The sequence below is a fragment of the Lactuca virosa genome, chromosome 7 (assembly GCF_052849685.1).
Source record: "Lactuca virosa cultivar CGN04683 chromosome 7, Lactuca_virosa_CGN04683_v6, whole genome shotgun sequence".
NCBI lineage: Eukaryota > Viridiplantae > Streptophyta > Magnoliopsida > Asterales > Asteraceae > Lactuca > Lactuca virosa.
In genome coordinates this window covers 264,341,539-264,485,717 of record NC_136432.1, presented here as the reverse complement: position 1 = coordinate 264,485,717, position 144,179 = coordinate 264,341,539, and positions in this window count along the sequence as shown.

Genomic DNA, 144,179 nt, shown 5'->3' with positions numbered 1-144,179 from the left:
GAGTTGTTGCACGTGACACTTAGCGAAATCCTATTATCAAATAAATACATATATGTATCTAAATTAGTGATTTCGTTAGATAAAGTGTTAGAGGAACACTTGTATTCGGTTGAGGAATGTTACTGGGACTTGATCGAATCGATGAAAGTGGGTTTTCAGACAAAAGCATCACTTAAAAGGTGTTTACGGCCGTGAACAAGGGTTTACGGTCGACTGATAGTTTACGGTTTCTGAAGGCTTGATGAGTTTACGGCCGTAAACTCAAGAACAGAGTTTACGGTCTTTGAAGGCTTGGACCGTAAACTCAAGAACAAGTTTTACTGTCTTTGAAGATGGACCGTAAACTCAAGAACGATGGTGTTGATTTCGAAGAGATAAGCGTTTCCAGACGTTCCGAAGTGACTCCAAACGGTGTTTCTCGATGTTTCCCGAAATTTGAAGGTGTTTTTAGGTGTTTACGGTCAAGGTTCTTAGAGAGAGAAGGAGAGAGTTTTTGGCCAGAAATGTTCAAATGAAGGAGGAGGTCTCGTATTTATAGGGGTTTTGTGGTCGGTGGTGGGGTCCACTCTTTACTGGCCGTAAACGGGTTTACGGGTGTACGGCCGTAAACTAGTTTACGGTCGTAACCTCACTTAGACCGGAAATGTTTGGTTTTTCGAGATATTCGGGTTCCCGCGCGATTTTTGGTTCTGACTCGCAAATAATTTAATTATATATAACTATATTATTTTCTAAACCAAGAAGTTTGATGGAAAAGTTAATGAATTCGAATTTTTATTAACGGAAATCGCGTAACGGAAACGGACGAAGTTTCGGGTTGTCACATCATCCCCCTGTTAGAGGGAATTTCGTCCCGAAATTCGAACATAGAATACAAATCATGGATTAGGAAAGAGATGCGGATATTTCTGTTTCATCTGATCTTCGCGCTCCCAAGTGAATTCAGGTCCCCGCTTGGCATTCCAGTGAACCTTCACTATCGGGATGCGACTTTGTTTCGTTCGTTTGATCTCTCTGTCCATGATTTCGACCGGTTCTTCCACGAAGTTGAGGTTCTCGTTGATTTCAATCTCATCGAGAGGAATCACAAGTGTCTCATCGGACAAACACTTCTTTAGGTTCGATACATGGAAAATAGGGTGGATGTTGCTCAGCTCTCGCGGTAATTGGAGTTTGTATGCTACGGGACCGATCCTAGCAAGGATCTCAAACGGTCCAATGTACCTTGGGTTTAGCTTTCCACGCTTCCCAAAGCGTATCATGCCTTTCCAGGGTGAGACCTTCAGAAGGACGCGGTCACCAACCTGGAACTCCAAGGGTTTTCGTCTCTTATCGGCGTAGCTCTTTTGGTCGGTGAAGATAGTACGCTTGGTTCCATAGAGATAGTGTCTCCAGATCTTTAACGCAAAGACCACTGCTCCCAATTCTAAATCGTGAGTTGTGTAATTGACTTCGTGTGTTTTCACCAATCAACAATAACCCTGATTACCCATTCCCGTTATCCTCACTTTATGTCCCTAAACACCTATCACAAGGGACCTAGCCTAAGGAATATCATCGGGATGGACACTACTGCTAAGGGGAGTCCTCAGCCATACATGTCCTAAAGGCAACCATGAGGGGGATGGAGTACGCCAATGAACATTTAGTTCACCAACACCTACAAGTTGCGAACCTGCTAGTGTTCCACTGGACTGTCTAGAAAGGTCTGTGGTCGTCATCTATACTCCGCTAGACGACTACAACAACAACAACAACATTGAGGCCTCTCACCATTTTAACACACATCGACTATTTCGTCTACCCATGTTCTACCCAACATATTTGTAGATAAAATAAATATACAGTTTAAAACTTGTATAAAACATCTATTCAACAGTCACCTCAAATAAACACTTAATATAATTACACATAGCGTGTATTTTATGGAAAATACTTCATATCTAGGTGTAAGATGAAAGTGACTACACACTCACCTGATTTAATGATAATCGGGCAGCACTTCGTTTCCTAAAACGATCGTTTCTAATAAAACCGGGAGTTTTATTGAGAAACCGGGCTCTGCGAGGGTCGGGCTTCAAAACCGAAAAGATAAATTTCTCGGGCTTCTCGGGCACTTCGGGACGTGTTTCGGGTGTTTGGTATGATACCGGGGCTTTGGGGGAAGTTGGAATGAAAGAAGTATTGAAAGAGGGGTTAAAAGTGGCAATTTTTCAAAGTATCACCGGGAGGTCTCGTACCCTTCTATTTATAGGGGCGAGGCTTCTGATCGGACGGCTGAGAGGCTACCAGGTGGCAGCAGATCCGGAGAGGAGTCACATGGGTCGCACGTGCTAGGGGTGAGCTGCTGACCTCTGATTGGACCGAAGTCTAGGTCCGAGGTTCGGATCTGAAGCAAGAGGGAAGGGAGACAGGTGGTGCGAAGGTCGGACACGCGGCAGGTGGTGCGAGGCTCGGACGAGGCTGCACACGCGTCACTCCTCGTATGTGCTACGGCTTCGGATGACTCAGCAATTTCAGACACGTGGCACGTTATGAGCGAAGGTGACGTGGCCGAAGCATGACTATGCGAATTTTCTCGATTTTTGTGCAAAAACTTCTAAAATCCATAACTTTCGCATACGAGCTCCGTTTTTGATGTTTTTTATATGCATGCGTAGGTAAAATTACGCTCTACAATTTCGTTTAGACTTCGTCGGCTAACTTTGACTTTAATTTTTATATTATTATTTTTAACAGACCGGGACAGGAAATCCGTTAAAAATTCATAACTTCTTCATCCGACGTCCGTTTTCGTCTGTCTTTTTACCGTTGTAATACTATTGACGAGACCTTCGATTCTCATTTAGGTTGTGTCGGCTAAAAATCACTCGATCTAAAATTCGAGTTTTTATCTGTCTACTGCTAAGCTGAAACTTAGAAAAATCATAACTTCCTCATACGAAGTCAGATTTGGGCGTTCTTTTTATATATACTCTCGGTTTGACGAACACTACGACTTTCGTTTAGATCACTAAGGCTAAAAAGTAGTTTATCAAAAACTCACTTTTTACGTCATTCGGCACCATGCCGGTTTTGTCGCGAAACTTCGACAAGTCATAACTTCTTCGTTATAACTCGGATTTCGGTATTCTTTATATATCCGTAATCCTTGTCATGACCACTACAACTTTCTTAATAGATATCGGCTTTATCTAATGTTTATATTCGACGCTCATTTTTATTCTTAATTAATTAAATCCTAGTAATTAAGCATAAAACACATAATTCACATAATATTCACATAATTCCTTTTCATTTCTTCAAAATGAGTTACAAAGGTTAACCTAGACTATCACATCAATACTAATACCTAGCCTAGAAACACGGGCGTTACAATTCTCTCCGCCTTAGGATGATTCCGTCCCCGGAATCACACATCAGCAAACAAATGCGGGTAGCGACTCATCATGTCACTCTCCGTTTCCCAGGTGAGATTTGGCCCATTCGTATGTTTCCAACGCACAAGCACTAAATCGACCATCTTGCGTCGCAACTTCTTAGTCTTATGGTCAACGATTGCCTCAGGTTCTTCAATTAACCTCTTGTTTTCATCCAACCTTAATTTAGAAATGGAAATTATGTCAGGCACATCTCCCGTGAACTTTCTCAAATAACACACATGAAAGGTATTATGGATACCCTCCAGTTCTTCCGGCAATTCTAGGTTGTAAGCTTGATTCCCGATCCTCTGAAGAACTTTAAATGGTCCAATAAACCTTGGACTCAATTTTCCCCTTGTACCAAATCTTATAAGTCCCTTCCACGACGAGACTTTAAGTAAAACTGAATCTCCAACTTCGAATGATATCAGTTGTCTTTTCTTGTCAGCATAACTCTTTTGTCGATCTTGAGCTGCTGACATCCTTTGCCTAATCACTTTTAACTTTTCAGCAGTCTGATGGACTATTTCAGGTCCCATAAATTGCTTTTCCCCAGCTTCCAGCCAACATGACGGCGTTCGACACTTTTCCCCATACAAAGCGTGATAACGTGCCATCTTGATGCTCGAGTGAAAACTGTTATTATAGGAAAATTCTACTAGAGGTAAGTGTTCATCCCAGTTACCTTGGAATTCCAGGGTACATGCTCTCAGCATATCCTCCAACGTTTGAATTGTTCGTTCGCTTTGACCATCAGTTTGCGGATGGTAAGCTGTACTCAAACACAACTTGGTACCCAAATTCCTCTTGTAGACTCCTCCAAAACCTTGAGGTAAAACGGCTGTCACGATCGGATACAATCTTTAACGGAACACCGTGAAGCCTCACAATTTCCTTCACGTAAGAATTCGCAAGTTTATCCATAGACCATTTCTCATTGGCTGCTATGAAATGCGCACTTTATCTAACAAAATCGCTAATTTAGATACATATATGTATTTAATTGTTATTAGGATTCCATTAAGTGACACCCACTACAACTCGAGGGTCTTCATTTCAGTCCGTTGATTCGACGCTTGTACACAACTAACTATGAGTTCATACCCCTACGCTTTTCTGATTTTTAACGTTTTTAGGGGGAATACAAGCCAAACACAAGTGATTTTGTGAACTAAAACAAAAGGATTTCAACAAGTTTAAAACTTATGCAATTGGAACAGTCCAACGATTTCTATATAATATATAAATATTTTATCCCTTTTGTACTATGCGGAGCATAAGGGACACTTTCAACTCGAAAACATGATTGTGTGATTTCAGAACGATTTACAAACCAAGTACATAACATTTCAAGCAAACTATAATGGGTATAGTTTGGGGAATTCAATACACAGCTTTTACCGATTCAAATTTCATACATGGGTAAACATATAAACTATGACAAATTTAGTTTATGATATACATTACTGCAAGAGTACAACATTTAATAATTATTTAAGTATAATTATTACCTTATACAGTATACAACGGATTCAAATACAAGAGAACAATACAGAACAACACGTAAACTAGTTAATACAGGATTGTGAGACAACACTTCAATTGTACCGTTCGGAGTACAGGCTAAATCCTATCATAGTATAACCAGAGTCTCCTGGAGGGAGAGCGTGAGATTTGTGAATAGATCTATTCGGGACTGACAATCCCACACCTGAACTGCTAGCTACAGTTAGGCAGGCATGCCTGGGCTGACAAATGTCATTTAACCGACACTTGAAGAACGTCGTAAAGGTCACTAGTCATATGAAGTATGGTTATACGAACTCATAATAGTATAAACTAATATTTGTTTACGGGATTTCATTCTTCATTAGTTTTATTTTAATTAATAGAATTACCATACATTACACTGGAGGATTCCAGGGATACATTACTTGGTTTTATTTTAATTAATAAAACATACTATACATACTGGTGGTAGCCAGGGTTTTCAAACAAGACATACTATATATACTAGTGGTATCCAGGGTTTTCAAACAGAACATACTATACACACTGGTGGTAGCTAGGGTTTTTAAACAGGATATACTATACATACAAGTGGTAGTCAACGTTTTTGAAACAAATTCACAATAACGAACATACATGTTAGAAAATATTGGATTTTCTTGGGAAACATGCATACATTTTACAGAATTCAATGACTGGTTTTCACTAAAAAAACATTGCTTATGAACTCACCAGCTTTATGCTGATACTCTTTCAAAACTGCTTGTATTCTCAGGAAATTAGTAGACAGGTACCTCCTGGAGTTTTGAAAAGACAGAGCGTATAGAGTCATGTGTTTTTTTTTATACTTTTGATGTATAAAAACAAGAATCAAACAGATGTAAATACCTTTTTCATATATGTATTCAATGTAATGGTTGTGTTTACTATGATTACTATGATGCAATTTTTGTGATACTACATATGACGTCATCCACCCCCGAACGTTTCCGCCGTTCCGGTTTGGGGTGTGACAGATTGGTATCACAGCTCTTGTTTATAGTGAACTAAGTATACCGAACCTTACATGGTATATAACTATAAACATTATGGGGCCGAAGTGCTCTGAACTAAAAGTATACTTTTAAAATATAAGTATTTTATAAGAAGTATACAAGTATACATAAGTACCAGAAACAATATCATGAGTAGAAAAAAACAAAAGTATTTGGATGTTAGACATTGCGGTTAAACCTGGATAGTTATGTAATCATGTCTGGGATCAATATAGCATGATCAACTATATTTATTTGAGACATGACCAACATGTGTCTGGGAGTGATCATGGTGTTGCAACAAGCCTAAAACTTACCAAGCCATATACATCAAGATATCGATAGAACATAGCATACAACTTAAAATACTATAGGAGTATTTTAGCTAGAGCCGAATACAATATAGAGATTCATTCCAAGTGTTGCTACTTATTTCTTCCTAGCGATAGTTTACTTGCGTTGGTAACCATTATCTGTTTATCGCTTAGTAGAACACTTTATCTATCAGGCTAAGATATATCTTGTTTCATATCTCTCGATTTAAGATCTAGGGGACTTACCATCCTCTTCTTCCTGATTATTTATAGAAAAAGATGCCTCCCAGAAAGAGATCCAACAGGAAGAACAACGACCCTCCGCCGCCACCACCTCCTCAGTTCGATCCTGCCATGTTCCAGGCAGCAGTTACAACTGCCGTGACTGCATCAATGGCACAAATAAACCCCGATGGGGCTAGTGGATCCGGAGGTGGTACTCACCCCCAGAATCTCGGCAATCAGGGACATCAAAAGGAGTGTTCCTATAAGGATTTCATGAATGCAAAACCCAAATCCTTGGACGGCAATGGAGGAGTCAATGCCTTAACCTGTCACACCCCGAAACCGATGGCAGAAATGTTCCGGGGCGGAGGACGTCATGTGTAGCATCACAACCAATGAATAATAGCAATTCATAGCAACACAACCAGTACAGTGAATACTAAAATAAAAATGTTTACATCAGTTTGAAACGTTGTTTGGATTACATTCAATAGCTTTGTATAGTATAAACTTAAAACTCTTATTGCTCCAGTTCCTCGAAAATCCAGCAAGTACCTGTCTACTGATTTCCTGAGAATACAAGCAGTTTGAAAGAGTATCAGCATAAAGCTGGTGAGTTCATAAGCGGTGATTTGAAGTGAAAATCGTTGATAAGTCCGTAAAATATTTGTATAATTCCAAGAAAATCCGATATTTTCTTTAGTGAGAAAGTAGTGATTTCAATTCTGTATAAAACCATGAATGTTTGTCACTGAAAACTGTAGTGATATGCGAAATTATTACTTCATGTGACTAGCTAATGCTAATCATGATGTAATAGCATTTCGTGCGTGAAACATTGTATGCTCATTTCTGTTTGAAAAGCCTGAAAGTCCTCCAGTTGTAGTGTGTATTAGTTCTATGTAATGTAAATAAAACTATTGAAGAGTGACAAGTTGTAAACTAAAGGTGATTTATACATATTGTGAGTCGTATAACCATGCTTGATATGACTAGAGACCTTTCCAACGTTCTTCAGGCGTTGAGTTAAATGACATTTGTACATCTCAGGCGTGCCCGCCTAACTATAGCTAGCAGTCCAGATGTGGGATTGTCAGTCCCGAATAGATCTATTCACAAATCTCACGCTCTCCCTCCAGGAGACTCTGGTTATACAGTAGTAGGATTTATCCTTGTACACCTAAGGGTACAATAGTGAAGTAGCGCCTCACCGTATTCGTACAATCTAGTTTACATGTAGTGTAGTAGCGTTCTACCATAGTGAAAATCCGTATGTATACTGTTGGTAGTGATAATTACAGTTATGAATACCATGAATAAGTAGCGATGTAATTTGTAAACTGTTTCAGTCTTAGTGCACATATTCAGTAGTGAAAGTTTCTATACTTGATATGTTTTAGAAAAATCTCAAACTATACCGATTATAGTTTGCATGTATAATGAATAGCGTGTCCGGAAAACTATGCAATTTTAGTGAAAACGTCCCTTATGCTCAGCATAGTACAAAAGGGATTTAAAGTATGAGATTTGCATAAGTTTTATGTATATTCTTGAAATCATTTATGTTTAACTTGTATTCCCCCTTGAAAACATTAAAAATACAGAAAATGTAGGGGTATGAACTCACCGTTGTTGTGTGAAAGCGTTGACTGAAATGAAGATCCTTGAGTTGTTGCACGTGACACTTAGAGAAATCCTATTATCAAATAAATACATATATGTATCTAAATTAGTGATTTCGTTAGATAAAGTGTTAGAGGAACACTTGTATTCGGTTGAGGAATGTTACTGGGACTTGATCGAATCGATGAAAGTGGGTTTTCAGACAAAAGCATCACTTAAAAGGTGTTTACGGCCGTGAACAAGGGTTTACGGTCGACTGATAGTTTACGGTTTCTGAAGGCTTGATGAGTTTACGGCCGTAAACTCAAGAACAGAGTTTACGGTCTTTGAAGGCTTGGACCGTAAACTCAAGAACAAGTTTTACTGTCTTTGAAGATGGACCGTAAACTCAAGAACGATGGTGTTGATTTCGAAGAGATAAGCGTTTCCAGACGTTCCGAAGTGACTCCAAACGGTGTTTCTCGATGTTTTCCGAAATTTGAAGGTGTTTTTAGGTGTTTACGGTCAAGGTTCTTAGAGAGAGAAGGAGAGAGTTTTTGGCCAAAAATGTTCAAATGAAGGAGGAGGTCTCGTATTTATAGGGGTTTTGTGGTCGGTGGTGGGGTCCACTCTTTACTGGCCGTAAACGGGTTTACGGCCGTAAACGGGTTTACGGCCGTAAACTAGTTTACGGTCGTAACCTCACTTAGACCGGAAATGTTTGGTTTTTCGAGATATTCGGGTTCCCGCGCGATTTTTGGTTCTGACTCGCAAATAATTTAATTATATATAACTATATTATTTTCTAAACCAAGAAGTTTGATGGAAAAGTTAATGAATTCGAATTTTTATTAACGGAAATCGCGTAACGGAAACGGACGAAGTTTCGGGTTGTCACATCATCCCCCTGTTAGAGGGAATTTCGTCCCGAAATTCGAACATAGAATACAAATCATGGATTAGGAAAGAGATGCGGATATTTCTATTTCATCTGATCTTCGCGCTCCCAAGTGAATTCAGGTCCCCGCTTGGCATTCCAGCGAACCTTCACTATCGGGATGCGACTTTGTCTCGTTCGTTTGATCTCTCTGTCCATGATTTCGACCGGTTCTTCCACGAAGTTGAGGTTCTCGTTGATTTCAATCTCATCGAGAGGAATCACAAGTGTCTCATCGGACAAACACTTCTTTAGGTTCGATACATGGACAATAGGGTGGATGTTGCTCAGCTCTCGCGGTAATTGGAGTTTGTATGCTACGGGACCGATCCTAGAAAGGATCTCAAACGGTCCAATGTACCTTGGGTTTAGCTTTCCACGCTTCCCAAAGCGTATCATGCCTTTCCAGGGTGATACCTTCAGAAGGACACGGTCACCAACCTGAAACTCCAAGGGTTTTCGTCTCTTATCGGCGTAGCTCTTTTGGTCGGTGAAGATAGTGCGCTTGGTTCCATAGAGATAGTGTCTCCAGATCTTTAACGCAAAGACCACTGCTCCCAATTCTAAATCGTGAGTTGTGTAATTGACTTCGTGTGTTTTCAACTGCCTCGAGGCATAGACGATGACCTTTCCTCTCTGCATGAGCACACACCCTAGGCCCTGATTGGATGCATCACAATAAACTACGAAGTCTTCCGTCCCTTCGGGCAGGGACAATATAGGTGCGCTGCACAGGGCCCGCTTCAATGTTTGAAATGCAGTGTCTTGCTTGGCTTCCCAACTGAAGGTTATACCCTTCTGTGTCAGGGTAGTTAAAGGCTTAGCGATTCTAGAGAAGTTCTGGATGAACCTGCGATAATAGCCTGCGAGACCCAAGAATTGTCGGATTTCCATGGGTGTCTTTGGTGCACACCAATTCTCAATCGCTTTGATCTTGGAAGGGTCCACGTGTATTCCTTCCTTGCTAATCATGTTTCCAAGGAAATTTACCTTCCTGATCCAGAATTCGCACTTCGAGAATTTCGCGTATAGTTTTTCTGCCCTTAATGTTTCCAACACCTGTCTTAAGTGCTGTTTATGATCATTCTCACTCCGCGAATAGACAAGTATATCGTCGATGAACACAGTCACAAACTTGTCTAAGAAAGGGTGGCACACCCGATTCATCAGGTCCATGAATACTGCCGGTGCGTTGGTTAGACCAAAGGGCATTACTACAAACTCGTAGTGTCCATAGCGAGTTCGGAATGCTGTTTTGGGTACATCATTCTCATGAACTCGCAACTGATGGTACCCTGATCTTAGATCTATCTTTGAGAAATAAATGGCTCCCTGAAGTTGGTCGAAGAGATCGTTGATTCTGGGTAAGGGATATCGGTTCTTGATGGTAAGCTTATTCAGCTCTCGGTAGTCAATGCACATCTGAAAGGATCCATCTTTCTTTTTCACGAATAAGATCGGAGCTCCCCATGGTGAGGAACCCGGCCTTATGAATCCTTTACTGATCAACTCATTGAGCTGACTGGATAATTCTTGCATTTCCGCTGGCGCTAAACGGTAAGGTGATTTAGCTACAGGAGTAGCTCCGGGGATCAAGTCGATACGAAACTCTACTTGGCGCTCGGGAGGGGTTCCTGGGAGATCTTCGGGGAAAACGTCAGGAAAGTTACAGACTTCGGGGATGCTCTCGAGGTCTCTAACTTTTTGTGTTTTGCCGACAACATGAGCTAGGAATGCATGGCACTCCTTCCGCAGATACTTCTGAGCTTTGATGCACGAAATGATACGGAGGTTCGAGGTAGGCTTATCTCCGTAAATCATGAGGGTTTCGCCAGAGGGAAGATTGAGACGGATAGCCTTCTCGAAGCAAAGAATATCATCATGATTGGAGCTTAACCAGTCCATGGCGATAATGACATCGAAACTCTTGATGGACACAGGCATAAGGTCGATGGGAAACGAATAATTGTCTAGAGTAAGAGTACAGCCTATGAATATGTCGTTAGTGCTCTCCTTCTTTCCGTTAGCCATCTCGACGGTAAATGTTTCGGTTAGAGGTTGGGATTTACATTTGATTAGTTGTTTGAATGTATGACTAACAAAACTCATCTCCGCACCAGAATCAAAGAGAATGCATGCATAAGAGTTGTCAAGGAGGAACATAGCCGTAACAACGGTAGGATCAGCAACTGCTTCCTCCTAGCCCATCACCAGAACTCTCCCTGTATTGCTACCAGTTGTTGCCTTGGGGCAGTTTCTCCTGAAGTGCCCAGCCTCTCCACATCCATAACAAGATTAACCAGCGCCCGCTCCCGGAGCCTGGTTGGTTGGTTGGGTTGGCACCTTGCAGTATCGAGTTGTGTGTCCTTTCTTTCCACAGCTGTTGCAACTCAACTCACGGCAGGGTCCGTGATGATGGAAGTTACACTTGTTGCACAGGGGTAGTTTTCCAGCATAACCACCGGTAGAAGATTGGGTGGTTGGAACAGCAGTGGGAGCAGCAGCAGGAGCAGTAACTGATGGGTTTTCAGCATTCTAACGCTCCTATGGTGTACATGCAACCCTAGAAACCTTGGATCTATGTTTGACTAAGATACATGCAAATAATTATTTTTCCAAGGTTCTTATCCTAACTAGCATGGCATGGGGTACTTGAATCAAATAAAACTAGTAGAATTACTTACCTTGTAGTAGTAGTTGATTGCTTGGAGTTTGAGAGCCTAGCACCAATAATCTGGATGCCTCAAATGGAAGTCACAAATCACCACAAACTTGGAAACTTGAGAGAATAGTCACAAACTTCTTGAAATCGGCCCTCTTAGTTTACACACATCAACTAGTGCAATTTCAAGAACCAAAGTCTCCTTTATATAGTGTGGTGGATTAGGGTTACATCCATGTAAACCCTAATACCCATGTCTTTTCATTTCCATGAGATCCATGGGTTAAAGCTCCATGGAGTATCCATGGACTTTCCATGCAAGCCTAGCCCATTCCAAATAAGCATTAGCCCACACTATATAAATACAAGAGCCCATATTTAATTAGTCATACTTTTGATCTCTAAATTAATTCTAAATTAATTATAGATCAATACTAATTAAATAATATGATTTTATATTAATATATTAGGACTTATAATATATTAATAAATCATAACTTATACTATTCTCAAACGATTATCCATAAATTGTTCGGGTGAAGTGCAACCCAAATGGACCATGCCGGGTCGGGTCAAGTACATACCAAATATAGTTATGGACTTAGACACTATATTCAACAGTCTCCCACTTGGATAAGTCTAATAACTATAGTTGCAAGTATGACTTCAGGAACCGATCAGCAATCGTAGCTCTTTAAACTCTGTTGAACTATGAAGCACCATTTTAGATAAGTGATCATATAATCCTCTGTTCTAGATATCAGCCGGACAAATACATGGAACATGGTCTTGCTTATTGTCCATCATTTGTTTCCCGATTTTTGATTTGTTTGACATAGAACTTAACTGAACACATCAATTTAGTTCTGACCGGGCCCGGTACATAGGTCAAAACAAAATCATCGAGGGGCCCAGATATCGCTTCTAATCCTAGAAGGAACAGATAAACTTCGACTCATATGTTTGCTCTACTACTTGTTGAATTACACACAAAAGCACGGTTTATAACATCGAGTTACCAATGCGTTTTCGTGCAATCAATGCATAACCAACTCATAGGCAACAAATCATATCTCTAGGTTTGAAGACTTATATGATATTACCGTCTCACGATCACTCAAGATAAAGTCCATGAAGTGATACAAGTGAGCATGGGTTGAATCCAATACTCAGAACTTATGAGCACTCATGAGTGTTGTAGCCCTGCTTTATCTAACATCTTAAACCTCTATAAGCTAACCCATGACAGTCTTGATTCATATCTACTTCCAACATATGACCGACTGTGGAGAGTTTGAATAATATGATATAAACCATAACATAATTATTCTGGAAGTCAAAACATGCAAAAAGAAATAATAGTAAACGATTGACAAGAGATAACAACACTTTACTCATAAATAACAGCTTTTATTTATCATCAAATGTCAATTCCATTTTACAAATTTCAAGATTATCTAACTACTAAAACTAATATCATCCTTCAGCCCTATGCTCCGAGCATGCTGGAGATGCTTAGCCCGAGTCAGTCCCTTCGTGAGGGGATCTGCTGGGTTCTCATCCGATGATACCCTCTTTGCCACGAGGATTCCTTCTTCTATTCGATGTCTGATGAAGTGATATTTTCTGTCAATGTGTCTGGATCTCCCATGATCTCTTGGTTCCTTGGCTAAGGAAACCGCACTATTGCTGTCACAGAAAATCTCCATTGGCTCCTTTATAGCTGGTACAACTCCAAAGTCTCCGATGAAGTTCTTTAGCCAGATAGCCTCCTTTGTTGCCTCGCTTGCTGCTATATACTCTGATTCACAAGTGGAATCAGCCAACGTCTCCTGCTTGGAACTTTTCCAAGTAATTGCCCCTCCGTTTAGAGTAAAGACCCAGCCCGACTGAGAGCGGAAATTATCCCTGTCAGTCTGAAAGCTAGCATCACTGTACCCTACAACTCTCAAGTCCTCACTGCCACCGAGGGTAAGGACCCAGTCCTTAGTCCTCCGTAGGTACTTGAGGATATTCTTTACCGCAGTCCAGTGTGCCTTGCCAGGGTTCCCCTGATACCTGCTAACCATGCTCAAAGCAAAGGCTACATCAGGTCGAGTACACGTCATAGCATACATGATCGATCCTACAGCTGAAGCATAAGGTATTCGACCCATTTCTGCTATCTCAGCCTCAGTACTAGGGCTTTGTGTCTTACTCAATCTGGCGTTACTCTGGATGGGTAACTCTCCTTTCTTGGAGTTATGCATGTTGAACCTTTTCAACACTTTCTCCACATAGGTGCTTTGACTAAGTCCAATTAGTCTTTTACTCCTGTTTCTCAAAATCCTTATCCCTAGGATATAGGCAGCTTCTCCAAGGTCCTTCATAGCGAAACACTTCCCAAGCCAGAACTTTACTTCCTGTAGGGTTGGAATTTCATTTCCTATGAGTAGTATGTCATCCACATACAGTACCAAGAAGCTGACTATACTCCCACTAGCCTTGATATAGACACAAGATTCATCTTCACTCCTTGAAAAGCCAAATTCTTTGACTTTATCATCAAAGCAAAGATTCCATCTGCGAGGTGCCTGTTTTAATCCATAAATGGATTTCTCGAGCTTACACACTCTACTGGGGTACTCTGTACTGACAAAACCCTCTGGCTGAACCATGTAAACATCTTCAGCCAACTTTCCATTAATGAAAGCGGTTTTGACATCCATTTGCCATATTTCATAATCATGAAATGCAGCAATGGCTAACAGAAACCTAATAGACTTAATCTTGGCCACTGGTGAAAAGGTCTCATCATAATCAACTCCCGGAGTTTGAGAATAACCCTTTGCAACCAGTCGTGCCTTATAAGTGTGTACATTACCATCCATGTCGGTCTTCTTCTTGAAGATCCATTTGCACCCAAGTATCTTACGATCAGGTACATTGTCAACCAAGTTCCAAACTTGATTGTCATACATGGACTGCATCTCGCTATCCATAGCCTCTTTCCATTTAGCAGCCTCAGGGCCTACCATGGCTTCCGTGTAGCTGTTAGGCTCATCCAGATTTACCAGTGTGTTATCACTGATGAGTGTCTCACCTTCTGCAGTAATATGAAAACCATAATAATGCTCAGGTGCATTCCTAACTCTGGTGGAACGCCTCAGAGGTATAGATTCTTCAGTCGGCTCAACAGAAGTTTCCTCCTCAGGTTGAGGGCTAGGGTTTTGTCACACCCCCAAACCAAGGATGGCGGAAACGTCCGGGGGTGGAGGACTTCATGTATAGTATCATAACAACAATTGTAATAGTAATTCAAGCAAACACAACCAACATATATATAATTGAAAAAGTTACATCATTGTATGAATTTCATGTTTACGAATCAATTACAATATGTTGATAAAATATGAAATAGTAGACGCCTTAGCGTCCCATCCTCAAAAACACTTGATTACCTGTTTAATGATTTCCTGAGAATACAAGTTGTTTGAAAAAGTGTCAACACAAAGGTTAGTGAGTTCATAAGCTTTTGTTTGGTATTATTAAAAGCCTTTCGTTTGTAAAAGTAGTATTTGTGTTAGAAAATCCAATATTTTCCTTAATGTGTAAATGTAGTCTTAAAACCCAAAGACCGAAATGTACAAGTAATTTGTCATATTTATAGTAAAACAATGCAAGTTTAAATCGACATAAACTCGTTAAATTTTAATGAAGTTCCCGTAAATTCCAATGTTTATTAATACTTTATGTGAGTTTATTATAACCAGACTATGACCAAGGTTGCCTAAAACGACGTTCTTCAGGCGTCGGAAATGTTATGACATTTGTCACCCTAGACCTATCGGTCTAACTGTTGCATGCAGTTTAGGTGTGGGTTTGTCAAACCCAATATAGATCTATACACAAGTATCACGCTCTCCCTCAAGGAGACTCTGGTTACAATACAGGACTTAATAGTAATTTGAAGTAAATGTCTCACAAAGTCATTAACGGAATTACGTGTTATGAAAACTTGGTACCGTATGGCCGTACCTTGCTTAATGAAAATATCCTTTGTATAAATGTACCCTTTTTAAATGTATGTGTTATGTAATGTATCATAAACTATACATATTATAGTTTATCAACCAAGGGTAGTACGTGGTAATGTATGCAAACTATATTCAAAATAGTTTATTAAATGTTTGAATGTATCGATTGTACTTTGATTATAATCACTTTTTATTCTTTATATTTTATATGACCAAATCCATTTGTAAACTGATGTGTGTCTAAATATTAAGATAAAATGTCATATATTGCAATAACATATAATTACATAAAGATATACACCTTGCTCAACATGTTACAAGGTGAAATGAAATTAACAGCAACTTTTCTTTGAAAACAGTTTCTGTTACTGTTCTTAGAAAATTTATAGAAAAATCATCAAAGCTCTAAATCCAAATCCGCAAATTTTGAGAGTTTGGAATATGAGTCTAGTTTTTTCGTAAATTTTATCATGATTTTTAGTGATCTCTAACAGATGTGAAAATGTTCATAATCACAGACTGGTCCGGGTTTGCCTCTGAAATGACAGACAGTTTTGTAAAAATCACCATAAATTGTAGAAAAATCATATGGAGATGTGCCAGTAGCCATTTTAAAGCTAAGAGTTTGAACTACTTGCACCTGGAACAGTTTTGAAAACTAAAATATTTAAGTTGACCAAAACAGTCCGTGATTAACGTCCATCTTTTCTGATGTAATCTGTTAGAAAAAGTTTAATTGTGTTCTTGATGATTTTACTTGTATTCCCCCCTTAAAACTTAAGAAAAACATGTAAATGTAGGGGTATGAACTCACCTTATGTGGTTTCAGTAGATGAAAGTGAGAGAGAGGAAGTGTTCAACCCAAGAACACTAAGAAGATGTCTTGATGATTCGAGAATCTAACACCGAATAAGATGGAACTTGTGTAAGATATCAATGATTTGAGTAGAATGGAGTTTAATAATTATGTGAATGATGAAGATACTTACTAATTGAAGAAAGAAATCCCTGGAGAAAGCCTTGAAGTTCTTGAAGTTGAGAGAAAAGATGAGAGAATTTTGGAGAGTGTTCTTGGTTCCTAAGTGTAGAATGAAAGAGTTTTATGGAGAATGAGGAGAGAGGATCAATCCTCCAGCTCTTAGAACGTGGGAAGAGCTGGAGATTGGGTGTAAAGGTCCACTAAGGAGACAAGGGGTAGTGGGAAAGAGTGGCTAATCATAGAGTGAGGTGGTGGTGGTTTGCTTTTGCCATAAATTAAGGAAAAGCAAATATTCCCTCAATAATTAGTTCAACCACTAATTCTTTTAATATATTTTATAAAAACCCTGGAGATTTATATATTTTGGGGCCTTAGTTTATAAAATAAAGTTTTGGGTGAAAATCCCACGTTAAAATAATGAAAAACGGAGTTAAAACGAAGTCGTAGTCGAAAACCGGGAAAAAAGGCTGAATCTGCGAAGTTGCTCGGTCCTGGGCCGAGGTTCGGACCTGAGGCTTCGGACCTGAGGCTTCGGTGCGAGGCTTCGGTCCTGAGCACTTCGGATGCGAGGCTTCGGTCCGAGGCTTCGGATGCGAGGCTTCGGTCCTGAAGCTTCGGTTTTGGATCCTTAAGGCTATTTTACCCGTTTTTACCCCGTTTCAAGTGGTTTTTGACCCGGTTAAGGGTCGTGATGACCCGAATGATTACAAAAAGTTAAAGGAACTTTTGAGAGAGATTTGGGAGAGATTTCTAATAGAGAGAGATTGAGTGAAAGAGATTGAGAGAGAGTTCTTTTGAGACCTTTTTGAGTGTTTGGCTTTGAAACGCAAGGTCCGTAAACCCCGTTAAGCCATGATTTAGTGTCCTACACAATCCTGATGATTGTGCAATAGTGTTTTATCGCTTTGGTTCGTTGTTTAGCACTGTTAAGGCTAAGGAAAATCAAACACATGAACTTTCCAAATGATGATTTCTCATTAAAATAACGAATTGTATAGTGATTACATAACGTAAACCCTAACATACAAGGGTTATTGGAGTTGACCGGTTTGACTTGTTGACTTTGTTTGACTTTGAATTGACCGAAATTTGACGGTTGTCACATCATCCCCCCGTTAGAAGGAATTTCGTCCCGAAATTTTCATTTTGACTGGGATTTCAAGAGTTTGGGAAGAGATGTGGATACTTTTGTTTCATCTGATCCTCGCGTTCCCAGGTGAATTCGGGTCCTCGTTTAGCGTTCCAACGGACCTTCACGATGGGAATACGACTTTGTTTCGTTCGTTTGATTTCCCGATCCATGATTTCGACTGGTTCCTCCACGAAGTGGAGATTTTCGTTAACTTCGATTTCGTCGAGTGGTATTACGAGTGTCTCATCAGACAAACACTTCTTTAGGTTCGACACGTGAAATGTGGGATGTACTTTGTCGAGTTCCTGAGGTAATCGAAGTTTGTATGCTACTGGCCCGATCCTATCAAGGATTTCGAATGGCCCGATGTACCTTGGATTTAGTTTCCCGCGTTTGCCGAATCGTATCATTCCTTTCCAAGGGGAAACTTTTAGTAGTACTCTATCACCCACCTGGAATTCCAAGGGTTTGCGTCGTTTGTCTGCGTAACTCTTTTGCCGATCGCGAGACGCTTTCAGTCTTTCTCGAATTTGAACGATCTTTTCTGTGGTTTCCCTTATGATTTCAGGGCCAGTGAGGGTGCTATTAGAGACTTGCCCTCTAGCTAGCTGTGCATCCCCCACCTCAGCCCAACACAGGGGTGATCTGCATTTGCGACCGTAAAGAGCTTCGAATGGAGCGACTTTGATGCTAGTATGATAGCTGTTATTGTAGGAGAATTCGATAAGCGGTAGATGGGTATCCCATGCTTTACCGAAGTCTATCACACAAGCTCTTAACATGTCTTCCAACGTTTGAATGGTTCGTTCGCTCTGTCCGTCGGTTTGTGGGTGGTAGGCCGTACTCATGTCAAGCCTAGTTCCCAATGATTTTTGTAGAGACTGCCAAAACCGTGAGGTAAATCTACTATCTCTATCGGAGATAATGGATATCGGCACACCATGGAGTCGTACAATCTCTCTGATGTACGTTCTAGTCAGCTTCTCCATCTTGTCGGTTTCTTTTATTGGTAGGAAGTGTGCTGATTTGGTCAATCTGTCTACGATTACCCATATTGTGTCAAGCCCGCCCGATGTCTTAGGCAGCTTGGTTATGAAGTCCATGGTTATTCGTTCCCACTTCCACTCAGGTATATCCGGCTGTTGTAATAGCCCGGATGGTTTCTGGTATTCGATTTTGACCTTAGCGCAAGTCAGGCACTTGCTCACATAGGTAGCAATCTCAGCTTTCATGTTCGGCCACCAGTATAATTTCTTGAGGTCCAGATACATCTTATCCGACCCGGGATGGATGGAGTATCGAGTCTTGTGTGCTTCATTCATGACAACATCTCGGAGTCCACCGAACTTCGGTGTCCAAATCCGGTTCATGATATAACGTGCTCCATCATCCTTGACTTCTAAGTTTTTATCCATTCCCCTTAATGTCTCTCCTGCCACCTTTTCTGGTTTCAAAGCTTCCAGTTGAGCTTCCTTGATTTGTATGGTCAGGTGGGAATGGATTGTCATTGTTAAGGATTTTACTCGGCGGCCCGAGTACTCCTTCCTGCTTAGAGCATCGGCCACTACATTGGCCTTGCCCGGATGATAACGAATTTCGCACTCGTAGTCATTCAGCAACTCTACCCATCTCCTCTGTCGCATGTTGAGCTCTTTCTGATTGAGGATATGCTGAAGACTTTTGTGATCAGTGAAGATAGTGCATTTCGTGCCGTAGAGGTAGTGTCTCCAGATCTTCAAAGCGAATACCACTGCTCCTAATTCCAGGTCGTGCGTAGTATAATTAACCTCGTGCGTCTTAAGCTGTCTTGATGCATACGCGATAACCTTCCCTCTCTGCATGAGCACACATCCGAGGCCTTGATTCGAAGCATCACAGTACACTACGAAGTCCTCGGTTCCCTCTGGGAGAGACAAGATCGGTGCGTTGCATAGGGCTTGTTTTAACGTTTGGAAAGCAGTTTCTTGTTTATTTTCCCACTTGAATATCACACCTTTCTGCGTCAAGGTGGTGAGTGGTTTCGCAATCTTGGAGAAGTTTTGTATAAATCTTCGGTAGTAGCCAGCAAGCCCAAGGAATTGTCGAATTTCGGTTGGCGTCTTGGGTGCTGACCAATTCTCGATTGCTTTGATCTTGGAGGGATCCACATGTATGCCTTTCTCACTTACCACATGTCCAAGGAAATCCACTTCTCTAATCCAGAATTCACACTTAGAGAACTTAGCATAAAGCTTCTCCGCTCTTAGTGTCTCTAGCACTTGGCGTAGATGTAGGCGATGCTCTTCTTCGCTTCGCGAGTAGATCAAGATATCGTCGATGAATACGATTACAAACTTGTCTAGATAGGGTCGACATACTCTATTCATTAGGTCCATGAATACCGCAGGTGCGTTTGTTAAACCGAAGGACATCACCACAAACTCGTAGTGCCCATAGCGAGTTCTGAATGCAGTTTTGGGAATATCTTCTTCTTGAACTCGTAGCTGATGGTAACCTGACCTTAGGTCGATCTTTGAGAAGAAATTTGCTCCTTGGAGTTGGTCGAAAAGGTCGTCGATTCGGGGTAAAGGATATCGGTTCTTGATGGTGAGTTTGTTTAGTTCCCGATAGTCGATGCACATGCGAAAGGATCCGTCCTTCTTCTTTACAAAAAGGACTGGTGCTCCCCAAGGTGAGAAGCTTGGTCTGATGAACCCTTTGCTCAAAAGCTCGTTCAACTGACTGGACAACTCTTGCATTTCTGATGGTGCGAGGCGGTATGGAGCTCTGGCTACGGGGGTAGCTCCGGGTATTAAGTCAATTCTGAAATCGACTTGTCGTGCGAGTGGTACACCAGGAAGATCTTTTGGGAACACATCCGGGAAGTTACACACTTCGGGGATGTCTTTGATGTCTTTCACGTCTTGTTTCTTGTCTACTACATGGGCTAAGAAGGCATGGTACTCCTTCCGGAGATACTTTTGGGCTTTGATGCATGAGATGATTTGTAAATTCGCACTAGGTTTGTCACCATAGATGAGAAGGGTTTCGTCATTTGGTAGATTGAGGCGAACGGCCCTTTCGTAACATAGAATGTCGGCACGGTGAGGAACTAACCAATCCATCCCGATGATTACGTCGAAGCTTTTTATGGTGACCGGCATCAGGTCAATTTTAAATGTATGGTTGTCTAGAGTGAGAGTACACTCTGAGTATATATCGCTAGTGCGTTCTACTTTCCCATTTGCCATTTCTACTACATAAGTATCCTTTAGTGATTGGGGATTTTGTTCAAGTAATTGTTTATATTGGTGGCTCACAAAACTCCTCTCCGCTCCACTATCGAATAGTACGCATGCATAAGAGTTATTGAGGAGAAACGTACCGGTAACCACCGTGGGATCCTCGACTGCTTCCCCATGTCCTATTGCCAGGACTCTTCCTACTCCACCAGCATTAGGGGCTTGTGCTTTGGGGCAGTTTCTTTTGAAGTGACCTGCGTCTCCACAGTTGTAGCAGGTTCGGGTTGCCCCCGTACTGGCGACTTGGTTGATTGGTCGAGCCGGCGCTTTACAGAAACGAGCAGTGTGCCCCTTCCTGTCGCAGTTGTTACAGTGCATCTCCCTACAAGCACCATTGTGGTGAAAGTTGCACTTGTTGCACTTAGGTAAGGTTCCCGCATATGGCTTCGGTGGTGCTGGAGTGGTAGCAGTAGTGGCAGCATTAGTGGCAGCATGGACAGCAACAATTTGTTGCTTATTAGCGGGGTCCTGTGCTGGTTGGCTCTTCTTTTCGTTCCAGAACTTCCTTTTGTTGTTTCCCCCTTTTGATTTATCAGTGGTGGTGGTTGTAGTATTATGACCGGCTCGGTGGTCAACAAGTTGTTGTGCCAGCTCCCTGGCACTGTCAAAAGTAGTTGGCCTTGAAGCCAGGACACTACTTTGCACTTGGAGAGACAGTCCCCAAAGGTATCGCTCCACCTTTTTCTCCTCCGGAGTAACCATTGTTGGGCAGAGGAGAGCCAATTCATTGAATCGGGTGGTGTAGGTTTCAAGGTCGGAGCCCGTCATCCTGAGGTTCCAAAGTTCTTGTTCCAGCTTTTGAATCTCACCTCTCGGGCAGTACTCCTTCATCATCAACGTTTTTAGTTCTGCCCAGGTTATGGAGCTAGCCACATCGAGAGTAAGTGAATTAATCTGGCAGTTCCACCAAGTAAGGGCCCGGCCGGTGAAAGTGAAGGCTGCGAACTTAACTTTGCTCGCTTCGGGGCAAGAGCACACCTGAAAGACTAGTTCGGTCTTTTCAAACCATTGCATCAAAGTGATGACTCCCCCGCTCCCATTGAAGTTGTCGGGTTTGCCATTGGTGAAGTCTTTGTATGAACACTCTCTTGCACGCCACGTACTGTCTCCGTGGTTAGAGTTTGTAGCCCCCGATCCAGAACCACCAGCTCCGTTTGTCCCTATCTGCGACATTGCGGCCGCTACGGCTGCTGTTACTGCAGCCTGGAACATCGCAGGATCAAACTGTGGAGGCAGCGGCGGAGGAGGTGTTGCTGTGTTGCTGGAAGGTCTTGGTCTTCTCCTTGGCGGCATGGTTCTGTCATAAGTCGTAAACCAATGTACTTTTAGTAAAAGTGTATTTATAGGAAGAGAAATCTTTTATACATAAAGTATATTATTACGTTGTTTTCCGGTATGTTTACGATACATACGATTTTATACTTTTAATTGACCCAATACATTGGGTTATGAGGTAAAATGAAAGTATAAAATATTTTATTTGAGTTTCCTTGTTTCCAAGTATATGACTGTTTGTAGAAGTTTCACATATACTAATTTAGTCGGGACATAATTAATATATTATATTTTAAAATGATCTTTATCGGTTACTTAATTAGTTGCAAAGTGCATACCAGTCATATGTGATTAAGATATAATAGTCCTTCGAATAGATGACCCTAACTCCAAGACCACAACCAAACAAGGACAGGAAGTGAAACAAAGATACATAAATTCTAAGTCTATAGCATCTTAGTTACATATGACCTTAGCGCATCCACTTAGCAGCTATTGATCTATAAATAAAGACCTATTTAATTCTCAGATAATTTATTATAGTAACACAAAGTACTCCTATAGTATTTGTAAATGTTTAGTTTTGAGTTCTTAAAGTATCCTTTGTAGTCTGTTATTAGGTTTGTTAGATTTGTTGTCCATCCTGACCATCCCCTGGTATATGCAAGTCAATTCCCGGACAGATATAGTTGATCAGGCTATATCCTTCCCAGATTTAATCCACATATACTAAGGCATACTCAAAATGTTCAACTCTTCTTCTTTTGCTTTATGTTTTCGCTAGTTATGATACCATGCGAGCATGTAATGTATGTATGTATACTTTAATCAAGAAAATCATTTATTTTCTAAGAGTATATTTATTTGAAAAATGCACAAATCAAAGACTATTAGTCCCAATTGTGTTTATAGTTTGTATATCTTATGTGGTTTGATAAACTTAATTCACTATAAACTGTGCTCTGATACCAATCTGTCACACCCCCAAACCAAGGATGGCGGAAACGTCCGGGGGTGGAGGACTTCATGTATAGTATCATAACAACAATTGTAATAGTAATTCAAGCAAACACAACCAACATATATATAATTGAAAAAGTTACATCATTGTATGAATTTCATGTTTACGAATCAATTACAATATGTTGATAAAATATGAAATAGTAGACGCCTTAGCGTCCCATCCTCAAAAGCACTTGATTACCTGTTTAATGATTTCCTGAGAATACAAGTTGTTTGAAAAAGTGTCAACACAAAGGTTGGTGAGTTCATAAGCTTTTGTTTGGTATTATTAAAAGCCTTTCGTTTGTAAAAGTAGTATTTGTGTTAGAAAATACAATATTTTCCTTAATGTGTAAATGTAGTCTTAAAACCCAAAGACCGAAATGTACAAGTAATTTGTCATATTTATAGTAAAACAATGCAAGTTTAAATCGACATAAACTCGTTAAATTTTAATGAAGTTCCCGTAAATTCCAATGTTTATTAATACTTTATGTGAGTTTATTATAACCATACTATGACCAAGGTTGCCTAAAACGACGTTCTTCAGGCGTCGGAAATGTTATGACATTTGTCACCCCAGACCTATCGGTCTAACTGTTGCATGCAGTTTAGGTGTGGGCTTGTCAAACCCAATATAGATCTATACACAAGTATCACGCTCTCCCTCAAGGAGACTCTGGTTACAATACAGGACTTAATAGTAATTTGAAGTAAATGTCTCACAAAGTCATTAACGGAATTACGTGTTATGAAAACTTTGTACCGTATGGCCGTACCTTGCTTAATGAAAATATCCTTTGTATAAATGTACCCTTTTTAAATGTATGTGTTATGTAATGTATCATAAACTATACATATTATAGTTTACCAACCAAGGGTAGTACGTGGTAATGTATGCAAACTATATTCAAAATAGTTTATTAAATGTTTGAATGTATCGATTGTACTTTGATTATAATCACTTTTTATTCTTTATATTTTATATGACCAAATCCATTTGTAAACTGATGTGTGTCTAAATATTAAGATAAAATGTCATATATTGCAATAACATATAATTACATAAAGATATACACCTTGCTCAACATGTTACAAGGTGAAATGAAATTAACAGCAACTTTTCTTTGAAAACAGTTTCTGTTACTGTTCTTAGAAAATTTATAGAAAAATCATCAAAGCTCTAAATCCAAATCCGCAAATTTTGAGAGTTTGGAATATGAGTCTATTTTGTTCGTAAATTTTATCATGATTTTTAGTGATCTCTAACAGAGGTGAAAATGTTCATAATCACAGACTGGTCCGGGTTTGCCTCTGAAATGACAGACAGTTTTGTAAAAATCACCATAAACTGTAGAAAAATCATATGGAGATGTGCCAGTAGCCATTTTAAAGCTAAGAGTTTGAACTACTTGCACCTGGAACAGTTTTGAAAACTAAAATATTTAAGTTGACCAAAACAGTCTGTGATTAACGTCCATCTTTTCTGATGTAATCTGTTAGAAAAAGTTTAATTGTGTTCTTGATGATTTTACTTGTATTCCCCCCTTAAAACTTAAGAAAAACATGTAAATGTAGGGGTATGAACTCACCTTATGTGGTTTCAGTAGATGAAAGTGAGAGAGAGGAAGTGTTCAACCCAAGAACACTAAGAAGATGTCTTGATGATTCGAGAATCTAACACCGAATAAGATGGAACTTGTGTAAGATATCAATGATTTGAGTAGAATGGAGTTTAATAATTATGGAATAATGAAGATACTTACTAATTGAAGAAAGAAATCCCTGGAGAAAGCCTTGAAGTTCTTGAAGTTGAGAGAAAAGATGAGAGAATTTTGGAGAGTGTTCTTGGTTGCTAAGTGTAGAATGAAAGATTTTTATGGAGAATGAGGAGAGAGGATCAATCCTCCAGCTCTTAGAACGTGGGAAGAGCTGGAGATTGGGTGTAAAGGTCCACTAAGGAGACAAGGGGTAGTGGGAAAGAGTGGCTAATCATAGAGTGAGCTGGTGGTGGTTTGCTTTTGCCATAAATTAAGGAAAAGCAAATATTCCCTCAATAATTAGTTCAACCACTAATTCTTTTAATATATTTTATAAAAACCCTGGAGATTTATATATTTTGGGGCCTTAGTTTATAAAATAAAGTTTTGGGTGAAAATCCCACGTTAAAATAATGAAAAACGGAGTTAAAACGAAGTCGTAGTCGAAAACCGGGAAAAAAGGCTGAATCTGCGAAGTTGCTCGGTCTTGGGCCGAGGTTCGGACCTGAGGCTTAGGACCTGAGGCTTTGGTGCGAGGCTTCGGTCCTGAGCACTTCGGATGCGAGGCTTCGGTCCGAGGCTTCGGATGCGAGGCTTCGGTCCTGAAGCTTCGGTTTTGGGTCCTTAAGGCTATTTTACCCGTTTTTACCCCGTTTCAAGTGGTTTTTGACCCGGTTAAGGGTCGTGATGACCCGAATGATTACAAAAAGTTAAAGGAACTTTTGAGAGAGATTTGGGAGAGATTTCTAATAAAGAGAGATTGAGTGAAAGAGATTGAGAGAGAGTTCTTTTGAGACCTTTTTGAGTGTTTGGCTTTGAAACGCAAGGTCCGTAAACCCCGTTAAGCCATGATTTAGTGTCCTACACAATCCCGATGATTGTGCAATAGTGTTTTATCGCTTTGGTTCGTTGTTTAGCACTGTTAAGGCTAAGGAAAATCAAACACATGAACTTTCCAAATGATGATTTCTCATTAAAATAACGAATTGTATAGTGATTACATAACGTAAACCCTAACATACAAGGGTTATTGGAGTTGACCGGTTTGACTTGTTGACTTTGTTTGACTTTGAATTGACCGAAATTTGACGGTTGTCACAGGTTTGAGGTTCCTTCACCACTTGACTCTTGAATTTCCTCAAGGTCAATTTGCCTCCCACTGTCTCCTTGGCTCATGAATTCTCTCTATCGAAAGAATCCTCTTCTTGCTACAAAGACCACATTATCACTGGGTCTGTAGAAGATGTAACCAAAGGATTTATATGGGTAGCCGATGATAATACACCTTTTGCTTCGGGGTTCGAGCTTATTGTGAGTCTCGCGTCTCACGAAAGCCTCGCAACCCCAAATCTTGATGTGGTCTAGATCGGGAACTTTTCCAGTCCACACCTCGTGAGGTGTTTTGGCAACCTTCTTTGTAGGGACTAGATTAAGGATATGGGTGGCAGTCTCTAAGGCATACCCCCAAAATGAGATTGGTAGCGAAGCTCGACTCATCATGGAACGAATCATGTCCAACAAGGTCCGATTGCGCCTCTCAGCTACACCATTCAACTGTGGTGTCCTAGGAGGTGTCAATTGTGAGACAATCCCACATTCCTTAAGATAGTCAAGGAACTCAGTACTAAGATACTCACCACTACGATCGGATCGAAGCATCTTAATGTTCCTGCCCAACTGATTCTCCACTTCTTGCTTAAACTCTTTGAATTTCTCAAAGGTTTCTGACTTATGCTTGATTAGGTAGACATATCCATATCTACTAAAATCATCAGTAAAAGTCACATAGAACCGATTAGAATCTCTTGTGGCGGTTCTGAAGGGTCCACACACATCCGTGTGTATGAGGTCCAACAAACCTTCACCCCTAGCACAAGTGCCAGTAAAAGGCGACTTTGTCATTTTACCAAGAAAACAAGATTCACAACTATCATCTGACTTTAGGTCAAATGACTCCAAGACTCCATCCTTTTGGAGTTGGCCTATGCGTTTCTTGCTTACATGTCCAAGACGACAATGCCATAAGGATGCTTTATCTAAGCTAGTGGAAGAGTTAATACACAATACATTATTTCCTAGATTATCTACAACAGATACAGTTTCATACACGCCATCACAAGGTAATTCTTTAAAATAAAGAACATTATTAAAGAAAGCATCAAAACTACCATTATTATTATCAAAATAAAAGGTAAAACCTTGTTTATACAATGCATGAAAGGAAATAACATTTCTTGCCATTTCTGGCGAATAATAACATTTATTCAAATCTAATGTAAACCCACTATTTAGCACTAAGGAATAAACTCCTATCTTGGTGACAGGTGAAGCTTTCCTGTTTCCCATGATCAAGTTTATCTTTCCCTGCTCCACATTCTCACTTCTTTTTAGTCCCTGCAAATCACAACATATGTGAATACCACAACCTGTATCAAGGACCCAAGACTTAGAATGAGGTGAGTTATTAGACAATATAGTGTATATACCTGCATGGTTAGGTTTTACTTTCCCATCCTTCAAATCTTGCTGGTACTTTGGGCAGTTTCGCTTCCAGTGCGACTTTTCATGGCAATAGAAGCATTCAGCCTCATTAGGGTTAGCAGAAGGAGTGACAAAACCTTTCTTGGCTTTGCTTGAAGAGGAGCCTTCAAGGGTCTTACCCTTGGTACCCTTAGAAGGGTTCTTTCTCTTCTTCCCTTTGCCATGCCCGATTGCCAAGACATTGGCCGCAGTTGGAGTAGGAGTAGGAGTAGTAACAACCGACTTACCCTTTAGACCACTTTCGGCGGTCTTCAAGAGTCCTTGAAGTTTGCTGAGGGTGACTTCTTCCTTGTTCATGTGATACGTCATGCGGAATTGATCATAACACGATAGCAAGGAGTGCAAAATGATGTCTATTGCTAACTCCTCAGGGAAGTTCACATTCAGCTTCAGTAAACGGTCCACATACCTTTGCATTTTCTGCATGTGGCCCGTGATGGGTTCACCATCCTTCATTTGGGTTGTTATCATGGAGGATATTATTTCATATCGCTCTTGACGAGCACTTTGATGGTAGCGGTCCATCAAGTCCTGGTGCATCTCAAAAGGATAATAGTCCTCATAGGACTTTTGGAGCTCGGCTGTCATGGTGGCCATCATGATGAATGCCACTTTTGTAGCATCTCTTTCATGTACCTCATATTCAGCAAGCTCTTCAGGAGTAGCAGTTGGCTCAGGTACCTTCAGCTCCTTGTCGAGAACATATTCTTTGTTCTCATACCGACTGACCATCCTGATGTTTCTGATCCAATCTGTAAAGTTGGACCCATCAAAGATGACTCTCCCACAAAGATTCATGAGAGAGAAGGAGCTAGTAGGGTTTGAGCCAGAAGTATTGTTATTGGAAGACATCTGAAAAGAAGAGGGAATAGATTAGATTAGATATAGAGATAGTCCTTAACAAAACACCCAAATGTAATATTAAGGCTAGGACCCAACACAATATTTTATAACTTAGAAGAGGGATGCCGTAATCTAAGCTATAAGATATTTGAAGGTAGGTGAATGACGATTCACCAATTTCCACCATGAAAAACGAAATATTTAATTAGGTTTTAATTGGTTTAGAAACTCCTAGATTCTTTGAGATTCATTGAACTTTCTTCAATGACATGTTTCAATCTCGAGTGTGCCCTTCAAGTTTTGTGACTGGGATGCCGAGGATCACAAAACAAGGTGTGAAGTAACCATGCAAATTACTTGGTACCCTTAATGTATTACCCCTCAATCGATGTGCCGGTTAACCACACACGCTCCATCGATACTATGATAAACATTAAGTCACCCTTTACCTACCTTGTTAAGTTCAAGTTAGTGTGCCGGTTAACCACACACGCTCCACTAACGACTTAAGCAAAGTGTAAAGTGTAATTTCATGGATTAGCACCTTATTCACATTTTCCTAAAATAACTAAGATTGGGAATTCAATAAAGTTTAGTTACTTTAGTATTATCATTATACTTTTAATGAGAATTTATAAGTCCTTGTCCTACCCGTTCGGCTAACGACCCTCCACCGATCAAGGAAGCGGTGGGTGAGAGTGGACACCTATTAAGTTGCCATTTTATAGGCAACAACCTTATACCCCCCTTATAGACCGGCTTCGTGAATGAGGCGTACTAGCGGTAAGACGACTTGATCTTATACATATATAAATATTATTAAACTTATAATATTATAAAGTATAAGGGTTGAATTTTAACTTTCAAAATTCTAGGGGTTGGAACTAAAGTTTTTAATATGACTTTACATGTTCCAAAACTTGAGGGCAAGTTTTGTAAACTTTCAAGACTTTTCATTTCTCATAACTTATGAGTTAATGGTTATTAAAAATGAAGATTCTTCATTTTTTGTAACCTATGTGTTCTTTTGATGGTTATTTATAAATGTGACTTTTGGTTATCCATAACTTAAGAACTAGTTATGGACTCCATTAAAACACATAAAGATCAAGAATTAATCTAATCAATTATTAGCACATAATTTCTATGATCTTCTAAACTCATATGTTTATGAATGTTCATATCAAAAATTTCAAGAATCGTAAGTACATATACAAAACTTGAAATTTTGATACGAGCTTTTGAACAAAACTTCGATTTTCAAGTTTTTTTTTTTTTTTTTTTTTTTTTTTTTTTGCATCAAGTATCAAATAAACAAACCTGGCTCTGATACCACTGATGGGTTTTGAGCATTCTAACACTCCTATGGTGTACATGCAACCCTAGAAACCTTGGATCTATGTTTGACTAAGATACATGCAAATAATTATTTTTCCAAGGTTCTTATCCTAACTAGCATGGCATGAGGTAATTGAATCAAATAAAACTAGTAGAATTACTTACCTTGTAGTAGTAGTTGATTGCTTGGAGTTTGAGAGCCTAGCACCAATAATGTGGATGCCTCAAATGGAAGTCACAAATCACCACAAACTTGGAAACTTGAGAGAATAGTCATAAACTTCTTGAAATCGGCCCTCTTAGTTTACACACATCAACTAGTGCAATTTCAAGAACCAAAGCCTCCTTTATATAGTGTGGTGGATTATGGTTACATCCATGTAAACCCTAATACCCATGTCTTTTCATTTCCATGAGATCCATGGGTTAAAGCTCCATGGAGTATCCATGGACTTTCCATGCAAGCCTAGCCCATTCCAAATAAGCATTAGCCCACACTATATAAATACAAGAGCCCATATTTAATTAGTCATACTTTTGATCTCTAAATTAATTCTAAATTAATTATAGATCAATACTAATTAAATAATATGATTTTATATTAATATATTAGGACTTATAATATATTAATAAATCATAACTTATACTATTCTCAAACGATTATCCATAAATTGTTCGGGTGAAGTGCAACCCAAATGGACCATGCCGGGTCGAGTCAAGTACATACCAAATATAGTTATGGACTTAGACACTATATCCAACAGTAACAGCATGAACTGCCACTGTTTGTTGTTTCTTGGAGGGCTCCTGCGAAGACTGGCCCTTTCGTTTGTTACCAAACTTCTTCTTCTTCCCACCGCTTTCCTTTTGTGGCTCGGAGATAGCTGTCACCTCATCCATATCGATTCCATGATCGATCAGATTCTGTGCCAGATCCTTGGCGCTTTCAAAAGCAATCGGTCTAGCAGCCAAGACATTCCCTTTTATTGGTTGTGTCAGTCCCTAGATGTACCTTTCGATTTTCTTGCTTTTCGGGGTGACCATTCCCGGACAGAGGAGAGCCAGATCACAGAATCTAGCGGTGTAGGCAGCGATGTCGGAACCCTTCATCTTCAAGTTCCAGAGGTCGTGCTCCAACTTTTGCACTTCGCCCCTCGGGCAGTACTCCGCGAGCATGAGCTCCTTCAGTCTTTCCCAACCCATGGCATTAGCCACTGGCAGAGTTAGGGTTTTGACTCGACCATTCCACCAGGTCAAGGCTTTGTCAGTGAAGGTGCAGGCGGTGAACTTCACCTTGTTTGCTTCAGAACATACGCAAATTTCGAAGATGGATTCGATCTTCTCGAACCATCGAGTTAGGGCGATGACACCTCCATTCCCATCGAAGGACATGGGTTTTGTAGTCATGAAGTCCTTGTAGGAACATTCTTTTTGATGTCCCTGACTTCCACCTGGTCTCTGTGGGTCGGTTCCACCTCTAGTCCCACCAGCATTCACTTGTGCCATTGCTGCAGTCACGGCGGCGGTAACTGCTGCCTGAAACATGACAGGGTCGAACTGAGGAGGTGGTGGTGGTGGCGGAGTGTCGTCGTTCCTTCTGATGGGTCTTGGTCGAGGAGGCATCTCGTTCTAGAAAACAGTCAGGAAGAAGAGGACGGTAAGTCCTCGAGATATATATAAAACAAAATATATCTCATCCTGATAATAAAAGTATACTACCGAGTGATAAGCACAGAAAGGTTACTAACGCAAGTAAGTTATCGCTTAAGGGAGAAGAGGTAGCAACACTTAGAGTGAATCTATATACTGAGTTTGGCTCTAGCGAAGATACTCCTATAGTACTTTATGCGGGATGATTTTTGGTAAGTTTTAGGCCTGCTGTAACACCACAGTCACTCCCAAGCACATGTTGGTCATGTCTCGACTGAATATAGTTGATCAGGCTATATTCACCCTAGACAAGATTACATAACTGCCCAGGTTTAACCGCAGCGTTCCAACATCCAAATACTTTTTGTTTTCTTCTACTAGAGACACGAACTTTGTTATGTATGCATGCTCGTATACTTTTATAAAAATACTTATATTTTTTGAAGTATACTTTTAGCGTAGAGCACTTAGGCCCTTTAGTGTTTATAGTTGTATACCACGTAAGGTTCGGTATACTAGTTCGCTATAAACAAGGGCTCTGATACCAATCTGTCACACCCCGAAACCGATGGCGGAAACGTTCTGGGGCGGAGGACGTCATGTGTAGCATCAAAACCAATGAATAATAGCAATTCATAGCAACACAACCAGTACAGTGAATACTAAAATAAAAATGTTTACATCAGTTTGAAACGTTGTTTGAATTACATTTAATAGCTTTGTATAGTATAAACTTAAAACTCTTATTGCTCCAGTTCCTCGAAAATCCAGCAAGTACATGTCTACTGATTTCCTGAGAATACAAGCAGTTTGAAAGAGTATCAGCATAAAGCTGGTGAGTTCATAAGCGGTGATTTGAAGTGAAAATCGTTGATGAGTTCGTAAAATATTTGTATAATTCCAAGAAAATCCGATATTTTCTTTAGTGAGAAAGTAGTGATTTCAATTCTGTATAAAACCATGAATGTTTGTCACTGAAAACTGTAGTGATATGCGAAATTATTACTTCATGTGACTAGCTAATGCTAATCATGATGTAATAGCATTTCGTGCGTGAAACATTGTATGCTCATTTCTGTTTGAAAAGCCTGAAAGTTCTCCAGTTGTAGTGTGTATTAGTTCTATTTAATGTAAATAAAACTGTTGAAGAGTGTGAAGTTGTAAACTAAAGGTGATTTATACATATTGTGAGTCGTATAACCATGCTTGATATGACTAGAGACCTTTCCAACGTTCTTCAGGTGTCGAGTTAAATGACATTTGTACATCTCAGGCGTGCCCGCCTAACTATAGCTAGCAGTCCAGATGTGGGATTGTCAGTCCCGAATAGATCTATTCACAAATCTCACGCTCTCCCTCCAGGAGACTCTGGTTATACAGTGGTAAGATTTATCCATGTACACCTAAGGGTACAGTAGTGAAGTAGCACCTCACAGTATTCGTACAATCTAGTTTACATGTAGTGTAGTAGCGTTCTACCATAGTGAAAATCCGTATGTATACCGTTGGTAGTGATAATTACAGTTATGAATACCATGAATAAGTAGCGATGTAATTTGTAAACTGTTTCAGTCTTAGTGCACATATTTAGTAGTGAAAGTTTCTATACTTGATATGTTTTAGAAAAATCTCAAACTATACCGATTATAAACGCATGTATAGTGAATACCGTGTCCGGAAAACTATGCAATTTTAGTGAAAACGTCCCTTATGCTCAACATAGTACAAAAGGGATTTAAAGTATGAGATTTGCATAAGTTTTATGTATATTCTTGAAATCATTTATGTTTAGCTTGTATTACCCCCCTGAAAACATTAAAAATACAGAAAATGTAGGGGTATGAACTCACCGTTGTTGTGTGAAAGCGTTGACTGAAATGAAGATCCACGAGTTGTTGCACGTGACACTTAACGAAATCCTATTATCAAATAAATACATATATGTATCTAAATTAGTGATTTCGTTAGATAAATTGTTAGAAGAACACTTTTATTCGGTTGAGGAATGTTACCGGGACTTGATCGAATCGATGAAAGTGGGTTTTCAGACAAAAGCATCACTTAAAAGGTGTTTACGGCCGTGAACAAGGGTTTACGGTTGACTGGTAGTTTACGGTTTCTGAAGGCTTGATGAGTTTACGGCCGTAAACTCAAGAACATAGTTTACGGTCTTTGAAGGCTTGGACCGTAAACTCAAGAACAGGGTTTACGGTCTTTGAAGATGGACCGTAAACTCAAGAACGATGGTTCTGATTTCGAAGAGATAAGCCTTTCCAGACGTTCCGAAGTGACTCCAAACGGTGTTTCTCGATGTTTCCTGAAATTTGAAGGTGTTTTTAGGTGTTTACGGTCAAGGTTCTTAGAGAGAGATGGAGAGAGTTTTTCGCCAGAAATGTTCAAATGAAGGTGGAGGTCTCGTATTTATAGGGGTTTTGTGGTCGGTGGTGGGGTCCACTCTTTACTGGTCGTAAACTGGTTTACGGTCGTAAACGGGTTTACGGTCGTAACCTCACTTAGTCCGGAAATGTTTGGTTTTTCAAGATATTCGGGTTCCCGCGCGATTTTTGGTTCCGACTCGCAAATAATTTAATTATATATAACTAGATTACTTTCTAAACCAAGAAGTTTGACGGAAAAGTTGATGAATTCGAATTTTTATTAACGGAAATCGCGTAACGGAAACGGACGAAGTTTCGGGTTGTCACATAACCCGATGGTTCGAGAAGATCGAATCCATTTTCGAAATTTGCGCTTGTTCTGAGGCAAACAAGGTGAAGTTCGCCGCCTGCACCTTCACCGACAGAGCACTGACCTGGTTGAATGGTCGATTCAAATCCCTAACCCTGCCGATAGCGAATGCCATGGGTTGGGAAAGCTTAAAAGAACTCATGCTTGCTGAGTACTGCCCAAGGGGCGAGATGCAGAAGTTAGAGCACGAGCTCTGGAACCTGAAGATGAAGGGTTCCGACATTGCCGCTTACACAGCTAGATTCTGCGATCTGGCTCTTCTATGTCCGGGAATGGTCACCCCGGAAAGCAAGAAGATAGAAAGGTACATTTGGGGATTGATGCCCCAACACATGGAAATGTTTTAGCTGCTAAGCGTACCACATTTGACAGCGCCAAGTGCCTGGCGTGGACCCAAATAGATCACGGGGTTGATCTTGATGAAGCAACAGCCGCTCCCGAACCACCAAAGGCAATTGGTGGGAAGAAGAAGTTCTGGAACAAACGAAAGGGTCAGTCTTTGCAGGAGCCCTCCAAGAAACAACAAACAGTGGCAGTCCACGATGCTAGTAGGTATGCTGGTACTCTTCCAAGGTGCGACAAATGCAACTTTCATCATCATGGGCAGTGCCGGGAGATGTTGTGCAACAGCTGTGGTAAGAAGGAACACGCAGCTCGACTCTGCAAGGCACTAGTCCAATCAGGCTCCTGGAGGGGGCGCTGGTCAAGCCTGTTATGGCTTTGGGGAGGTTGGGCACTTAAGAGAAATTGCCCCAAGGCAACAACAGCTCGCAACACAGGGAGAGTGCTAGCTATGGGCCAGGAGGAAGCAGTTGCTGATCCCACCGTTGTTACGGGTACGTTTCTCCTCGACAACTCATATGCATGCATTCTTTTCGATTCTAGTGCGGAGAGAAGTTTTGTTAGTCATGCATTTAAACATCTACTCAAGTGTAAATCCCAACCTTTAACCGAAACATTTACCATTGAGATGGCTAATGGAATGAAAGAGAGCACTAATGATATATTCATAGGTTGTACCCTTACCCTAAACGACCATTCCTTCCCCATCGATCTTATGCCAGTTTCCATAAAAAGCTTCGACGTCATCGTCGGCATGGATTGGTTGAGCCCCAATCGTGCTGATATCCTTTGTTATGAAAAAGCCATCCGTCTCAATCTGCCCTCGGGCGAAGCTCTCATAGTTTACGACGATAAACTCAACTCAAACCTTCGTATCATTTCATGCATCCAAGCCCAGAAATATCTGCGAAAGGAGTGCCATGCATTCCTAGCTCATGCCGTTAACGAAAAGCAGGAAGTTAAGGACCTCGAGAGCATCCCCGAAGTCTGCAACTTTCCTGATGTGTTCCCCGAAGATGTTCCAGGAATCCCTTCCGTGCGCCAAGTCGAGTTGCGTATCGACTTAATCCTCGGAGCTGCTCCTGTAGCTAAATCCCCATATCGTCTAGCGCCGACAAAAATGCAAGAGTTATCCAGCCAGCTCAATGAGCTGCTCAGCAAAGGATTCATAAGACCAAGTTCCTCACCCTAGGGAGCTCCGATTTTGTTCGTGAAAAAGAAGGATGGATCCTTTCGGATGTGCATTGATTATCGAGAACTGAACAAGCTTACCATCAAGAACCGTTATCCCTTACCCAGAATCGACGAACTCTTCGATCAAATTCAGGGAGCCAGTTACTTCTCGAAAATAGACCTAAGATCAGGGTACCATCAATTGCAAATCCATGAGAGTGATGTTCCCAAGACAACATTCCGAACTCGCTATGGTCACTACGAGTTTGTAGTTATGCCCTTTGGTCTAACCAACGCACCGGCGGTATTCATGGATCTGATGAATCGGGCGTACTGCCCTTTTCCAGACAAGTTTGTAATCGTGTTCATTGATGATATACTTGTCTACTCTCGAAGTGAGGAAGACCATAGACAACACTTGAGACTAGTATTAGAAACACTAAGGGCGGAGAAACTCTATGCAAAGTTTTCAAAGTGCGAATTCTGGATCAGAAAAGTAACCTTCCTTGGTCATGTGGTTAGCAAAGAAGGCATACACGTGGGCCCTTCCAAGATCAAAGCGATTGAGAATTGGTCAGCACCGAAGACGCCCACAGAAATCCATCAATTCTTGGGTCTCGCAGGCTACTATCGCAGATTTATCTAGAATTTCTCCAGAATTGCTAAGCCTTTAACCACCCTGACACAGAAAGGTGTAACCTTTAGTTGGGGAGAAAAGCAAGACTCTGCGTTTTAAACATTGAAGCAGGACCTATGCAGCGCACCTATCTTGTCTCTGCCCGAAGGGACGAAGGATTTCGTTGTCTACTATGATGCATCCAATCAGGGTCTAGGCTGTGTGCTTATGCAGCGAGGAAAGGTTATTGCCTATGCCTCGAGACAGCTGAAAACACACGAAGTCAATTACACAACTCACAATCTAGAGTTGGGAGTGTTGGATATAGTGTCTAAGTCCATAACTTTATTTGGTATGTACTTGACCCGACCCGGCATGGTCCATTTGGGTTGCATGGCATTGCAATACTTGGATAGACTAAATGAGAGAATAAGGCACTTATGATTATTAATATATTATAAGTTCTAATATATTTAATAATAGTATTATTTAATTAGTATTGATCAAGTATTAATCTAGGATTAATTTGGTGATCAAAGTGAGACTAATTAAATATATAGGGTTGATTATGACAATCATCAATTCTTTTATGGTGGATTAATGATCCATGGTTTATGGGTTATGGATGTAACCAAATGGAGCTCCATGGATAGTCCATGGGAGTTACAAATCCATGGGTCATGGGAAATCAAGAGCCATGACAAATAAGGGCATTCATGTGTAAACCCTAATTGTGACAACACTATAAAAGGAACCCTATGGCTAGCAAAATGGTGGGCTAGTGGACCTAGTGTTACTAGAGAGGGCATAACCAATTTTGAGTGCTAGAAGTATTCTCTCAAGTTATTCCAAGTCTTGTGGTGTTGTGTGAAGCATTTGAGGCACAACATTTGGGGTGCTAGGCTCACAAAGTCTTGAAGGAATCCAAGCAACAACAAGGTATGTATTTCTACTAGTTTTATGTTTTATGTAATCCCCATGCCATGCTAGTTAGGAAATAACCTTGAAAAAGAAATTTGCATGTATATAGAGAAAACATAGATTCAAGGTTATTAGGGTTGCATGTACACTTAGGAAGTGTTAGAATGCTCAAAACCCATCAGTGGTATCAGAGCCTAGGATTGTTTTCTGTATACTTGATGCAAAACTGCTTAAAAATCGAAAATTTTGCATTCTGACGACTGGACTCGCCGAGTCCATGGGGAGGACTCGCCGAGTCCATGAACAAATTCATCCTACTCGACGAGTAAAATAATGCACTCGACGAGTAGGAGCGTGTTGGGCAGTTTTTTCGAGTTTTGTTGCTGGAAATGGATTAAGATCATTATCCCAATCTGTTTTGGACTTGTAAAATCTGTTTTTCAAAATGATAATGATTATGTTAACCCATTTTACATGACTTTTATCAATTTTCAAGTATTGTATATGTTTATTTGATTTCTTGAAATTGCTTGACATGAATTTGTGTTCTTATGAGTTTTTCGAAGATCATATGAATTATGTGTAACCACCATGTGTGTTTAATTCATGATCTTAATGGCTATGATGGTGTCCATAACTTGTCCTCAAGTTATGGATAACCAAGAGTCACTTCTTTTAATTATGATTAAAGAACTAAAGAGGTTTCATAAAATGAAGAGTCTTCATTTTTATGAACCATTAAAACTCATAAGTTACAAATTGAAGAGACTTGGAATAGTTTCAAATCTTGCCCTCAAGTTTTGGAATTTGAAAAGTCTTACACTTTAATACTTTTATTCCAAATTAAACCTTAGCTTTTTAAAAAGTTTAAAAATCAACACTTATACTATTATTATAATTTTATTATATAGATATGTATAAGAATATGTCATTCTTACCGTTAGTAGGCCTCATTCACGAAGCCGGTCTATAAGGGGGGTATAAGGTTGTTGCCTATAAAATGGTGACTTAATGGGTGTCCACTCTCACCCACCGCTTCCTTGATCGGTGGAGGGTCGTTAGCCGAACGGGTAGGATACGACTTTAAATACTCGTTAAAAGTATAATGAATTATAAAGTAACTATACATTATAAATTCCCAATCTTAGTTACTTTAGGAAAATGTGAAATTGGTGCTAGCCCATAAAATTACACTTTGTACCTTACCAAGTCGTTAGTGGAGCGTGTGTGGTTAACCGGCACACTAACATGGACTAGTAAGAGTGGCAAAGGGTAACTTGACCTTATTATAGATCGGTGGAGCGTGTGTGGTTAACCGGCACATCGATTAGGTAATATTGTTGAGGGTACCAAGTCAATTTGTATGGTTATTCACACCTTGTTTGTGATCCTCGGCATCCCAGTCACAAACTTGAGAGGGCACAATCGAGATTCAAACATGCCATTGAAAAGTTCAATGTATCTCAAAAGATCTAGGAGTTTCAAAACCAATAAAACCTAATAATAAAATATTTCGTTCTTATGGTGGAAATTGGTAAATCGTCATTTACCTACCTTCAAATATTTTATAGTATGGATTACGGCATCCCTCATCCAACTATAAATAGTTTGTTGGATCCTAGCCTTAATATTTCATTTGGGTGAATTATTAAGGATTCCTAATCTAATGAAACTTGTCTTTCTTTCCTTTCAGATGTCTTCCAACAATGCTTCTGGCTCAAACCCAACAGGCTCCTTTTCCCTTATGAACTTGTGTGGTAAGGTCATCTTTGATGGATCCAATTTCAATGAGTGGATCAGAAACATCAGAATGATTACCCGCTATGAGGACAAAGAATATGTCCTCGATAGGGAGCTTAAGGTTGTGAGTGAAGCCACTGCTGCTCCTGAAGAGTTTGCGGAGTTTGTTGCACATGAAAAGGATGCTACTAAAGTAGCATGCATCATGATGGCCACCATGACTCCTGAACTTCAAAAATCTTATGAAGATTTCTACCCCTATGAGATGCACCTGGATCTGATGGAAAGGTACCATCAGAGCGCGCGTCAGGAGAGGTATGAAATCATCTCCTCCATGATAACCGCAAGGATGAAGGATGGTGAACCCATCACCGGTCACTTCCAGAAGATGCAAAGGTTCGTTGACCGGTTGCTGAAGCTAAATGTTGACTTTCCTGAGGAAATGGCGATTGACATCATTCTCCATTCCTTACCTCCAAGTTATGATCAGTTTCGTATGACTTATCATATGAATAAGGAGGAAGTCACACTTAGCAAACTTCAAGGACTCTTAAGGACAGCTGAAAATGGCCTTAAGGGTAAAGCGGTTGCTACTTCTACTCCTTCAACAGCCCCTGTTCTGGCTATTGGGCAGGGAAAGGGTAAGAAGAGGAAAAACCCTTCGAAGGGTACCAAGGGTAAGACTCTTGATGGTTCCTCTTCAAGTGGGACAAAGAAAGGTCCCATTACTCCTTCTTCAAACCCAAAGGAAGCACAGTGCTTCTATTGCCAGGATAAGGGACACTTCAAGCGAAGCTGCCCTAAATATCTGCAAGATGTAAAGGATGGGAAGGTTAAACCCACCCATGCAGGTATTTACACAATATTGTCTAACAACTCATCTAATGCTAATTCTTGGATGCTTGATACAGGTTGTGGTATTCACATATGTACTGATTTGCAGGCACTAAGAAGAAGTGAGCAAGTGGAGCACGGGAAGATAAACTTAGTCATAGGCAACAGGAAAGCATCACCTGTTACCAAGATAGGAGTTTATTCTTTATTGCTTAATAATGCGTTAATGTTAGATTTGAATAAGTGTTGTTACTCGCCCGAAATGGCGAGAAATATTATTTCCTTTCATGGCTTGTACAAACAAGGTTTTACATTTTCATTTGATAATAAAAATGGTCCTATTAATGTTTATTACAATGATGTATTTTACTTTAAAGCATTACCTTGTGATGGTGTATATGAAGCCGTGAATGTTGTAGACAATCTAGGAAATAATGTGTTGTATATTGATTCTTCAGATAGCTTGGATAAAGCATCGTTGTGGCATTGTCGTCTTGGACATGTTAACAAGAAGCGCATAGGCCAACTCCAAAAGGCTGGAGTCTTGGAATCATTTGACCTCAAGTCAGATGATAGTTGCGAGTCTTGTTTACTTGGAAAAATGACAAAGTCACCCTTCACAGGTACTTGTGATAGGGGTGAAGGTTTGTTGGACCTTGTACACACGGATGTGTGTGGGCCCTTCAGAGTTGCTACAAGGGATGCTAATCGCTATTATGTGACTTTTACTGATGATTACAGTAGATATGGATATATTTACTTAATCAAGCATAAGTCAGAAACCTTTGAAAAGTTCAAAGAGTTTAAGCAGGAAGTTGAGAATCAATTGGGCAGGAACATCAAGATGCTCCGATCCGATCGGGGAGGAGAGTATCTTAGCATTGAGTTCCTTGACTATCTTAAGGAATGTGGGATTGTCTCACAATTGACACCTCCCAGAACACCACAGTTGAATGGTGTAGCTGAGAGGCGCAATCGAACCTTACTGGATATGGTTCGTTCCATGATGAGTCGAGCTTCGTTACCAATCTCTTTCTGGGGGTATGCCTTAGAGACTACCGCCCATATCCTTAATCTAGTCCCTACTAAAAAGGTTGCCAAAACACCTCACGAGATGTGGACTGGGAAAGTTCCCAATTTGGACCACATCAAGATTTGGGGTTGTGAAGCTTTCGTGAGGCGTGAGACTCATGATAAGCTTGAACCTCGAAGTGAGAGGTGTATTTTCATCGGCTACCCACAGAGATCCTTTGGTTACCTCTTCTACAGACCCAGTGATAATGTGGTTTTTGTAGCAAGAAGAGGAGTCTTTCGTGAGAGAGAATTCATAAGCCAAGGGGACAGTGGGAGGCAAATTGACCTTGAAGAGCTTCAAGAGTCAAGTGGTGAAGGAACCTCAAATGCTATCGACCAACCTGAGGAGGAAACTCCTGTTGATCCGATAGATGAGTCTGTACCTCCAAGACGTTCCACTAGGGTGAGGAACATACCTGATTTTTATTATGGTTATCACATCACCACTGAAGGTGATACATTTATTAGTGATAGTACACTAATAGATTTGGATGAACCAAATAATTACAGGGAAGCCATGGCAGGCCCTGAGTCTGCGAAATGGAAGGAGGCTATGGACAGCGAGATTCAGTCCATGTATGACAATCAAGTTTGGAACTTGGTTAACAATGTACCAGGTCGTAAGACAGTTGGGTGCAAATGGATCTTCAAGAAGAAGACCGACATGGATGGGAAGGTACACACTTATAAAGCGCGACTGGTTGCGAAGGGTTTTACTCAAACTCCGGGAGTTGACTATGATGAGACCTTCTCACCAGTAGCTAAGATTAAGTCTATTAGAGTATTATTAGCCATAGCTGCATTTCATGATTATGAAATATGGTAAATGGATGTCAAAACCGCTTTCCTTAATGGAAAGTTGGCTGAGGATGTTTACATGGCTCAACCAGAGGGTTTTGTCGATACAAGATACCCTAATAGAGTGTGTAAGCTTGATAAATCCATTTATGGATTGAAACAAGCATCTCGCAGATGGAATCTTTACTTTGATGAGAAAGTCAAAGAGTTTGGCTTTTCTAGGAGTGAGGATGAGTCTTGTGTGTATGTCAGGGCTAGTGGGAGCATAGTTAGCTTCTTGGTGTTGTATGTGGATGACATACTTCTCATAGGAAACGACGTCCCAACCTTGCAGGAGGTTAAGTCCTGGCTTGGGAAGTGTTTCGCTATGAAGGACCTTGGAGAAGTTGCCTATATCCTAGGGATAAGGATATTGAGAGATAGGAGTAAGAGACTAATTGGACTTAGTCAAAGTACTTATGTGGATAAGGTACTGAAGAGGTTCAGTATGCAAGATTCCAAGAAAGGAGAATTACCAATCCAGAGTAATGCCAAGCTAAGTAAGACTCAGAGTCCGAGTACAGAGGCTGAGATAGCTGAGATGAGTCATATACCATATGCTTCCGCTGTGGGCTCGATCATGTATGCTATGGCTTGTACTCGCCCTGATGTGGCCTTTGCTTTGAGCATGGTCAGTAGATATCAAGGGAACCCTGGCAAGGCACACTGGACAGCGGTAAAGAACATTCTCAAGTATCTGCGGAGGACTAAGGATTGGGTCCTTACCCTCGGAGGCAGTGATGACTTGAGAGTGGAAGGGTATAGCGATGCTATCTTCCAGACTGATAGGGATAATTTCCGCTCTCAGTCAGGCTGGGTCTTTATCCTAAATGGAGGGGCAATTACTTGGAAAAGTTCCAAGCAGGAGACAGTAGCTGATTCTACTTGTGAATCAGAGTACATAGCAGCAAGTGAAGCAGCTAAGGAGGCGATATGGCTAAAGAACTTCATCGGAGACCTTGGAGTTGTACCAGCTATAAAAGAGCCAATGGAAATTTTCTGTGACAGCGAAAGTGCGGTTGCTTTGGCTAAGGAACCGAGAGATCACGGGAGATCTAGACACATTGACAGAAAATACCATTTCATCAGACATCGAATAGAAGAAGGACTCCTCGTGGCTAAGAGGGTATCATTAGATGAGAACCCGGCAGATCCCCTCACGAAGGGACTGAGCAGGGTTAAGCATTTACAGCATGCAAGGCGCATTGGGCTGAAGGATGATATTAGTTTCAATAATTAGATTCCTAAAACTTGTAAAATGTAATTGACATTTGATGATAAATAAAAGTTGTTATTTATTTATGAGTAAGGTGTTACTATCTTGTGTTGATTGTTTACTATGTTTCAATTTTGCATGTTTTTACTTCCAGAATAATTATGTTATTATTCAAACCATCCACAGTCAGTCAAACTTTGGAAGTAAGTATTGATTTAAGACTGTCATGAATTTGGCTTGTATGATTTGTCTAAAAGTGCTTTGGACAATGCAATGGTTGCTACAACATTCATGAGTACTCATAAGGGCTGAGTATTGGATCCAACCCACGCTCACTTGCATCACTTCATGGAATTTATCTCGAGTGATCGTGAGACGGTAATATCATATAAATCTTCAAACCTAGAGATATGAGTTGTTGACTATGAGTTGGTTATTCATTGATTGCACGAAAACGCATTGGTAACTCGATGTCATAAAACGTGCCTTTATGAATAATTCAACAAGTAGTTAGTACAAGCATATCAGTCGAAGTTTATCTGTTCCTTCTAGAAATAGAAGCGATATCTGGGCCCCTCGATGATTTGGTTTTGACTTATGTACCGGGCCCGGTCAGAACCTAATTGATGTGTTCAATTTAGTTCTATGTCGAAACAAATCAGAGATCGAGAAACAAATGCTGGACAATAAGTAAGACCATGTTCCATGTGTTTGTCCGGCTAATATCATGAGAACAGAGGATTATATGATCACTTATCTTAAATGGCGTATCATCATCATCTCAGTTTCGAGAGACTTTGAAAGAGCTACGATTGCTAGTCGGATTTTGAAGTCATATTTGCAAATATAGTTATTAGACTTATCCAAGTGGGAGACTGTTGGATATAGTGTCTAAGTCCATAACTTTATTTGGTATGTACTTGACCCGACCCGACATGGTCCATTTGGGTTGCATGGCATTGCAATACTTGGATAGACTAAATGAGAGAATAAGGCACTTATGATTATTAATATATTATAAGTTCTAATATATTTAATAATAGTATTATTTAATTAGTATTGATCAAGTATTAATCTAGGATTAATTTGGTGATCAAAGTGAGACTAATTAAATATATAGGGTTGATTATGACAATCATCAATTCTTTTATGGTGGATTAATGATCCATGGTTTATGGGTTATGGATGTAACCAAATGGAGCTCCATGGATAGTCCATGGGAGTTACAAATCCATGGGTCATGGGAAATAAAGAGTCATGACAATTAAGGGCATTCATGTGTAAACCCTAATTGTGACAACACAATAAAAGGAACCCTATGGCTAGCAAAATGGTGGGCTAGTAGACCTAGTGTTACTAGAGAGGGCATAACCAATTTTGAGTGCTAAAAGTATTCTCTCAAGTTATTCCAAGTCTTGTGGTGTTGTGTGAAGCATTTGAGGCACAACATTTGGGGTGCTAGGCGCACAAAGTCTTGAAGGAATCCAAGCAACAACAAGGTATGTATTTCTACTAGTTTTATGTTTTATGTAATCCCCATGCCATGCTAGTTAGGAAATAACCTTGAAAAAGAAATTTGCATGTATATAGAGAAAACATAGATTCAAGGTTATTAGGGTTGCATGTACACTTAGGAAGTGTTAGAATGCTCAAAACCCATCAGGGAGCAGTGGTCTTTGCGTTAAAGATTTGGAGACATTATCTCTACGGAACCAAGTGCATTGTCTTCACCGACCATATGAGCTTACAGCATATCTTCGATCAGAAAGAGTTGAACATGAGACAACGGCGATGGGTAGAGCTACTCAACGATTACGAGTGCGAAATACGCTATCATCCCGGCAAGGCCAATGTGGTAGCGGATGCCCTCAGCCGAAAAGAGTATTCAGGTCATAGAGTGAAGGCACTGACAATGACCATCCATTCCCATCTATCCACTCAAATAAAAGAGGCTCAATTGGAAGCCTTAAAACCAGCAAACATGTCGGATGAAGCCTTGAGAGGAATGGAAAAGAGTTTATAGGTCAAGGGAGATGGAGTTTACTATTTCATGAACCGGATCTGGACCCCGAAGTACGGCGGTTACAGGAGGTTGTCATGAAAGAAGCTCACAAGACTAGATACTCCGTTCACCCAGTTTCAGATAAGATGTATCTGGATCTCAAACAACTCTATTGGTGGCCGAACAGGAAAGCAGAGGTTGCTACCTTCGTGGGCAAGTGCCTGACTTGCACCAAGGTGAAGGTGGAATATCAAAAGCCCTCATGTCTACTTCAGTAGCCAGAAATACTTGAGTGGAAGTGGGAAATAATTACAATGGATTTCATCACTAAGTTGCCCAAGTCTCCGAGTGGGCACAACGCCATCTGGGTAATTGTCGATCGACTAACTAAATCCGCCCACTTCCTGCCAATCAAGGAAAACTTTAAAATGGAGAGACTGACACGAATCTACATTCGAGATATAGTCTGCCTGCATGGTGTACCTGTATCCATTATATCCAATCGAGATAGCAGGTTTACCTCGAGATTTTGGCAGTCACTGCAGAAGGCTCTTGGAACTAAGTTGGATATGAGGACATCTTACCATCCACAGACAGATGGACAGAGTGAGAGAACCATTCAAACATTGGAAGATATGTTGAGAGCCTGCGTCATCGACTTTGGCATGTCGTGGGACACTCATTTGCCCTTGGTTGAATTTTCCTACAACAACAGCTACCATACCAGCATCAAGGTTGCGCCGTTTGAAGCCCTCTATGGCCGTAAGTGCAGATCCCCTCTGTGCTGGGTCGAGGTGGGCGACACACAACTAGTCAAGGGTCAAGTCCCCGATAGCACTCTCACAGGCCCAGAAATCATCCGAGAGACTACAGAAAAGATCATACAAATCCGGGAACGACTAAAGGCTTCAAGAGATAGACAAAAGAGCTATGCCGATAAGAGACAAAAACCCTTGGAGTTCCAGGTTGGTGACCGTGTTCTTTTGAAGGTCTCACCCTGGAAAGGCATGATACGCTTCGGAAAGCGTGGAAAGCTAAATCCAAGATACATAGGACCATTCGAGATCCTCGCTAGGATCGGTCCTGTAGCATACAAACTTCGCCTACCATGAGAACTTAGCAACGTACATCCCATCTTTCACGTGTCGAACCTAAAGAAGTGTCTGTCCGATGACACACTTGTGATACCCCTCGATGATATCGAACTAGACGGGAGCTTACATTTCGTGGAAGAACCTGTAGAAATCATGGATCGGGAAGTTAAAAGAACGAAACAAAGTCGTATCCCGATAGTGAAGGTTCGCTGGAATGCCAAACGGGGACCTGAATTCACTTGGGAGTGCGAAGATTCAATGAAACAGAAGTACCCTCATCTATTTCCGAGTCCATGATTTGTATTCAGTGTTTGAATTTCGGGACGAAATTCCCTCTAACGGGGGGATGATGTGACAACCCGAACCTTTTTCTGTTTCCATTAACCGATTTCCGTTAATAAAATTTGAATTTTATTATGTTTCCCGTCAAACTTCTTGGTTTAGAAAATAATCTAGTTTATATAAATTAAATTTTATATACGAGTCGGAACCAAAAATCGCGCGAAAAACCCGAATCTTCTCGAAAAATCAAATGGTTTTCGGCATAAGTGAGTTTACGGCCGTAAACCCGTGTACGGTCGTACACTCGTTTACGGCCAATGTTGGGTGGACCCCTCCACCGACCACGAGAACCCCTATAAATACGAGACCCTACCCCTCATTTACACTTTTCTGGCCGGACACTCTCTCCTTCTCTCTCTAAACCCTTGGTCGTACACCCCAAAAACACCCATATTCTTCCAAAAATCATCGAGAATCGTCATTAGGAGTTGATTTGGAGCATCTAGAACGCGTTTTTCATTGAATCAAGCAACCTTGTTCTTGATTGTACGGCCGTACACCCTTCAAATATGCAAATCTTCATTGACCGCACACCAGTTCATGGTCGTACACACTTCAAACCTTCAAAGGCCGTAGACCCTTCGAGAGGAGTTCACGGCCGTAAACAGTTCACGGCCGTACACCAGTTCACGATCGTAAACTCCCTTCACGGCCGTAAACCCCATTCACGGTCGTACACATTTCCTAAGTGGTGCATTAGACTGAAAACCCACTTTCCTCGATTCAATCAAGTCCCGGTAACATTCCTTAACCGAAAGCAAGTGTTTTTCTAACACTTTATCTAACGAAATCGCTAATTTAGATACATATATGTATTTAATTGTTATTAGGATTCTGTTACGCGCCACCCACTACAACTCGAGGGTCTTCATTTCAGTCCGTTGATTCGACGCTTGTACACAACTAACTGTGAGTTCATACCCCTACGCTTTTATGATTTTTAACGTTTTCAGGGGGGAATACAAGCCAAACACAAATGATTTTGTGAACTAAAACAAAAGGATTTCAACAAGTTTACAACTTATGCAATTCGAACAGTCCAACGATTTCTATATAATATTTAGATATTTTATCCCTTTTGTATTATGCGGAGCATAAGGGACACTTTCAACTCGAAAACATGATTGTGTGATTTTCAAAACGATTTACAAACCAAGTACATAACATTTCAAGCAAACTATAATGTGTATAGTTTGGGGAATTCAATACACAACTTTTACCGATTCAGATTTCATACATGGGTAAACATATAAAATATGACAGATTTAGTTTATGATATACATTACTGCAAGAGTACAACATTTAATAATTATTTAAGTATAATTATTACCTTATACAGTATACAACGGATTCAAATACAAGAGAACAATACAGAACAACACGTAAACTAGTTAATACAGGATTGTGAGACAATACTTCAATTGTACCCTTCGGAGTACAGGCTAAATCCTATCATAGTATAACCAGAGTCTTCTGGAGGGAGAGCATGAGATTTGTGAATAGATCTATTCGGGACTGACAATCCCACACCTGAACTGCTAGCTACAGTTAGGCAGGCATGCCTGTGCTGACAAATGTCATTTAACCGACACTTGAAGAACGTCGTAAAGGTCACTAGTCATATGAAGTATGGTTATACGAACTCACAATAATATAAACTAATATTTTTTTACGGGATTTCATTCTTCATTAGTTTTATTTTAATTAATAGAATTACCATACATTACACTGGAAGATTCCAGGGATACATTACTTGGTTTTATTTTAATTAATAAAACATACTATACATACTGGTGGTAGCCAGGGTTTTCAAAGAAGACATACTATATATACTGGTGGTATCCAGGGTTTTCAAACAGAACATACTATACACACTGGTGGTAGCCAGGGTTTTCAAATAGGATATACTATACATACAAGTGGTAGTCAAGGTTTTTGAAACAAATTTACAATAACGAACATACATGTTAGAAAAATATTGGATTTTCTTAGGAAACATGCATACATTTTACAAAATTCAATGACTGGTTTTCACTACAAAAACATCGCTTATGAACTCACCAGCTTTATGATGATACTCTTTCAAAACTGATTGTATTCTCAGGAAATCTGTAGACAGGTACCTCCTGGAGTTTTGAGAAGACGGAGCGTATAGAGTCACGCCTTTTTCTTTTGATTATACTTTTGATGTATAAAAACAAGAATCAAACAGATGTAAATACCTTTTTCATATATGTATTCAATGTAATGGTTGTGTTTACTATGATTACTATGATGCAATTGTTGTGATACTACATATGATGTCATCCACCCCCGAACGTTTCCGTCGTTCCGGTTTGGGGGTGTGACATCTTCTGATCCCACATCTAATGCACTAGTCAGAAAAAAATATCTTATGATGGTTTGTAGTTTCCACCTCATGGCATGCACGAATAGATACAAACTTTTTTCTTGGGCTAGACGCCTAACAATTGATCTCTCAACTGTCACAACACTAGATTGATGCCCTACCCAGATGACCACTTCTGAAACCACTACTGCTATAATATTTTAGCAAAAACATGTTCCCTGCAGGAGAAACAACAATTATCCACATTAAGGGAAACTTATTCCTTAACAATAATTTGAAGAATCCAAGGTCGTACAAGACAATCTGGCGAATATCAACCTTGCTGACCAAAAACTCACAAATTCAATTCACCCAAAATCTCCCCAGCCTTGTACCATCTTATTGATAAACGAGATATGGAATCCACGGCCGACCGCCGCCAAAAAACTCACATACAAACTCACTAGCGAAATCCTGAACGGAAACTGATCGAACATATACTAAACACTACTATGTATCCACCCGGCTCTAACAACCATGATTTACTAACCACTATCAACTCTCAGGCTTACCCTCGATCCGTCAACCACTAACGACTCTCGATACTTACCGTTTTTTCCAACCACTAACGACTCTTGGGCTTACCCCATATCCGCCAACTACTAACGACTCTCGGGCTTACCCCCGATCCACACAACCACTAACGGCTCGTGGGCTTACCTCCGATCCATCAACCACTACCGACTCATGGGATTACCCCCGATCTGTCTACCACTACCAAAGTCACTAAACCTGGCATAGGCACATACTGATCCTGCGAAACCTAACTATCCATATCAAGCCTTTGGGTCGTGACTCGGACCCCCTCGTCCCAATCAAACAAAAACGAACAAGGAGATCCTTATTGTAACCCTTGAACAGAGCTCCTAACATCCTAGGACCCTTAAGCTGACTTCTTCCTATAGAATACTAAAACAAACTGCAATTTAGACAACTCGAAGGAATTTTTTCAACTGAAAGCGACCCCAACACAGAATTTTGAAGATTAAGCAGTGGCTCAAAAGTTTGTAACTTGAGCAATCTAGTTGAATACCGCACCTGGGTACAAAATTCTCCTGCTATGAAATCTCCACTCTCCCCCATTTGGAATATATAATCATCCGAACGAAATCAACACGTAAGTATAGCTCCAAATTGACATAAGTTGAATACTACCAATCCCGCCTCAAGAAATGAACGTCAATTTGAAAGTTCTGAGTCTATGTCACCCCAACAATGCACTCTACCAAGAACCTAGTATCACTTCCAATGCAAATGCATATGCAAGAAAGCAATCACCCCGAAGTAAATTCCAATAAGAATAAACCCAATACTTAAATGAAATATTAAATATATTGGAAACATACCCGCAGTCGACATAGTCACCACTCTTGGATCCTCTACAACAAGCTGGTAGGCTCTCCCTCAACTCTCGGCATCTTGGTCCTCCCGTAACGTCCATCAAGTATCTTACATGCCAAAGGTGTAGGCTCCTAAACTGAACCAACAATGAGAAAGGGAGAACGGGCCCTGATGTATCCCACCGGATTGCAATGAAAACAAAATTGTGCACTCTGCCTGCAATCCCTTCCGAAATGCCCCTCCTTGCGATATTTGTGATATGCAAAATATCGACACACTTAATCATGAAACTTACCACACTTACTATATACGAAAATCCTCTGCTCTATCACTCATTATCTCGAGTCAACAGACTTGCACAACTTGGTCGTCGGCTGCAACAGAGCTGGAACTTGCCTCTCCTCTCCCCTCTGAATCTCTAACTCAACTTCTCACTTCCTGGAATTCGACTGCAACTCAGCGAAGGTCTAGTAATGAGTGTTCACCATGAAATCCTTAATCTCGGACTTGAGCATACTTAAGAAATAGTTCATCTATACTTTCTCTGAGGAAGCATACTCAGGGAAAAATAGGGCCCTCTCATGGAATATCCTGGTGATCTTAGACACCGACTTAGTCGTTTTCTTAAGTGATAGATACTCTTATGCCAGTCGCTCTCTCTCTCCACAAGTAGGACATACTCCACCCGAAACATCTCCAAAAATGATTTCCACGTCACTATGGCTTGCTCAGCATGAGAGAAGGTCTAAGTGGAAAACTTCCATCAATTATTCATTCCCCAACGAAAAATATTTAGCGAAACCTTCACATTCTAGTCATTCGAGCATGAACACTTGTAGAAAAATCTCTCCATATATGATATCCACATCAAAGAAATAATCAGGTCCTTTCCCCCGCTGAACTCTGGAGGCTTCGTATAGTTGAACTACAGGTACTGCATCGTCCCACCTCTCTGAAGTCATACAACGGTGACGGCTGCAGTGGCTGCGACAGTAGCAGCCTGCGTGACGGCGACATAGCGCCCATCAACGTTGGGTCAAATGTAAGTAGTGAGAAGTCGAATGTAGTTTGAGTCTGTATAGTGTCGAAAGTAGTTTGGTTTCCACACTCTATCTATTTACAAGGCATCTTAATTTCGACACTTAAATGTCTAGTCCTTGTAACTTTTTGTGAGTCTGTTGTACCCTATAAATAGGGTAAGTACATAGAGCAGAGATTAACGATCAGAACGTCAATATCATTAGTACTCGAATTTCTATCTTTTACTCTTCAGACTTTATCTGAGACAAATAGATCTTATTTAGATCTCGTGTCCATTTACAACTTTTATTTGATTCAATTGTGTTCTTAATCAATCTCTAACTCGTTATAAAAGGTAGATGATGACTTCCTTTTCAACTTTCTGCTCTATGATTATACCTCAAGAACCCTAAATGTTCATCATACCAAACTTCTTCAAATTCTATATATAAAGTCACACTTTATTATCTGATGAATCAAACACACGACACACTGATAGATCAGCATTGACATCTACACATCTATAGCGCCAACATATCAAGCTTATCAGCGTCAACTTATAGTTTAGTTATCCAATTGTAATCTTTTATATATTAGGAAGATATATTTGTATAGTAGGTAATGATATAGATAAGTATTGAATATATCACAGATCTGATATCTTTGTGATAAGATCAGTTCTTAGTATAGATTAGACGCAATCCCTTCAATCGAGGGATTGCGCCAACATATCAAGCTTATCAGCGTTAGCTTACATTTTAGTTATCCAATTGTAATCTTTTGTATATTAGGAAGATATCTTTGTATACTAGGTAATGATATAGATAAGTATTGAAGATATCACATATCTGATATCTTTGTGATAAGATCGGTTCTTAGTATAGATTAGATGTAATCCGTTCAATCAAGGAATATACATGTATAGATTAGTATACATACAACATTAGGGAGAACCCTAATGTTGTGATTGTGGCTTTGTGTCAATCGTATTTGTGACAAACCTGTCTTCTTGGTGAAGACAAAACTCTTTCCTTATGAAAGAACAATTTGGAGAAATTTTGTGTCTTTTAATTTTTGTTTATTTTTTTTTGCTTAGATTAGTTTTACGTTTTTTATGTTGGATAAGGTGTCTAAGTCCATAACTATAATTGGTATGTACTTGACCCGAAAATAGCATGGTCCATTTGGGTTGCATTTCACCGGAACAATTTGACAGGATGGACTTTTGAGAAGAGGTTATTTATGATTAATTAATATCTTATAAATTCTAATATATTAATGTGAAATCATATTATTTAATTAATAATGATCAAGAATTAATATGGAATTAATTTAATGATCAAAAGAGACTAATTAAATGTACAAGGATTGATTTGGTAAATCAATGATTCTTATAGTGTGGGCCTATGGTTATTTAGGATGGGATAAACCAATATCGTAGTCCATGGATAGTCCATGGATGTTTAACCCATGGAGCCTAAGTAATATGAAAGGTCATGTCCATTAGGGTTTACATGGATGAAACACTAGACTTTGCCACACTATAAAAGAACTCTCTTAGCTCCTACAATCGACCACTAGTTGTTCTAAGAGATCATAAGAGCCGATTTTTGTGCAAGTCACTCTCTCTCAAGTCCTCCATTTTTGGTGGTGTTTTGTGAAGCATGTGAGGCATCACATTTGGGGTGCTAGGCTGTAAGTTATCTAACTAGTTTTGTTGTTCAAGTACCCATGCTTTATATGCTAGTTAGGATAATGCTTTGGAAAATCAAATTGCATGTATAATTACAGAAAACATTGATCCAAAGCATTTAGGGTTGCATGTGCACCATAAGGTTGTTAGAGTGCTCAAAACCCTTCAGTGGTATCAGAGCCATGTTTTTTCTGTTATACTTGATGCTTATTGGTTTTCAAAGTTGAAAAAATCGATTTTCTGGCTTCTGAATGGTGAACTCGCCGAGTCCAGTTCATGTACTCACCGAGTTGGTGCTCCTGTGTGCAGAATTTCGAGGTTTTGGCCAGAATTGGATTAAGATCATTACCCCAAACTGTTTTTGGAACCATGAAATCTATTTTTTGATATGGTAGTGATCATGCTTATCCAATTAAAAGATAATTGTCATAATTTCAAGATTTGTATTAGTTTATATCATTAGGCTAATTTCTTGAAGATTGTTGATATGAATTATCTTGCTCTTATGAGTTTAATTAGATCATGCATATATTATTTGATTATTGTGTTAATTAAAATATTGATCTAAATGCTTTTAATGAACTCCATAACTTGTCCTCAAGTTATGGAAAATGAAAAGTCTTTTCTTTAAAATGTCATTAAACTCATAAGTTATGGAAATGAAAAGTTTTGAAGAGTTTCAAAACTTGCCCTCAAGTTTTGGAATTTGTAAAGTCACACTTATGAACACTTTAATCCAAGCCCTAGAATTTTAAAAGTTTAAAATTCAACCCTTATACTATTATAAAATTATAAGTTTAATAATATATATATATATATATATATATATATATATATATATATATATATATATATATAAGATAAGTCATTCTTACCGTTAGTAGGCCTCATTCACGAAGCCGGTCTATAAGGGGGTATAAGGTTACTGCCTATAAAATGGCAGCTTAATGGGTGTCCACTCTCACCCACCGCTTCCTTGACTGGTGGAGAGTCGTTAGCCGAACGGGTAGGATAGGACATTAATTCTCATTAAAAGTATAATGATAACTACATTGTAACTAAACTTTTATTAAATTCCCAATCTTAGTTACTTTAGGAAAAATGTGAATTTGATGCTAATCTATGAAATTGCACTTTGCACCTTGCCACGTCGTTAGTGGAGCGTGTGTGGTTAACCGGCACACTAACATGGACTAGTAAGGGTGGAAAAGGGTAGCTTGATGTTTGTCATAAATCCATGGAGCATGTGTGGTTAACCGGCACATTGATTAGGTGATAATTGACTTTAAGTGTACCAAGTAAATTTGCATGGTTATTCACACCTTGTTTGTGATCCTTGGTATCCCAGTCACAAACTTGAAGGGCATAATCGAGATTTAAACATGCCATTGAAAAGTTCAATGAATCTCAAAAGAATCTAGGAATTTCAATCCAATTAAAACTTAATAATCAATTTCGTTTTTAATGGTGGAAATTGGTAAATCGTCATTTACCTACCTTCAAATATTTTGCAAGCTGGATTACGACATCCCTCTTCCAAATTGTAAAATATTGTGTTGGGTCCTAGGCTTAATATTTCATTTTGGGTGTTATATTAAGGATTATTATCTAATCTAAACTTTGTCTTTCTTTTTCAGATGTCTTCCAACACTACTTCTGGCTCAAACCCTACTGGCTCCTTCTCTCTCCTGAACTTGTGTGGGAGAGTCATCTTTGATGGTACCAACTTCAATGACTGGATTAGGAACATCAGGATGGTCACTCGTTATGAGGACAAGGAATATGTCCTCGATAAGGAGCTTAAGTAAATTTATGAGTCTCCTGCTACTCCTGAGGAAATCGCTGAGTTTAGGACTCATGAGAAGGTTGCCACCAAGGTGTCTTGTATCATGTTGGCTACTATGACAGCTGAACTCCAAAAGTCCTATGAGGACTTCTACCCTTTTGAGATGCTCCAAGACCTGATGGAAAGATACCATCAGAGTGCTCGTCAAGAGAGGTATGAAATCATCGCCTCCATGATAACAACAAAGATGAAGGATGGAGAATCCATCACGACCCACTTGCAGAAAATGCAAAGGTTTGTGGACCGCTTGCTGAAGTTGAATGTGAACTTCGATGAAGAGTTGGCCATAGGTATCATTCTACACTCTTTACCTCCATGTTATGATCAGTTCCGAATAACCTATCATATGAACAAGGAGGAGGTCACTCTTAGCAAGCTTCAAGGCCTTTTGAGGACTACTGAAAGTAGTCTCAAAGGTAAATCTGTTGTTTCTACTCCTACTGCTACTGCCCCTGTCTTGGAAATTGGACATGGGAAAGGGAAGAAGAGGAAGGCTCCCTCTAAGAGCCGCAAGGGAAAGTCTCTTGATGGATCCTCTTCCAGTGGGACTAAAGTTGGTTCTACTAATCCCTCAACCAACCCAAAAGAAGCAGAGTGTTTCTACTGTCATGATAAAGGGAACTGGAAGCGAAGCTGCCCCAAATACTTGCAGGATGTAAAGGATGTAAAGCATGGGAAGGTTAAACCCACCCACACATGTATTTATACTATTCTATCTAATAACTCATCACATTCTTGTTCTTGGGTCCTTGATACAGGTTTTGGAATTCACATTTGTTCTGATTTGCAGGGACTAAAAAGAAGTCAGGATGTGGAGCACGGGAATATGAACTTGATCTTGGGGAATAGGAAGGTTTCACCTGTCACCAAGATTGGAGTTTACTCTTTATTTCTTAGTAGTGGGTTAGAATTAGATTTAAATAATTGTTGCTACTCGTCTGAAATGGCGAGAAATGTTATTTCCTTTCATGGTTTGTACAAACTGTTGGGTTTTCAGCACTATAACACTCATATGGTGCACATGCAACCCTAAATGCTTTGGATCTATGTTTTCTCTAATTATACATTCATTTTCAATTTTCTAAATCATTCTCCTAAGTAGCATACAAATTGTCAAATGAACAACACAACTAGTTAGATGACTTACCTCTTAGAAGGACTTGTAGTTCTTGACCTTTGAAAGCTTTAGCACCTCAAGTGTGATTCCTCTAATAGTTCACAAACACCAATATGCAAGAGGAGGCTTGAGAGAATAAGTTACTTGGCACAAAATCAACTTCACTCTCCAAGAATGTTGTTGCAACCGATTTTGTCTCTAGGGGGGTTTATTTATAGTATGGAAAATGCTAGGGTTACACTTTGTAAACCCTAATGACCTTTCATATTACTTAGGATCCATGGGTTAACCTCCATGGACTATCCATGGATTATCTCATTCGTTTAGCCCATCCTAAATAACCATGGATCGTTAGCCCATACTATTAGAATCATTGATTTACACAATCAATCCCTATATATTTAATTAGTCTCTCTTTTGATCACAAAATTAATTCTTGATCAATACTAATTAAATAATATGATTTCATATTAATATATTATACTTGTAATATATTAATAAATAATAAATAACCTTATTCTCAAAAGTCAATCCTATCAAAAAGCACTGATGAAGGAAACCCAAAAGGACCATGCTACAATCGGGTCAAGTACACTCCAGTAATAGTTATGGGCTTAGACACCAAATCCAACTGTCTCCCACTAGGATAAGTCTAATAACTATTGCTGCCAATGTGACTTCAGGATCCAACTTAGCAATCGTAAGCTTTCAAAATCCGTTGTCGAACACTCACCTATTCAGTGACGTGTCCTTCAGATAAGGGATCATATAATCCTCTGTTCTCAAGATATCTATGCGGACAAATACGTGGAACATAGTCATAGTTATTTGTGACAACCCGAAACTTTTTCCGTTATCCTTACCCAGTTTCCGTTGATAAAATTTGGGTTTTATTAAATTCCGTCAAATTTCTTAGTTTGAGAAAGACCTTACGTTTTAAATAAATAATATGTATTTTATACGATTCGAAATAAACTGGGAATCAAGAGAAAAACTCGAAACTTCCTCAAAAATCACCGAGTTCACGGCCAGAACGAGTTTACGGTCGTAAACTCGTGTAGACCGTAAACCCAGTTTACGGTCGGTGTCGGGTGGACCTGTCACACCCCGCTAAAGCGGAAACACAGGGCGTGGCAGTACAAAGGGTTTCATCGCAAAAGTTAAAAGACAACACCAACCATAGTATTAAAAATCATTACAAATTCACAATGGGTTTGAACAACTTTTAAAAGAAATTACAATGTAAATTGAAATACAACACATGGGAATGCTCCTAAAAGTGAAGTGTCCCTAAGTGCCACTTACTCGATGATTCCTGAAAAAGCATGTAAAACGAGCGTCAACTATAAAAATAGTTGGTGAGTACTCACAGACAAACAAAATAATACTGGTTCCATGAATTGAAATCAAAGTTTTGATAAAAGTTTCCAATAATAAAAGTATATTGTTAAAATGAGTAAATAATTTTGTAAAAACAAAGTTCTTTGTCATCATGAGAGATAAGGTATGTTGCCCAAATAAGATGCAACATTCATATTCTCATGGAAGATAAAGTTCGTTACTCAAACGAGTAAACAAGTTTCATTGCTAAAATGAGCAATCAATTTCGTTGCTACAAGGAGCAAACAATTTCATTGCTAAAACATGTATATAAGTTTTCAGTAATAACAGTTCGTTGTTGTAATGAGAAACAAAGTTCATTGCTATAATTAATAAACAAGTTTATTGCTATAATAAGTAACGAGTTTGTATGTGTATGAGCAAACAATGAGTCTCAACCAAACCTATGACTGAAGCCCTATCAAGATCTATGCTTATCGTTCCATAGATGAATATGGTATCATGCACTCCAGCAATAGGGCGAGTGAGGAGTTGTCAATTCCTAATAGCGCTATCCATAATGACCATTGGCTCAAAGAGTTAATGGTTAGAGATAAGGGAAGGGCCTTAGTACGATAAGTTCTCATGTTCCGTGTTGCATAGACATACATAGAGAGACATAGCAATAAAATAGCAATCATGTTTGATACAAATCAATTTAAATACAACATTCAAATAATAGTTTTTCGGGACATGCTTTTCCACCCCAAAACATAAAAACTGAAAATAGGGGAGTGCGTGAATACTCACAATGCATTGAGATGATGCAAATGATGCCTTGATCTACGCTCCACTCGTACCACTATCGTTTTTCCTACAACGACGTTACACACTAATGAGTCCCTAATTGAAATCTAATACTAGTATACTTACTACTACAATAGAATTATGCCAATAATGTGTCAAAGTTTAATATTGATAGGTTACAAACATTTTTCTGTGAAAATTAAATTTCAAAGAATCAATTGTTATATAACAATTTAAGTGGAAAATTCTCATTATTGAAATGTTAATATTTAACATTTTAAGAGGTATTCCAATGATTAAGTATTCAAAAACTAAATAAATTTAGTTCTAAACTTTCCTAAACTTTGCATTCAGTTTTAATTGAAGTCAAAAACCTTAAGATAAATTTTCTTGACTTTTTGATTTGCCTAATTATTTTTCACCATTTAATTCCTTGAATAATCATAAAATCATGGAAAAATAGTAAAAAGTTAATAAAAATTACCAAACTTCATATTTTGGTTCTAACTACATTAAAAGACTTCCAGATATATTTTCATGGTTTATAGATATGTATAACCAATTTTCTTATAATTAATTCTCTAAATAGATAAAAATTCATGAAATATAGCAATCAGTTAAGAAAATTCCCCAAACTTCTTATATTACTGCCATTACACATACGTAAGCTGGGAAAAATATAAAAATGGATTTATAAACTGTTTAACCCAATTTTTATGATTTTTGTGCATTTATTCTAATAAAATGGAGATAAATAGAAAACAGTTTCTAAAATTGTCCAAAATTTTTGTCACACTGTTATTACATATATAGAAGCTGTGAAAAATATAAAAGATATTTTTCAATTAGTGTTGCTATTTTTCCTTGTTTAATCCTCTTAAATAATCATTAATTGAATAATAATTATTAAACAGTTAAAGTAAATTACCAAAAATTTTGTACACTTCATTTACAGAGTAAATAATCTGGGAAAAATACCAAATGTGGTTTTTATATACTGAAATCCGATTTTGTGTATTTAAGTGTATTTAATCTTAGAAAATAGAAGAAAAATAGTATCCAGAAGAGAAAAATCATCAAAATTTTTATGTAGCCTCCTAATGTACTACAAGGTGTTCTGGTAAATTTTCATGAATTTTGGATGAGCAGAACTATTTGTTCTATTTTTAGGCCATTATAAATACAAAAATCGGGGAAAAATAGGAATGCACTATGAAAAATTCTGAAAATATTTTTCTGAGTCTTATACCTCTGGTAGCAACTGCGAAAAATAAGAAATAATATTTTCACATTCCGTAAAGTGGTTTTATGATTTATTAGAGCTAAATAAAAAGAAAATTAAAAACCATACTAAACAGTAACAAAAATCGATGAAACTTCATGAGAGATGTTTATTAACTTAAAGGGTCATCCACAAATATTTCCAGAATTTATTTATAAGTTTAAGTATTTTATATGCTTTAACACTCTATTTTATTATTATTTTCATGTAAAAATAAAGAAAATATATATTGAGCTGAAACTTTCCAGAATGCAACTTCAAACAATTTAATAACAATGAAAAATTGTTTTCTTATTTTTGATGTCGAAAAACATGCCTAAAGGCTCAAACAATTATAGAGAAAACTTGATTCTTGTGATTTTGGTAAACATTATTGATGTTACTTTGAGAATTTTTGCAACATGTTCCAAAGGCTTTTGAATCAATATATTTTTATACCTCTTAATACATGATGTTAAGTGCTCAAATTAATTTTTCCTTGATTTTTAGTGATGAATAAGATCTTTGAACATGCAATACAAAACTAGTATTCACAAAAAGGTGCTGATTGAGCAACAGTTTTGTAAAAATTGCTAAAAATCGAAATATTTGAATTTTCCAGTGAGGTCAGATTGGTTTGAAATCTAACTCAAAATATTATATTTCAGAAAAAAAATCCCGAATTTTGGTTAAGAAATGAGTGAGATATGACAGTTTAAAGTCAGGTAAAGAAATCTGGCAGATTGCATGCATGGTGATTGGTTAGAAAAATGAGTTTTCATCATTTCTTTGAGTAAATCTTTTGAAATATTTTAAAAGATATCATGATAAACTTATATTCTATTCATGTTTCCAGAGATCAAAAGATTAAAACTTATCAAAATGTATACATTCATTTATGAACAAAATTTTGTTTCTCAAAAACTCTTAACTTGAGTTTGATGTTTTAATCCTTAAAATCGATTTTTGCACTAAGATCATGAACATGCAACCTTGTTTATCATACATGCATGGTGTTAAAACACATCCATGATGTTCTAAAAACCATTTTAACAAAAAGAAAACAAGTTTGAAGAAGATGAAGAAGTAGAAGTCGGTTTTTGAAGTAAAATGCACATGCATGGCTTAAATCATTGTTGTGGATCTTCAAGAGATGTATGTTCTTTACTTTAAATTTATTTGTGGCTTGAAAAACCCTTATGAATCTCCATAATTTCGTGGTTAAGAGGCTGTGGTTGTGGTGTTTGGAGAAAAAAAATTAGAGAGAAGGTAAAGAGAGTTTTGTAGAGAGAGAAAGAAGAGAGATGTGTGTGTGTTGGAGAATGAGAGTGTGAGAGAGAGATATGGGAAGAGAGGGGTCCGAAATTTTGAGTATAATAACCCTTTCTCATTCATTTTGTTTTATAAAATTTAAGTTATTTTATAAAATATCTAAATTTTATATAAAATGTGCACTAAAATCAAGTTTTTATTCATGAAACCTTGATTTTTTTGACTTATAAATTAAGGATGAATGTTAATGACTTAAATTTTTATTTTCCTTGATTATATTTCCCTGAATTTAATTGTTTTAAGATAATATTATAAGTTTCATAACTATTTTTATAGAATTCTTGATATTAAACTTTATAAAATTTAAGTTTTAGGGTTTTTAGGGTTTTTGAGAGTTTGTAAAAAATTTGGATATCAAAATAAATAGAATATTTGAGACTTTAAATTATCTTATGGTATTATAACTCTTTTATAGTTATAAATAATGTTCGTAATTTATTTTTATCGGTTTATTGGCATTCTATGTAGTGATTCCGAGATTCAAGCGAAATTGAGGAATCAAGTATACTAGTCCTAGTCTTCAACTTTGACTTAAGTTTCTATGAGACTTTGACCTAATTTCTACTTCTAGGTCAAGTGCATGATGTGTGTATATGATTCATGAAAAGGTGTTCGAGTCAAAGAGTGACCCGAATATGGATAGCCTCTACAATTAAGTAGTTGTAGAATTCACATATCAATGTGAAATCTAAGTACATTATCCATTGTTTCTAGTTGCTTCCAAGTTTCTAGTAGGTTATAACTGAGCTTCTAGTCACTAAGTCCAGTATGTGTCGTGCGTATATGTGCAACTAAGTTTATTCAAATCTAGAACCGACTCGAATTTTGACGACTGTCACAGGACCCCCCTTGACCGAGAACTCTACCCTATATATAGGGTATTTGGCTTTCATTTCACACTTTAAACACTCCAAAGACTTTCTCTCTCTACTCTCTCTCTACAATTCTCGAGTTTGCTCAAGAAATCCTCAAGAATGTAAGTGATTTCCTTCCTTTGGGTGCTAATCTTTCCTATATCCATGATTCACTCTTGATTCATCCATGGATTTCACTTTTTATCTAGATCTTCAAGAATCCTCAAGAACATCTTAGTGTTTTGGACTGAAAACACCTTTCTTTGCCTTCAAATCGTAAGTATCATCCTCTTATACTTATATCTAGTTAGAATTCTTGAGTTTTGCCTTAAAATCGTCACTTTTCCATGAACAAAAGGTGTTTACGGTCTAGTGTATCTCCTTAGACCGTACACCCTTCAATGACCGTAAACTCATAGACCGTACACCCTTCAATAACCGTATATCCATGGGCCGTAAACCCATGAACCGTAAACCCATCAACCGTAAACCCATGGACCATAAACCCTATGACCGTAAGGTCATTAGACCATCAACCTTATGACCGTAAGGTCATTAGACCGTGAACCCATAGAACTGTAAAGCCATGGATTGTAAACCCGTGACCGTACACTCCTGATTACGGCCGCAAACTCCCCTTTTCAATCACATGTGATTCTAACACTTAGTTTTAAGTGTGTCCTAGTACCTAAGGTGGTTCTTTCCATAACAAATAGTGTTATGCCCACACCTAATACATATATGTACTTCTACATGCTAAATAGGATCCGTTTGTGCCCGAGGCTTTATTTGACACTCAGCAATTTCTAGCAACTTACACTCGAATCCCACGTCAAACTGTGAGTTCATACCCCTACGCTTTTCTGAATTTTCCATGTTTTCAGGGGGAATACAAGCAAAAGTACAAGGAAACTTGTGCTCAAAATATATTATTTTTCTTAAAGATAACTATATGTTTAGAATGCTTTTAACACAGAAAACCGTTTTACCAAACGATTAAGAAATCAACTCGTAGAAACAGTTTTCAAAACTAAAGCAACGAATTCGTGAATCATATCGTAAAATGTGTTATTTTATAAAGGATTCATACAAATCTTAATCAGGATTATCAGTATTATTACATACAAATTTTTAGTCTAAAGTTGGAGACACGTCCTTGGTAACACCCCCACAGAAACTGGGTGTAGGATTAGCACTTGTAACTAGAATCTCTTGTAGGGAGAACGTGACTATTGTGTATAGATCTATACGGGACTGACAATCCCGCACCTCGCTGCTAGCTACAGTCGGACCGGCTGGTCTACGTGTGATGAAGTCATAAAAAGATATTGGCCCCGCTACGTGCCATATCAAGTCTAAGTACGGTTATGATACCCGCAACCTAGATAACAATAACTTACATTTGTAATAATGAATCAAGTGAACTAACCTCAAAGTAATAACCGATTCGAATACTAGAGGGTATTAATAACACCCTTAGGATTTAGTTCACCACTTATTTATTAGTTTTATTTATGTAATAAGGCTAATACACCTCTCAGGGAGCTAACAGGGTTTTTCAAGAAAACTACGCCTAACGATATAAGTATGGTAGATACTCGTACACCTCATACTAGAAACAGATAACGAACCATCAACTTTTAGGGAAAATGTAGGATTTTCTTGGGATAACTCAACCTTTCATAAACGGACTGTGTAACAAATAACTAATGGATAATCAAACATCTTTCATAAGAAAATATAGGATTTTCTTGGGAAACACTTTTCAAAGGATCAAAGAAACATTTTTCACCAGAACTAAATACTTATGAACTCACCAGCTTTATGCTGTTACTCTTTCCAACTGCTTGTATTCTCAGGGCAACAATAGACATGTACTTTTATCAACTTTTGGAGAAGACGGAGCATTTGGAGTCACGTCTTTTACTTTTGCTATATACCCTTATGTACAAACTATGTTTTCAAACAGATGTAAATAATCATATTGTAATGTAATGGTTGTGTTTACTTTTCTTACTATGATACAATTGTTGTGATACTACGTATGACGTCACCCGCCCCCGGGCGTTTCTGACGTCCGTTCTGACGGTTCGGGGGTGTGACAGATTGGTATCAGAGCTATTGTTTATAGTGAACTAAGTATACCGAACCTTACATGGTATACAACTATAAACATTAAGGGGCCTAAGTGCTCTAAACTAAAAGTATACTTTCAAAAATATAAGTATTTTTATAAAAAGTATACAAGTATACCTAGGTACCGGAATCAGTGTCATAAGTAGAACAAAATAAAAGTATTTGGATGTTGGACATCGCGGTTAAACCTGGGCAGTTATGTAATCATGTCTAGGATCAATATAGTCTGATCAACTATATTCATTCGAGACATGACCAACATGTGCTTGGGAGTGACTGTGGTGTTGCAGCAAGCCTAAAACTTACCTAGATTCCAGAAGAGTTCTAGAACCGAACATAAGGATTAAAATACTATAGGAGTATTTTAGGGTGCTATAATGACCGAAACAGAAACTTACCCAAAAATCCATTCTTCAAGAATCAATCATGTAACTATAATACATTGGAAGTATTATAGATTCGATGCCTATTAACTATCCCTTTACCATCACCTCGCGTAGATAGCATGGCTGGATTCCATCTTCCTGGCGACCCATACTTTCCTAACCAAGGAGATGATGGATGGATCTAGCTAGAGCCAGAAGGGAACCATGAAATTCCTTTGGACGATGACTTTGCCGAACCATTTCCTGAAGAGACTGACTTGGAACTCGAAGTCGAGAAGCTACCTCAAGTGGCCCCAATGCCAAACCTTAACCCTCGAGTTGAATTCCAAGGCCCAACGCCTATGTGGGTCGGGAGTTTGAATAGGTCGAACCACGAGCAAGACCAACCCCTCTCATACGACGGAAACCGCAACTTCTACAATCTGAACGAAGGAGGCCCCGCGGACAGGACCCTTCCAATCCTGATACGCCGAGTGGCTCGCAATGTGGAGCTAGGTATGGCAATCCTTCAGCAAACCATGGAGCTCGAAGCGGATTCGAACACCAGCACGGATCGCATTCGTCGCCTCGATATTTCTAATGCAAGAGCTGCAAGGAACACTAAAGCTCTGCAGCAAGAGTTAGCTACAACCCGAGTCGAAGTCATAGGGCTCCGCGCATGCCAGACTGAGTACGAGAGACGCATGCTTGGTGTGGAGCGTCAACTGGCCAAATTAAGGTTTCACTTGAGGAGTACCCGTCGCCGATAGGGGGATACTCTACTCATCCTTCCTTTTTGGTCTAAGGAATAACTTTTATATCTATGTTCTGAGTAGCTCTTTCCGTAAACATCTCTGTCTATCATGTTGCCAAGATTTTCTCTCTATTAGTATGACTTAGACCTACTTTTAGGTCAAGGTTTCCGAAATATGTGTAATCTCAGTTTCAGTTATGATGGCAACAATCATATTTCAGTTAAAGATTATCATTGTCAAAAGTATACCTTAGATCGGTAACATGCAAATTAAGCAACTTTATCAAGGTCCTATCACTGTTTAGTCTTCAAAACATGTATCATAGGATGTACGTAGACAATCATCCCTTTTCCCCATCGATTTCATATCAGTCTTCATGAAAAACTTCGATGTCCTAATCGGCATGAGATGGTTGAGCCCCAAATCGTGCTGATGTCCTTTGCTTCGAGAGAACAATTCGTCTCAATCCTTCCATCTGACGAAGTCCTCACTGGTTATAGTGATAAAATTTGTTCGAACCTTCGTATCATTTCCTGCGCCAAAGCACAGAAGTATCTGCGAAAGGGATGCCATGCATTCCTGGCTCATGTTGTCGATGAGACGCAAAAAGTTAAAGACCTCGAGAGCATCTACGAAGTCTGCAACTTTCCTGATATCTTTCCCAAAGACATTCCAGGAATTCCTCCCGGGCGTCAAGTTGAATCCTGTGTCGACTTGATCCCCGGAGCTACCCTTGTAGCTAACCCTTCATATCACCTAGAGCCGGAGAAAATAGGGGGAAGTTATCCAGCCAGCTCAATGAGCTGAACAACAAGGAGTTCGTAAGTTTATTGTATGTGAACTTTTATTGTGTCCGAATCTTTTCTATTCTTGCTAGGACCACATCATGGGGATGTGGGTCGAGTCAGTGAAATTCAGATAGCAAAACGGGAAATCGTAGTACATAGATAAACATTTAGAATACATCCAGAGGCAACCATTGTTGCTCACAAGCTTCTTTTCTTGTCATGTAGCAGAATTATGTCTCCGAAGGAACGTAACCAACCCACCAGTAAGACACCAGTCCTCCAAATGAACTCAGCCACGTTCCAAGGTACTGTCATAGCAGCCGTAGCAGCCACCCTAGCTGTTCTTAACGCTAACAACCCAAATGGAAATGGGAACAGTTTCCACACCTCGAACTGTAGCAGCACACTAGGAAAACCAACAAGGGCTTATTCAGGAGGGCACTCCAACTCCCAACCATAAGAGCGCCAAACGAAAATTCTGGAACAAGAGGGAGCGCAAGTTGTCTCAGTAACGTGCTAAGAGACAATAACCCGTGATAACTCCTACATCCATAACATCCGCCAGACCAGTGCCAACGCCAGTGCGACGATATGCTGGAAAACTTCCAAATTGTGAGGAATGCAACTTCCACCACGTAGGAAAATGCTGCGAATCGCGATGTAAGAACTGCAACAGGCAAGGACACGCCACTCGTTACTGCAGGGCACCAGAACAGCCAAACACCTCGATTACCGGCGTAAAGATGGGTCAGGTTTGCTACAATTGTGGCAAACCCGGACATTTCAAAAGAAATTGTCCAAGCGCTAAGGATGGACAGGAAGCTCGCTTCGCAAAGACCCCGACTCAACACATCACTTCCACTACTGACGCTAGCATAGTTCAAGTGTGCTGTACATGTGGCGAAATGGGACATATCAAAATAGACTGCCCAACAAAGAAGAACAATAAGGAAACAGGAGGAGTCTGACCTCAGGGAATGAGGAAGCATCAAAGAACCCTGCTATGTTTTGGTACGTTTTCGAAAACCCCAAAAATTGCTCATAATCGTGATTACTTCCTCGTCCAAATTAAATCACGAAATCCTTATAAGGTTTAAAGCCCTAATGAGCAAATTATGATAGCTTAGTGAATACGCTAGGGTCAATTATAGTTATACACGGCTTGTGTACACCAAACAATCATAGAGAGATCTAGTAAGAACCATTTCATGAAAGTTCATAGTTTCAAAACATCAGACCCCTCGTGTTAGTAGTACCTGTTAACTTCGAGTCAAACACATAAAACACCAGAGACATTCATCTAGGGCATCAATGTTCTAACAAAACGATCCTTCCAAACTAACTTAACGCACGATTCTACAACGTCATCCTGCTTACTTCGACTGAGTCTATGTTATACCAAATCCTTTTGTCTTAAATCGTTCGATCGCAAAACTCTTGTCGCTTGTAACGACAAACTAGATGCGAACTTCGAAAATTCATCTCTCTTCGAAACCCAAAAGTATGCATGCGAAGAGCATCATCCACAAGGAAATGGAAAAAGTAAGGGAACAATCTGGACAATTGTAGATACGTCGTGGGACACTCATCTACCTTAGTGGAACTTTCTTGCAACAACGGCGACCTTTCCAGCATCAAGGCTACGCCGTTCGAAGCCCTTTATGGCCGTAAGTATAGATCCCCTCTGTGCTGGGCTGAGGTGGGCGACACGCTGGACCGTCCGAGATCCTCGCTAGGATCGGTCCCGTAGCCTACAGACTTAGTTTACCTCAAGAACTTAGCAACATTCATCCCGTCTTCCACGTCTCGAACCTTAAAAAGTGTTTATCCGACGAGACCCTTGTGATCCCTCTCAAGGAGATTGAAATCAACGAGAACCTAAACTTTGTGGAAGAACCGGTCGAAATCATGGATAGAGAGATCTAACGAACGAAGTAACGTCACATCCCGATAGTGAAGGTCCATTGGAATGCCAAGCGGGAACCTGAATTCACTTGGAAGCGCAAGGATTCAATAAAACAGAAGTACCCTCTTCTTTTCTAAGTTCACGATTGTACTCTATTCATGAATTTCGGGACGAAATTCCCTCTAACGGGGGATGATGTGACAACCCGAAACTTTTTCCGTTATCCTTACCCAGTTTCCGTTGATAAAATTTGGGTTTTATTAAATTCCGTCAAATTTCTTAATTTGAGAAAGACCTTACGTTTTAAATAAATAATATGTATTTTATACGATTCGGAATAAACCGGGAATCACGCTAAAAACTCGAAACTTCCTCGAAAATCACCGAGTTCACGGCCAGAACGAGTTTACGGTCGTAAACTCGTGTAGACCGTAAACCCAGTTTACGGTCGGTGCCAGGTAGACCCCCCCTTGACCGAGAACTCTACCTTATATATAGGGTATTTGGCTTTCATTTCACACTTTAAACACTCCAAAGACTTTCTCTCTCTACTCTCTCTCTACAATTCTCGAGTTTGCTCAAGAAATCCTCAAGAATGTAAGTGATTTCCTTCCTTTGGGTGTTAATCTTTCCTATATCCATGATTCACTCTTGATTCATCCATGGATTTCACTTTTTATCTAGATCTTCAAGAATCCTCAAGAACATCTTAGTGTTTTGGACCGAAAACACCTTTCTTTGCCTTCAAATCATAAGTATCATCCTCTTATACTTATATCTAGTTAGAATTCTTGAGTTTTTCCTTGAAATCGTCACTTTTCCATGACCAAAAGGTGTTTACGGTCTAGTGTATCTCCTTAGACGATACACCCTTCAATGACCGTAAACTCATAGACCGTACACCCTTCAATAATCGTATATCCATGGGCCGTAAACCCATGAACCGTAAACCCATGGACCATAAACCCTATGACCGTAAGGTCATTAGACCGTAAACCTTATGACCGTAAGGTCATTAGACCGTGAACCCATAGAACCGTAAACCCATGGACTGTAACCCGTAACCGTACACTCCTGATTACGGTCGCAAACTCCCCTTTTCAATCACATGTGATTATAACACTTAGTTTTAAGTGTTTCCTAGTCCCTAAGGTGGTTCTTTCCATAAAAAATAGTGTTATGCCCGCACCTAATACATATATGTACTTCTACATGCTAAATAGGATCCGTTTGTGCCCGAGGCTTTATTTGACACTCAGCAATTTCTAGCAACTTACACTCGAATCCCACGTCAAACTGTGAGTTCATACCCCTACGCTTTTCCGAATTTTTCATGTTTTCAGGGGGAATACAAGCAAAAGTACAAGGAAACTTGTTCTTAAAATATATTATTTTGCTTAAAGATAACTATATGTTTAGAATGCTTTTAACACAGAAAACCGTGTTACCAAACAATTAAGAAATCAACTCGTAGAAACAGTTTTCAAAACTAAAGCAACGAATTCATGAATCATATCATAAAATGTGTTATTTTATAAAGGATTCATACAAATCTTAATCAAGATTATCAGTATTATTACATAAAAATTGTTAGTCTAAAGTTGGAGACACGTCCTTGGTAACACCCCCACAGAAACTGGGTGTAGGATTAGCACTTGTAACCAGAATCTCTTGTAGGGAGAACGTGACTATTGTGTATAGATCTATACGAGACTGACATTCCCACACCTCGCTGCTAGCTACAGTCGGACCGGCATGTCTACGGGTGATAAAGTCATAAAAAGATATTGGCCCCGCTACGTGCCATATCAAGTCTAAGTAGAGTTATGATACTCGCAACCTAGATAACAGTAACTTACATTTGTAATAATGAATCAATTGAACTAACCTCAAACTAATAACCGATTCGATTACTAGAGGGTATTAATAACACCCTTAGGATTTAGTTCACCACTTATTTATTAGTTTTATTTATGTAATAAGGCTAATACACCTCTCAGGGAGCTAACAGGGTTTTTCAAGAAAACTACGCCTAACGATATAAGTATGGTAGATACTCGTACACCTCATACTAGAAACAGATAACGAACCATCAACTTTTAGGGAAAATGTAGGATTTTCTTGGGATAACTCAACCTTTCATAAACGGACTGTGTAACAAATAACTAATGGATAATCAAACATCTTTCATAAGAAAATATAGGATTTTCTTGGGAAACACTTTTCAAAGGATCAAAGAAACATTTTTCACCAGAACTAAATACTTATGGACTCACCAGCTTTATGCTGATACTCTTTCACACTGCTTGTATTCTCAGGGCAGCAATAGACAGGTATTTTTATCAACTTTTGGAGAAGACGGAGCATTTGGAGTCACGTCTTTTACTTTTTCTATATACTCTTATGTACAAACTATGTTTTCAAACAGATGTAAATAATCGTATTGTAATGTAATGGTTGTGTTTACTTTGCTTACTATGATACAACTGTTGTGATACTACGTATGACGTCACCCGCCCCCGGACGTTTCCGCCGTCCGTTCTGACGGTTCGGGGTGTGACATTATTGTCCTGCAATTTGTTTCCAAATTTCCGATTCGTCTGACATAGAACATAACTGAACACGTCAACTTAGTTCTGATCGGGCCCGACACATAGTCAAAACAGAATAATCGAGGGGCCCAAGATATCGATTTTAATCCTCTTAGGATAAAAGGAATAGATAAACTTCGGCATTATATGCTTGTACTAACTATTCATCAAATCATGCACAACGACACGTTTTATAACCTCAAGTTACTGATGCGTTTTCATGCCATCAATGCACAACCAACTCGTAGTCAACAACTCATATATCTTGGTTTGAAGATTATATGATATTATTGTCTCAAAATTACTCATGATAAATTCCATGAAGTAATTCAGGTGAGCGCGGGTTGAATCCAATACTCAAATCTTATTTCAGGAGCACTCATGGATGCTGTAGCAAACTTTTGCTATGTCTAACTCCTTAGATAATCTACAAGCCAACTCATGACAATCTTCTTTCATACTTACTTCCAACGTATGATTGACTGTGGATAGTTTGAATAATAATAATAATTATAATTTTATTAGTTTGGAAGTCAAAACATGCAAAGTGAAACAATAGTAAATAATTAACACAAGACAGTAACTTTACTTATAAATAAAACTCCTTTTATTTAATCATCAAATGTCAACTAAAATTTAGCTATTACAAGTTTTGGTTTATCTAATTACTAAAACTAATATCGTCTGTTAGCCCAATGCTCCTCGCATGATGCAAGTGCTTAATCCTAGTCAGCCCCTTTGTAAGGGGATCTATTAGGTTGTCCTCTGACGATATCCCTTTTACCACGAGGTGTCCTTCTTCTACTTGATGTCTTATGAAGTGGTACTTTATGTCGATATGTCTGGATCTACCATGATCTCTCGGTTCCTTGATTAAGGCAACCACCCCTTCATTATCGCAGAAAATCTCCACAGGCTCCTTTATGGATCGTATGTACTCCGATGAAGTTTCTGATGGGTTTTGAACATTCTAACACTCCTATGGTGTACATGCAACCCTATAAACCTTGAATCTATGTTTTCTCTAATATACATGCAAATTTGATTTTTCAAGGTTTACTTCCTAACTAGCGTGGCATGGGGATATGTAATATAAAAACTAGTAGAAGTACAAACCTTTCTTGTTGCTTGGATTCCTTGAAGACTTTGTGAGCCTAGCACCCCAAATGTTGTGCCTCAAATGCTTCACACAACACCACAAGACTTGGAATAACTTGAGAGAATGTCACTAACACTCAAAATCGGTTATGCCCTCTTAGAATCAACTAGTGCCCGATTTTGCTAGCTATAGGGTTCCTTTTATAGTGTTGTCACAATTAGGGTTTACACATGAATGCCCTTAATTGTTATGACTCTTGATTTCTAATGATCCATGGGTTTGTAACTCCCATATCCATGGAGCTCCAAATCACAATAAACCATGGATCATGAATCCACCATAAAAGATTAGATGATTGTCATAATCAACCCTATGTATTTAATTAGTCTCATTTTGATCACCAAATTAATTCTAAATTAATACTTGATCAATACTAATTAAATAATACTATTATTAATATATTAGAACTTATAATATATTAATAATCACAAGTGTCCTTTCTCTCATTTAGTCTATCCAAGTATTGCAATGCCATGCAACCCAAATGGACCATGCCGGGTCGGGTCAATTACATACCAAATAAAGTTATGGACTTAGACACTATATCCAACAGTCTCCCACTTGGATAAGTCTAATAACTATATTTGCAGATATGACTTCAGGATCCGACTAGCAATCGTAGCTCTTTCAAAGTCTCTCGGAACTGAGATAATAATGATACGCCATTTAAGATAAGTGATCATATAATCCTCTACTCTCAAGATATCAGCCGGACAAACACATGGAACATGGTCTTACTTATTGTCCAGCTTTTGTTTCTCGATCTCTGATTTGTTTCGACATAGAACAAAATTAAACACATCAATTAGGTTCTGACCGGGCCCGGTACATAAGTCAAAACCAAATCATCGAGGGGCCCAGATATCGCTTCTATTTCAAGAAGGAACAGATAAACTTCGACTTATATGCTTGTACTGACCACTTGTTGAATTATGCACAAAAGCACGTTTTATAACATCGAATTACCAATGCGTTTTCGTACAATCAATGGATAACCAACTCATAGTCAACAACTCATATCTCTAGGTTTAAAGATTTATATGATATTACCGTCTCACGATCACTCGAGATAAATTCCATGAAGTGATGCAAGTGAGTGTGGGTTGAATCCAATACTCAGAACTTATGAGCACTCATGAATGTTGCAGCAACTATTGCTATGTCTAATACCCTTTAGACATATCATACAAACCAAATTCATGACAGTCTTGATTCATATCTACTTCCGACATATGACCGACTGTGGAGAGTTCGAATAAAATAATTATTCTGGAAGTCAAAACATGCAAAATTGAAACCATAGTGAACGATTAACATAAGATAGTAACACTTTACTCATAAATAAATAACAACTTTTATTTAATCATCAGAATGTCAATTACATTTTACAAGTTTCAGAAATCTAATTATTGAAACTAATATCATCCTTCAGCCCGATGCGCCGAGCATGCTGTAAATGCTTAACCCTACTCAGTCCCTTCGTGAGGGGATCTGCTGGGTTCCCATCTGATGATACCCTCTTAGCCACGAGGAGTCCTTCTTCTATTCGATGTCTGATGAAATGGTATTTTCTGTCAATGTGCCTAGATCTCCCGTGATCTCTTGGTTCCTTACTCAAAGCAACCGCACTTTCGCTGTCACAGAAAATCTCCATTGGCTCCTTTATAGCTGGTACAACGCCAAGGTCTCCGATGAAGTTCTTTAGCCATATCGCCTCCTTTGCTGCTTCACTCGCTGCTATGTACTCTGATTCACAAGTAGAATCAGCTACTGTCTCCTGCTTGGAACTTTTCCAAGTAATTGCCCCTCCATTTAGGATAAAGACCCAGCCTGACTGAGAGCGGAAATTATCCCTATCAGTCTGAAAGCTAGCATCGCTATATCCTTCCACTCTAAAGTCATCACTACCTCCGAGGGTAAGGACCCAGTCCTTAGTCCTCCGCAGATACTTGAGAATGTTCTTTACCGCAGTCCAGTGAGCCTTGCCAGGGTTCCCTTGATATCTACTGACCATGCTCAAAGCAAAGGCCACATCAGGGCGAGTACAAGTCATAGCATACATGATAGAGCCCACAGCGGAAGCATATGGTATATGACTCATCTCAGCTATCTCAGCCTCTGTACTCGGACTCTGAGTCTTACTCAGCTTGGCATTACTCTGGATGGGTAATTCCCCTTTCTTGGATTCTTGCATGCTGAACCTCTTCAGCACCTTATCCAAGTAAGTACTTTGACTAAGTCCAATTAGTCTCTTACTCCTATCTCTTAATATCCTTATCCCTAGGATATAGGCAGCTTCTCCAAGGTCCTTCATAGCGAAACACTTCCCAAGCCAGGACTTCACTTCCTGCAAGGTTGGGACGTCATTTCCTATGAGTAGTATGTCATCCACATACAACACCAAAAAGCTTACTATACTCCCACTAGCCTGACATATACATAGGACTCATCTTCGCTCCTCGAGAAACCAAACTCTTTGACTTTCTCGTCGAAGCAAAGATTCCATCTACGAGATGCTTGTTTCAATCCATAAATGGATTTCTCAAGCTTACACACTCTATTAGGGTACTTAGCATCGACAAAACCCTCTGGCTGAGCCATGTAAACATCCTCAGCCAACTTTCCATTAAGGAAAGCGGTTTTGACATCCATTTGCCATATTTCATAATCATGAAATGCAGTTATGGCCAGTAAGACCCTAATTGACTTAATTTTCGCTACTGGTGAGAAGGTCTCATCATAGTCAACTCCCGGAGTTTGAGTAAAGCCCTTCGCAACCAGTCGCGCTTTGTAAGTGTGTACCTTCCCATCCATGTCGGTCTTCTTCTTAAAGATCCATTTGCACCCAACTGTCTTACGACCTGGTACATTGTCAACCAAGTTCCACACTTGATTGTCATACATGGACTGAATCTCACTGTCCATAGCCTCCTTCCATTTAGCAGACTCGGGGCCTGCCATGGCTTCCCTGTAATTATTAGGTTCATCCAAATCTATTAGTGTACTATCACTAATAAATGTATCACCTTCAGTGGTGATGTGATAACCATAATAAAAATCAGGTGTGTTCCTCACCCTAGTGGAACGCCTCGGAGGTACAAACTCATCTATCGGATCAACAGGAGTTTCCTCCTCAGGTTGGTTGATAGTATTTGAGGTTCCTTCACCGCTTGACTCTTGAAGCTCTTCAAGGTCAATTTGCCTCCCACTGTCCCTTTGGCTTATAAATTCTCTCTCACGAAAGACTCCTCTTCTTGCTACAAAGACCACATTATCACTAGGTTTGTAGAAGAGGTAACCAAAGGATCTCTGTGGGTAGCCGATGAAAATACACCTCTCACTTCGAGGTTCAAGCTTATCATGAGTCTCACGCCTCACGAAAGCTTCACAACCCCAAATCTTGATGTGGTCTAAATTGGGAACTTTCCCAGTCCACATCTCGTAAGGTGTTTTGGCAACCTTTTTAGTAGGGACTAGATTAAGGATATGGGCGGCAGTCTCTAAGGTATACCCCCAGAAAGAGATTGGTAACGAAGCTCGACTCATCATGGAACAAACCATATCCAGTAAGGTTCGATTGCGCCTCTCAGCTACACCATTCAACTGTGGTGTTCTGGGAGGTGTCAATTGTGAGACAATCCCACATTCCTTAAGATAGTCAAGGAACTCAATGCTAAGACACTCTCCTCCCCGATCGGATCGGAGCATCTTGATGTTCCTGCCCAATTGATTCTCAACTTCCTGCTTAAACTCTTTGAACTTTTCAAAGGTTTCTGACTTATGCTTGATTAAGTAGATATATCCATATCTGCTATAATCATCTGTAAAAGTCACATAATAGCAATTTTCTTCTCTTGTAGCAACTCTGAAGGTCCCACACACATCAGTGTGTACTAGGTCCAACAAACCTTCACCCCTATCACAAGTACCTGTGAAGGGTGACTTCGCCATTTTTCCAAGTAAACAAGACTCGCAACTATCATCCGACTTTAGGTCAAATGATTCCAAGACTCCAGCCTTTTGGAGTTGGCCTATGCGCTTCTTGTTGACATGTGCAAGACGACAATGCCACAAGGATGCTTTATCCAAGCTATTCGAAGAATCAATATACAACACATTATTTCCTAGATTGTCTACAACATTCACAACTTCATATACACCATCACAAGGTAATGCTTTAAAGTAAAATACATCATTGTAGTAAACATTAATAGCACCATTATTATTATCAAATAAAAATGTAAACCCTTGTTTGTACAAGCCATGAAAAAAAAAATATTTCTCGCCATTTCTGGTGAGTAACAACATTTATTCAAATCTAACATTAACCCATTATTTAGCAATAAAGAATAAACTCCTATCTTGGTGACATGTGATGCTTTCATGTTGCCCATGACTAAGTTTATCTTCCCGTGCTCCACTTGCTCACTTCTTCTTAGGCCCTGCAAATTAGTACAAATGTGAATACCACAACCTGTATCAAGCACCCAAGAATTAGCATTAGATGAGTTATTAGACAATATTGTATAAATACCTGCATGGGTGGGTTTAACTTTCCCATCCTTTACATCTTGCAAGTATTTGGGGCAGCTTCGCTTCCAGTGCCCCTTTTCTTGACAATAGAAGCATTGTGCTTCCTTTGGGTTTGAGGAAGGAGTGATGGGACCTTTCTTTGTCCCACTAGAAGAGGAACCTTCAAAGGGCTTACCCTTGGTACCCTTCGAAAGGGTTTTCCTCTTCTTACCCTTTCCCTGCCCAATCGCAAGAACAGGGGCTGCTGAAGGAGTAGAAGTAGAAGTAACAACCGCTTTACTCTTAAGGCCATTTTCAGCTGTCCTTAAAAGTCCTTGAAGTTTACTCAGTGTGACTTCCTCCTTGTTCATATGATAAGTCATACGAAACTGATTATAACTTGGAGGTAAAGAATGGAGAATGATGTCAATCGCCATTTCTTCAGGAAAGTCCACATTAAGCTTCAATAACCGGTCAACGAACCTTTGCATTTTCTGCATGTGACCGGTGATGGGTTCACCATCTTTCATCCTGGTTGTTATCATGGAGGAGATGATTTCATACCTCTCCTGACGCGGGCTCTGATGGTACCTTTCCATCAGATCCTGGTGCATCTCATAGGGGTAGAAATCTTCATAGGATTTTTGAAGTTCAGGAGTCATGGTGGCCATCATGATGCATGCTACTTTAGTAGCATCCTTTTCATGTACAACAAACTCCGCAAACTCTTCAGGAGTAGCAGTGGCTTCATTCACAACCTTAAGCTCCCTATCGAGAACATACTCCTTGTCCTCATAGCGGGTAATCATCCTGATGTTTCTGATCCACTCATTGAAGTTGGATCCATCAAAAGTGACTTTCCCACACAAGTTCATAAGGGAAAAGGAGCCTGTTGGGTTTGAGCCAGAAGCATTGTTGGAAGACATCTGAAAGAAAAAAAAGGCAAGTTTCATTAGATTAAGAGTCCTTAATAAGTCACCCAAATGAAATATTAAGGCTATGATCCAACAAACTATTTATAGTTGGAAGAGGGATGCCGTAATCCAAGCTATAAAATATTTGAAGGTAGGTAAATGACGATTTACCAATTTCCACCATAAAAACGAAATATTTTATTATTAGATTTTATTGGATTTGAAACTCCTAGATCTTTTGAGATACATTGAACTTTTCAATGGCATGTTTAAAACTCGATTGTGCCCTCTCAAGTTTATGACTGGGATGCCGAGGATCACAAACAAGGTGTGAATAACCATACAAATTGACTTGGTACCCTTCACTATATTACCTAATCGATGTGTCGGTTAACCACACACGCTCCACCGATCTATAATAAAGTCAAGTTACCCTTTGCCACACTTACTAGTCCTTGTTAGTGTGCCGGTTAACCACACACGCTCCACTAACGACTTGGTAAGGTACAAAGTGTAATTTTATGGGCTAGCACCTATTTCACATTTTCCTAAAGTAACTAAGATTGGGAATTAATAATGTATAGTTACTTTATAATTCATTATACTTTTATTGAGAGTTAAAGTATTATCCTACCCGTTCGGCTAACGACCCTCCACCAGTCAAGGAAGCGGTGGGTGAGAGTAGACACACATTAAGCTGCCATTTTATAGGCAACAACCTTATACCCCCCTTATAGACCGGCTTCGTGAATGAGGCCTACTTGCGGTAAGAATGACTTATTCTTATACATATCTATATAAATAAGATTATAATAATAGTATAAGTGTTGATTTTTAAACTTTTAAAAATCTAAGGTTTAATTTGGAATTAAAGTATTAAAGTGTAAGACTTTACAAATTCCAAAACTTGAGGGCAAGTATTGAAACTATTTCAAGACTCTTCAATTTGTAACTTATGAGTTTTAATGGTTCATAAAGTTGAAGACTCTTCATTTTATGAAACCTACTATTCTTTAATGACAACTTTTAAAGAAGTGACTTTTGGTTATCCATAACTTGTGGACAAGTTATGAACACCATCATAAGCATTAAGATCATGAATTAATCTAGCATGTAAGTTACACACAATTCCTATGATCTTCTAAAACTCATAAGAACAAATATTCATATCAAGCAATTTCAAGAAATCACATATAAAACTTGAAAATTGATAATAGTCATTTGAAATGGGTTAACATAATCATTACCACTTTTAAAAACAGATTTTACAAGTCCAAAACAGTTTGGGATAATGATTCTAGCCCATTTCCAGCAACAAAACTCGGAAAACTGCCCAGCACGCACCTACTCGTCGAGTGCATTATCCTACTCGACTAGTAGGATGAATTTTGTCTTGGACTCGTCGAGTTCTCCCCTTGCACTCGGCGAGTCCAGTCGAACAGTGAACAGTTTTTCGATTTTTCAAGCGGTTTGCATCAAATATACAGAAAACAATCCTAGGCTCTGATACCACTGATGGGTTTTGAGCATTCTAACACTCCTATGGTGTACATGCAACCCTATAAAACTTTGAATCTATGCTTTCTCTAATATACATGCAAATTTGATTTTTCAAGGTTTACTTCCTAACTAGCATGGCATGGGGATATGTAATATAAAAACTAGTAGAAGTACAAACCTTTCTTGTTGCTTGGATTCCTTGAAGACTTTGTGAGCCTAGCACCCCAAATGTTGTGCCTCAAATGCTTCACACAACACCACAAGACTTGGAATAACTTGAGAGAATGTCACTAACACTCAAAATCGGTTATGCCCTCTTAGAATCAACTAGTGCCCGATTTTGCTAGCTATAGGGTTCCTTTTATAGTGTTGTCACAATTAGGGTTTACACATGAATGCCCTTAATTGTCATGACTCTTGATTTCTAATGATCCATGGGTTTGTAACTCCCATATCCATGGAGCTCCAAATCACAATAAACCATGGATCATGAATCCACCATAAAAGATTAAATGATTGTCATAATCAACCCTATGTATTTAACTAGTCTCATTTTGATCACCAAATTAATTCTAAATTAATACTTGATCAATACTAATTAAATAATACTATTATTAATATATTAGAACTTATAATATATTAATAATCACAAGTGTCCTTTCTCTCATTTAGTCTATCCAAGTATTGCAATGCCATGCAACCCAAATGGACCATGCCGGGTCGGGTCAAGTACATACCAAATAAAGTTATGGACTTAGACACTATATCCAACAGTTTCTCAACCATATCTCCTCCTTCCATGCTTCGCTTGCTACTATGTACTCTGATTTGCACGTTGAATCAGCTACAATCTCCTAATTGGAACTTTTCCATGTTACTCCTCCATTCAGGGTAAACATCTAGCCCGACTGAGAGCGGAAATAATCTCTGTCGGTTTGAAAGCTCGCGTCACTATACCCTGTCACTCTCAAGTCATCACTCCCACCGAGGGTAACGACCCAATCCTTAGTCCTCCGCAGGTACTTAAGAATTTTCTTAACCGCAGTCCAATGAGCTTTACTAATATTCCCTTGATATCTGCTGACCATGCTCAAAGCAAAGGCCACATCAGGGCGAGTACAAGTCATAACATACATGATCGAACCAACTGCGGAAGCATATGGTATGTGACTCATCTCTGCTATCTCAGTCTCTGTACTCGGAATCTGAGTCTTACTCAGTTTGATATTGCATTGGATAGGTAAGTCACCTTTCTTGGAGTTCTCCATGCTAAAACGCTTCAACACCTTGTCCAAGTATGTACTTTGACTAAGTCCTATTAGTCCTTTACTCCTGTTTCTCAATATCCTTATCCTCGGAATATAAGCAGCTTCTCCGAGGTCCTTCATAACGAAACACTTCCCAAGCCAGGACTTAACCTCCTGCAAGGTTGGGATGTCGTTTCCTATGAGCAGTATGCCATCTACATACAATACTAGAAAGCTCACTATACTCCCACTAGCTTTGACATATACACAAGACTCATCCTCGCTTCTCAAAAATCCAAACTCTTTGACTTTCTCATCAAAACAAAGATTCCATCTGCGAGATGCTTGTTTCAATCCATAAATGGATTTCTCAAGCTTACACACTCTATTAGGGTACTTTTCATTGACAAAACCCTATGGCTGACTCATGTAAACATCTTCAGCCAACTTTCCATTAAGGAAAGCGGTTTTGACATCCATTTGCCATATTTCATAATCATGAAATGCAGCTATGGCTAGCATAACCCTTATAGATTTAATCTTCGCTACTGGTGAGAAGGTCTCATCATAGTCAACTCCATGAGTTTGATTAAAGCCCTTCGCAACCAGTCACGCTTTATATGTGTGTACTTTCCCATCCATGTTGGTCTTCTTCTTGAAGATCCATTTGCACCCGGCTGTCTTACGACCCGGTACATTGTCAACCAAGTTCCAAACTTGATTGTCATACATGGACTGAATCTCGCTGTCCATAGCCTCTTTCCATTTTGCAGACTCGCGGCCAGCCATGGCTTCCTTGTAGTTGTTAGGTTCATCCAAATTTACCAGTGTGCTATCACTGATAAATGTAACACCTTCAACTGTTATATGAAAACCATACAATATAGGTGGAACACTAACTCTACTAGAACGCCTCAGAGGTACGGATTCGTCGATTGGATCAACCGGAGTTTCCTCCTCAGGTTGATTGCTAGTGTTTGAGGTTCCTTCACCGCTTGAGTCTTGAAGCTATTCAAGGTCAATTTGCCTCCCACTGTTTCCTTGGCTTATGAGTTCTCTCTCACAAAGACTCCTCTGCTCGCAACGAAGACGACATTGTTACTCGGTCTGTAGAAGAGATATCCTAAGGATTTATGTGGGTAGCCGGTGAAAATACAACGCTCACTCTTAGGTTCGAGCTTGTCGTGAGTTTCTTTTCTCACAAAAGTCTCGCAACCCCAAACTTTGATGTGGTCTAATGTGGGAACCTTCCCTGTCCACATCTCGTGAGGTGTTTTGGAAACCTTTTTGGTAGGGACTAGATTAAGGATATGGGTGGCAGTCTCTAAGTCATACCCCCGGAATGAGATAGGTCACGAAGCTCGATTCATCATGGAACGAACCATGTCTAGCAAGGTTCGATTACGCCTTTCAGCCACACCATTAAGCTGTGGTGTCCTTGGTGGCGTCCATTGTGAAACAATGCCACATTCCTTAAGATAATCTAGGAACTCGATACTAAGATACTCTCCTCCTCGATTGGATCATAGCATATTTATCTTCCTGCCCAATTGATTCTCCGCTTCTTGCTTAAAGTCCTTGAACTTTTCAAAAGTTTCCGACTTATGCTTGATTAAGTAAATATACCCATATCTACTATAATCATCAGTCAAAGTCACATAGAAGCAGTTAGCATCCCTAGTGGCGGTTCTGAAGGGCCCACACACATCGGTGTGTATGAGATCCAACAAACCTTCACCCCTTTCACAAGTAACAGTGAAGGGTGACTTGGTCATTATCCCAAGTAAACAATATTCGCAAGTGTCATCCGACTTCAAGTCGAACAACTCCAAGACTCCATCCTTTTGGAGTTGGGCTATGCGCTTCTTTTTGACATGTCCAAGACGACAATGCCACAAGCATGCCTTGTCCAAATCATTGGACGAATCAATATTCAACACATTTTTCATAAGTTATCTACAACCATCACAGTTTCATATATACCATTGCAAGGTAATGCTTCAACACAAAAAACACCATTACAATAAGCATAAATACCACCATTTTCATTATTAAAAGAAAAAGGTAAAACCTTGTTTATACAAACTGTGAAAGGAAATAATATTTCTCGCCATATCGGCCGAGTAACAACAATTATTCAAATCTAAATTTAAACCATTACTAAGCAATAAAGAATAAACTCCAATCTTGGTCACAGGTGACACTTTCCTATTTCCCATGATTAAGTTTATCTTCCCGTGCTACACATCCCTACTTCTTTTTAGTCCCTGCAAATCAGAACAAATGTGAACACCACAACCTGTTTCAAGGACCCAAGAATTATCATGTGATGAGTTATTAGATTGAATAGTGTAAATACCTGCAAAGGAGGGCTTGATCTTGCCATCCTATATATCCTGCAAGTACTTGGGGCAGCTTCGTTTCCAGTGCCCTTTTTCATGACAGTGGAAGCACTCTGCTTCCTTCGGATTGGAAGAGGGATTAGCAGAACCCACTTTAGTCCCACTGGAAGAGTATCCATCAAGAGACTTTCCCTTGCGACTCTTGTAGGGAGCCTTCCTCTTCTTTCCCTTCCCATGTCCAATTGCCAGAACAGGGGCAGAAGTAGTAGTAGGAGTAGACACAACCGACTTACCTGTCAAGTTACTTTCTACAGTTCTTAGAAGGCCTTGAAGCTTGCTAAGAGTAACCTCCTCCATGTTCATATGATAAGTCAAACGAAACTGATCATAACAAGAAGGTAAAGAGTGTAGAATTATATATATGTCCAACTCTTCATCAAAATTGACATTCAATTTAAGCAAACGGTCCACAAATCTCTGCATCTTTTGCAAGTGGGTCGTGATGGGTTCACCATCATTCATTTTGGTTGTGATCATGAAGGCAATGATCTCATACCTCTCCTGCCGAGCACTTTGATGATATATTTCCATTAAATTTTGGTATATTTCAAAAGGATAGTAGTCCTCATAGGACTTCTGCAGCTCAACAGTCATGGTAGCAATCATTATACACGCCACCTTTGTCGCATCCCTCTCATGAGTAGTATGCTCAGCGATTTGTTCAGGAGTAGCAGTGGTGACATCAATCTCCTTAAGCTCTTTATCTAGGACATATTCTTTGTCCTCTTAGCGAATAGCCATTCGGATGTTTGGAATCTAGTCATTGAAGTTCGAGCCATCGAAAATGACCTACCCACATAGGTTCCTGATGGAGAAAGAGCCTGAAGGGATTGGGTTGGAAGCATTGTTTGGGATAAACATCTGTAAAAGAAGAACAAAGTTTAGATTAGATGATAATCCTTAATATTACACCCAAATGAAATATTAAGGCTAGGACCCAACACAATATTCTACAATTAGGAAAAGGGATGCCGTAATCCAATTGTAAAATATTTAAAGGTAGGTAAATGACGATTTACCAATTTCCACCATAAAAAACGAAATAGATTATTAAGTTTTAATTGGATTGAAATTCCTAGATCCTTTGAGATTCATTTAACTTTTCAATGGCATGTTTAAATCTCGATTGTGCCCTTCATGTTTGTGACTGGGATGCCAAGGATCACAAACAAGGTGTGAATAACCATGCAAATTAGCTTGGTACACCCAATGTTACAAATCACCTAATCAATGTGTCGGTTAACCACACACGCTCCATTGATCTATGATTAACATCAAGCTACCCTTTGCCACACATTTTCAGTCCCAAATTAGTGTGTCGGTTAACCACACACGCTCCACTAACGACTTAACAAGGTGCAAAGTGTAATTTCATGGATTAGCACCATTTTTACATTTTCCTAAAGTAACTAAGATTTGGAATTTTAATAAAAGTTTAGTTACTTTATATTTATCATTATACTTTTAATGAGGGAGAATTAATGTCCTATCCTACCCGTTCGGCTAACGACCCTCCACCAGTCAAGGAAGCGGTGGGTGAGAGTGGACACCCATTAAACTACCATTTTATAGGCAGTAACCTTATACCCCTCTTATAGACCGGCTTCGTGAATGAGGCCTACTAACGATAAGACTGACTTGTTTTATACATATATATATATATATATATATATATATATATATATATATATATATATATATATATATATATATATATGTATATATATATATATTATTAAACTTATAATATTATAAAGTATAAGGGTTGAATTTGAACTTTTAAAACTCTAGGGTTTGGAATTAAAGTTACATTAGTGAGACTTTACAAATTCCAAAACTTGAGGACAAGTTTTGAAACTTGTCAAAACTCTTGGTATTCATAACTTATGAGTTTAATTCAATTTTAAAGATTAGACCTTTCATTTTCCATACCTTGAGGACAAGTTATGGAGGTCATTAAAATTCATTTAGATCAATTTTCTAACAACTAAAATAATCATATAATTCAAGATTGATCTAACTAAACTCATAAACTGTCACACCCCCGAACTAGACGGCAGAAACGTCCGAGGGCTCGTGTGACTTAAATTGAAATATCATCACAATGAATATACATGAAACATAACATAAACATCACCATGCATTAATACATTACAACTAACCTTGTTCACATCAAGTACATAGTTTGCATTACAACATCAATGAACATGAATTGTTTAACGATTGACATTGCAACAAAGAAATTTCGGAAACACGCTTGATGATTCTTCATTCTAACGGTTACCTGAGAATACAAGTTATTTTGAAAACGGTCAACATATATAATGTTGGTGAGTTCATAAGCATGTTTGATATAAAAAAAATAGTTTGTATTGTTTGTAAAACCCAGAAAATCCGATATTTTCTGTAACAAAAATTGTTTACGAAAAAGATGTGATGATCCCATAAGTGTATATGTATGTGATTTCAAAACATCTAAGAGTGAATGCCTTTCATAATTGTTCCTTGTATTGTAGTTGTTGTATGTAGAAGTGATTAATGTCGTTCCCTGGAAAACCCGATGTTTTCCAATTTAAATGGTATGATAGTTTTGTATTATTGTATAAATCACTTTGCATCGTCACGACGTATGAATATGATTTCCCATGAGTACTTAGATGGTAATGGATCTCTATGTGAGTCGTTATAACCATGCATAATAGTGACTAATTCGCCTGTCTTGGCAGTTTTTCCTAACGCCAATTTTGATCAAGATTTTGTCACCCTAGACTGGCCGAGTCTAACTATAGCGAACAACTCAGGTGTGGGGGAGTCACCCCCATATAGATCTATACACAAACTCTCGCTCTCCCTCCAGGAGACTCTGATTATAACTACAGGCTACGGCCGACACTTATTGGTGCCACCCGTTATTTCTCACTAAATCCCAATGAAATTGAATAACTTTGTTTTACAACCCGATTGATGTTTACGTGAATATGAAGTAAGCCTAACAGACATGAAAGAGGACAACGGTGGCCCACTAATCATGTATGTTATTATAGGCTGTCGAGTATGCTACGGACACGTTCTAGCCCATTGAGCATATGATAAAAGTTTAGGGCCATATTAGCAATGCAAATGGGCCACTAAGGCCCAATCGCATGTTTAAGCTGATGAAGGCCCATTGGGCATGTAATTGGGTTACCAAGGCCCAATAAACATGTTTTGATTATATTGGGCCCAGCAATCGTATAATTGGGTCAAGAAGGCCCAATAAGCACGAGTAGGAAATATTGGGCCCAACCATTGTATCGTTTATCTGTTTGTCGATATAAATTGTAGTATAGGATTTGTTTTCCACTTAGTGTTAGCTTGCGATATTGAAATATTTGATGTTTGATTTATAACGACTCTTTGGTTATATATATATATATATATATATATATATATATATATATATATATATATATATATATATATATATATATATATATATATATATATATATATATATAACCATACGTTATAAATTCAATATCCTTAGCCCAATTGTTTAAATATTAGCACATTGGACCCCAAAATATTTATTTGACCATTTCAGCCCCTTTTTCACATAAAGTTACATTTTTAGCCCTTTCTTAATAAAATGACATTTTTAGTCCTTTTTGATGGAAAATGATATTTTTGGTCCTTAAATCACTTTCTTGGCATTTTCGACCCGCTCATAACTTACATTACAAATTCGGCCCATAATTATATTATTTGCCATTTACAGCCCTTAATTGTAAAAAATTTACATTTTTGCCCCAAATTTCGTAAGTTTTACAATTTTGGTCCAAAATCCAAAAACTTTACATTTTTAACTCAATTTAGGATTAAAGGACATTTTCAGCCCCTTAATTGGTTTGTTTACATTTTTAGACCCATACTTTGATGAATTTGTAGTTTCAACCAAAAAAACCACATTTTTTCGCAATTTGGGCTCAAAACCCGTGAGGCCCAATTGTAAGCCCAATAAGCAATAATTTATATTTTTGACCCCTTAATAGTATTATTATCATAAAAACCCAATTTTTATGAAAGTAAATACCATTTTTATCCTTATAAAGCCGAAAATGTCATTTTTATCCTAATACTTTGTTATATTTGCAAAAATTGATACTTGTACACTCTTTTGCTTTGTTTTTCACTTCTCACACATGAAAACACTTATATCTTTGAAGTATGTTGTTTAATATGTTTTAGTTTATGAATCTTACACATTTATGCTATAGATTTCGAGATATAACAAGTAATATCATATTTTTCACAACAATAACCAAAGAAATCACATATAACATGCAAACACACATAGATCAACACATAACACTTGTATTCTCCCCCCAAAAAATAAGTAAAAACCGAAAACAAGGGAGTATGAACTCACCTTGGGTTTGTGGTTCCGGTTTTGAAGAAGAATGGAAGAAAATGGTGTTGTTTTTGTTGGATATAGTGTCTAAGTCCATAACTTTATTTGGTATGTACTTGACCCGACCCGGCATGGTCCATTTGGGTTGCATGGCATTGCAATACTTGGATAGACTAAATGAGAGAATAAGGCACTTATCATTATTAATATATTATAAGTTCTAATATATTAATAATAGTATTATTTAATTAGTATTGATCAAGTATTAATCTAGTATTAATTTGGTGATCAAAGTGAGACTAATTAAATATATAGGGTTGATTATGACAATCATCAATTCTTTTATGGTGGATTAATGATCCATGGTTTATGGGTTATGGATGTAACCATATGGAGCTCCATGGATAGTCCATGGGAGTTACAAATCCATGGGTCATGGGAAATCACGAGTCATGACAATTAAGGGCATTCATGTGTAAACCCTAATTATGACAACACTATAAAAGGAACCCTATGGCTAGCAAAAAGTGGACCTAGTGGACATAGTGTTACTAGAGAGGGTATAACCAATTTTGAGTGCGAGAAGTATTCTCTCAAGTTATTCCAAGTCTTGTGGTGTTGTGTGAAGCATTTGAGGCACAACATTTGGGGTGCTAGGCTCATAAAGTCTTGAAGGAATCCAAGCAACAACAAGGTATGTATTTCTACTAGTTTTTATGTTTTATGTAATCCCCATGCCATGCTAGTTAGGAAATAACCTTGAAAAAGAAATTTGCATGTATATAGAGAAAACATAGATTCAAGGTTATTAGGGTTGCATGTACACTTAGGAAGTGTTAGAATGCTCAAAACCCATCAGTGGTATCAGAGACAGGTTTGTTTTCTGTATACTTGATGCAAAACTGCTTAAAAATCGAAAATTCTGCATTCTGACGACTGGACTCGCCGAGTCCATGGGGAGGACTCGCCGAGTCCATGAACAAATTCATCCTACTCGACAAGTAGAATAGTGCACTCAGCGAGTAGGAGCGTGCTGGGCAGTTTTTTCGAGTTTTGTTGCTGGAAATGGATTAAGATCATTATCCCAATCTGTTTTGGACTTGTAAAATCTGTTTTTCAAAATGATAATGATTATGTTAACCCATTTTACATGACTTTTATCAATTTTCAAGTATTATATATAGTTATATGATTTCTTGAAATTGCTTAAATATGAATTTGTGTTCTTATGAGTTTTTAGAAGATCATAGGAATTATGTGTAACCACCATGTGTGTTTAATTCATGATCTTAATGGCTATGATGGTGTCCATAACTTGTCCTCAAGTTATGGATAACCAAAAGTCACTTCTTTTAATTGTGATTAAAGAACTAAAGAGGTTTCATAAAATGAAGAGTCTTCATTTTATGAACCATTAAAACTCATAAGTTACAAATTGAAGAGACTTGGAATAGTTTCAAATCTTGCCCTCAAGTTTTGGAATTTGAAAAGTCTTACACTTTAATACTTTAATTCCAAATTAAACCTTGGATTTTTAAAAAGTTTAAAAATCAACACTTATACTATTATTATAATTTTATTATATAGATATGTATAAGAATATGTCATTCTTACCGTTAGTAGGCCTCATTCACGAAACCGGTCTATAAGGGGGGTATAAGGTTGTTGCCTATAAAATGGTGACTTAATGGGTGTCCACTCTCACCCACCGCTTCCTTGATCGGTGGAGGGTCGTTAGCCGAACGGGTAGGATACGACTTTAAATACTTGTTAAAAGTATAATGAATTATAAAGTAACTATACATTATAAATTCCCAATCTTAGTTACTTTAGGAAAATGTGAAATTGGTGCTAGCCCATAACATTACACTTTGTACCTTACCAAGTCGTTAGTGGAGCGTGTGTGGTTAACCGGCACACTAACATGGACTAGTAAGAGTGGCAAAGGGTAACTTGACCTTATTATAGATCGGTGGAGCGTGTGTGGTTAACCGGCACATCGATTAGGTAATATTGTTAAGGGTACCAAGTCAATTTGTATGGTTATTCACACCTTGTTTGTGATCCTCGGCATTCCAGTCACAAACTTGAGAGGGCACAATCGAGATTCAAACATGCCATTGAAAAGTTCAATGTATCTCAAAAGATCTAGGAGTTTCAAAACCAATAAAACTTAATAATAAAATATTTCGTTCTTATGGTGGAAATTGGTAAATCGTCATTTACCTACCTTCAAATATTTTATAGTATGGATTACGGCATCCCTCTTCCAACTATAAATAGTTTGTTGGATCCTAGCCTTAATATTTCATTTGGGTGAATTATTAAGGATTCATAATCTAATGAAACTTGTCTTTCTTTCCTTTCAGATGTCTTCCAACAATGCGTCTGGCTCAAACACAACAGGCTCCTTTTCCCTTATGAACTTGTGTGGTAAGGTCATCTTTGATGGATCCGATTTTAATGAGTGGATCAGAAACATCAGAATGATTACCCGCTATGAGGACAAAGAATATGTCCTCGATAGGGAGCTTAAGGTTGTGAGTGAAGCCACTGCTACTCCTGAAGAGTTTGCGGAGTTTGTTGCACATGAAAAGGATGCTACTAAAGTAGCATGCATCATGATGGCCACCATGACTCCTGAACTTCAAAAATCCTATGAAGATTTCTACCCCTATGAGATGCACCTGGATCTGATGGAAAGGTACCATCAGAGCGCGCGTCAGGAGAGGTATGAAATCATCTCCTCCATGATAACCGCAAGGATGAAGGATGGTGAACCCATCACCGGTCACTTGCAGAAGATGCAAAGGTTCGTTGACCGGTTGCTGAAGCTGAATGTTGACTTTCCTGAGGAAATGGCGATTGACATCATTCTCCATTCCTTACCTCCAAGTTATGATCAGTTTTGTATGACTTATCATATGAACAAGGAGGAAGTCACACTTAGCAAACTTCAAGGACTCTTAAGGACAGCTGAAAATGGCCTTAAGGGTAAAGCGGTTTCTACTTCTACTCCTTCAACAGCCCCTGTTCTGGCTATTGGGCAGGGAAAGGGTAAGAAGAGGAAAAGCCCTTCAAAGGGTACCAAGGGTAAGACTCTTGATGGTTCCTCTTCAAGTGGGACAAAGAAAGGTCCCATTACTCCTTCTTCAAACCCAAAGGAAGCACAGTGCTTCTATTGCCAGGATAAGGGACACTTCAAGCGAAGCTGCCCTAAATATCTGCAAGATCTAAAGGATGGGAAGGTTAAACCCACCCATGCAGGTATTTACACAATATTGTCTAATAACTCATCCAATGCTAATTCTTGGGTGCTTGATACAGGTTGTGGTATTCACATCTGTACTGATTTGCAGGCACTAAGAAGAAGTGAGCAAGTGGAGCACGGGAAGATAAACTTAGTCATGGGCAACAGGAAAGCATCACCTGTTACCAAGATAGGAGTTTATTCTTTATTGCTTAATAATGGGTTAATGTTAGATTTGAATAAGTGTTGTTAGTCGCCCGAAATGGCGAGAAATATTATTTCCTTTCATGGCTTGTACAAACAAGGTTTTACATTTTCATTTGATAATAAAAATGGTGCTATTAATATTTATTACAATGATGTATTTTACTTTAAAGCATTACCTTGTTATGGTGTATATGAAGCCGTGAATGTTGTAGACAATCTAGGAAATAATGTGTTGTATATTGATTCTTCAGATAGCTTGGATAAAGCATCCTTGTGGCATTGTCGTCTTGGACATGTTAACAAGAAGCGCATAGGCCAACTCCAAAAGGCTGGAGTCTTGGAATCATTTGACCTCAAGTCAGATGATAGTTGCGAGTCTTGTTTACTTGGAAAAATGATAAAGTCACCCTTCACAGGTACTTGTGATAGGGGTGAAGGTTTGTTGGACCTTGTACACACGGATGTGTGTGGGCCCTTCAGAGTTGCTACAAGGGATGCTAATCGCTATTATGTGACTTTTACTGATGATTACAATAGATATGGATATATTTACTTAATCAAGCATAAGTCAGAAACCTTTGAAAAGTTCAAAGAGTTTAAGCAGGAAGTTGAGAATCAATTGGGCAGGAACATCAAGATGCTCCGATCCGATCGGGGAGGAGAGTATCTTAGCATTGAGTTCCTTGACTATCTTAAGGAATGTGGGATTGTCTCACAATTGACACCTCCCAGAACACCACAGTTGAATGGTGTAGCTGAGAGGCACAATCGAACCTTGTTGGATATGGTTCGTTCCATGATGAGTCGAGCTTCGTTACCAATCTCTTTCTGGGGGTATGCCTTAGAGACTGCCGCCCATATCCTTAATCTAGTCCCTACTAAAAAGGTTGCCAAAACACCTCACGAGATGTGGACTGGGAAAGTTCCCAATTTGGACCACATCAAGATTTGGGGTTGTGAAGCTTTCGTGAGGCGTGAGACTCATGATAAGCTTGAACCTCGAAGTGAGAGGTGTATTTTCATCGGCTACCCACAGAGATCCTTTGGTTACCTCTTCTACAGACCCAGTGATAATGTGGTCTTTGTAGCAAGAGGAGGAGTCTTTCGTGAGAGAGAATTCATAAGCCAAGGGGACAGTGGGAGGCAAATTGACCTTGAAGAGCTTCAAGAGTCAAGTGGTGAAGGAACCTCAAATGCTATCGACCAACCTGAGGAGGAAACTCATGTTGATCCGATAGATGAGTCTGTACCTCCAAGACGTTCCACTAGGGTGAGGAACACACCTGATTTTTATTATGGTTATCACATCACCACTGAAGGTGATACATTTATTAGTGATAGTACACTAATAGATTTGGATGAACCTAATAATTACAGGGAAGCCATGGCAGGCCCTGAGTCTGCTAAATGGAAGGAGGCTATGGACAGCGAGATTCAGTCCATGTATGACAATCAAGTTTGGAACTTGGTTGACAATGTACCAGGTCGTAAGACAGTTGGGTGCAAATGGATCTTCAAGAAGAAGACCGACATGGATGGGAAGGTACATACTTACAAAGCGCGACTGGTTGTGAAGGGCTTTACTCAAACTCTGGGAGTTGACTATGATGAGACCTTCTCACCAGTAGCTAAGATTAAGTCTATTAGAGTATTGTTAGCCATAGCTGCATTTCATGATTAAGAAATATGGCAAATGGATGTCAAAACCGCTTTCCTTAATGGAAAGTTGGCTGAGGATGTTTACATGGCTCAACCAGAGGGTTTTGTCGATACAAGATACCCTAATAGAGTATGTAAGCTTGATAAATCCATTTATGGATTGAAACAAGCATCTCGCAGATGGAATCTTTGCTTTGATGAGAAAGTCAAAGAGTTTGGCTTTTCTAGGAGTGAGGATGAGTCTTGTGTGTATGTCAGGGCTAGTGGGAGCATAGTTAGCTTCTTGGTGTTGTATGTGGATGACATACTTCTCATAGGAAACGACGTCCCAACCTTGCTGGAGGTTAAGTCCTGGCTTGGGAAGTGTTTCGCTATGAAGGACCTTGGGGAAGCTGCCTATATCCTAGGGATAAGGATATTGAGAGATAGGAGTAAGAGACTAATTGGACTTAGTCAAAGTACTTACTTGGATAAGGTGCTGAAGAGGTTCAGCATGCAAGAATCCAAGAAAGGAGAATTACCAATCCAGAGTAATGCCAAGCTGAGTAAGACTCAGAGCCCGAGTACAGAGGCTGAGATAGCTGAAATGAGTCATATACCATATGCTTCCGCTGTGGGCTCGATCATGTATGCTATGACTTGTACTCGCCCTGATGTGGCCTTTGCTTTGAGCATGGTCAGTAGATATCAAGGGAACCCTGGCAAGGCACACTGGACAGCGGTAAAGAACATTCTCAAGTATCTGCGGAGGACTAAGGATTGGGTCCTTACCCTCGGAGGCAGTGATGACTTGAGAGTGGAAGGATATAGCGATGCTAGCTTCCAGACTGATAGGGATAATTTCCGCTCTCAGTCAGGCTGGGTCTTTATCCTAAATGGAGGAGCAATTACTTGGAAAAGTTCGAAGCTGGAGACAGTAGCTGATTCTACTTGTGAATCAGAGTACATAGCAGCAAGTGAAGCAGCTAAGGAGGCGATATGGCTAAAGAACTTCATCGGAGACCTTGGAGTTGTACCAGCTATAAAAGAGCCAATGGAAATTTTATGTGACAGCGAAAGTGCGGTTGCTTTGGCTAAGGAACCAAGAGATCACGGGAGATCTAGGCACATTGACAGAAAATACCATTTCATCAGACATCGAATAGAAGAAGGACTCCTCGTGGCTAAGAGGGTATCATCAAATGAGAACCCGGCAGATCCCCTCACGAAGGGACTGAGCAGGGTTAAGCATTTACAGCATGCGAGGCGCATTGGGTTGAGGGATGATATTAGTTTCAATAATTAGATTCCTGAAACTTGTAAAATGTAATTGACATTTGATGATAAATAAAAGTTGTTATTTATTTATGAGTAAGGTGTTACTATCTTGTGTTGATTGTTTACTATGTTTCAATTTTGCATGTTTTTACTTCCAGAATAATTATGTAATTATTCAAACCATCCACAGTCAGTGAAACTTTGGAAGTAAGTATTGATTTAAGACTGTCATGAATTTGGCTTGTATGATTTGTCTAAAAGTGCTTTAGACAATGCAATGGTTGCTACAACATTCATGAGTACTCATAAGGGCTGAGTATTGGATCCAACCCACGCTCACTTGCATCACTTCATGGAATTTATCTCGAGTGATCGTGAGACGGTAATATCATATAAATCTTCAAACCTAGAGATATGAGTTGTTGACTATGAGTTAGTTATTCATTGATTGCACGAAAACGCATTGGTAACTCGATGTCATAAAACGTGCCTTTGTGAATAATTCAACAAGTAGTTAGTACAAGCATATCAGTCGAAGTTTATCTGTTCCTTCTAGAAATAGAAGCGATATCTGGGCCCCTCGATGATTTGGTTTTGACTTATGTACCGGGCCCGGTCAGAACCTAATTGATGTGTTCAATTTAGTTCTATGTCGAAACAAATCAGAGATCGAGAAACAAATGCTGGACAATAAGTAAGACCATGTTCCATGTGTTTGTCCGGCTGATATCATGAGAACAGAGGATTATATGATCACTTATCTTAAATGGCGTATCATCATCATCTCAGTTCCGAGAGACTTTGAAAGAACTACGATTGCTAGTCGGATTTTGAAGTCATATTTGCAAATATAGTTATTAGACTTATCCAAGTGGGAGACTGTTGGATATAGTGTCTAAGTCCATAACTTTATTTGGTATGTACTTGACCCGACCCGGCATGGTCTATTTGGGTTGCATGGCATTGCAATACTTGGATAGACTAAATGAGAGAATAAGGCACTTATCATTATTAATATATTATAAGTTCTAATATATTAATAATAGTATTATTTAATTAATATTGATCAAGTATTAATCTAGTATTAATTTGGTGATCAAAGTGAGACTAATTAAATATATAGGGTTGATTATGACAATCATCAATTCTTTTATGGTGGATTAATGATCCATGGTTTATGGGTTATGGATGTAACCATATGGAGCTCCATGGATAGTCCATGGGAGTTACAAATCCATGGGTCATGGGAAATCAAGAGTCATGACAATTAAGGGCATTCATGTGTAAACCCTAATTATGACAACACTATAAAAGGAACCCTATGGCTAGCAAAAAGTGGACCTAGTGGACATAGTGTTACTAGAGAGGGCATAACCAATTTTGAGTGCTAGAAGTATTCTCTCAAGTTATTCCAAGTCTTGTGGTGTTGTGTGAAGCATTTGAGGCACAACATTTGGGGTGCTAGGCTCACAAAGTCTTGAAGGAATCCAAGCAACAACAAGGTATGTATTTCTACTAGTTTTTATGTTTTATGTAATCCCCATGCCATGCTAGTTAGGAAATAACCTTGAAAAAGAAATTTGCATGTATATAGAGAAAACATAGATTCAAGGTTATTAGGGTTGCATGTACACTTAGGAAGTGTTAGAATGCTCAAAACCCATCAGTTTTTGGCCTAGCTTGCTTCTTTGATGGGATCTTCGAATTCTAGGAAGTTTTAAGAGTATGATTTATGAAGACAAGGTGGTAAGAGGAGAGAATGAGTGTAGAAAGAAAATATGTTTGTAAGATCTTACCACTAGTATGTAACTTGAAGTGATTTTTGGTTGAAACCTCCTTGAAATGCTTCAAATCTTCGAAAATTTGAGAGGAAGGAAGAGTTGTTCTTGAGGGTGTTTGAGAGTTTATTTGAGAGAATATTGCAAGTGAAGTGTGCGTGTGTGTGTGTTCCTCTCGGCCGAAGGTAAGAAGAGGGGAAGAGGAGAGAGGTGTGAGTTGATGGGTGCTTAGAAGTATGAGAATTGACTCTTTGTTTAGTGGGTAATTAGCATGGAGAACCACATGGTAAACTTGAGGTGTCATCATTTACTCCATGCACAATCTTTTTTTTTATATAATGGGCCGAGTATGGGAAGGCGTGAAGGAGCTTGGGCCTTATCTCGAAATCATAAAGCCCATAAGAAGATTTTCGACCCATTGGGCTCCTTTGGATAATTAACGGCCCAATTAGTATAAAAGAATGGGTTTTATGGTCCCTTAGGGTTAATTAGTTTTGTTATGGCCCAACAAGGCCCATTAAGGATAATTCAATTCATTTTGGATCCATTATGGCTCAAAATGTTATGTTTCACGAAAGTGGGTCCAATTAGAGCCCATTTAAGGGTTCTAGGCCCAAAATAGTCAAATTGGAGACTTATTGGTCCATTAGGCCCAATAAGGAAATCCTAGTCCATAATGGACTTAAACCGGGATTTTCAGGGTTTCCAATCTTTCGTTGGCCAATTGAAGTGTTTGTATAGAGTTTTTGATGGAGTTATGTTCTCATTGAATAAACATCAAGCATGCTTTCAAAATTTTGGTTACAATGGCTATCATTGTTATAGTTACAAGGATATAGAATTTCCTAGTTGTGACATCATACTCCTGTTAGAGGGAATTTTGTCCCGAAATTCTTTTTGACGCTAGATTTGAGAATGCGAGAATAAGTGAGGGTACTTTTGCTTCATCTGGTCTTCGCGTTCCCATGTGAATTCCGGTCCACGCTTTGCGTTCCATCAAACTTTCACAATCAGAATGCGACTTTGCTTAGTACGCTTCACTTCCCTGTCCATGATTTCAACTGGTTCCTCGATGAACAGGAGATTCTCGTTGATTTCGATTTCTTCCAATGGGATGACAAGAGTTTCATCGGATAAGCACTTTTTCAGATTGGAAACATGGAACACAGGGTGTACGCTGCTGAGCTCGGCAAGTAGCTGCAGCCTGTCGGCCACTGGACCGATTCGGGCTAGAATCTCGAATGGCCCAATGTATCGTGGGTTTAGTTTCCCCCATTTCCCAAAACGAATCACCCCTTTACAGGGAGAGACCTTCAATAACACCCAATCCCCGATTTGAAATTCTAGGGGCTTTCGCCGTTTATCAACATAGCTCTTCTATCGGTCTCGTGATGCCTGAATTCGAGCTCTGATTTGAACTATCTTTTTTGTTGTTTCACGTATGATTTCTGGCCCTATTAAAGCATTGTTTGGTGTCTGTCCTCTTGCTAGCTGAGTGTCACCTACCTCAGCCCAGCACAACGGTGATCTACATTTACGACCATATAATGCTTCAAAAGGAGCAACTTTGATGCTTGTGTGATAACTGTTATTGTACGAAAACTCAATTAAAGGTAAGTGGGTATCCCACGACCTTCCAAAGTCTATCACACATGCTCGAAGCATATCTTCAAGCGTTTGAATGGTTCGCTCACTTTGACCATCCGTCTGTGGATGGTAAGCAGTGCTCATGTCGAGTTGTGTTCCCATAGCCTTTTGAAGTGATTGCCAAAAGCGTGAAGTGAATCTACTATCTCGATCCGAGATGATAGATATTGGCACTCCATGAAGTCTCACTACCTCCTTGATGTATATCCTGGTTAATCTTTCCATTTTATAGGACTATTTTATTAGTAGGAAATGGGCGGATTTCGTCAATCTGTCGACTATCACCCATATGGCATCTAATCCATCAGTTGTTTTGGGTAATTTGGTCACAAAGTCCATGATAATCCTTTCCTATTTCCACTCGGGTATTACCGACTGTTGTAATAGTCCCGAGGGCTTTTGTTATTCCGCTTTCACTTTAGCGCAAGTGAGGCACTTGCCCATGTAAGTGGCAATTTCTGCTTTCATATTTGGCCACCAATAATGTTGTTTGATATTCAGGTACATCTTATCTGATCCCGGATGGATGGAGTATCGCATCTTGTGAGCTTCATTCATGACTACTTCTCTAAATCCCCCAAATTTAGGGACCCAGATTCTATCCATGAAATAGTATGCTCCATCCTCTTTGACTTCAAGGTTCTTCTCCATCCCGCGTAATGATTCACTTGTAGTGTTCTCGGGTTTCAATGCATCCAACTGGGCTTCTTTGATCTACGAGATTAGGTGGGATCGAATGGTTATCGAGAGAGTTTTCACGTGACGACTTGAATATTCTTTTCGGCTCAGGGCATCAGCCACCACGTTGGCCTTGTCCAGATGATACTTGATTTCGCACTCGTAATCGTTTAGCAGCTCGACCCATCTCCGTTGCCTCATATTTAATTCCTTCTGGTTCAGGATGTGCTAGAGGCTTTTGTGGTCGGTGAAGATGGTGCACTTCGTACCATAAAGGTAGTGCCTCCAAATCTTCAATGCGAAGACCACTGCTCCCAATTCGAGATCATGAGTGGTATAGTTCACTTCGTTCGTTTTCAGTTGTCTTGATGCATAGGCTATCACCTTTCCTCGCTGCATAGCACAGGTGCACTGCAGAGGGCTTTCTTCAGGGTTTGGAAGGCAACTTCCTGCTTCTCTGTCCATTCGAATGGTACGCCTTTTTGTGTAAGTGTGGTAAGAGGCTTGGCTGTCCTGGAGAAGTTCTGGATGAATCTTCTGTAATAGCCTGCGAGACCCAGAAATTGACGAATTTTTGTGGGTGTCGTTGGGACTGCCCATCCTTTAATGGCTTTAACCTTGGAAGGGTCCACATGTATCCCTTGTTGGCTGACGACATGACCTAAAAATTTTACGCTACAGATCCAGAACTCACACTTAAAGAGTTTCTCGTACAACTTTTCGGCTCGCAGGGTTTCCAAGATTTGTCGGAGATGTCGACTATGTTCTTTCTCGCTTCGAGAATAGACCAGGATATCATCGATGAAAACGATTACAAAGTTGTCAAGGAATGGACGGCAAACTCGATTCATCAGGTCCATAAATGTGGCAGGGGCATTCGTTAGACCGAAGGGCATTACAACAAATTCATAATGTCCATAGCGAGTTCGGAAAGCGGTCTTGGAAATATCCTCCCCTCGTACCTTGAGTTGATGATAGTCGGATCGCAGATCTATCTTAGAGAAGTAATTTGCTCCTTGAAGTTGGTCGAATAGATCGTCGATTCGTGGAAGTGGGTAGCAATTTTTGATAGTGAGCTTATTCAGCTCTCTATAGTCGATGCACATCCTAAAGGATCCGTCCGTCTTCTTAACAAATAGGACCGGAGCTCCCCAAGGCGAGAAGTTGGGTCTGATAAATCCTTTGTTCAAGAGTTCGCTGAGTTGGCTTGACAACTCCTGCATTTCCGCAGGAGCCAACCTATAGGGCGATTTGGCGATGGGAGTAGCTCCTGGCACAAGGTCGATTCGGAACTCGACCTGTCTTTCTAGGGGTATCCCCAGAAGATATTCAGGAAAGATGTCAGGGAAATCGCAAGCCACTGGGATGTCTTGAATGTTAACCTCTTCCTTGGATATATCCATAATGTGAGCCAGAAACGCAGAGTCCTTCTTTTGTAGACACTTTTGTGCCCTAATACATGAGATAAGACGAAGGTTCGTACCGGGTTTGTCTCCGTATATGATTAGGGTTTCGTGGTTAGGGAGATGAAGGCGAACGGCCTTCTCGCGGCACATAATATCGGCATGATGGGGGCTCAACCAATCCATGCCGATGATCACATCGAAACTCCTAATTTTCACAGGCATCAAGTTTATTTGGAAAGTGTGGTGGTTAAATGTTAACGTGCACCCTACATAGATATCCCTAGTTGACTCTGTTTTCCCATTAGCCATTTCCACCGTAAAGGCTTCATTGAGCTTCTGGGGTTGTTGATTTAGTAAGTGTTTAAACTTGTTACTAATGAAGCTTCGCTTCTCTCCACTATCGAATAAGATGCATGCATATGTGTTGTTAAGTAGAAATGTAGCGGTGACAACGGTAGGGTCTTGGACTGCTTCGCCTTATCCCAGAGTTAAAACCCTTCCTGATCCTCCATTTCCTTGATTGTTGACATTGGGGCAGTTTCGCCGGAAATGCCCAGTCCGTCCACATCCATAACATGTGTGGCTAGCCCCAGCGTTGTTGCCGTTGTTGTTGTTGGTGGTGGTGTTGTTGTTGTTGTTGTTGTTGTTGTTGCGGTTGTTGTAGTTGTTGTTTCCCTGTTGCTGGTTCTGGGGATGATAGGTCCTACAGTATCTTGCCGTATGACCCTTTCGGTTGCAACTGGTACAATTCATCTCCCTGTATTCACCATTGTGATGGAGATTGCATTTGTTGCACTTTGGGAGATTTCTGGAATACTGCTTAGGGGCACTTGGGGTGGATGAGGCTGGAGCATGTGGTGTGGAGGGGACTTGGGTGGTTGCAGCATGAACTATCACTGTTTGTTGTTTCTTTGACGACTCTGAGCCTTGTCGTCCCTTCCGCTTGTTATTCATTCCCTTCTTGTTATCTCTCCCCTTCTTGCTTTCAGTTTCCCCTGCTTTTTTCCCCTTCTTGTTGTTGTGGTCGTACAACTTCTTGGCCAACCTCTTGGCGCTGTCAAAGGTTTCAAGATTTGCGGCTATCACATTCCTTGAATTGGGGAGGTTAATCCCCATATGAATCGTTCGATCTTCTTTCCTTCCGAGGTAATCATGCCAGGGCACAACAGAGACAGTTCACTAAACCTTGATATGTAGGCAACAATGTCGGAGTTTCGGACTGTGAGGTTCCATAACTCTTGCTCCATTTTCTGAACCTCGCCACGCGGGCCGTATTCAGCCATTAGCATTTCTTTCAATTCCGCCCATGGCATGGCATTAGCCACCGGAAGAGTCATAGCCTCCACATGTCCATTCCACCAGGTGAGGGCTTGATCAACAAATGTACATGCTGCAAACTTCACCTTGAATTCTTCAGGGCATCCGCATATCTCGAACACCGATTCCACCTTTTCAATCCATCTTTTCAGGGTTATTACTTCCCCTGTGCCATTAAAGGTTCGCAGTTTGGCGTTGGTGAAATCTTTGTAGGAGCATGTCTGGGTAGGCCCCTGGTTCATTCCATTGTTTGAACTTCCGGCCCCCTGTCCGTTGCCTCCACCATTGTTTCAATTGTGAAACTGCGCCAGCGCTGCTGTGACCGCAGGAGATACAACTGTCACACCCCCAAACCAGAACGGCGGAAACGTTCGGGGGCGGAGGACTTCATGTAAGTATCACAACACATGCAATATAGTAATCAAAGTACAAACAACCGTTGCATTAATAAGTATAAGTTTTACATAAGTGTTTAAACATTACATATTCAAACACCAAAGTAGGTACAGTAGAAGACAAGAGTCGCAGTATGGTACTAGGTAGTCTTCTCAAAAGCTTCGGGAGTGTACCTGTCTACTGGATTCCTGAGAATTACAAGTTATTTTGAAAGAGTAGATCAGCATTTAAGTTGGTGTGTTCATAAGTATTTTAGTTCTATAAAGTATACTCTAAGTTCTTGGAAAAGTTCGCTGGTTCCTCCAGAAAATCCTATATTTCCTGAGGTGATAAACTGATAACCTCAATAGTTCCCTCTGCAATTACTTAGTTTATACTAGTTACATATAACCTAATATCGAATGGACAGTTAAATGGGTGTATCTGCCCTAAGCCCATAACCAAACAAGGAACAGGAAGTAAGGTGGAAGTCACACATTTCACTGTCAATCCGATATTACTTATGTATAACTCTGATGTAAAAACTAAGGAATTATAGAATTAACCACTAAAGGTCCTTTATGTTATACTAGTTTAAAGAGAGTGAATGACTAAGTTCCATCTGATAAGTAGTTTTAAATCCCCATAAAACCGTTTCTGGATAGTAGTTTTAAATCCCCATAAAACCGTTTCTGAATATTAGTTTAATCCCATAAACCGTTTCATTTGTAAAAGTAGTTTAATTCCATAAACCGTTTCATTTGTAAAAGTATTCTTAGTTATATCTTTTCTACAGTAAAACCTTGGTATTAATCCTGGAAAATATTATATTTTTCCATAATACTGATTTGTGGTTTTAAACGTTCCAAAACCAAAAGTACAAGTATATTTTCCATACTTGATTTCATGATACGTAGTTTTTACTGTAAGTAAAAACTAACAGAAGGTATATTTGTTTAGGATGTAATTATCTTTTCTTACTGTTTTAAGAGAAGTATATTACTAAGTAATTTACTCGTTGTTTTATCCATGTGAGTTTTATTAACCATACTAATATGACTGATGTGCCTGATGCAACGTTCTTCAGGCGTCAGAAACGATATGACATTTGACACCCTAGGCCTGCCGGCCAAACTGTAGCGAACAGTAAAGGTGCGGGATTGTCAGTCCCATATAGATCTATACACAAATTCACGCCCTCCCTACAGGAGATTCTGGTTAATAAGTCATGACTTAAGGTCGTACTTAGATAAGTACACCATGAAGAGTCTCACAAATTTATTGTTTCAACGAGATTACGATGTATTATTACCCCGTGATTGCTAACCCTGGTACTCTGTATTGTACCCTTGTTAATGCAAACCCGGTATGATGTATTATTACCCCGTGATTGCTAACCCTGGTACTTTGTATTGTAACTTTGTTAATGCAAACCCGGTATGATGTATTATTACCCCGTGATTGCTAACCCTGGTACTCTGTATTGTACCCTTGTTAATGCAAACCCGGTATGATGTATTATTACTTCTTTAATATATTTTCTATATAGTAAAAGTATTATACATATCCTGGTATAGGTAAATGAATTGTTGGTACTTTCCTTGGAATGTGAATCATACTTGTATATTTAGTTTTGAATCATAAATTATACCTATTATAATTTATATGTTCTATCTGATTAGCATGATTTCTCATGGATGAACACCTTTGCTCAGCATGATACAAAGGTAATGATACCGAATGAAGTAACCTTTTATATTCATATATGTATAATATATATATATATATATATATATATATATATATATATATATATATATATATATAATTAAGAAGGAAACGACCTTCGGACAAATAACACCACCTTAATTCCACATCCAAACAAGGAAAATGAAATAAGATAATTCATTAGTCCTAAGCCCTTCAAATCTTATTTATATATTTATACATATATAAACATGATTTTGGCAATTATAATTTGAAATAGTTTATAAAACCTTTTTCAAAGAATTTAACGGAGTTTACATGACTTTAAAGATTTAACATGGCTTTAAGTCATTTTGGAAGTATTTGGTAATCCTTAAAAGCATAAGGAAACCCTTTGTGTGATTATTATCACATACAATTATTAACACAATTTATATTGTGTTCAACTTGTATTCCCCCCCCCCCCCCCTTAAAAAGCATTTAAAAACCATTAAAAAGGTAGATTATAGGGGTATGAACTCACTTGATAAGTGGTGATTTGGGCAGCGTTTCGTTTCTATAGATGATCTTTCTCGAAGAAACCGCGAGTTTTTGAGTAAAAACCGGGCTTTATGCGGGCAGCACTTCGACTGGAAAGAGGTTATCTTCTTGAGAATTCTGGGGCTTCGGGGCTTGCTTCGGGTTTTAGATACGATACCGGGGCCTTGGGGGGTCGTAAGAAAGTTTAGGGGGTGAAAATGTGCAAAAAGGGTGAAAATTTGGGTGAAAAATCTCTAAAATCCGAGAAGTCTCGCACCCTTTATATAGGGTTGCGAGGGTTCGGTCCGAATGGGGAGATGGCGACACGTGTTCAGACAGGTGGCGAGGGCGAAGGAATTCAGCAGCTACGTGGCAGCTTCGCATGCGAGGGGGAGGAGGACTCAGCAGCCACGCGTCAGAAGGAGAAGCGAAGCTGGGGGCGGTCTCGGAAGCTTCCTCGGTGGTGTCGGATCAGGAGTGGACCGAAGTTCGGTCCAATCAGGAGATGCCACGACAACTTCGGTCCAATCAGAAGCGAACACATGGAGGACACGGGGAAGCCTCGCATGCGAGGGTGACGTGGCCGAAGAGGGTCCATGCGATTTTTTCAACATTTCTCGATTTTCGTGCCAAAAACTTGCGAAATTCATAACTTTCGCATACGAGCTCCGTTTTTGGCGTTCTGTATATGCACGCGTAGGTAAAACTATACTCTACGACTTTCGTTTAGACGTCGTCGGCTAATTTTGAATTTATTTTTAATATTATTATTTTTAACAGACCAGGACAAGAAATCCGTTAAAAATTCATAACTTCTTCATCCGACGTCCGTTTTCGTCTGTCTTTTTACCGTTGTACTACTTTTGACGAGACCTTCTATTCTCGTTTAAGTTGTTTCGGCTAAATATCAATCGATTTATATTTCGAATTTTTAGTTGTCTACTGCTAAACCGAAACTTAGAAAAATCATAACTTCCTCATACGAAGTCAGATTTTTACGTTCTTTTTATGAAAGTTCTCGGTTTAACATATTCTACAACTTTCATTTAGATTAAGGCTAAAAAGACTTTTATCGAAAATTCACTTTTTACACTGAACAGTGTTTTGCCGGTTTTGTCGTGGATCTTCGATTGGTCATAACTGCTTCGTTATAACTCGGATTTCAGTGTTCTTTATATTTTTGGAAACCTTGTTAAAATCTATACCACTTTGTTCATCCCAATTACGATTATAGATCAATTTATTTTGACCTAAATTTGACATCTGTCACAACAGCCGCTTGAAATGCAACTGAGTTGATTTCTGGTGGCGGCGGTGGTTGATTGTTTCCACGGTTTGGTCTTTGCGGCATCTTGCTATCATGGAGCAGAAAAATGTTGAGTACGCATCGTATTTAAGTTGGGAATTCCGTGAATCGATTGTGCATCTAATTGGTTCCATAGATTTACACCAAATAATAAGAATATAAAACACATATCAGATAACAACATCACGATAAAACACATAATATTTTCCACTAATAATATCCGCCTTTGATACATGAAAATTTGCCCGAAAGGGCATACATAAGGGTACAAGTTTGGCAGCATAACGACTCTATGAGTAGTGTGATCACTTAAACATAGAGTCGGCAATACATAACGTAGTGTGCATAAAAGAAACATAACACTAGCAGGGATGTCTACTGATCCGGAGTGCTCCGAGATGTTTTGGGTGGTGGGGCTGATGACGTGGATGCGCCCTGAAGACGCGCCACCTGTCATTATGTGGCTCGTAGTCGATCCTCCCAAATTGCTTGACGTACATGAAAGTTATGGATTACTTCCTGAGTTTCTTGTTACGCTCTTGCCACTGCGGCTCGCATCTGATTCAGTTGCTCGGCTGTGTCCTGGGCTAGGTCGCCAGTGTTCCATAACCGCCTCACCATGACAGGAAGTGCCTGGTCGGCTGGCCCTCCGTCTCTCAGATCATAGAATTCCCTGGCCATCCCATATGGGGGTCGCTGCCCCTGCTGCCTGCTCCATCTCCAAATATCAACACCCCATGGAGGCGTGGGGCCATTTGGGCCCATCCGATGAGCGGGCACCCTAATCGGGTAAGGTGGGTTGATGACTTCGGACTCCGCGTCTGAATCACCATCGTCGTCATCACTGGGTTCTTCTTCCTCCAAGTTCACCACTGGCGCGGCAGGTCCGCCCTCAACTTCTACTTCAGGTTCTTCTTCAGACTCGTCCTTAGGGTCTTCTTCGGGTTCTTCTTCTTCCAAGTCTACTGCCGGATCGGCCGGTCCGCCCTCGACTTCCATTTCAGGTTCTTCCGCGGGCTCCTCCTCGGGGTCTTCTTCGGGTTCGATCCATCCTGCATTCCCTTGCGCGGTGAATTAGGGATCCCCGGGAAGATGAAATCCTGCCATAGCGTCTGTAGGAAAATGCATAAGTACCTACCCATAAACTACTCCTCTAGTATTTTAGTTAGTTTAATTTGGATCTGATATGCTTTCTCTTATTGAACATAAAATTTGAGTTTTGTTTCATCGATCATCTTAATCACACTCGGCCACATGATAGTCGTACCTTGGGTGAATGTAGTTGATCAGGCTACATTTACCCCCACTACGGCTTCATAACTATCCGAGCGCAATTGAAAATGTTCGAATCCTCCAAAGACTTTTAAATGTTGTTATATTGTTGTTTTTAATATAAGCACATAAGTATGAAATTTTATTTTTGTTCAGAGTTATTTATTCCCATTATGTTTATAGTTGCATATCATGTATGGTTAGATATGCTAGTTCACTATAAACATAGCTCTGATACCAACCCGTCACACCCCCGAACCAGACGGCGGAAACGTCCGAGGGCTCGTGTGACTTAAATTGAAATATCATCACAATGAATATACATGAAACATAACATAAACATCACCATGCATTAATACATTACAACTGACCTTGTTCACATCAAGTACATAGTTTGCATTACAACATCACAGAACATGAATTGTTTAACGATTGACATTGCACAAAAGAAATTTCAGAAACACGCTTGATGATTCTTCATTCTAACGGTTACCTAAGAATACAAGTTATTTTGAAAACGGTCAACATATATAATGTTGGTGAGTTGATAAGCATGTTTGATATAAAAAAAATAGTTTGTATTGTTTGTAAAACCCAGAAAATCCGATATTTTCTGTAACAAAAACTGTTTACGAAAAAGATGTGATGATCCCATAAGTGTATATGTATGTGATTTCAAAACATGTAAGAGTGAATGCCTTTCATAATTGTTCCTTGTATTGTAGTTGTTGAATGTAGAAGTGATTAATGTCGTTCCCCGGAAACCCGATGTTTTCCAATTTAAATGGTATGCTAGTTTTGTATTATTGTATAAATCACTTTGCATCATCACGGTGTATGAATATGATTTCCCATGAGTAATTAGATGGTAATGGATCTCTATGTGAGTCGTTATAACCATGCATAATAGTGACTAATTCGCCTGTCTTGGCATTTTTTCCTAACTCCGGTTTTGATCAAGATTTTGTCACGCTAGACTGGCCGAGTCTAACTGTAGCGAACAGCTCAGGTGTGGGGGAGTCACCCCCGTATAGATCTATACACAAACTCTCGCTCACCCTCCAGGAGACTCTGATTATAACTACAGGCTACGGCCGACACTTATTGGTGCCACCCGTTATTTCTCACTAAATCCCAATGAAATTGAATAACTTTTTTTTACAACCGGATTGATGTTTACGTGAATATGAAGTAAGCCTAACAGATATGAAAGAGGATAACGGTGGCCCACTAATCATGTATGTTATTATAGGCTGTCGAGTATGCTACAGACACGTTCTAGCCCATTGAGAATATGATAAAAGTTTAGGGCCATATTAGCAAAGCAAATGGGCCACTAAGGCTCAATAGCATGTTTAAGTTGATGAAGGTCCATTGGGCATGTAATTGGGCCACCAAGGCCCAATAAACATGTTTTGATTATATTGGGCCCAACAATCATATAATTGGGTCACGAAGGCCCAATAAGCACGAGTAGAAAATACTGGGCCCAACCATTGTATCGTTTATCTGTTTGTCGATATAAATTGTAGTATAGGATTTGTTTTCCACTTAGTGTTAGCTTGCGATATTGAAATATTTGATGTTTGATTTATAACGACTCTTTGGTTATATATATATATATATATATATATATATATATATATATATATATATATATATATATATATATATATATATATATATATATATTTAAAACCATACGTTATAAATTCAATATCCTTAGCCCAATTGTTTAAATATTAGCACATTGGACCCCAAAATATTTATTTGACCATTTCAGCCCCTTTTTTCACATAAAGTTACATTTTTAGCCCTTTCTTAATAAAATGACATTTTTAGTCCTTTTTGATGGAAAATGATATTTTTAGTCCTTAAATCACTTTCTTGGCATTTTCGACCCGCTCATAACTTACATTACAAATTCGGCCCAGAATTATATTATTTGCCATTTACAGCCCTTAATTGTAAAAAGTTTACATTTTTGCCCCAAATTTCGTAAGTTTTACAATTTTGGTCCAAAATCCAAAAACTTTACATTTTTAACTCAATTTAGGATTAAAGGACATTTTCAGCCCCTTAATTGGTTTGTTTACATTTTTAGACCCATACTTTGATGAATTTGTAGTTTCAACCAAAAAAACCACATTTTTTCGCAATTTGGGCTCAAAACCCGTGAGGCCCAATTGTAAGCCCAATAAGCAATAATTTATATTTTTGACCCCTTAATAGTATTATTACCATAAAAACCCAATTTTTATGAAAGTAAATACCATTTTTATCCTTATAAAGCCGAAAATGTCATTTTTATCCTAATACTTTGTTATATTTGCAAAAATTGATACTTGTACACTCTTTTGCTTTGTTTTTCACTTCTCACACATGAAAACACTTATATCTTTGAAGTATGTTGTTTAATATGTTTTAGTTTATGAATCTTACACATTTATGCTATAGATTTCGAGATATAACAAGTATTATCATATTTTTCACAACAATAACCAAAGAAATCACATATAACATGCAAACACACATAGATCAATACATGTCAACAAGAAGCGCATAGGCCAACTCCAAAAGACTGGAGTCTTGGAGTCATTCGAATTAAAGTCGGATGTCACTTGTGAATCTTGCTTGCTTGGAAAGATGACCAAGTCACCCTTCACCGGTATTTGTGAAAGGGGTGAGGGACTATTGGATCCCATACACACTGATGTGTGTGGACCCTTCAGAACCGCCACAAGGGTTGCCAACCAATTCTATATGACTTTTACTGATGATTACAATAGATATGGCTATATCTATTTAATCAAGCATAAATCAGAAACCTTTGAAAGATTCAAAGAGTTTAAACAAGAAGTGGAGAATCAGCTGGCCAGGAAGATAAAGATGCTCCGATCCGATCGGGGTGGTGAGTATCTTAGTATCGAGTTCCTAGACTATCTTAAGGAATGTGGGATTGTTACACAATTGACGCCACCTAGGACACCACAACTTAATGGTGTGGCTGAAAGGCACAATCGAACCTTGTTGGACATGATTCGTTCCGTGATAAGTCGAGCTTCGTTACCTATCTCATTATAGGGGTATACCTTAGAGACTTCCGCCAATATCCTTAATCTAGTCCCAACTAAGAAGGTTGCCAAAACACCTTACGAGATGTGGACATGGAAGGTTCCCTTGTTAGCACACATCAAGGTTTAGGGTTGTGAGGCTTTCGTGAGACGCAAGACTCACGACAAGCTCGAACCTCGTAGTGAGCGGTGTATTTTCATTGGCTACCCACATAAATCCTTTGGATATCTCTTCTATAGACCGAGTGACAATGTTGTCTTCGTTGCGAGGAGAGGAGTCTTTCGAGAAAGAGAACTCATAGGCCAAGGAAACAGTAGGAGGCAAATTGACCTTGAAGAGCTTCAATAGTCAAGCGGTGAAGGAATCTTAAACACTAGTAATCAACCTGAGGAGGAAAATCATGTTGATCCAGTTGACGAGTACATACCTCTAAGGCGCTCCAGTAGAGTTAGTGTTCCACCTGTGTTATGTGGTTTCCACATAACATCTGGGGGTGATACATTTATTAGTGATAGCATACTGATAAATTTAGATGAACCTAACAACTACAAGGAAACCATGACAGGCCCCAAGTCTGCTAAATGGAAAGAGGCTATGGACAGCGAGATTCAGTCCATGTATGACAATCAAGTTTGGAACTTGGTTGACAATGTACCGGGTCGTAAGACATTCGGGTGCAAATGGATCTTCAAGAAGAAGACTGACATAGATGGGAAAGTACACACATATAAGGTGTGACTGGTTGCGAAGGGCTTTACTCAAACTCCGGGAGTTGACTATGATGAGACCTTCTTGCCAGTGGCTAAGATTAAGTCTATTAGGGTTATTCTAGCCATAGCTGCATTTCATGATTATGAAATATGGCAAATGGATGTCAAAACCTCTTTCCTTAATGGAATGTTGGCTGAGGATGTTTACATAAGTCAGCCAGAGGGTTTTCTTAATGCAAAGTATCCTAATACAGTGTGTAAGCTTGAGAAACCATTTATGGATTGAAACAAGCATCTCACAGATGGAAATTTTTGTTTCGATGAGAAAGCCAAAGAGTTTGGTTTTTCGAGAAGCAAGGATGAGTCATGTGTGTATCTCAAGGATAGTGGGAGTACAGTTAGCTTTCTGGTGTTGTATGTGGATGCCATACTTCTCATAGGAAATGACGTCCCAACCTTGCAGGAGGATAAGTCCTGGCTTGGGATGTGTTTCGCTATGAAGGACCTCGGAGAACGTGCCTATATTCTGGGGATAAGGATATTGAGAGACAAGAGTAAAAGACTAATTGGACTTAGTCAAAGTACATACTTGGATAAAGTGTTGAAAAGGTTCAAAATGATGGATTCCAAGAAAGGTGAGTTACACATCCAAGGCAATACCAAACTGAGTAAAACTCAGAGTTTGAGTATAGAGGTTGAGATAGCTGAGATGAGTCGAGTACCATATGCTTCCGCAGTTGGTTCGATCATGTATGTTATGACTTGTACTCGCCCTGATGTGGCCTTTGCTTTGAGCATGGTCAGCAGATATCAAGGGAATCCTGGTAAAGCTCATTGGACTGCGGTTAAGAACATTCTTAAGTACCTGCGGAGGACTTAGGACTGGGTCCTTACCCTCGGTGGGAGTGATGATTTGAGAGTAACGGGGTATAGTGACGCCAGCTTTCAGACCAACAAAGATAATTTCCACTCTCATTCGGGCTGGGTATTTACCCTGAATGGAGGAGCAATAACTTGGAAAATTTCCAAGCAGGATAATGTAGCTAATTCAACGTTGGAATCAGAGTACATAGCAGCAAGCGAAGCGGCGAAGGAGGCAATATGGCTGAAGAACTTCATCAGAGACCTTGGAGTTGTTCCAGTAATAAAGGAGCCTATGGAGATTTTCTTTAACAGCGAGAGTGTGGTTTCCTTAGCCAAGGAACCAAGGGATCATGGCAGATCCAGGTACATCGATAGAAAATATCACATCATAAGACATCAAATAGAATAAGGACTCCTCGTAGCAAAGAGGGTATCGTCAGAGGAGAACCCAACAGATCCTCTCATGAAGGGACTGGGTAGGGTTAAGCACTTACAACATGCAAAGCGCGTCGGGTTGAAGGACGATATTAGTTTTAATGATTAGATAGAATTTTAGAAACTTGTAATAGTTGAAATGTAATTGACATTTGATGATTGAATAAAAGGTGTTTTTTTATTTATAATTAATGTTACTATCTTGTGTCAATCATTTACTATTGTTTCATTTTGCATGTTTTGACTTCCAGAATAATTATATTATTCAAACTGTCCACAGTCGATCATACTTTGGAAGTAGGTATTGAGGCAAGACTGTCATGAATTTGGCTTGTAGATTGTCTGAAGTGTATTAGACATAGCAAAGTTTGCTACAACATTCATGGGTGCTCATATAGTATGAGTATTGGATTAAACCCACGCTCACTTGAATCACTTCATGGAATTTGTCACGAGTGATCGTGAGACGATAATATAATATAGTCTTCAAACCAAGATATATGAGTTGTTGACTATGATTTGGTTGTACATTGATAATGCGAAACTGCATCAGTAACTTGATGTTATAAAACGCACTATTATGTATGATTTAACAAGTAGTTAGTACAAGCATATACCGTCGAAGTTTATCTGTTCCTTTTAGTCCTTAGAGGATTATAAGCGATATCTTGGGCCCCTCGATGATTTTGTTTTGACTTATTTTTCGGGCCCGGTCAGAACTCAATTGATGTGTTTGATTAAGTTCTATGTCAAACAAATCGGAAATCGGGATACAAATGTTGGACAATGAGATTGACTATGTTCCATGTATTTGTCTGGCTAATATCTTGAGAACAGAGGATCTACGATCCCTTATCTAAATGGCATGTCAGAGTTCGATAGAGGCTTTAAGAGCTACGGTTGCTAGTCGGTTCCTGAAGTCGTACTTGCAGCTATACTTATTAGACTTATCCAAGTGGGAGACTGTTGGATAAGGTGTCTAAGTCCATAACTATAATTGGTATGTACTTGACCCGAAAATAGCATGGTCCATTTGGGTTGTATTTCACCGGAACAATTTGATAGGATGGACTTTTGAGAAGAGGTTATTTATGATTTATTAATATATTATAAGTTCTAATATATTAATGTGAAATCATATTATTTAATTAGTATTGATCAAGAACTAATTTGGAATTAATTTAGTGATCAAAAGAGACTAATTAAATGTACGGGGATTGATTTGGTAAATCAATGATTCTTATAGTGTGGGCCTATGATTATTTAGGATGAGCTAAACCAATATGGTAGTCCATGGATAGTCCATGGAGGTTTAATCCATGGAGCCTAAGTAATATGAAAGGTCATGTCCATTATGGTTTACATGGATGAAACCCTAGACTTTGCCACACTATAAAAGAAGTCCCTTAGCTCCTAAAATCGGCCACTAGTTGTTCTAAGAGATTATAAGAGCCGACTTTTGTGCAAGTCACTCTCTCAAGTCCTCCCTTGTTGGTGGTGTTTTGTGAAGCTTTTGAAGCATCACATTTGGGGTGCTAGGCTCTTAAAGGTTCAAGTTTACAAGCTACAACAAGAGGTAAGTTATCTAACTAGTTTTGTTGTTCAAGTACCCATGCTTTGTATGCTAGTTACGATAATGCTTTGGAAAATCAAATTGCATGTATAATTAGAGAAAAAATAGATCCAAAGCATTTAGGGTTGTGTCACACCCCAAAACCAAGAACGGCGGAAACGTTCAGGGGTGGAGGACGTCATGTAATGTATCATAACAGTGTAAAGTAGTAAACAAGCAACAACATCATCCATTGCATTAAAAGTAAAGTTTTAATACATGAGTGTTCTTTCATTGTAATAAGACACCAAAATATGTAATCAAAATAAAGACGAGTCTTGTCTGTGCTCCGTCTTCTCAAAACCTGGTCATCGTACCTGTCTACTGGTGACCTGAGAATACAAGTTATTTTGAAAGTGTAGATCAGCATAAAGCTGGTGAATTCATAAGCATTATGGTGTCATTGATTTGAAAAGCTGTTATGAAAGACTTGTAAATGTTTAATGAAACATTTAGTATAAGTGTAAAAACCCTAGAAAATCCCATATTTCCTACTAGTATAAAAGGTAGTCTTCTACCAAGACCTGAATGCTTTGAAAGTTGCATTTCTACTCGCCGAACAGTACAACCGAGAACATCCGTCGATGAACAGGTCCCGTTGTAGCTAGCAGCCAGGTGTAGGATGGTCAGTCCCATAAAGTATATATATATATATAGTATTTCTCTCTGTATCGATATAGTATTTCTCTCTATATAACATGTAATAGTATCTATTCACATAGTAGTATAGACTCATGAATGAACTGACTCCTGTGTAATTCCTTGTAATAGGAATAGTAATTTGTATCCCCTAAACTATACCTATAATAGTTTACTGGGATGTATATTGAATGTCCAAGTAGGTTTATACACCCTTGCTACTCAAGAGTGTTGGAACTGAATAAAGAATGAAAGCTCTCATATCAATACATATATAGATGAAACATAAGTGTATAGATATGGTTTTTATCAACAAGTTGAAAGAGGTTTTGAAATACATTTTAGAGTTTTGAACAATAAATAATAATGACTTGATGTCAGTTTATAAAAGATTCAAAAGAAATTCATTTGATAACTAAGTATAAAAATAACTGAAAACCATTGTATTTATCACATTTTGAAGTATGTGAAATCAGTTGGTTGAAAACATAGTTATAAATCACAAGTGATTGATTCTATAACTTCCTGTTTTCTACTTGTATTCCCCCCCATATGTGACAACCGTCAAAATTCGAGTCGGTTCTAGATTTGACTAGACTTAGTTGCACATATAGGCACAACAGATATTAGACTTAGTACCTAGAAGCTAAGTTATAACCTAGTAGAAACTTGGAAACAGATAGAAACAATGGATGGTATACTTAGATTTCACATTGATGTGTGAATTCTACTACTACTTAAGTGTAGTGACTATCCATATTTGGGTCACTCTTTGACTCGAACACCATTTCATGAATCATGTACACACATTATGCACTTGACCTAGAAGTAGAAATTAGGTCAAAGTCTCATAGAAACTTAAGTCAAAGTTGAAGAGTAGGACTAGTATACTTGATTCCTCAATTTCGCTTGAATCTCGGAATCACTACATAGAATGCCAATAAACCGATAAAAATAAATTACAAACATTGTTTATAACTATAAAAGAGTTATAATACCATAAGATAATTTAAAGTCTCAAATATTCTATTTATTTTGATATTCAAAGTTTATTAAACTCCAAAACCCTAAAAGCCATAAAAACTCATATTTATAAACTTTAACCTTAAAAATTTCTATAAAAATAATTATGAAACTTATAATATGATCTTATAATAATAAAAATTATGAGAATGCATTTAAGAAAAATAAAATTTAAGTCATTAGTATTTAACCTTATTTTCTATGCAAAAAAAAAATCAAGGTTTTGTGAATGAAAATTTAAAATAAGGTGCATATTTTATAAAAACTTGATATTTTTATAAAATAAAGTTATAATTTTATAAAATTTAAGAGAGGGAGACCCTCTCTCCACTCCAAAGTCGGACTCCCTCCTCCCAAGATGCCTCTCCTCTTCCCAACACAAAATGATTCTTCTTCTCTCTCACACTCCATATTCCCTCATTTTCTCTCATTTCTCTCTCACACTCTCACACACATTTTCTCTCTTCCTCCCACTATGAACCACGAAATTTTACAGCCAACATGTCCAAGAACACTCAAGATACTCAAAATCTTCATCATCTAATGGTGTTCATTAAGGTAGAACACGATTTCCTTTCATTTTCCTTCAAGTTTTCATGGATTTTCTTGCATTTCTTTGTTCTTCTACACCATTCTAATGAAAGATCATGAACACATAAACATACACACACACACAAAATCACGGTTTTGATGATGATGGTGGTAGGATTTCAACCAAAAATAACATGCATGTTGTAAATGGTGAAATCCAAGGACCTAAACCTAAGTCAAAATCAAGGAAATGCACTTTTCTACATGTTTTGGTGGTAAAACACCACATGCATCCAAGGTTTTCTTTCAAAAACGATTTTTGAACATTTCAAACTCATGAATGGTCTTCAAACAAACATGCATGTGATGATCTTCAAGCTTAGAAGCTAGATCATCAAAGTATGTTGTTAAAAGCTTTCAAATATGTTCATGAAGGATTTATTTCCAAATAAATATCTAAAACTCCTTTTCTGACCAAATCCGATTTTTCCCAGATTCCCATCAACAAAATAAGATGCTCTGTAAATTTCCAGAAAATAATTCATTTTTCTCGAATTATTATAATTATTGCAACAAAATAGCTCAATAAATCATATAAAATACTTTCTGAGGCCTATAAATCCTAGAAAAATTCGTGGATGACCCTTACGGTGAATAATGACCTCTCATAAAATTTCATCGATTTGTGTTACTGTTTGATGTGTCTTTTGATTTTCTTTTTGTGTGGTTCCAATAAATCACAAAACCACTTTAGAGAGTGTGAAAATGCCATCTAGCAATTTTCGCACCTCTTACCAGAGGTGGAAGACTCAGAAAAATAATTCCAAGATTTTTCATAATACATTTCTATTTTTCCCCAATGTTTGTAATTATTATGGCCTAAAACTAGAAAAAATAGTTCTGATCGTCCAAAATTCATGAAAAATTACCAGAACCTCTTGTTGTACATTAGGAGCCTACATAAAAATTTTGATGATTTTTCTCTTCTGTATACTATTTTTCTCCTATTTTCTAAGTTTAAATACACTTAAATACACTTAAATACCCAAAACCGGATTATACTATATAAAAACCACATTTGGTATTTTTCCCAAATTATTTACTCTGAAAATGAAGTGTACAAAAATTTTGGTAATTTACTTTAACTGTTTAATAATTATTCTCCAATTAATGATTATTTAAGAGGATAAAACAAAGAAAAATAGAAAGACTAATTGAAAAATATCTTTTATATTTTTCACAGCTTCTAAATGTATAATAAAAGTGTTACAAAAATTTTGGGCAATTTTGGAAACTGTTTTCTATTTATTTCAATTTTTATTAAAATAAATGCTCAAAAATCATAAAATTGGGTTAAACAGTTTAGAAATCAATTTTTATATTTTTCCCAGCTTAATGATGTTTAATAACAGTAATACCAAAAGTTTGGGTAATTTTGGAAACTGATTTCTATTTTTCATGAATTTGTATCTATTTAGATAATTAAATATATGAAAAATGGTTATACATATTCATACTCCATGAAAATTTATCTAGAAGTCTTTTAGTACATTTAGAACCAAAATCTGAAGTTTGGTAATTTTTATTAACTGTTTAGTATTTTTCAAGATTTTATGGTTATTCAAGAAACTAAAATCGTGAAAAATAGTCAGACAAATCAAAAATTCAAGAAAATTTATCTTGAGGTCTTTCACTTCAATTAAAACTGAAATGCAAACTTTGGGAAATTTTAGAACTAAATTAATTTAGTTTTTGAATATTTAATCATTAGAACACCTCTTAAATTGTTAAATATTAGCATTTCAATAATGGGAAATTTCCACTTAAATTGTTATATAACAATTGATTCATTGAAATTTAATTTTCACAGAAAAATGTTTGTAACTTATCAATATTAAATTTTGACACAAAATTGGCATAATTCTATTGTAGTAGTAAGTATACTACTGTTAGATTTCGATTAGAGACTCACTAGCGAATACCATTATTGTAGGAATCGATAGTGGTACAAGTGGAACTTAGCTCAAGGCATCATTTGCATCATCTCAATGCATATTGTGAGTATTCACGCACTCCCCTATTTTCAGTTTTTATGTTTTGGGGTGGAAAAGCATGTCCCGAAAAACTATTATTTGAATGTTGTATTTAAATTGATTTGTATCAAACATGATTGCTATTTTATTGCTATATCTCTCTATGTATGTCTATGCAACACGGAACATGAGAACTTATCGTACTAAGGCCCTTCCCTTATCTCTAACCATTAACTCTTTGAGCCAATGGTCATTATGGATAGCGCTATTAGGAATTGACAACTCCTCACTCGCCCTATTGCTGGAGTGCATGATACCATATTCATCTATGGAACGATAAGCATAGATCTTGATAGGGCTTCAGTCATAGGTTTGGTTGAGACTCATTGTTTGCTCATACACATACAAACTCGTTTCTCGTTATAGCAATAAACTTGTTATTAATTATAGCAATGAACTTTGTTTCTCATTACAACAACGAACTTTTATTACTGAAAACTTATATACATGTTTTAGCAATGAAATTGTTTGCTCCTTGTAGCAACGAAATTGATTGCTCATTTTAGCAATGAAACTTGTTTACTCGTTTGAGTAACGAACTTTGTCTTCCATGAGAATATGAATGTTGCATCTTATTTGGGCAACATACTTTATCTCTCATGATGACAAATAACTTTGTTTTTACAAACTTATTTACTCATTTTAACAATATACTTTTATTATTGGAAACTTTTATCAAAACTTTGATTTCAATTCATGGAACCAATATTATTTTGTTTATCTGTGAGTACTCACCAACTATTTTTATAGTTGACGCTCGTTTTACATGCTTTTTCAGGAATCATCGAGTAAGTGGCACTTAGGGACACTTCACTTTTAGGAGCATTCGCATGTGTTGTATTTCCATTTACATTGTAATTTCTTTTAAAAGTTGTTCAAACCCATTGTGAAATTGTAATGATTTTTAATACTATGGTTGGTGTTGTCTTTTAACTTTTGCTATGAAACCCTTTATACTGCCACGCCTCGTGTTTCCGCTTTAGCGGGGTGTGACAGAAAATGGTATCAGAGCCGAAGGTTATAGAGAATACCGGTTTTCCCTTTGGAGAGCCACAACTATAGCCAAAAATTTTCTAAACGTTTTTAAAATATAGAACATACTACTGGTATAACTAATTCGAGTACGCATTATTGGACTTTAATTAAGTATAGCCTGGCCAACTATGCTTAATTAAGGAAACTTAATGTGAGGCTTGAAACGGTTATAGTAGAATTATGTTCAAAAAGATTTTCAACTTAAACTTTTGAAAAACAAAATTTTTCGGTGTGTGTACGGGCATTACATATTATAGGCATTCATCTAGATACACTTAGAAACTAAGTGCACTTTTATAAAAATGTCTTTATTTAGAAATATTCATGTCCCTTATCAAGTGCTAGGTTAACCACTTAGATTATATCACTAGCCACTCTAGGATCAATGCACATAGTACTACGAATGGGTATTCCTCAGTAGCTATTGACTTTAGATGTAAGGTTAGTAGCTAGATATACACTAGTAATAATCATAAGTCGAAACCTATACCAATTATTCCTCAATACCTCTTCATCGTCTTCGTACTAGAGTTACAACTATGAAAAAGTGTTTCGATATCGACACGAATGATAATTGGAGCATCGCGTAAGGAGGTAGATGAGTCGCCACTAAGTAATCACTTGTATACCATTGGTGGGCATTCCGGATTCGACTCACGAGGAGACACGAAAGTTTAACCCATACGTGAGACCTTATTACTACGCTACGATTTAGCTCTACGTTGTTTCCACCTTGAGCTTAAAACTTAACATAGGATGTCCCTTTGACCTCTATAAAAGGTCGTAAACTGTATTGAGACCATAAAACGTTTTTCAAACAATTTTTCTTGTCCTTTATCTTGGGGGAAAAGACACCGGCACTCGCCTTAGACTCGCCTTAGTATTTAGGTACGATCAGCTACACTAACATACTTATTCCTTACTTCTTAATCTTCCATCGAAAAATTATTTCGCTTCATCGGTTTTATTTATCATTGTCAAAATATTTTATAACCACTTCATTCAACTTAGTAGACATTTCCTAACAATGTAAGCCATATTCTCGCTAAAAAAAAACTTTTGACAACTTGCATTAATTTAACACTTTTCTTCAAAACTCAATTTAACCAATATTTGTTTTAACATTGCTATTTCAATTTCATTTCAAATCCATTTCAATGGATAAATGTGCTTTTAAGGGCATAGAAACCATTTTAAACCTTGATTACCATTTTGGCACGTTTTCGAAAAACTTAGAAACATTTTCTTTTATAAAAGTGTTTAAATTCTATGCTATAAAACATATACATATGACATTGAAGTTCATATTATGTGTAAAAGCTTCATCGGATCTTTCAAACCAATTTTGTTTTGACTCTTTTGACCACTTTCTCATTTAGGCATTGTACCTTACTTAAATGTGTTTTCTTGAATCCCAACATGATATTTTCACAACTTTCTACTTCACACATGTTTCTAAGATATCTCTAATTCCTAAATTTCCAACACACATCATTTGTTTATTTTATTTCAAATTAGTTTTATAATCAGTGTTTATAAAACTTACAGCATTACAAAACTTAGTGTTCACTTTTAAACTTCCAGCGACGTACTTTTGACAATGCACGATTATTCATCTAAATATGTTAAGTCTTTACATTATCCGTTTTAACCATTGTTGGACCCCAGTCAAAAAGGTCAAAACTGTCAGATTTTCAATTACAAGTTTTAGTGTTTCTTCTTTTTCACAAATGGAGTTTAACTTAATAGATAACTCGTGAATTTTTAGCAAACCTTAGAAAACACTTTAAAACTTCTTCATTTCTATTTAATCATCAATATACATCACATATTGAAGTTTGAAATATATCTCAACCTGGTTTTAAATCTACCTATATGTATTGTTCTTATAATTTCAACAATAACAATCATTGCCGCCGCTACCTTCCTTTTTCTTTCCCCCAAACTTTATTTCTCGCTCTCCTTCTGATTTTAGATCTCGCACGCCATAATATTAACATAATACATTGTCTAACTTTGTTTCTATTTATTTTGCTTCTCTTGGTACCATGTTCGTACACATATAGACTAGAAGTCTACCTTTTCGTTTTGAGCGATTAATACGTGTATAGTTGTGAGTCATAACTTCGATTTAGTCAACTTTGATATATTCAATTATGCCTTTTTCCACATACATCTTTTTTTTAATTTTGAAATCTACAATAAACAAGTAATCCTTATTTATATTTGCTCTTTTGTTCTAAATTTGGAAACTTGATTTAAAATGCAAGTTTCATTGTATTTTTCGTTATAAGTAATACACAAGATGAATACTCTTATGCTTATAATTTTTCTATATCCGGAAAATATATGTGAAGAATACATTTTCTTATGCTTCTTGTTTTCTTTAAATACATCAAAAGTCTTGAATTTTACTATGATCTATTCTCTAAATGATTGTTTTTGTAGAAACACTAAATTAAGAATGCACTATTTTCAATGATCGATATTTTACACATTTCTTAAAATAACATTCTACTTTGTAATTTTCAGTGAGTTCCTAAACTCTCAACTTTGTTTTCATAAATATTCTGACTCGTAAGATTGAATTTGTCCTCACTTAGACAATTAGACAATTTTTCAAAAGAGTAATCAAAATATTTTTGTATAAATTCCCTTATTGATGCCTTAAACATGTAACCTTAATTAATCTTTATATGATTTTACTACTTTGTTGGATCGCCACACATGTATCTTCATTATCTTGGAATTATTACACATTTTGATAATAGTGAGATTAATTATCATTTCTAAACACACATTTTGATAACAGTGAGATTTTTATCACTTCTAAGCACTTAAAATGCTATCTACACAATGTGATTTAATTTATCATAAACGTTCACCGCCTTCATTAGAAACAATGACTCTCCAATTATATATACTCTTCGAATATAGTTCTATTATTGTAAGAGTAACCGTAGTAGTAATTATAGCCTCGGAGATCCCCAATCATTTCGTAATTTATTTTGTAGACGACACTTAAATAGCCTTTACATTTGAGATGTACCAAAACTTCGTTGCCTACCCTTAGTACGTATTTTTAGGAACTTACCCTCGATCGCTTCCCTTTCATTCGTGCTACCCCTTCTTATTTCGAAATATATCTTTTCCAGAGGTAATATCCAACCCGGAAGTGAACAAATTGTTCCTAATCTCTTCTTCATTAGGCGGCGAATTTACACTTAGTGCTAATTTAGAATGCAACTTAAGGATCAATGCGAATTTAACGCTCAGTGCAGTTGGTGCTTCAGCAAAACTTATACCGCTCTCTTAATTTAGATAATATCTAACTAGATGATCCTTTTCGACTAGGTCGCCATGGTTGGATCATGATTCCATGAACCAAATTTTCCATAATCTAGACGAAAGAACTCGAATTAAGGAAACACTAATTTGATTATAGCTAAAGAATTGGGCTCTTCCCTTGAGGAATTAACCCAAAATAATCAAAGAGCTCTTCAAGTCACCATCTCTCCAATTATACAATTGTATTCGACTGAGTTCTAATAGAATGTGTCACGAATTGAATTTCGGGACGAAATTCTTTCAACCGGGGGAGACTGTGACAACCGTCAAAATTCGAGTCGGTTCTAGATTTGACTAGACTTAGTTGCACATATAGGCACAACAGATATTAGACTTAGTACCTAGAAGCTAAGTTATAACCTAGTAGAAACTTGGAAACAGATAGAAACAATGGATGGTATACTTAGATTTCACATTGATGTGTGAATTCTACTACTACTTAAGTGTAGTGACTATCCATATTTGGGTCACTCTTTGACTCGAACACCATTTCATGAATCATGTACACACATTATGCACTTGACCTAGAAGTAGAAATTAGGTCAAAGTCTCATAGAAACTTAAGTCAAAGTTGAAGAGTAGGACTAGTATACTTGATTCCTCAATTTCGCTTGAATCTCGGAATCACTACATAGAATGCCAATAAACCGATAAAAATAAATTACAAACATTATTTATAACTATAAAAGAGTTATAATACCATAAGATAATTTAAAGTCTCAAATATTCTATTTATTTTGATATTCAAAGTTTATTAAACTCCAAAACCCTAAAAGCCATAAAAACTCATATTTATAAACTTTAACCTTAAAAATTTCTATAAAAATAATTATGAAACTTATAATATGATCTTATAATAATAAAAATTATGAGAATGCATTTAAGAAAAATAAAATTTAAGTCATTAGTATTTAACCTTATTTTCTATGCAAAAAAAAAATCAAGGTTTTGTGAATGAAAATTTAAAATAAGGTGCATATTTTATAAAAACTTGATATTTTTATAAAATAAAGTTATAATTTTATAAAATTTAAGAGAGGGAGACCCTCTCTCCACTCCAAAGTCGGACTCCCTCCTCCCAAGATGCCTCTCCTCTTCCCAACACAAAATGATTCTTCTTCTCTCTCACACTCCATATTCCCTCATTTTCTCTCATTTCTCTCTCACACTCTCACACACATTTTCTCTCTTCCTCCCACTATGAACCACGAAATTTTACAGCCAACATGACCAAGAACACTCAAGATACTCAAAATCTTCATCATCTAATGGTGTTCATTAAGGTAGAACACGATTTCCTTTCATTTTCCTTCAAGTTTTCATGGATTTTCTTGCATTTCTTTGTTCTTCTACACCATTCTAATGAAAGATCATGAACACATAAACATACACACACACAAAATCACGGTTTTGATGATGATGGTGGTAGGATTTCAACCAAAAATAACATGCATGTTGTAAATGGTGAAATCCAAGGACCTAAACCTAAGTCAAAATCAAGGAAATGCACTTTTCTACATGTTTTGGTGGTAAAACACCACATGCATCCAAGGTTTTCTTTCAAAAACGATTTTTGAACATTTCAAACTCATGAATGGTCTTCAAACAAACATGCATGTGATGATCTTCAAGCTTAGAAGCTAGATCATCAAAGTATGTTGTTAAAAGCTTTCAAATATGTTCATGAAGGATTTATTTCCAAATAAATATCTAAAACTCCTTTTCTGACCAAATCCGATTTTTCCCAGATTCCCATCAACAAAATAAGATGCTCTGTAAATTTCCAGAAAATAATTCATTTTTCTCGAATTATTATAATTATTGCAACAAAATAGCTCAATAAATCATATAAAATACTTTCTGAGGCCTATAAATCCTAGAAAAATTCGTGGATGACCCTTACGGTGAATAATGACCTCTCATAAAATTTCATCGATTTGTGTTACTGTTTGATGTGTCTTTTGATTTTCTTTTTGTGTGGTTCCAATAAATCACAAAACCACTTTAGAGAGTGTGAAAATGCCATCTAGCAATTTTCGCACCTCTTACCAGAGGTGGAAGACTCAGAAAAATAATTCCAAGATTTTTCATAATACATTTCTATTTTTCCCCAATGTTTGTAATTATTATGGCCTAAAACTAGAAAAAATAGTTCTGATCGTCCAAAATTCATGAAAAATTACCAGAACCTCTTGTTGTACATTAGGAGCCTACATAAAAATTTTGATGATTTTTCTCTTCTGTATACTATTTTTCTCCTATTTTCTAAGTTTAAATACACTTAAATACACTTAAATACCCAAAACCGGATTATACTATATAAAAACCACATTTGGTATTTTTCCCAAATTATTTACTCTGAAAATGAAGTGTACAAAAATTTTGGTAATTTACTTTAACTGTTTAATAATTATTCTCCAATTAATGATTATTTAAGAGGATAAAACAAAGAAAAATAGAAAGACTAATTGAAAAATATCTTTTATATTTTTCACAGCTTCTAAATGTATAATAAAAGTGTTACAAAAATTTTGGGCAATTTTGGAAACTGTTTTCTATTTATTTCAATTTTTATTAAAATAAATGCTCAAAAATCATAAAATTGGGTTAAACAGTTTAGAAATCAATTTTTATATTTTTCCCAGCTTAATGATGTTTAATAACAGTAATACCAAAAGTTTGGGTAATTTTGGAAACTGATTTCTATTTTTCATGAATTTGTATCTATTTAGATAATTAAATATATGAAAAATGGTTATACATATTCATACTCCATGAAAATTTATCTAGAAGTCTTTTAGTACATTTAGAACCAAAATCTGAAGTTTGGTAATTTTTATTAACTGTTTAGTATTTTTCAAGATTTTATGGTTATTCAAGAAACTAAAATCGTGAAAAATAGTCAGACAAATCAAAAATTCAAGAAAATTTATCTTGAGGTCTTTCACTTCAATTAAAACTGAAATGCAAACTTTGGGAAATTTTAGAACTAAATTAATTTAGTTTTTGAATATTTAATCATTAGAACACCTCTTAAATTGTTAAATATTAGCATTTCAATAATGGGAAATTTCCACTTAAATTGTTATATAACAATTGATTCATTGAAATTTAATTTTCACAGAAAAATGTTTGTAACTTATCAATATTAAATTTTGACACAAAATTGGCATAATTCTATTGTAGTAGTAAGTATACTACTGTTAGATTTCGATTAGAGACTCACTAGCGAATACCATTATTGTAGGAATCGATAGTGGTACAAGTGGAACTTAGCTCAAGGCATCATTTGCATCATCTCAATGCATATTGTGAGTATTCACGCACTCCCCTATTTTCAGTTTTTATGTTTTGGGGTGGAAAAGCATGTCCCGAAAAACTATTATTTGAATGTTGTATTTAAATTGATTTGTATCAAACATGATTGCTATTTTATTGCTATATCTCTCTATGTATGTCTATGCAACACGGAACATGAGAACTTATCGTACTAAGGCCCTTCCCTTATCTCTAACCATTAACTCTTTGAGCCAATGGTCATTATGGATAGCGCTATTAGGAATTGACAACTCCTCACTCGCCCTATTGCTGGAGTGCATGATACCATATTCATCTATGGAACGATAAGCATAGATCTTGATAGGGCTTCAGTCATAGGTTTGGTTGAGACTCATTGTTTGCTCATACACATACAAACTCGTTTCTCGTTATAGCAATAAACTTGTTATTAATTATAGCAATGAACTTTGTTTCTCATTACAACAACGAACTTTTATTACTGAAAACTTATATACATGTTTTAGCAATGAAATTGTTTGCTCCTTGTAGCAACGAAATTGATTGCTCATTTTAGCAATGAAACTTGTTTACTCGTTTGAGTAACGAACTTTGTCTTCCATGAGAATATGAATGTTGCATCTTATTTGGGCAACATACTTTATCTCTCATGATGACAAATAACTTTGTTTTTACAAACTTATTTACTCATTTTAACAATATACTTTTATTATTGGAAACTTTTATCAAAACTTTGATTTCAATTCATGGAACCAATATTATTTTGTTTATCTGTGAGTACTCACCAACTATTTTTATAGTTGACGCTCGTTTTACATGCTTTTTCAGGAATCATCGAGTAAGTGGCACTTAGGGACACTTCACTTTTAGGAGCATTCGCATGTGTTGTATTTCCATTTACATTGTAATTTCTTTTAAAAGTTGTTCAAACCCATTGTGAAATTGTAATGATTTTTAATACTATGGTTGGTGTTGTCTTTTAACTTTTGCTATGAAACCCTTTATACTGCCACGCCTCGTGTTTCCGCTTTAGCGGGGTGTGACAGAAAATGGTATCAGAGCCGAAGGTTATAGAGAATACCGGTTTTCCCTTTGGAGAGCCACAACTATAGCCAAAAATTTTCTAAACGTTTTTAAAATATAGAACATACTACTGGTATAACTAATTCGAGTACGCATTATTGGACTTTAATTAAGTATAGCCTGGCCAACTATGCTTAATTAAGGAAACTTAATGTGAGGCTTGAAACGGTTATAGTAGAATTATGTTCAAAAAGATTTTCAACTTAAACTTTTGAAAAACAAAATTTTTCGGTGTGTGTACGGGCATTACATATTATAGGCATTCATCTAGATACACTTAGAAACTAAGTGCACTTTTATAAAAATGTCTTTATTTAGAAATATTCATGTCCCTTATCAAGTGCTAGGTTAACCACTTAGATTATATCACTAGCCACTCTAGGAGCAATGCACATAGTACTACGAATGGGTATTCCTCAGTAGCTATTGACTTTAGATGTAAGGTTAGTAGCTAGATATACACTAGTAATAATCATAAGTCGAAACCTATACCAATTATTCCTCAATACCTCTTCATCGTCTTCGTACTAGAGTTACAACTATGAAAAAGTGTTTCGATATCGACACGAATGATAATTGGAGCATCGCGTAAGGAGGTAGATGAGTCGCCACTAAGTAATCACTTGTATACCATTGGTGGGCATTCCGGATTCGACTCACGAGGAGACACGAAAGTTTAACCCATACGTGAGACCTTATTACTACGCTACGATTTAGCTCTACCTTGTTTCCACCTTGAGCTTAAAACTTAACATAGGATGTCCCTTTGACCTCTATAAAAGGTCGTAAACTGTATTGAGACCATAAAACGTTTTTCAAACAATTTTTCTTGTCCTTTATCTTGGGGGAAAAGACACCGGCACTCGCCTTAGACTCGCCTTAGTATTTAGGTACGATCAGCTACACTAACATACTTATTCCTTACTTCTTAATCTTCCATCGAAAAATTATTTCGCTTCATCGGTTTTATTTATCATTGTCAAAATATTTTATAACCACTTCATTCAACTTAGTAGACATTTCCTAACAATGTAAGCCATATTCTCGCTAAAAAAAAACTTTTGACAACTTGCATTAATTTAACACTTTTCTTCAAAACTCAATTTAACCAATATTTGTTTTAACATTGCTATTTCAATTTCATTTCAAATCCATTTCAATGGATAAATGTGCTTTTAAGGGCATAGAAACCATTTTAAACCTTGATTACCATTTTGGCACGTTTTCGAAAAACTTAGAAACATTTTCTTTTATAAAAGTGTTTAAATTCTATGCTATAAAACATATACATATGACATTGAAGTTCATATTATGTGTAAAAGCTTCATCGGATCTTTCAAACCAATTTTGTTTTGACTCTTTTGACCACTTTCTCATTTAGGCATTGTACCTTACTTAAATGTGTTTTCTTGAATCCCAACATGATATTTTCACAACTTTCTACTTCACACATGTTTCTAAGATATCTCTAATTCCTAAATTTCCAACACACATCATTTGTTTATTTTATTTCAAATTAGTTTTATAATCAGTGTTTATAAAACTTACAGCATTACAAAACTTAGTGTTCACTTTTAAACTTCCAGCGACGTACTTTTGACAATGCACGATTATTCATCTAAATATGTTAAGTCTTTACATTATCCGTTTTAACCATTGTTGGACCCCAGTCAAAAAGGTCAAAACTGTCAGATTTTCAATTACAAGTTTTAGTGTTTCTTCTTTTTCACAAATGGAGTTTAACTTAATAGATAACTCGTGAATTTTTAGCAAACCTTAGAAAACACTTTAAAACTTCTTCATTTCTATTTAATCATCAATATACATCACATATTGAAGTTTGAAATATATCTCAACCTGGTTTTAAATCTACCTATATGTATTGTTCTTATAATTTCAACAATAACAATCATTGCCGCCGCTACCTTCCTTTTTCTTTCCCCCAAACTTTATTTCTCGCTCTCCTTCTGATTTTAGATCTCGCACGCCATAATATTAACATAATACATTGTCTAACTTTGTTTCTATTTATTTTGCTTCTCTTGGTACCATGTTCGTACACATATAGACTAGAAGTCTACCTTTTCGTTTTGAGCGATTAATACGTGTATAGTTGTGAGTCATAACTTCGATTTAGTCAACTTTGATATATTCAATTATGCCTTTTTCCACATACATCTTTTTTTTAATTTTGAAATCTACAATAAACAAGTAATCCTTATTTATATTTGCTCTTTTGTTCTAAATTTGGAAACTTGATTTAAAATGCAAGTTTCATTGTATTTTTCGTTATAAGTAATACACAAGATGAATACTCTTATGCTTATAATTTTTCTATATCCGGAAAATATATGTGAAGAATACATTTTCTTATGCTTCTTGTTTTCTTTAAATACATCAAAAGTCTTGAATTTTACTATGATCTATTCTCTAAATGATTGTTTTTGTAGAAACACTAAATTAAGAATGCACTATTTTCAATGATCGATATTTTACACATTTCTTAAAATAACATTCTACTTTGTAATTTTCAGTGAGTTCCTAAACTCTCAACTTTGTTTTCATAAATATTCTGACTCGTAAGATTGAATTTGTCCTCACTTAGACAATTAGACAATTTTTCAAAAGAGTAATCAAAATATTTTTGTATAAATTCCCTTATTGATGCCTTAAACATGTAACCTTAATTAATCTTTATATGATTTTACTACTTTGTTGGATCGCCACACATGTATCTTCATTATCTTGGAATTATTACACATTTTGATAATAGTGAGATTAATTATCATTTCTAAACACACATTTTGATAACAGTGAGATTTTTATCACTTCTAAGCACTTAAAATGCTATCTACACAATGTGATTTAATTTATCATAAACGTTCACCGCCTTCATTAGAAACAATGACTCTCCAATTATATATACTCTTCGAATATAGTTCTATTATTGTAAGAGTAACCGTAGTAGTAATTATAGCCTCGGAGATCCCCAATCATTTCGTAATTTATTTTGTAGACGACACTTAAATAGCCTTTACATTTGAGATGTACCAAAACTTCGTTGCCTACCCTTAGTACGTATTTTTAGGAACTTACCCTCGATCGCTTCCCTTTCATTCGTGCTACCCCTTCTTATTTCGAAATATATCTTTTCCAGAGGTAATATCCAACCCGGAAGTGAACAAATTGTTCCTAATCTCTTCTTCATTAGGCGGCGAATTTACACTTAGTGCTAATTTAGAATGCAACTTAAGGATCAATGCGAATTTAACGCTCAGTGCAGTTGGTGCTTCAGCAAAACTTATACCGCTCTCTTAATTTAGATAATATCTAACTAGATGATCCTTTTCGACTAGGTCGCCATGGTTGGATCATGATTCCATGAACCAAATTTTCCATAATCTAGACGAAAGAACTCGAATTAAGGAAACACTAATTTGATTATAGCTAAAGAATTGGGCTCTTCCCTTGAGGAATTAACCCAAAATAATCAAAGAGCTCTTCAAGTCACCATCTCTCCAATTATACAATTGTATTCGACTGAGTTCTAATAGAATGTGTCACGAATTGAATTTCGGGACGAAATTCTTTCAACCGGGGGAGACTGTGACAACCGTCAAAATTCGAGTCGGTTCTAGATTTGACTAGACTTAGTTGCACATATAGGCACAACAGATATTAGACTTAGTACCTAGAAGCTAAGTTATAACCTAGTAGAAACTTGGAAACAGATAGAAACAATGGATGGTATACTTAGATTTCACATTGATGTGTGAATTCTACTACTACTTAAGTGTAGTGACTATCCATATTTGGGTCACTCTTTGACTCGAACACCATTTCATGAATCATGTACACACATTATGCACTTGACCTAGAAGTAGAAATTAGGTCAAAGTCTCATAGAAACTTAAGTCAAAGTTGAAGAGTAGGACTAGTATACTTGATTCCTCAATTTCGCTTGAATCTCGGAATCACTACATAGAATGCCAATAAACCGATAAAAATAAATTACAAACATTATTTATAACTATAAAAGAGTTATAATACCATAAGATAATTTAAAGTCTCAAATATTCTATTTATTTTGATATTCAAAGTTTATTAAACTCCAAAACCCTAAAAGCCATAAAAACTCATATTTATAAACTTTAACCTTAAAAATTTCTATAAAAATAATTATGAAACTTATAATATGATCTTATAATAATAAAAATTATGAGAATGCATTTAAGAAAAATAAAATTTAAGTCATTAGTATTTAACCTTATTTTCTATGCAAAAAAAAAATCAAGGTTTTGTGAATGAAAATTTAAAATAAGGTGCATATTTTATAAAAACTTGATATTTTTATAAAATAAAGTTATAATTTTATAAAATTTAAGAGAGGGAGACCCTCTCTCCACTCCAAAGTCGGACTCCCTCCTCCCAAGATGCCTCTCCTCTTCCCAACACAAAATGATTCTTCTTCTCTCTCACACTCCATATTCCCTCATTTTCTCTCATTTCTCTCTCACACTCTCACACACATTTTCTCTCTTCCTCCCACTATGAACCACGAAATTTTACAGCCAACATGACCAAGAACACTCAAGATACTCAAAATCTTCATCATCTAATGGTGTTCATTAAGGTAGAACACGATTTCCTTTCATTTTCCTTCAAGTTTTCATGGATTTTCTTGCATTTCTTTGTTCTTCTACACCATTCTAATGAAAGATCATGAACACATAAACATACACACACACAAAATCACGGTTTTGATGATGATGGTGGTAGGATTTCAACCAAAAATAACATGCATGTTGTAAATGGTGAAATCCAAGGACCTAAACCTAAGTCAAAATCAAGGAAATGCACTTTTCTACATGTTTTGGTGGTAAAACACCACATGCATCCAAGGTTTTCTTTCAAAAACGATTTTTGAACATTTCAAACTCATGAATGGTCTTCAAACAAACATGCATGTGATGATCTTCAAGCTTAGAAGCTAGATCATCAAAGTATGTTGTTAAAAGCTTTCAAATATGTTCATGAAGGATTTATTTCCAAATAAATATCTAAAACTCCTTTTCTGACCAAATCCGATTTTTCCCAGATTCCCATCAACAAAATAAGATGCTCTGTAAATTTCCAGAAAATAATTCATTTTTCTCGAATTATTATAATTATTGCAACAAAATAGCTCAATAAATCATATAAAATACTTTCTGAGGCCTATAAATCCTAGAAAAATTCGTGGATGACCCTTACGGTGAATAATGACCTCTCATAAAATTTCATCGATTTGTGTTACTGTTTGATGTGTCTTTTGATTTTCTTTTTGTGTGGTTCCAATAAATCACAAAACCACTTTAGAGAGTGTGAAAATGCCATCTAGCAATTTTCGCACCTCTTACCAGAGGTGGAAGACTCAGAAAAATAATTCCAAGATTTTTCATAATACATTTCTATTTTTCCCCAATGTTTGTAATTATTATGGCCTAAAACTAGAAAAAATAGTTCTGATCGTCCAAAATTCATGAAAAATTACCAGAACCTCTTGTTGTACATTAGGAGCCTACATAAAAATTTTGATGATTTTTCTCTTCTGTATACTATTTTTCTCCTATTTTCTAAGTTTAAATACACTTAAATACACTTAAATACCCAAAACCGGATTATACTATATAAAAACCACATTTGGTATTTTTCCCAAATTATTTACTCTGAAAATGAAGTGTACAAAAATTTTGGTAATTTACTTTAACTGTTTAATAATTATTCTCCAATTAATGATTATTTAAGAGGATAAAACAAAGAAAAATAGAAAGACTAATTGAAAAATATCTTTTATATTTTTCACAGCTTCTAAATGTATAATAAAAGTGTTACAAAAATTTTGGGCAATTTTGGAAACTGTTTTCTATTTATTTCAATTTTTATTAAAATAAATGCTCAAAAATCATAAAATTGGGTTAAACAGTTTAGAAATCAATTTTTATATTTTTCCCAGCTTAATGATGTTTAATAACAGTAATACCAAAAGTTTGGGTAATTTTGGAAACTGATTTCTATTTTTCATGAATTTGTATCTATTTAGATAATTAAATATATGAAAAATGGTTATACATATTCATACTCCATGAAAATTTATCTAGAAGTCTTTTAGTACATTTAGAACCAAAATCTGAAGTTTGGTAATTTTTATTAACTGTTTAGTATTTTTCAAGATTTTATGGTTATTCAAGAAACTAAAATCGTGAAAAATAGTCAGACAAATCAAAAATTCAAGAAAATTTATCTTGAGGTCTTTCACTTCAATTAAAACTGAAATGCAAACTTTGGGAAATTTTAGAACTAAATTAATTTAGTTTTTGAATATTTAATCATTAGAACACCTCTTAAATTGTTAAATATTAGCATTTCAATAATGGGAAATTTCCACTTAAATTGTTATATAACAATTGATTCATTGAAATTTAATTTTCACAGAAAAATGTTTGTAACTTATCAATATTAAATTTTGACACAAAATTGGCATAATTCTATTGTAGTAGTAAGTATACTACTGTTAGATTTCGATTAGAGACTCACTAGCGAATACCATTATTGTAGGAATCGATAGTGGTACAAGTGGAACTTAGCTCAAGGCATCATTTGCATCATCTCAATGCATATTGTGAGTATTCACGCACTCCCCTATTTTCAGTTTTTATGTTTTGGGGTGGAAAAGCATGTCCCGAAAAACTATTATTTGAATGTTGTATTTAAATTGATTTGTATCAAACATGATTGCTATTTTATTGCTATATCTCTCTATGTATGTCTATGCAACACGGAACATGAGAACTTATCGTACTAAGGCCCTTCCCTTATCTCTAACCATTAACTCTTTGAGCCAATGGTCATTATGGATAGCGCTATTAGGAATTGACAACTCCTCACTCGCCCTATTGCTGGAGTGCATGATACCATATTCATCTATGGAACGATAAGCATAGATCTTGATAGGGCTTCAGTCATAGGTTTGGTTGAGACTCATTGTTTGCTCATACACATACAAACTCGTTTCTCGTTATAGCAATAAACTTGTTATTAATTATAGCAATGAACTTTGTTTCTCATTACAACAACGAACTTTTATTACTGAAAACTTATATACATGTTTTAGCAATGAAATTGTTTGCTCCTTGTAGCAACGAAATTGATTGCTCATTTTAGCAATGAAACTTGTTTACTCGTTTGAGTAACGAACTTTATCTTCCATGAGAATATGAATGTTGCATCTTATTTGGGCAACATACTTTATCTCTCATGATGACAAAGAACTTTGTTTTTACAAACTTATTTACTCATTTTAACAATATACTTTTATTATTGGAAACTTTTATCAAAACTTTGATTTCAATTCATGGAACCAATATTATTTTGTTTATCTGTGAGTACTCACCAACTATTTTTATAGTTGACGCTCGTTTTACATGCTTTTTCAGGAATCATCGAGTAAGTGGCATTTAGGGACACTTCACTTTTAGGAGCATTCGCATGTGTTGTATTTCCATTTACATTGTAATTTCTTTTAAAAGTTGTTCAAACCCATTGTGAAATTGTAATTATTTTTAATACTATGGTTGGTGTTGTCTTTTAACTTTTGCTATGAAACCCTTTATACTGCCACGCCTCGTGTTTCCGCTTTAGCGGGGTGTGACACCATAAAAGCATTTAAAATCATTTAAAAGATTGATTAAGGGGTATGAACTCACCTGTAATGAGAGGTTTGGATGAACGGAATGTATAGGATGCTAGGTGTCAAGTGAAGACTTGTACACCCACAAAGATCCTAGTTAACATATAATCACACATATATATCCAATTAGTCATTTAAACAACTAATTAACCATTTTAAGACATCCTAGGACATGATTAACACTTTATTTAAGTGTTACAAGTACTAAGGATTGCATCTAAGTGTTGTAGAACATTGCTATTGAGTTTGGGGTTCAAGGGTAAACTCCCTTGGAGTTTACGGTTTTGTGACCATAACTCCTTGAGTTTACGGTCGTAAACCCATGAGTTTACGGCCGTAAACTAATGGTACTTGACCATTTTGTGTTTCGAAGCCATAAAGGTCATGAGAAGCATTCCTACTTCATGTTTAAGCCTTAGGAAGATATTAGGGCACCATTTCACTCCTTTAGGGAGTTTACGGTCCCTGGACCACTTTTCCTTGGGTTTACGGCCGTAAACCCAAATGGTTTATGGTCTTTTGATGATTTCAAGTACTAAGCACATCAAGGAAGGGGTCTAGACTAGTTTCCAAGGCTTTGTAAGGGACTAGGGTCACTTTGGCCCCTTTGTTAGGGTTTACGGTCCAAGGTGTTCTTGGACCGTAAACACCTTTGATCTTGTGATTCTTGGGTGTTTTCTTGATGATTTGAAGTGTAACAAGCCTTATAACAAGCCAAGGTAAGAGTACTTACTATGTAGAAGCTTGAAAGGGTGTTAAAAGTCCAAGAACACTAGTGTGTGTTCTTGGTGTTCTTGGTGAAACTTGAAGATCTACACATTTGGAATGATTTCACGGATGGAATCATGTAAGATCACTAGATTAAGGTAGATATCAACTTATTAGGGTAAGAAACACTTACAAAGTTGAAGATCTTGAAGAAAATTCGGATGATACTTGAGAGGATTTGAGTTTTGTTCTTGAAAAGTGAAAAAGTGAATAAAATGGCTAAGTGCCATATTTATACCCTTGGGGTTTACGGCCGTAAACACCTTGTTTAGGCCGTAAAGTCCAAACTCTTGGAGTTTTGGGACTATATTGCTACACAATAAACCCTAGTGCATCCTCTCTCCTGTTATCTCCTGAAGTACTAACTTTAAAACATTCAAACTGACTCCAGAAAGCTTGAAAGTTAGTAGAAACAGTTCTGACTTCTATTGAAGTGAATGGTTGTACATAATAGAAATTTCGGGTTGTCTCAGGTTGCATGTGCAACATAAGTATGTTAGAGTGCTCAAAACCCTTCATTTTATTCATACTTGAAGTGTATCCGATCGATAGAAACCTTTAATCGGTATCAGTGCGGGTTTGTGATACACTCATGTAATCATGTTGACTTCTTTCATTCCAAAGTCAACTGACTATAACAAGATCCCTCCGTTTGACAAACACAACTTCTCTGATGTAAATCAAAGGCCATGAAAGTTCTAGAGTTCATGGATTTTGATATGCTCGACATCGTCAACAAAGGTCCTATAACTGTTATGCATCAATCATCCAATGATGGTGCATCTGGTAGTAAGTTGAAAGGGAAACTTTTCCCGGTTATAACAAGGAAGAGAAAAGGATGTTGAATTTCGATGTAAAAGCTAGAATTGCTATTGGAAAATCATTCCCTTTTTCTGTCTATCATTTGGTCCAAAACTACTCAATTGCTCAAGAGATGATGACCACTCTGTCATCTGCTTTTGAAAAGGAAAACTCTTAAGACGATGAAGTTAAGTGTCTCATGGCTCATATTGTTGAATCTCACGCTGACACTTCACATGATAGCATTAGGATCCTTAACGTTGATTCTCCTTGCACTACTAAAGACCTCAAGTTAGAGTGGGACGATACGTCAACGTATTAGGTAAAAAAATCATGGAAAGTAAAATCATGGACTTTCATGGTGCGAGAAGAGAGATGTCATGGTGCGACGAGAGATATGTCGTGGTGAATCTTTACTTGGTTGATCGTTGACTTTTAACTAAGTAAGGCAATTAAGTTAAGGATACGCTGACGTATCCTTGGACTCCCCACACTACTAAAAATCATGGACTTTCATGGTGCGACAATAGAGATGTCACGACTCGAAGTCTATGCAACCCAAGCCCATGAAATTAGGGGTTTATCCCATATTTATAGGCATTATCTCACAGATTTATGTCATTTGTCGCCCCCATCATATTAGAGAACCCCTTGGGAGCAAACCCTAGCCTTAATATTGTCCCTCTACTATTTCTTCTCAAGTTTTGAACCTTTTTTGCTTGTTTATACACTTGGAAGGAGAAGGATGTGTTTTTGTGAAGCAAGGATTAAATAAGCAAGCTAGATCTAACCTATTGAACATCTTCTAGACCATTGTAAGTATTTAAACTTGAAGCTTTATGAATTATTAGGTAAAGATCTTTGGTTTATGCATGTTTTGTTCCCATGGTTGGAGTTTGGTTGGAGTTTGAAGAACTCTAGCCGTAAATGTTTCATTTTTAAGGATTTTGGACCCATTTTCATAAGAAGATGAGAAGTTCATCTTGTATTTTGGTCCATGTATGCGTTTTAGAGTTTTTTAGTCGAATTTTTTACCTAGAATTTGATTTATAGTGTTACGGACATGCAAATGGATAAATTTGGAAACTTAACCAATAAGACTACATTTTGACGTGATCTCGACGTTTAGAGCTTCGATCTAAAAGGATTAAGACCTTGGATGAAAGTTGGCTGAAATGACAAAATCGCACCACGATCTTGAGCTGTTAGCGTTACAAATTTTGAAGTTGATCACATTATCCTGTTGCATAACTGTTAGCGCCACCCCCCTATATTGGTAGTGGCGTGATGATGTGGACAATTGATTTTTTGACAAAGCCTAACTTTTGGTCAACTGTGTTGGGTTTGGGTCTTAGATGGGTAAAATGGTCTCTTGCCCATAGAATAGCTTACTTGGACTAAGACTCGATAGATGTGTAGATGAATGTTTTTCATTAACTATTAAATTGGTGTTATTTATTGTGTAGTTTTGGGGAAGACTTGATGCCACCAACTTGAGTTGTAGACTTCATCTTGTCTTCTATTTAGGTGAGTTCTTACAAAGTTTCTTATTATGTAGACTACTTGAATATGTGATGTAAGATCACGAAAAGCCTCTCGGAGGGAATTGATCATGGATTGGACAACTAGAGAAAATCCTCACATAGGGAATATAGTTGTTTCGATCTGGATGCCCAGGTACGGATTGTCGCAAGATGGATTATTAGAGAATAACCTCTTAAGTAAGGGAAGTAATGGGTGTACCATTTAGGGTAGCGAATTATGCTATCATATGTTATGTGGTAGAATGTAAGTAATATGTGATTTATTATTTGAAGATTATGTACTTTTATGTGTACTACATATGATATGTATAAAGGTCGAGTGTTGTGGTTACGCAATAAGCCTTAGGATTATGGTTTCTACTTTACGTTTTTTATAGAAGGCCTTTCAGATGAGTGGATGGAAAGGAGCCGACATAATTTCGACATCTGGAGATTCTTAAGGGCATGGAAAATATCCAACATTTATCAACTTTATGAGATGATTTCAAAATTATACTTATGCTTCCGCAATATGATGGTACTAGGTTTAATATGATGATGTGATGAGAGAAGTTTGATTTTGAGAATTGGTTTTGACATATCAAATAAGGTTTTATATTTTACAAAAATTATTACTCTGATTTTTTGAAAATGTTACACTTGAGTTTCAGGATGTTACACGTACGATCAAAGATACTATATTGGAACATGAATGGATTGTTGTAATGCAAGATTAACTTGGTAAGTTTTTCATAGAACATGTAAAGTGTGCGGATCTAATATGATGGTGTTTGCTATCCGAAGTTGATGTAATCCGACTATGAAGCTATCTGAAGGTGAAATGATCTGACGTATCTATGTCATCTGAGAAGTTTTACATTATGAGAATAGAAGATTGTATGTATTTTAGTATGTCTTGGATAAGGAACAAGATAAACATGAAATAAAATGTTAGTTGTATGATTCCTACTTTTCAACATTTTGATATACATTTATTCCCTTTGGTTCTGATCATGCTTTTGCATTGTTTATATAAAGGCATGCCAACTTCCTTTTATCATGTATCATTATGAATATCTGTAACAATAAAAAATCAAATGAAGTTTCTCCTTAAACATTCTTATTGTTTTTCATTTAAAATATTTAGTCATTTTTCCTAAATTTAATACTTGCATTAAATGCTTGTTTATTAACTCCAAATCTTTAGATTGGAATCATTCAGAGTCAAGAGACTGGAATATTTTTATTAGTTTATTTTATGTTATCAAGTAGTATAAAATCCTAACTAGTTTTTCTTTGAATCCAGTTGAGCCGGTTATCATTGCTTGAGATAAACACTAATTTTCTCATGCATTTATGGATTTACCCAGGAAAAAGTTTCTCTATCTCTCTCTCTAGGTTATAGCTCGTGGAAACCACGGTTGCAAAATAATTAAAATTTTACGGTAAAAATTCATAATTATTAATCAATTATTTTAAATAAATTATTAATTAAGAGATTTTTTTATTTATGGAAAATTATAATCGTTTATTCAAATAAATATGTGAATTTTTTTTTTCAATTCTATGAATGTCAATGTAGGATGATATTGTATTTTAGTATATATGACTTTAAAAGTACTACAGTAAAATAGTAAAACCTGCCTCGATTTTCCTTCCCTAAATGCAAAAAAACAGTTTATAAAGAATGCTTAGTTGTATTTTGATGTAATTTCAAACAAAATGTAAACTCTTTTAAGTTTAAAAGTTTCAAATTGATGCGGAAAAGTTCAATAGTCCCCAAAAGTTAAATAAGAGTTTTAAGAAGCGAGGTTGTTCATTAGGTATCCCAACAAATGTTCATGTTCCCCACAAGTTGGGGTATTCTAAAATTGATGCCATCTCCTAAGCACCAAGCCTCTCATTCTAAACATACATCCGGAAAAAGTTCGACAATGAAATGTTAGTGAGTTACCCGTGGATGAACTCATTTTGAGTAAGGAATAACAATCCCAATACTCGAAATAATCCTCCCAAACATTTATAATTAACATTTTAGTTGAAAAAGGGCAGAAATATTATATTCGAAAAATGAAAAAAGATGGATAAGATTTTCATGCTAAATATGATGTTATGCATGCATCTATTCCCAACCCCATGTCAATCTAAAAGTCTGACTCACAAATTGATGGTCGGATGTGAAGAACATATGAAAGACGAAATTGTTAAATTTGCCCTTACATCCATAATCAAGGCACTAGGGTCCATCCAACCTAGGCCACACGAGGGGTAGCGAGCCAATACTTGTTCATTTGAGTATTATCTAGATATCTACTCACAACAATAACAATAACAACAAATTTTCATTTTCTCAAAGTCACACCCATCCTAGTATGGATATGCACACATAAGATGATGATTTTTTTTTCAACATTTCAGCTCTTAGGCTTATCAAAACATTTCAAAAATCACTTTTCATGAATGCAAAACTAGGTCATATACTAATCAATAGGTACATATATTACCATGCGATGAAAATTAAGTAAAACATATCAAATAGAAATGAGTAAGTAGGGGGATGTATGTTCCCGGTAACTTACCTTAGCTTCTAGCTTCCTACAACCACTTCTTCTTTAATCGTAAACTTCCTTCAATGACTACATATAATGTCACAACTAGCATTTTAGGGCTAGGAAATTCTGTTAATATGTATATAACTCCTGGTGGAGCTTGTAACCCTAACTTCCTGGTTCAAAATTCTTAATGGACTAGGACTCCCTAATTGGGCCAAATGGGCCTGAAATCACTCAACTTCGTTCTTTCGAGCCAAACAAACATAATTGGGCCCTATTTGAGCTGAAAATTCATTAAGCAATAGTATTTTGGGCCATAAGACCCTTAGTGGGCCTTATTGGGCCGTTAATACCTTTCTTGGGGTACAGTGGGCCCAATACTCCATTTAGCATTATTTTAGGGCTAAAACCCTTTTATTGGGCCTATTGGGCCGAAAACTCATCCCTTTAACCCTCATGGGCCGAAAAAAATATCCATTGGGTTAACATGTTCACGGTTACCTCCCAAGCCCAAGCCCAAAAGTTTGTTTTTCCTTTTCCCTTTCCTATTCTCGGTTTATATATAAAAAAAAAGAGAAAAGTGTATTGGTTTAAAATAGATGACACCTCATTTTTGTATAAAGGAATTCCATGCATAATACACAACATGTATCTATGCATGTAATAATAACCCTTAAGCAATACCCACTAATCTCCTTCCCTCTCCTCCTTATTTTCGGTCGAGAAGCCTCACCACCCCCCTCACTTCATTCATTTTCCAATCATAAATTCTCTCAACTCCCTATCTCTCTAGAAACACCAAAAATTCTCTCTTCACTCCTCAAAATTTTTGTGAGTTTGTGTGTGTGTGTGTGTGTGTTTCCAAGAACTCTTCATCAAAGAACATAACTTGGTAAGTCACTTTACACTCAAGTTGTTTCTATTCAATCTTATGCTAAGAAATTTTCCCTTAAATTACACCATTTTCGTGTTCAAGCTCTCTAGAACCATCAAAGCTTCGAAACTCTTCCCAAAGGTGCAAGCTAGGCCGAAAATCATCTTTCATTTCTCTTCAAAACCGATCTAACACCAAGGTGAGCTTCATACCCCTTGTTTTCGAGTTTTACCATCTTTTGGGGGAGAATACAAGCTAGTTTTGTGGTTAATCTTAGTATTATGCATGTATATGTACATTTTTCATGTTATGTTGTGTGAATATGCCATGAAAATATGTTAAACACTCACGACCTCGAAATATCATCCAAGATTTAGTGATATTAGTAAGAAATCTACTTGAAGTAACTTTTATGATGTTTGGAAAGATTAAACTTGTTAGAAGTTACTATAAAATTAGAGAAAGTATACAAAAGGACCACACTTGACGATAAAGGTAAATTAAATGGGCCTAAATTGACAACTCATGGTTTTATGGGCCAAAAATGTCATTTTTCATAAAAATGGTCCTTATGTGACAACTCATGGTTTTATGGGCCAAAAATGTCATTTTTCATAAAAATGGGCCTTATGTGACAACTCATGGTCTTATGGGCCAAAATTTCATTTTTCATAAAAATGGGCCTTATGTCACAACTCATGGTTTTATTGGCCAAAAATGTCATTTTTCATAAAGATGGGCCTTATTTGACAACTCATGGTTTTATGTGCCAAAAGTGTCATTATTCATAAAAATGGGCTTGATTTGACAAAACACGGTTTTATTGGGCCTAAAATGTCATTTTTAACAAAAATGGGCCTTTGTTGTAATTTTCGGCTTTAATGGGCCAAAAATATTAAATTTTGGCAAAAGTGGGCCTTTATTGTCAATTACGGTTTTGTTGGGCCAGAATGGTCATTTTTAATAAAGGTGGGCCTTTTATGTCATTTTTTGTACTATTTGGGCTAGAATGATTTTTTTTTGTTTGAAAGAGGGGCTAAAATGATTATTTGATAACAAACGGATTCGTTACGACATGTTTACTCTAAATGGGGCCTTATAAGACCGTTTACATACTTATTGGGCCATACATGGTAATTTTTACTCTAATTGGGCCTTATAAACCCATTGACATTCCTATTGGGCCATGTATGATAATGACATTCAAATTGGGCCTTTTATGACAAATACTATAATAATCGGGTCGTTAGTGAAAATGCTAATACACTCGAATTATTCACGATACTTTGGAATAACTAGAAGTTATTCACGATAACAACAAATATTTTTACCCTTTAGATAAAAACAATTATATTTTTGTCACCATTAGTTTGAAGTCAAAATTCACAAATGCAACATTATTTATAACGTTAAATAATAGGATACATTATTCGCGTAAATTTAAGTTAAGGTTCTTGTGAGACACTCCTTCGTTCGTACCTACCTAGCGTACACCGTAAGCCTTGTAGTTATAATCAGAGTCTCCTGGAGGGAGAGCGAGAATTTGTGTATAGATCTATACGGGGATGACACCCCACACCTGAGCTGCTCGCTACAACTAGACGGACCAGTCTTGGGTGACAAATGTCTTACCGTAACCGACGCCTGAAGAACGTCACGATATGCATATCAGTCATATCAAGTATGGTTATAAGGACTCACATAGAGAATAACAAGCAAATAAATTTACGGAATACACATACTATACTCATGATACAAAGTATGAACTATACATTTACAGTTTACGTTTAAACTTTCACTGCTCGAGTCTTGGGGTTAAGACAACACTTTTTCATTATGTTGGGTTTTGAGCATTCTAACACTCCTAAGGTGTACATGCAACCCTAAATACCTTGGATCTATGTTTTCTCTATTATACATGCAAATATCAATTTTTCCAAGGTATCATCCTAACTAGCATATTATGGAGTATATACAATACAAAATATAGTTGAATGACATACATTTTGTTGTAGCTTGATTCCTTGGACATTAAAGAGCTTAGTGCCCCAAGTGTTGCACCTCAAATGGTTCACACAACACCACCGACAATTAGAATAACTTGAGAGAAGATTGTTTACACTCAAAATCGGCTAGCCCTCATGTGTTTATCACTAGTCACTCCTTAGTGCCAATTTCTTGAGCTTTGAGGCTTCTTATACAGTGTGCACATTAGGGTTACACCATGCAACTCATGACTTTCCATATTCCTCATGATCCATGGGTTTTAACCTCCATGGAGTATCCATGGGTCACGACATGGGTTTAGCCCAACATGAAGAACTATGGATCATAAGCCCACTTTATAAGAATGAATGATTTACCAAATCAATCCCCATTTATTTAATTAGTCTCTTTTGATCGCAAAATTAATTCCAAACTAATTCTTGATCAATACTAATTAAATAATATTAATATATTATAACTTATAATATATTAATAAATCATAAATATCCTCTTCTCACAAAAGTCTATCCAAATTGTTCTGATGCCATGCAACCCAAACGGACCATGCTACTCTCGGGTCAAGTACATACCAATAATAGTTATAGGCTTAGACACCTAATCCAACAGTCTCCCACTTGGATAAGTCTAATAACTATTATTGCAAGCATGACTCCAACCCGACTAGCAATCGTAGCTCTTAAAAGTCGTTGTCGAACTCTGATCTAATCAATGACGTGTCCATTAGATAAGGGATCATATATTCCTCCATTCTGGATATCATATGGACTAAGACATGGATTATAATCATTCTCTCTGTCCATCTGTTGTTTCCCAACTTCCGATTTATGACGAACGACTAATTGAAAAAATTAAATCAGTCAGGCTTGGCCAAGCACTTAGGAGTGTCATCACTAAATCATCGAGGGACCCACATATATCGCTTTTATCCACATGCGGTAAAAGGAACAGATAAACTTTGACCCAAATTCTCGCTTGTACTTACTCATCACATTACACATAACGATATGTTTTATAACAACCAAGTTACTGGTGCATTTACATATGTCAATGTGCAACCGACTTGCAACTACATCTCACATGTCTCCGTTTGAAGAATATAAGATATTATCATCTCATGATCACTCGTGATAATATCCATGAAGAGATTCAAATGAGCGTGGGTTGAATCTAATACTCGAATCTTATTCCAGGAGCACTCATGAACACTGTAGCAAACTTGTGCTATGACCAAAACACACCTCTACAGACCCATTCATGACAGTCTTGCCTCAATACCTACTTCCAAAGTATGATTGACTGTGGATGGTTTGAATAACCTAGTTATTCGAGAAGTCAAAACATTCAAAGTGAAACACAATAATAATACTAATCCTATATGGCCCAAAAACTTTTGAGTCATATTGATTACTCATTATTCATTGTATAATGTTTCGAATAATCAACTTAATACTGGAATTAAAACAAGAGTTATGCCATGCTCCAAGCATGCACACTATGTTTGTCTATGGTCCTTAATTTGTGAAATAGATCAATTGAAAAACATTTCAATGATGCTCATTTCACAATTTCAAATCCTTATTGCAAGTGTAAGAATTCCAAATTCTTGTCACTGCTAGAAAGTGTTACATTCTAAACTATCATGCAATGATTCTTTTGTAATGTCTAGGTACCAAAAGTCACAGATACTTGACCATTGATATTACAAAATATTCCTTTGGAGATTGTTACAGGACAATTCCATGGAAATGAAGTCTCAAATTCAAAGTACATTCCTTTGAACATCCTTATTGCATAACAGTTTCTAACTTTCTCATCTATTCTTCAACTCCCAATATGGAAACATTCCATATTTGCCATACGATAATTTATTATTAATAGACTCCTGTCTAATTCTAATAATGTCAATATGGTCCGTCCATTACAATACTTCCAACTGTCCTTAAGCGACCAATCTTTGGCGAGCCTTAGATTGTCCTTAACAGTTGTTTACCCACTTTAGTCAAATCCGGTTCTATTCCTTTTTCCCTCTTAATGCCCTAGGCATTTGCAAAATTAGAACACTAGAATATTATAGCATATGCAATCGATCATATACCCGAAGCATATGGGACACGATTCATAATATCTAACATAAAGACACGATACTTAATCAGTCTTTTGCTATAAATTTTTTATATTTGCCATGTTCTCACAATTCAAATTATGAAAAGGGATGTCGTAATCATAATCAGATTTTGAGAACGCAGTTAACATTTCCATATATAGAATTTCCTTATGTTGAGCCATTCCAACATAACATTCATATATATTTGACTAAAATTGATTAAAATCTCATAATCTAAGCTTTTAGATTTGAAATGAAGTATAAATTTCTCTCCCTTAATTATAGCAAAACAACTTTTCAAACCCTGCAACTTTGCAAACTGAAACCTTTGTTTTCTATAATTAACATTGCTAACTTGCAACACTTTCCATAATAATTATGCTCCCACTAGCATAATAATTATTAATAGCATAACACTTATGCTCCCACTAGCTTTGACATGTATTCAGAAATCAGCTGGACTTCTAGAAATCAATACTTATTGACTTTCATTACCAAAGTTCAGATTTCTGATACGAGATGCTTCGAAAAGAATTTATCTAGACTTCTCAAAATCATACACCTTTCCATAGATAACTCACATGTATGTCTTAACAATTTTAGAACTTACATCCATAAGTCTGAAATGTTTAGACCTTTGCCATTTCTCACAATTCGAATTATGAAAAGGGATGTTGTAATCATAATTGAATTTGAGAATGCAAATATCACAATTCTATCTCCTTAAAATCTACTTAGTGAAAGCGTTTCCTCACCATCATTTTCGTGAATCGGAGAGAAACCTTATGACACTTAGTTTTTATGGTGTATGTGTTCCTATCCATGTGAATTTGTCAAAACCATAATCACAAGACAAGGTTAGTGACAAATCCAAACTCATATGGACTGAACTTGTTCATTCTTAATTTCTTGCCACCTGGCAGAACAAGGGCCTACCATTGTTTCCAGCTTGTTATGCAATCAATTGAGAACTCTCATAACTCATAAGCATAGTCAACTTTAATTGGAATGGGCACATAAACAAGAATATGTCAACACGATAGGTCACAAACCTCAAGTCGTGTGCTAGTGTTTAACAATAGGTTTTTTCTTGATTAGTCCTTGAAACTTGTCAAGATCTTTAAGACTCCCACTGACCTCTTGACATATAAGACTCACTTTGTCAAGGAACATTACTCGACAAAAAAATATTCAAGAGTCAGTTAGGTTTCTTATCAATACAAACACTTCACACAATCGGCCTTAGTTGGTCTTTGTTTTATCCAAAACATCACAACTTACCAATTTCAAATGTACAGGAGTAGAAAACATTTTACTCTACATTTGATAAGTGTTTTAGACCTTTCTTAAGATCATGTCACTCAAGATTACAATCTTGGAGTATTACTCTAAGACTTGTTTTGGGAACGAAGTATGACTCATCCTCTTGATTTAAACTATTTCAACAATTCATGATTCCTCTTCTTAGCCATACAGATGCACTAAGATGTCTTTAGAGGATCAATTGTGATATTGTTTTTCCATCATTAAGATGATCGTAAAACACGATACTAAAGTACTCTCCCATCTTTTCAGATTGGAGAAACTTTTAT